A 128,291-nucleotide genomic window follows, 5' to 3' on the forward strand; every position below is an offset into this window, starting at 1 on the left:
ATTATTTTGTACAGCGGTGACATTTTAGACATTTTACTTTAACAGTCATATTATGATTTGTTTGAGCTTTTCTATCTTACAGCTTTATTAGAGCTTTTCTATCTACCAACTACCTGTTTATTATTGTGGCACAACATCAAATATACTGTCTGAGTGAGCTTGAAGCTTACTGCAAGTCAACTACCTGCAAGCAGAGTGTGCGATTTTTCCCTGTGTTCTTTCTGATTGGCAGGACAAGGCCAGCAGAAAGGAATCCAAAACAATGATAAATAAGGTTGGACTGATGATCTTATTTAACAAATCAAAACAAACTAAGGGAGCTTATGAGCATCATCATATTTTGAGCGCCGATGATTTGCCACCTTTAGTTGATGATTGTTTGCTGCCTTGACATGTCTTCAGTGGTTTGCTCTGCCCACAGTGCAGATTCGTATTTGTAAAAATAAAATCCCAGGCGGGCATCACGGTGATGCACTTGTTAGCACATCCGCCTCAGTGCGGAGTTTGTGGGTTTGATTCCACCTTCAGCCATATCTGCAATAGTAGACAAAATATAGTCTTGTCTAGAAAATACTTTTATACCTAATTACAATTTATTTGTTAAGGGTATCCCCATTGAGATGCAGCATCTCGTTTTCAAGAGGGACCCAAAATATACCTCAAAATCATTTTTTTTTCTTCTGTGTAAAATCTGCATGCAGCAGTTTCCAACCTTGATAACCACCAGGAGGAAGAGTGTAAATATTGAAATGATCGCATGTCTCCTATCTTATCCCTGATTGGTGGAATTGGTGGTGTTACAACTCTCCTCATGTTACAAGCTTACCCAGTCTCCCCTAAGTCTTACTCCTGTCAACAGTCTGATGAGATGCTTCAGAAATATGTCTCGTCCAGCTTGCAGCTGCAAAAAGATTTTCTCCAGGGCATCTTTAAACTGCACTTATGCAAGCTACACACTGAAGAAAAAGCGTTCTTCTGTTTGAACAATAATTTATACAAAGTGACTTCAACATCATCATGTGCCAGATGTGCCTACCTTACAGAATAATTATTACTTATATTATTTAGCAAGAGCGTTGTTGAGCCACAGGAGTCATTAGGATAGTTATATTTGCCAGATGAAAACAGATGCTTCATAGTCATTAATTTACATCCTCACAGAGGATTTATCTTAGAGTGTAATACAGTTTTATCAAAATCAACTTTATTCAGTTTTTGACAGTAAGGAAATAACATTTATACAAAAATAAATAAACTCCCATAAATAATATACATTCAAATGTGATTGGATATAAACAGTAGACTTTACACAGACTTGCTGTTATAAAACCTAAACATATTTGTGCATATACCCTCTGATTTTACACTGCATTGTATCCCCGTCCTGCCTCTTTTTTCCAAACTCTTTTCTCAACATTCTTGGGCTTTTATGCCGTTGCTTTCACACGTGAGTTCTGGAACTCTGGTGCAGTTCCTTTCTTGAAGATCTGCTGCACATTACATTCACTCTGCTTTTCTTTTCCTTTCGATGCACTCCATCTTCCGGTTCTCAGCTTTGTTTATCCTTGAAAAAGTGACGGGGGAAAGTTGGGTATTGGCCAACGCACTAATACAAAACATCTGGACGCGTTTAGTGTGCCTTTGTTTTCCCAGCTCCTTGTGAAATCTGTGTGTGCGTGCGTACGTGTGTGTGTGTGCGCGTGTGCGTGTGCGTGTGTGTGTGTGTGTGTGTGTGCGTGCGTGTGCGTGTGTGTGCATGTGTGCGTGTGTGTGTGTGTGCTGTTTCTGGAAGATTCTTTTGGGATCTCAGAAGCATTTTCTTTTTAAGAGACTCAGATGATATCATGTGTGCAATGTGCATCCATCAAAAGTTAAGACTAAAGTTAGAGTTACTATGTGTATCGTCTTACCTGTCCCAGCACCTAAAAAAAGCTCTGGCCAGCTTTCCCTCTGTGTTTATGCAGATTCTTTCCGTGGCATTGTCTGGCCTGTTCATAGTGACACTGGAAAAAAAACACTAAGTAAAACTGGAATCAAAGTCAGCACAGCACAACTAACGAGAGGGCTCAAGCTTCAGATATTCACTTACATCAGTTCTGTTTTATCACATCCGGGTCTCTTTTCAAGTACTTGGAAATCGGACATATTGCCTTTGATGAATTTGATTGTGTTGTGACATGAGCAACGACCAGGAAAGTCGTGAGCTGAAATAAAGATTAAGAGGACATTAGCAAAAAACAAAATACAACAATAGCCAAGCTTATTTTCACACTTGAACTCACCTCGATAGGGATGTATGCAAAATCCAGCCACAACAACCAGCAGGAGTGCAAAGCTGTTCACAGCCAAAGCCATGTTTCTGTATCAATGTCCTCACAAGAGCTCAAATAGTCGAGAAAGGACTGGAAGGCTTCTGACAATCTCCTCCTGTTTTATACTGAGAGTGAGTGGGGTTTTCCCGAAGCCCATGCTTTTTCCCATCAAACCGAACCTAAAGCATGCACTGGAATTTCCACACTCTCCATGGAGACACACACTGGAATATGGCCAGCAAGAAGCGAAAGTGAGCTGTCAGATGAAGTGGAGCAATAGTTTTTGGCAAAAAAAAGCTCGTTCATTTCTAGTCAAATGCAACTTCCAGTAAAATGGGAAAAAATGGTGCCCTCCTAGATATCTAGCTAAAACATATTGGTTGTGTCCAATTCAAAGTATTTTGACATATGAAAATAACTAACTTAGGAATGATACATTTGACTGAATACATTGACTTTAGGAACTGCAAGAGTGGCTGTACAAAAATGTACTGTTACACTAAAGTAACACTTAAAGTAAAAGCTACTGATTTATACTGCAGGAAAATGCAGTCAGATGAGGTACAACATAAATGGCATTACGTACAATATATTCAGTATATATACAGTGGATGCCCGCAATATTGTGGTTTGGTACCAGATTCAGATTACAATATTTGCAGGATTTCTTTTTCAATGTAAAGATTTGTTGTTGTTTTTTGCTTTTAGGGGGCTGCAAATTTTGGGTTAAATTCATTTTTTGTAATGCATATGTAATAACCGTCAATTACTATATATGGAGAAGCATTTTATAATTCGTATGATAAAAATACACTAATTTCCCCCCTATACACAGTGGTACTACTACTTATGAACTTAATTGGTTCCACGATCAGGTTTGTAAGTAGAAACGTTTGTAAGTAGAAGCAATGTTTTCTATAGGAATTAGTGATGTGCATTCCAGTTCTTTTAGGTGAACTGAATCTTTAGAATCAGTTCACTCAAAAGATTCGTTCAAACGAATCGTTCAATGAATCGTGAACGGGAAGTTACATCATTTTCTTCTTCGTTTTGTTTTACGGCGAGGTAGCACTAGCTTCAATGGGCATTACTGACACCTACTGGTTGAAGTTATATATGAAAGTAAAAAAACAAGCTTTTTCGATTCTTCATTTTCATGCCGTTTTTTTCTTTCGGTCTTGCGCGAATGTGCTTGCGCTATTCTATGTGCGCGATGTTATCCATTCACCGTTTGCCTCCCGGACCCGGATGTTGTTTTAGCGATCAGCGAACGGCGTGGGTGATGTTCGATTTTTTTTCCTGTGCGCGCGCGCCCCTACTGGAAAAATTCCTGGCTACGCCACTGTCTACACCAGGGGTGGGCAAACTTTTTGACTCGCGGGCCGAACTGGGTTCTAAATTTGTACCGGAGGGCCGAACCAGGAGCAGATGGATGTAGTGTTTGTGTGAAGTAATATAAGCGACCTGTAAAGGTCATTGCATAAAAGATTTTGGCCTTTAGTAGGTAGTAAAGCATGGATATTACAAACAAGTTTTTGAAAACAAATGCATTTATTAACAGCATTAAAAAAAATTAAAATAATTCACTAAAAATCTGCTATCAGTGATTCTCATAAAATACGACACTGTTATTATGAATAACAGTCTCCATCACTTCAGTGCCTGCAGGTCAGATTAATGAAAGATGTTTATCTTATGAGATCACATCAAACAGCAAACATTCTGACCAAATATATCATCTTGAAGAATCGGTGAAAGCATACATCCAAATAAAGTAATCAAAACGGCAACACGGTGAGGGGTATCTGAACATCAGAGCAGAGTTTTAACTCACAAACACCTGGTAACAGAGGTGAGGAAACGGGAAACACTTCCTTAAAGTAAGCCTTAAGAACTTTACAGGTTAAGATTAGTCGCAAACAGGTGGTGCATCAATGTCCTTGAGCATCCTGCATTGTTTGAAAATGAGAATGGTCGCTAGTTTCAATCCCTGCTATGTGTACAAATCATATTCAAAATGCATTTTTTTACAACAAACTTGAGAGCCTCCCCTTCATTTTCAGAGGGAACAGTGTTGTTGGTCTCCCTTTTTTGCTAGTGCATCATAGTCTGGAGTAAGATTTGTTGTGGCAATTCTTAGGAGAGATCCGTTTACCTCGATCTGTGACGGGTTGATGTGGCTGAACGTCACGTCGCGTACGTCGAGCCAAATTGGCCACTCTTTTAACATTCGGCACTCACTTCTTTTCTTCGGGCCACTCATTTTAATGGAAGGATTCCAGGGGAAGGTTTGTGGGTGGCTTTAGCGTAAAACTGTATCTGAAAGCTCAGCGAGCGAATTACAAGAATGCTGTCGTCACAGCCCACGCTCTAAATTCGGGACTGATACAAATAGAGCGCGAGTGCGCCATGTCCGTACTACTGAGTACGTACGTACACGCACTTGTGAGTGTGCACCGAGCTTTCTGACACGGCTTCCGGTAGTAAATGCGCAGGCGAGCGGTTCCCCATCTACTGGGGAAACGCAGTCATTGCAGGCAAAATGACAAAAAAAAAAGTTTAATAATACAATTAATTCAGGGTTGGCGGGCCGCATTAAACGGTCCCGTGGGCCGGATGTGGCCCGCGGGCCGTAGTTTGCCCACCCCTGGTCTACACTAATACCTGTCCAGCTTACCTGGGTGTCCCACCTGAAGACTAAAGCTTTTGCTGGTATAGCTCTTAGGGTCACTGAGGCACGCAAACCCCCTGACCACAATAAGGTGGCAATCCCTCAGGGGGGGGAACATATCATATGAATGTTATATTCACTATTATTTGAGTTGTTGTTAATCATTAGTTGTATCACGGGTCGCTACGACGAGTTTGGTGGAGTTTTTACAGCTTCTTCCAACTCCTACCGCGCTGACTGTAACTTGACACTCGCTGGCTGCGTCTTGCCTCATTTGCATACTCACAGTGATTGGATGTTTACGGAGGGGCGCGGAGTCCTGACAGCAGGCTGTGTGAGGACACACAAAGCATGAGAGAAGAGGGGGGGGCTGATTAACGTGTGTTTCTATCAGCGGAATTTTCACTTCTAAAAGTTTGATTTGAGGGGGCAGGACATCTGTTTGAGGGGGCGTTGCCCCCTCTTGCCCCTGCGTAGAGCCGGCCCCGATTATGCGCTCCATAATTAATATTGGACAATTTCCCACGGCACAGCTGAACATCTCTCACGGCACACCAGTGAGCCGCGGCAAAGTGGTTGGGAAACACACCAGAGGCGGTCCTGGTTACTTTTGCGCCCTGGGCAAAACCATCCATTCCTGAAGCATCTGAGAGCGCGGCCACAGGTCTGCTGCCATCTTCTGGTGGAATGCAAAATTGCTTTTATTTCTACTGTGCTCAACAGTGTTGACTGACGGGCCACATATTAATTTTATACCAGTCTGCGGGCAGGTGGAAATTTGAGCATTAGGCCCCTCAGCTGGACTTTAGACATACTTGCCCTACACGAATTGTAATGACTGCTGTTTTACAACCGTCAAGTATTTTACAACTCTACTCGTTTTGATTTCATGACATGTGCAAACTGGACAATTTAAATGACTGCCGTTTTGCAACCGTCACGTATTTACAACTCTACTCGTTTTGATTTCATGACATGTGCATGCTGGACAATTTCAGCACAATTGAAATACAATCTGTCCACTGTCTCAAGCACAATTTAGCCAATCAGAAACCTGGCAGAGCAACATCATTCGATTTTGTTCGGCATTCAATGTCTCAGTCTCGCAAATGAGCACTTAATTGTGTACATGGAATTCAGGAGATGACGCGACTAATATATGTTGCATTTATGACCAAAATAAGCATAAGTAAGGTGATAACACCACACATTCTATTGTTAAACTTGTATTGTTAAATTTCAATTCATTAGATTATTTCACACATTTCATATTAAACAAGTCATTAAACATGAGTCAGCATGAGTACACATTACCGGCAAACACATACATATACATGTTAGAAATGTTTAACATCTTCAAACGTGACAGACAAAATAGCTTATGTGTGGTACATGACGAAAACAATCGTTAAATACAACCAATTGCTTCTCCATTTGTATGCAGCAACAAAGCTTCAGGTCACTTCCGAATTGGTTATTGTTCCATTAGACGTCACAATGATAGGGTTTGTGGCTCAGCCACACATAATAATTTTCAATCCAAAATATGTAACACATTTAACACTGACAATTATTTTCTGAGCAGATTGGGACAGAAAAAAACACTCTTGACACCACCCCAGACCACAGCATAATTGCTCAGCAGGAGCTTTCAGACACCCGAGAATCAATTGGTCAAACAAATATTCAGTAAAATACCAGGTTGACCAATTATGATTCAGACAAGATCATTGTTTTGTTTTGTTTTCAGTATGTATAAGGGGCCTTGACTTTTCAGTGTCGATTTTTTTTTTATTTCTGCTGCAAGCCAAAATTAGCCTTAGTTAAGTTTTGTTTTTGGAGAATGCTGTGTTGCGCAATGTCAAAGTGTCCATCCAAATATACACCAGGCATGGGGAGTTGTGCGCTCTGCTTCCTTTCTCTCACGCCACATTGTTGGACGTCTCCTGCACAAATCCTGCCAACACTAGACCACCCCAACACACACAGACACACACACGCGCGCGCGCGCACACACACACACACACACACACACACACACACACACACACACACACACACACACACACACACACACACACACACACACACACACACACACACACACACACACACACACACACACACACACACACACACACACACACAGACACAGACACACGCGTGCGCACTCGCTCACACACATGATTGTGGTCACAGTACTTCAGGGAAAGCAAAATTAAAACATGGATAGGAGACCACATGCACAGGATATGGATTCCTAAAAATGTTTAGGCTTTGTCCTTCTCTTGCTAAACTAAATTAAGACCAACATAGTACAAGCCCAAAAATGAGTTATTTCAAAAATAATTCTTTGAGTATTGTTGAAACCTCAGGCAAGCTGTACTTCAGTATTTCGGAAAGGGAATCAGATCCGTTTTGAAAAGTGGCTCGGTTTGCATGATTGAATCATGAGTTGTATTCCAAAGCAGACTGCGGGGAGGGAATTCTATTGTTAAAGTTAAAACAAGATCACTCACAGCAGGCTTTCACACAAATTCTGGTTAAAATGCAGCGATAGCTCACATTTTGCCTGCTCAGTTAAAGTGAGAGATTTATCCAGTATGTCCAGAGTCATCAAAGAGGTCCTTGAAGAATTTAGACATGTAGCTCGATTACCTCCAGTGGCTCTGAAGCATTTGCGTACCATCAAGTGACGATGACCTCTAAGGGGCCCATGTCGAGGGAAAGGGGCAGGCTGCGAAAGCTCTGTGATGGAGCCCATATCCTCCTCCAGTGTTTTTGAAAAACAGGCCAAGTCTTCGTCATCCTCATCACTCTCCTGAATTTCGCTTATCGTAGGAAGTCTTTCCACAGTAGAGAAGAGACACTTGGGCCTCATTCAGCGCTTGGTGAAATCCTGATTAGAAGAAATATTGTTATTATATCTATATGTTGTCTTCAAAACTTGTATTTGTCAGGCGATTTGGTAAAAATCCATGTGGCTATTAGCAAAACAGCACCACTGCTGGTAGCAGCTAGGAGATGCACTCATTTTGCCTCAAATGACATTGCCTCTAACCATTAGTTTTATGAGCTGATGCCCATCCCAGGTTATTATGGGCAAGAGACGAGGCATTTTCTGGATCGGTCAGCAGCCAATCGCAACTACTGATGCTCAATCTCACCTTTGTACTTTGTTCAATACAATCTTCAAGTAGCTTAACATATGTATACTCACCTTAAACTTAAAAGTATCAGGGAAAAACCCATACAAGCATTGGGGACAGCTCTCAATCTTCACCCAAGAACTGAGGACCTCTTGACTGTAAGGCAGACATGCTAACCATTTTCACCATCATCCCACCTTTTCTAAAATTATATATCCGTCGATCCATCCATTTCCCACCACCCATCCATCCATCCTCTGAACCGCTTCTCCTCATGAGGGTCGCGGGCGCGCTGGAGCTGATCCCTGCTGACCTCAGGCAGTATGTGGGGCACACCCTGAACTGATGATCACCAGCCAATCGCAAGGCACACATAGACGAACAACCATTTGCACTCACATTCAAACAGCCGCTCGTGCTTGTTTTTGGGATGTGAGGGGGGAAGAAAACGGTGCACCCAGAGGCAACCCATGCAGGCACAGGGAGAACATGCAAACTCCACACAGGAAGGCCGAAGCCGGAATTCAACCCAGCACCTCTGAACTGTGTGGGGGACGTGCTCACCAGTGCACCACTGTGCCACCTTTCTAAAATTAATTGCTCATAATATAGAATTATTACTGATCATTTAACTGATTCATTAGTTATGATGCCTGGCAAAAGTCTTTGTCATTTCCTGAAGGATATTCTGGCAGTACCATCCCATTTCCATATGCCATGAGAATGCGCGGTTAAGATAATGGATGTACTAAAAGCTGTCGTATACAAAAGAGTATCACTAGTGTCAAGAGAAAATGAACCCAGCTGAATGTGATGAAGGATAACAGTGCTCTTCTCTATATTGTGTTTTAAAGCAGTTGACGCAAGTTAGGCAAGTTGAGAACTCTTCATGCCTACAATCTCATAGTATTCCTTCATACACATACAACCACAATATAAAAAGCTTCCATTGTGATTACTTTGTTTTGCTCCGACAGAAATACAACCATGTTTCCTTAGTTTCCTATTCATTCAAAATGCCGAGTACAACTAAAAGGTACATTTGTTTGGACCAATCTATCAATGACAACAAAAACATAAGAGTTGAATTTAAGAGTCGATCAAAACATTTGAGAAAGACTTTCATGTTAATCAAATGAACATCACAAACTCTCAACTTACATAGCTATGACTGCCAAAAATGAGACTTTTAGGCATTCCATGTTTTCTACTGTGTCAGTTAGTCACTTGATACACTTTAGGTGGGACCAGACATTAAAATAAAACAAGACATGAAGAAAACATGGTGGTTTCTTAATTTTTTTTTCATGGCTCGGTACTGAATCAGGTTCATGTGTTTACTAACTACCACTTACCTTCAAACTGTAGTGTAAAAACACACTTGTATCTGTAGTTATTTTTGTCAAGAATAATAACTAGAAAAAAATGCAGGTGACATTGACACTGACAAATTCCATTTTAAAAAGAATCATAACAGATGGTGCAGTGACCTTCTCCAGTAGAATCCAACTGTTTCACCTTTTGATCCAGGTCAGATAACCTATCTGCATGTCAGAATTCCTGTGAAGTTGGCAGTACTTCCTAGTTTCCTGCTAGTTTTGCAAAGTTGCCGGCAGTCTGTGGATGAACACACTACATCACAAATTATCTCAGCAAGAATGTGATGTAAGATGTGTGCTGTAACTTCTAACCGTCAGTGCATGAACCAAGTTACATAAGCATTTCTAATGGATTATCCTAATTAGGCTAGCAGGGACAATTATAGCTTTCAGAAAACCGTAAATAGAACTAAAGATGTGTGGTGTGACTTGAAGCGGGAAAAGAAAAGCGACAATGAAATGCAAGGCAAATATAAATGGTAAATACTAGTAATTGGACTGCACTTTCACGGTGCTTTACACTGTACGGTGTTTAAAGAGCTTTACAATACCTCACATTCACCCATACGAATGCACGCACTTGCACATACACATGCACACACACGCGCACACACACACACACACTACTGTTTTAACTACACGGCAACACTTTTTCAAAATGATGCAAAATCCATATTTATTTTAGCACAATACCTGACAGACCGTATGTATAGCGAACTCATTAGACCGCAGACCTCGTGATAGTTCCTTTATCATAGCAGAGCAGTAAAACATACACAAAAGAAACAGAGCAGGTAACAGTGAATGGGAGAAGTAAAACTCCCAATTCTCTACATACTTAGACAGAACTTTATTGTCATTTTGTCAACACTGGGTGTGTACAAAACGAAATTTCGTTGCATACGGCTTTCAGCAATGTAGAGGTATTTCGGCTGGTTAAAAAAAAAGTGACATTCTATATAAAAATATGAAATAAGATAATTATAAAGTACAAAGTGCAGCAGTGATAAAGTATGTGAACAGTGCAGGAGACAAAAGCAGTATTTACAAGTGTGCAGAGGAATGCTACGTTTGAATGTTCAACAGTCTGACGACAGCAGGGAAAAAACTATTGCAGAACCTGGTGGACCTGCAGCGGATGCTGCGAAACCTCTTCCCAGAGGGCAGCAGGGAGAACAGTCCATGGTGGGGGTGTGATGGTCACTGATAATATTTCGGGCTCGGGACACGCAGCGCTGGGATGACAAGTCCTGAATGGAGGGAAGAGGAGCACCGATGATCCTCTCTGCTGTCCTCACCACTCTCCTCAGGTTCTTCCAATCGGAGGCGCTGCAACCTCCACACCACACCGAGAGACAGCTTGTCAGAATGCTCTCTATGGTGCTTCGGTAGAACGTCCTCATGATGGGTGGGGGCAGGTGGGCTCTCCTCATCCTCCGCAGGAAGTACAAGCGCTTCTGTGCCCTCTTGACCAGTGTTGTGGTGTTCACAGTCCAGGTGAGGTCGTCTGTGATGTGGACTCCCAGGAATTTAGTGCTGCTGACCACCTCCACAGCTGAGCTGTTGATGATCAGTGGAGCGTGGTGAGGCTGGTTCTTCCTGAAGTCGACGATGATCTCCTTCGTCTTCTCCACATTCAGGATCAGGCTATTTTCTCTGCACCAGCCCACCAACTGCTCCACCTCCTCTCTGTAGTCCAGGTCGTTGTTGTCCCTGATGAGGCCCACCACCGTTGTGTCGTCTGCAAACTTCACGATGTGATTGGTGGTGAACCTGGGGGCGCAGTCGTGTGTCATCAGGGTGAACAGCAGGGGGCTCAGGACGCAGCCCTGAGGGGAGCCTGTGCTGAGGGTGATGACATCTGAGGTGTTCTGTCCGACCCGGACTGACTGAGGTCTGTTGGTGAGGAAGTCTAGCAGTCAGTTCCGAAGGGGGGTGCTGAAGCCCAGGTGTTCCAGTTTTTCCACCAGATGTTGTGGAATGATGGTGTTAAACGCTGAGCTGAAGTCCAGGAACAGCAACCGCACGTGGGTGTTCCTCTCCTCCAGGTGAGCCAGGCTCAGGTGAAGAACGGAGGAGATGGCATCCTCAGTGGAGCGGTTCTGCCGGTAGGCAAACTGGAACGGATCGAATGTTGGGGGGAGTCTGGAGACGATGTGATCTTTGAGCAGCTTAGGTAATACTGTAGGTATTGTTCTGAATAAACATTTAGGCAGGAAGGTAACAGTAAAGAGTGAACACAAACCACAGGAAAATACTAACAAGAAGCCCCTTCTGATTGCGCCAAAGACACTACAGAGGATGATATTGTGATTACAGAAATATGACATGAAAGAGATCTATGTTCTAGGCCCCAATATGATGCCGGCAGATGCACTGATGTGGACTACGAATCCATTCCGACTGAGAGACATAACTCCATAAAGCAGTGGTCTCAAACTCCAGTCCTCGGGGGCCGTATTCCTACATGTTTTCCAAGTTTCCCTCGTTAAACACACCTGATTCAATCATCAGGCTCCTGCAGAATGTGAGGATGAACTGATCATTTGTTTAACGAGGGAAACTTGGAAAACATGTAGGAATGCGGCCCCCGAGGACTGGAGTTTGAGACCCCTGCCATAAAGGAAGCTATGATGGAGGAGTAATTGGGATGATTCTGTCAGGGTGGCCACAATGGTCTTGTGTTTAGAGGGCAGACACTCAGGGCAGATGTGTGTACACTCTTTTCATTTAGGAGTGGACTCAGGAGAGCAATGGAGTGTGTCTACTGGCAATAAATGAATTAGTACATCCATCCATCCATCATCTGTACCGCTTGTTCCCACCGAAGTCGCGGGCGTGCTGGAGCCTATCCCAGCTGTCATCAGGCAATAGGCAGGGGATACCCTGAACTGGTTACCAGCCAATCACAGGGCACACAGAGACATACAACTATCTGCACTCACACTCATGGGCAATTTGGAGCGCTCAATTGGCCAACCAAGTATGTTTTTGGGATGTGGGAGGAAAGCAGAGGACCCAGAGAAAACCCACGCAGGCACGGGGAGAACATGCAAACTCCACGCAGGGAGGGCCGGAGGTGGAATCGAACCTGCACCCTTCGAACTGTGTGGCGGACATGGTAACCAGTGTGCCACCATGCCGCCTTGAATGAGTACCGTATTTTTCTGACTAAAAGTCGCTCCGGAATATAGGTCGCAATAGCCATAAAATGCACAATAACGTGGAAAAAAAAGATACATAAGTCGCTCCGGAGTATAAGTTGCATTTTGGGGGAAATGTATTCGACAAAATCCAACACCAAGAACAGACATGAACGAGCAACAACAGGCTAAACGATAGGTATGCTAACGTGACATAAACACAAACGAAGAGCTGAGAACGGGCCTGATGTAATATTCAGAGTTATTCAAAAACTATTACATAAATAACACGTTTATAAAACCATCTGTGTCACTCCAATTCATTAAATCCATCGATCGTCCTTTGTCAACAATGGGTGCGCGCCGCTGACGGCGCTTGCACTTCAAAATATTCCACAGGCCCATATAACGATATATAAATTATATATCAAATAACTATTATATAAGCAATAATATTATCAAACCATCTGTGTCACTCCAAATCATTAAATCCATCGATCAGATTCCTCGTCCTTTGTCAACAACGCCGCGCGTGCGCCCTGACGTCAGCCTCGTCGTTATTCCACAGATCTAGTGTATAACTATATTGTAGCGTTAGCAAAGTACCAGGAAAGACGTGGGTTTGGTAAACGGCTCTTTATTTAACAAAACAAGAGTTCAACGAGCCAACAACTACTGAACTATAACGATAAAAACATATACAAGTTGCTCCACGAAATAAAATATATCAAATAACTATAACATAAATAGTTAACCGCCACACGGCCCCAAGCACCGGCGTGGACTTCCAGGCGTGTGGCGGCGTGGACTTCCATCCCCGGAGGTGGCACTTCCAGCCACGGAGGTGGAAGAGAGCTCCATAGAATAGGACCGGGCGTGCGTAAAAGCCATGTCCGAGCCCCATCCACCGTCCCCGGACAGCCACCCGGGCGAGCACCAGCCCCCGACTTCCATCCACGGAGGTGAAAGAGAGCTCCGTAGAGTAGGACCGGGCGTGCGTAAAAGCCATGTCTGAGCCCCATCCACTGTCCCCGGACAGCCACCCGGCCGTGCGGCGGTCCCAGACTTCCATCCACGGAGGTTAAAGAGAGCTCCGTAGAGTAGGACCGGGCGTGCGTACAAGCCATAATAGTTTTTCAAACCTTCTGTGTCACTCCAAATCATTAAATCCTTCATACTCTTCGTCCTCCGTGTCACTTACAAAAAAAGCCGCTAATGATGCCGGTAGTACGTGGGGCTCTTGTCATCTTCGTCATCCCGTGATCAATCTTTGTCCTTTTTGTAAACAACCGCCGCGCCACGCCGCGTCGTGCTGCTGACGTCACTTGAAATTCAAATTACAGTAATCCCTTGCTACATCGCGGTTCGTTTATGGCGGTTTCACTGAATTTTGAATTTTTGAAACAATTCACATATAAGTCGCTCCTCAGTATAAGTCCCCCCCCACCCAAACTATGAAAAAAAACGCGACTTATAGTCCGAAAATTACGGTACATAAAGACCTTTATGCAAGGGACACAGCTATAGGTCAGTGGATGGACCCCCAATCACCAAAATGAGAGACTATATTCGCATATTAGCTGTTCAGTGAAAGATGGAGTTTGAAAATAGGACGTCTTCGCCAGGATATTCCCAGAGCAACTGGAAGGCTGAGTCATTTCTACTTGATAAGACTGAAAGCTACAGTACAGTAAGTTAAATTGGATTGGGGCTTTACAGTGTTTTGGTTAGTCCACAGTATGATTGAAGTAAGCAGGCAAAGAGGAACGTGTACCATTTATTTGTGATTACATCTATTGTCAACTTTTATTACCATATAGATAGTATAAATCTTGTAAGCTTGTGTTTTGTTAAAGTCTAAGATGAATCATGAAGATGTTGAGATATGGTGTTACTAATTATGTCTTAAAAGAAAAGATGAAACAATAGAATTGTTAGCTTTGTGTTCCCAGGGGGAGGGTTGAGTTGGAATAAAGTCGAGTGAGCAAATGTGATTTGCTCTAACTGTCCAGTCTGTATAGTTGACAGACACAACAGAATAAAACAAACATGGCTTAATGCTCGAGAATTTTGATTTAGCATGATATGGGTTCGTATAAGTTCAAACGAGAAGCAGCCACGCTGGCCCTCTCCCAAAAGGCACATACCAGTGAATCCCACCTCCTCCATAACATCGTCACAGAGACACCACGACGCGTGCGCCTAAAGCCACGACGCCCCTTTGCCATGCAAGCCCATGAGCTGCTCAGCACAACATCAGCTACCATTTCCAAGGCCACCTGTGTCAAGACGAGATAGAGAGAACAGTGGAAGTCAGCAGAACCATCTAGGCTGCACCATTACATCAATGACCCCACAGACGTCTCTGGCCAGGACTTGCCCCGGAAGCAGTGGACAACCCTCAACTGCCTGAGGACCGGCGTTGGACGCTACGGAGCAGCAATGAAGAGGTGGGGACTCGTAGATAGTGCGTCCTGCGAGTGTGGGGACCCAGTCCAGACAGTAGAGCACATAAACAGCAGTTGCTTTGGTACCCTTGGATTGTCCTGGAACGGAATATTTTACTGCTCGTCAATTTTATTTAAAAGGGAAGATGTTTAGATGGATGAATGTGTAATGGAGTGGTTTAGAATGAAAGAAAGAAAGAAAGAAAGAAAGAAAGAAAGAAAGAAAGAAAGAAAGAAAGAAAGAAAGAAAGAAAGAAAGAAAGAAAGAAAGAAAGAAAGAAAGAAAGAAAGAAAGAAAGAAAGAAAGAAAGAAAGAAAGAAAGAAAGAAAGAAAGAAAGAGAAAGAAAGAAAGAAAGAAAGAAAGAAAGAAAGAAAGAAAGAAAGAAAGAAAGAAAGAAAGAAAGAGAGGACAGACGCTCACTCACATCCACACGCACTCACACACTCATTCACTCACTCACAACTCACACACACACACACACTCACTGTTTCATGTTATATTCACTCACTCATTTTGGCTTTATGAAGCCCACTCTTAGGAGCATTGAATGGCATATTATTCTGCCAGTTGTTTATTTATCAAACATATCTTTGTGGTATCCGCAAAACTGACTTTGGACATCATGAGACTGATGCATGTTTACGCAGTCATGCTGACAGGCCATCATATGACTGCAGATGGTGCGAACCACAAAGGTGAGTCCTTCCAATCGGAGCAGTGCACCACCACAAGCAGGCGGAAGCCGGCTGGGATGCCGACGCGTGGCATCTTGTCTTGCTGTCAAGCGGGCACATCTGATAGTGAATGGTCAGCAATGGCCCGCTCGCTCGGTGGAGAGCGAACTGCAGGCGGGAAGAGCGGCCGACTCCAATGCCTATGCCTTGGTTCCTCAATTGGTAGCCTGTAAAATGCTCACTCCTTGTTGTTGTAGCACCCCCTGGTGCACAAGAACTGTCCACCATTGTCGACCAATATACCATTTCCACAAATTGGTTTTCTACTCTGTCAAAATGACGTTGTTTGCATTTGGCGCAGGACAACGTGGGATGAGTGACACCATTGTATGGCACTCTTTTGTTATCTTATCTATTATGGTCTAAGACAGTGGTCCCCAACCTTTTTTGCACCACGGACCGGTTACGTGTCAGAAATATTTTCGCGGACCGGCCTTTATATAAATAAATATATTTATATATTTATTATTTAAATATTTATATATATAAATAGGATGAAATAAAATGATACGACTGGCATAAAAACAAATATAAACCACATAAAAATAAAACGTTGAATTAGTGGGAGCACCGAGCTCTTTTCTCAGAAATGAGCCGTTCCCATCTAGGCGTAATCGGAGACAATGACACCCGAAGTGGTTAAGGTTTGTCTTTAAATGCAGGATGCTTGGTCTCCATGTGCCGAAGCAGGTTTGAAGGCTTCATTGCCTCGTTAGCTAGCCTTTCGCCACATATGCGGAGTGCACTTGGCGCGTCAAAGTCACCTGTGGCGATAAATCCATATTTTAAGTAGGACTCCAGAAATGTTCTTTTAAATGCAGCTTTCCTTTTCTTACAAGTCGTAGCCTCTTCTTCTTCAGTGTCCTCATTGGACGTTTTTCCCTTTCCGAAGAAGCTTTCCAAACTTCTGTTTCTTGCTCATTTTTGCTTGCCTCGCGGGCTTGACTGTGGTGACATGTCACGTGACCGAGACGAGCGCCGTGTGTCAAGAGTCCTTATTTTTCAGATGCACCGACAGATGTAATTGGGAGAGATTCGCCAAATCTTTTATATTTTTCAAAATAAATTCTTACTCATTTTTGCTAGCTTTGCGGGCTCGACTGGGGAAACATGTCACGTGACCGGGACGAGCGTCTTAACCTGAATGAGTTGATCGTCAATGAAAAAAAAAAGTTTTTTTTTTTTTTCCTGTGCGGCTCCGCGGCCCGGTACCAAGTGACCCACGGACCGGTACCGGTCCGCGGCCCGGTGGTTGGGGACCACTGGTCTAAGACATTGTAGGCACACTACTATTTGTTGTAAATTGGTAAGGTATAGTTGTTTGTGATATCAGTCCAATACTATTACAATCAGGGCTGCCAGTTTAAACACGTACGGCGGGGGTCCCCAAACCTTTTCCTGTGAAGCCCACATAACTTTTCCCTTCTCTGATGGGGGGGGGGGGGGGGGGGGGCTGGTAGTTTGTAACAAAAAAAGGGTGACGATTGCAGGAGTGCCTAAACATAAAAATGTATTGTTTTCCAGAAAGCACAAGCAATTAACCCTTTCAGGATTCTTCACAGAACAAAAGTCAGGAAATAAATAACAGATAACAAATTGTAGCATTACTTTTATTTACTTGTCAGTGGTATGACAGTGACATAACAATATAATTCACCAATCCACCAAATCATCCGTAAATCCACTCAATATTAGTTGAAATATTATTATTGCAATTGCAATGAATTTCCACAAGTGTTCTGTACAGTGCATATTGATTAAAGAATTGCACACTACACACTAGCAGCACCATAATATATAATTCCTTAACTTAATATAGATAAATAAAATATTTGAACACAATCTACACCAAATTTCTGTGCTATAATTATGACACAGGAGCAAATGTGTGGGGAAATCATTTAAAACAAAACAAATAACAAAACAAAGCAAAACAAATCACTGGTCAGAGCCAGTAATAAAAATACCTCGGCTTGAAGTGCACTAACTTGTTGCTGGTTACACAATTGGTTATTGTGCATTTTATGTACAATTGGTTATTGTGCATTTTATGTACAAGTCTCTTTATAATCATTCTCGTATTAAATTGTTGCATTCATCTTGCGGGCACTTCAAAACCGGTACCAGGGATCACTGGTTATATTTTTAATAAAAATGTTTTTTTTTTGATGATCCATTTATATCCTTGTTCTGTTATGTAATCAGGTTATGCAGTAAAAAAAAAAAAAAAGGGTTTTACATGTGACTGTCTTATTTTGCATGTATATACTGGAAACATCTTTGCATGACATTTCCATTTACTAATTACTGTCAACCTGTGACAAGTTTGGTATGACTTTTGGTCGACTATCTAAAAACCAAAAAGTTTCTAAAAGTCAAACTGTTGCCAATCAGTCAGTTTACTGACCTTTTAGGCGCGTACTTGATGTTTAATGGTCGTCATTCCCGTGGTACAATAAATATCATTGTTCCTAATTTTAGGATGCATTAAGGAAGAAGCATTGAAAATTCATCCATGATGGCAAGTGTGGAATGAAAGCAATTTGTACTTAACATGCCATGAATTAACAAAGAAGCCCCCCCCAAAAAAACACAATCACTTTGTACCCCCGCCGTTTAAATAACTGGAAAGGTTAACCTGACCAGGGCTGGCAGTTCAAGCATGCTTAAGCCCCTCCTCATCTGTGATGTCCCTTCACCTTATTGTTCCTGGCAGGGGTCTTGATAGGCATACTGGCAGATCCGTTCTCCTTTGGCACAGGGGATGAAGATACTGACGAAGACTTGGGAGAAAAAGGTCCTGGCTCTCCATCGATATTTGACTTGAAGGGCCCAGCAGGGGAAAATTTCAGAGGACTTTAAAGAAAATGAAACAAACAAAATTTCAAAAATAAAGAATGGAAATAAAGCTAATGACAGAGTTAAACTGCAATTATTATCGTGTATCCCGTACATGTAACAGATTCTGTATAACAAACAGCTTATGTGGTTTGACACAACTGACATCTTAGTGTTGATGATCTAAATAACAACACACCAGTATTCTTGACAACGTGAAAATAATTACCGTCTTATATACGATTATAGGGACTATAGAACCTGAAGAAGATGAAGAGACTTGGTAGTAGAAGGGGGAGTTTCACAAATATGTACTGTCATGTCTTTCATGTCTTTGTAGTCTGTGATCAGTGTTAAGATAGAGTAGGTCACGTGACTAGAATCAGGAAGTAAGCGCATGTTTCAACACAGTGTTGAAAGAGAACGCTGCTTGTTCTATTCTCTCCTGCAGTTCGGCAAAACTACCGTATTTTCCGCACTATTAGGCGCACCGGATTATAAGGCGCACCTTCAATGAACGGCCCATTTTAAAACTTTGTCCCTATATAAGGCGCACCGGATTATAAGGCGCATAAAATAGAAGCTATACTGCAACAAACTGAGGTTGACTAGGGTTGCGGTATGCATCCACTAGCCCAGGGGTGGGCAAACTACGGCCCGCGGGCCACATCCGGCCCACGGGACCGTTTAATCCGGCCCGCCAACCCTGAATTAATTGTATTATTAAACTTTTTTTTTTTTTTTGTCATTTTGCCTGCAATGACTGCGTTTCCCCAGTAGATGGGGAAGCGCTCGCCTGCGCATTTACTACCGGAAGCCGTGTCAGAAAGCTCGGTGCACACTCACAAGTGCGTGTACGACGTACACTGTACGTACTCAGTAGTACGGACATGGCGCACTCGCGCTCTATTTGTATCAGTCCCGAATTTAGAGCGTGTGCTGTGACGACAGCATTCTTGTAATTCGCTCGCTGAGCTTTCAGATACAGTTTTACGCTAAAGCCACCCACAAACCTTCCCCTGGAATCCTTCCATTAAAATGAGTGGCCCGAAGAAAAGAAGTGAGTGCCGAATGTTAAAAGAGTGGCCAATTTGGCTCGACGTACGCGACGTGACGTTCAGCCACATCAACCCGTCACAGATCGAGGTAAACGGATCTCTCCTAAGAATTGCCACAACAAATTTTACTCCAGACTATGATGCACTAGCAAAAAAGGGAGACCAACAACACTGTTCCCACTGAAAATGAAGGGGAGGCTCTCAAGTTTGTTGTAAAAAAATGCATTTTGAATATGATTTGTACACATAGCAGGGATTGAAACTGGCGACCATTCTCATTTTCAAACAATGCAGGATGCTCAAGGACATTGATGCACCACCTTTTTGCGACTAATCTTAACCTGTAAAGTTCTTAAGGCTTACTTTAAGGAAGTGTTCCTCGTTTCCTCACCTCTGTTACCAGGTGTTTGTGAGTTAAAACTCTGCTCTGATGTTCAGATACCCCTCACCGTGTTGCCGTTTTGATTACTTTATTTGGATGTATGCTTTCACCGATTCTTCAAGATGATATATTTGGTCAGAATGTTTGCTGTTTGATGTGATCTCATAAGATAAACATTTTTCATTAATCTGACCTGCAGGCACTGAAGTGATGGAGACTGTTATTCATAATAATAGTGTCGTATTTTATGAGAATCACTGATAGCAGTTTTTTAGTGATTTTTTTTTTTAAATGCTGTTAATAAATGCATTTGTTTTCAAAAAACTTGTTTGGAATATCCATGCTTTACTACCTACTAAAGGCCAAAATCTTTTATGCAATGACCTTTACAGGTCGCTTATATTACTTCACACAAACACTACGTCCATCTGCTCCTGGTTCGGCCCTCCGGTCCAAATTTAGAACCCAGTTCGGCCCGCGAGTCAAAAAGTTTGCCCACCCCTGCACTAGCCAATAACCAACGAGCCCTCTGTAAACAATCGCGTTTCTCAAACGATCTCCTATAAAATGATCGGAACTGACTAAAGTTCGATCTAACGCATTGGTACTACTTACCTATGTTTCCCTTCCATATCGATCCGTAGATTTACTCGAAACATTAACAGAGCAGCCTATTTTGACATGAAATAGCCTGGTACGTATAGCAGCTATCGTTATAGCATTAGCCATCCGCAAAGTCCCATGAGCCTCAGCTCGCAATCTCCCATGAGCCTCAGCAAAGTGTAAACAATCGCGTTTCTCAAACGATCTCCTATAAAATGATCGGAACTGACTAAAGTTCGATCTAACGCATTGGTACTACTTACCTATGTTTCCCTTCCATATCGATCCGTAGATTTACTCGAAACATTAACAGAGCAGCCTATGTTGACATGAAATAGCCTGGTACGTGTAGCAGCTATCGTTATAGCATTAGCCATCCGCAAAGTCCCATGAGCCTCAGCTCGCAATCTCCCATGAGCCTCAGCAAAGTGTAAACAACCGCGTTTCTCAAACGATCTCCTATAAAATGATCGGAACTGACTAAAGTTCGATCTAACACATTGGTACTGCTTACCTATGTTTCCCTTCCATATCAATCCGTAAATTTACTCGAAACATTAACGGAGCAGCCTATTTTGAAATGAAATAGCCTCGCGGGTACAACAGCTATTCGGTGACGCCCCCTGACTACAGTTGCCGTAATGTTGGGAAGCGATGCGACCTTGTAATTTACTAGTCGTACTAAAACGTACTGAAACATTTTGGCAGAGCACTGTGTACAACCAGTATGGATCAACAAATTCATCAATTGATCCATATATAAGGCGCTCTGCATTATAAGGCGCACTGTGTTTTTTTTAGTAATAATAGTGCGGAAAATACGGTACTACCTACATTTTGTGTTATACAAGGCATCGTTGGTTTGTATCTTTGTTTAAGTAATTATGGATCGAAATAGATCTTTTGAGTCTTGAAATTATAGTTTTCTGTGATGTTAGACGATAGGATAAAAGCATGATTGAGATTTCATATCGATTTAATTCATTTAGTTCGTATGACTGATTATACAATGTGGTTTGTATTCTCCTAGTTTCACCCTTTCCCTTGTTATTAAACCTGGAGTCAACCTTCAACCTGGCCTTCAGAGTCTTGATGAGTGAAAGTGGTTGAGCTTACTGTCTTCGGATATTCAACATATTTGGAGGGCAGGATACGTACAAAAAGATAGGTTGGGAGGAAACCTAAACCAGATAGGATTACAAGCATATGGAGGTGAAGAGAGGAGGTGGTTGCCAAACAAAAGTGTGTAATGAGTTCAAGGGGGTGGACCTAAGGAAAGGATAAAAGAGAGTCGTACAGATTGGCAAGGCAGTAGGACCATGCTGGGAAAGATTTGCAGCTGGGTAGGGTGATTAAAGAAAGAAATGGAAATGTACCGATAAGTGAGGAAAGGAGGCAGAGTACATGGAAGTGGTACTTTGAGGAGTTGATGAATGAGAAAAACAAAAGAGGGGAAAAAAGACAGAGGAGCTGGAAACTGAAATGGAGGTAGGCTAGATGATAAAACAGTGACTGTTTGGACCATATTCACTGAAGCAGTTATTTGTCTTAAATAATGTTTTCAAAGAAATGTGCGCTGCTACTGCAGAGTATTCTTAAGAGGGAAAGAATTACAACATGTCGCAGAATTCAAATAACTCGGCGTATTACTTAATTCCACTCTGTCCTTCAAAAATCATATTAAAAGACTTGTCAATACTGTCAAATTTAACCGTGCAAATTTTAAACAAATTAGGTATTTTTTTAACACTTGGTATTGCCAGAATGGTTCGCCATTCAACGATTTCTTTTATCATATTGAATACTGCATCACAAGTTGGTCCCTCACCACAGCAACCAATTTGAAATTAATTGGATCACTGTACAAAAAATCTATTAAAGTTTTTTACCTTAAACCTAAGTCTTTTCATGTATGTAATATTTTGAACCAGCACAATGTTTACATTTTGAAAATTTTTGAAAATTCTAAGTATGTATGCTTCATTTATATAGCGCTACATTGCCTGTCCTTGTTCTAACGTATGAAAACAAAAGACAATTTCAAATTAATTGAATCACTGTACAAAAAATCTCAAAGTGTTTTACCAAAAACCTAATACTTTTCATGTATGTAATATTTTGAATGAGAAAAAATGTTTACATTTTGAACATTTTATAAATTTTAAGTATGTATGCTTCATTTATAAAGCGCTACATTGACTAGCCTGTCCTCCGGTGTCTACCTTGTTCAAACGTATAACTTAAATTTGCCTGAGAACCAGGGCCTCCAGAAGAGATTTTGAGGTCGAACACTCTCTGTGAGGGCTCAATAAATTGACCTTTGAGTCATTGCAACATTTCTTAGCGGCATGTTAAGATGTGTATTTAAGCATCCCTGGTTGAGAGTAATAAAGACTCTCGAATGTGTAGAACACACTTGCCAATTTTGAGTTGTGAAAAATAGGGAGACCCCCCCCAATCGGCAAATAAGCCCAAAGTTTCTTTGCCAGATTTCAAGTTTTTTTGGCCTTATATTTACCACAAGAAAGAAAATGCAGACAGAGCGTTTTTGGCATGAGTATGAGACAAGACGACAAGGTGACGCTTGTGAGATCAGGCCAATTCACAAAAAAGCCACATCTTATTTAAAAAGGTTTGGTGGGAAAGTTGCAGGTAGCCTAACATGTGTTACCTGTTAGGTGTGCGTGGACTACTGTTGTGTCGGCGAGCAGGCCGCATTCGGGGTTCAAAGGAGAAACCTTCTTTTAAACTGTCCAGGACTGAAGGAGCCACATAGGTGAAACCCTGATGGAAATGAAGGACATTTTCACATCAACCACAAATGTTATCATGGAAATTACAACACAAGTCTTGGTGGGAAAATATTACAACCCTTTGCCAGTTACTGCATCACAACCCTGTGATGTGTGCAATAAGCAATTTACACCTAAACCTCAATAGAACACGCTTGCATGCGAACATGCGACTTTCTAACACGGTTTGGTCATGTACACCAATTTCTTTCGTCCTAAATACATTTTCTTTTGAACTGTGAGCACTAACCTTGAAACATTTGGAAAACAATGTGTAACCCTTAGCGCTAGTGATTTAATTTCCGTGACTAATTTAAAGGGGTTTGATGATAAGTCGTCGGAAGAGCACTCCGTTGTGCGACCACAGAGACGGCGAATGGTAAGGGCTGTTTGATCTTTATGACTGCTTATGCGAATAGGACAGAACGTCCCTACATGATCGCTACCTCAATTGGTAAGTATACGTGGGGGCACCAGGTCGCCCGCGAGGACCGCGTGAGTCGCCCGCAGGGCTGTTCTAAAATTAGCTCAAAATAGCGGCACTTACGTATCAGTGAGCTGCATCTATTTATTTTATTTTTGCTATTCTTGTTTAAATCACACTTACGTGTGAACTGGAAATGACAATTAATAATAACATATTGTTAAAGCTAAGTTGAGAAACTTGACGATTTCAGAAGTGTGTGTCAAACTGGTAACCCTTTGCCTTAATCAGTACCCAGGAAGTAGCCCTCGGTTTAAGAAAGGTTGGTGACCTCTGCGTTAGAGGTAAAAAAACAACAACATTTTTTAGTGTTTCTTTCCTATCTTTAGACTTTCTAAATAACGTGCTTTTGGGGTTAACACGATTACCAAAATATGGACCCACATTTCATGTAAAATCGAGGTTCAGGTGTCGTAAATAAATAAATCAACTTTTGACATCTCTCTCTGAGGAAAAATATGTACACTATAGTTCAAAAGTATTGGGCAATTGAGTAGAAGTCCTTTCTTGCTGTGAACTGAAATACTTTGGATTTGACATCAAACTGGCTCTAAAAGCAAAATACTGCAGCCTTTTTCCCCTCAAGTATTTAATTGCATGCATCCATTATCTGAACTGCTTAGCATTTTTTAACCCATAAAGTTTTCATGTGACTAAGTTGTGTTGTCAAAGCCTACTGTTTGCATAATTGGCAGAAGATGCATATGACATGAGCAAAAAAGATCTGCCAACAAGTATTTAAAAAATCTTGGGAGAAAGTTTTATGGACTGATGTGACAATGTATTTTATGTATTTTAAACTAGAATAAAGCAACAAGAAAATATTGGCTCATGATTTCAAACACTACAAACATGTAATGTTGATGATGTAATGTCAGGGCTTGGACTTCTTACATGGCCGCTTCCGTAGTGGCCACAATAATCTTTATCAATCTAACATGTCAGCAAAGTGAACTCGGATGTCGACAGGAACAGTCTCATACAAACAAACTGATTGGGGGAACCAAAATGCAACAAAAATAATGCAGCATCCGCTGCAGGTCCACCAGGTTCTGCAATAGTTTTTTCCCTGCTGTCGTCAGACTGTTGAACATTCAAACGTAGCATTCCTCTGCACACTTGTAAATACTGTTCTTGTCTCCTGCACTGTTTACATACTTTATCACTGCTGCACTTTGTACTTTATACTTATCTTATTTCATATTTTTATATAGAATGTCACTTTTTAACCAGCCGCAATACCACTACATTGTTGAAAGCCGTATGCAACGAAATTTCGTTTTGTGTACACCCAGTGTTGACAAAATGACAATAAAGTTTGTCTAAGTCTAAGTCTAAGTCTAATGATGCAAAACACAATATCAAACCAACAAAGGAGTTCATCAGAGGAAAGCCGTGGGAAGTTTTAGACCCGCCCATTTCAATTTACTAACTTCAAACACATCACATAACATGCATTCTACCTGCTTAAGGAAAGTGAAAGGAGTAAAAATCCTGAAATTAACTCACAGTAAGAGGCTGAAAACATTGTTTTAAAATGATTGACTAAAATGCAAGGCAAAAAACTTCTTAGGTCAATTTGTTTTTTTACAACTCTACTCACAGCAAAGGTGAGCTCTCCGCTTTGGCTGAGTGAGGAATCGTCTGGACTGTCCACTGGTGTCTGTCTGGTAAATCTGGTGTCAAACTGGCTTATATCTTCATCGGACTGCTACATGGACAAAGAAATGTTCAAACAATCCCATTAGAGAAAAGAAGTGTGAAGAGGGAATTATTGAATAAAGGATTTGTAGTCAATGAGACATGACAGCAGCTAAATGTCAAATGTTTTACCAGCTGTGGCTTGTATGGTGGCTCAACTCTCTTATTTAGAAGCTCATCCCATTTGATTTGCTTGAAGAATGGATGTCTCTGGAAGGGGAGGGGGTGTACATAAGCATGTTTACATTGCACTAAAAGCCATTAGCTCATTGACACCTTCCATGTTTGAATTGGCTGCGATATTCATCCAGCCTTAAAGCAAAGTTTGTTGACATGATTATGGCCAACATGTGTCATTAGAGATTGCTGATCAACCACCTCCTTGTCATCCTCTCAATGCCCGGTCAAAGGCTGTACAATACATAAGACTGTGGTCGCATGGGGTGGTTTCAAGAGCCCTGTGACGGTGTCAACATCTTGACGAATAAAAAATACTCTGTTAGTATGCTGTGAGATGCCACTTTAAGAAATCTGAGGTTGTTCACAAGATTTTGTAAAGACAACTGAATAATTATCCTAATGTGTCAAAATGAAAAACAACTGATTGTTGTTTGCCGATTTTACTGGTCCATCCTACAATAAGCTATGTGGACCCTGACATACAACATCTTTCAAACCTCTGCGCTTTGTAGGTGTGGAAATGCCACTTACTTTGATATCATCACAGTCTGCTTTACTGGAGCCAAGTCTTTGGGCAGGATTCTTCTTCAACAGCTGGAAACAGAAAAGGACTAATCAGATTCAATGAGGCATAAAAAACCCCACTATATTTTGGTTATGTTTAAACTCAACCCAGTACAAATGCTGCATAAATTCCATTTTGTTATGTACAAAAGAAATCTGTCTGCAGGTTATCGCCCTGTAATTCACACAATTTAGTTGGACTGCTCGTTCAACAGACTATTCTGCTAGATATGTATCACAAAGTTCCATGAGATGGACCAGTGTTGAAAACCAGATGACCAATAGAAATGTAGTTTAACATTTAGAATTGTACTTTATATTCTAATTTGTCAAGTTTAGTAGTCAATACTTTTTGTCTTTAATGCAACATGGATTCACTTTGTGGATATGAAACACTGCTATTGATGTAATTTCCTCTGCAGATCATAGATATTTAGTGACTTGAATTAGATTCCCTGAGTTATTATTAAACTGGCTTGGCAAGAGGGCTAAAGTGAAATGATTGATTGTTTTAGTATGCAAGTAATCTGAGGGCCATGCTAAAAGTGAACAAGCTTAAAGTTAACAAAAATCTTGCTTAACAGCAGGAAACCACTTACCATATAACAAACATTGTTGATCGGTTTGATTAAAGTCATTTGGATGAATGAAAATGACTATTGTAGGTTTTATCTCCCCTGAGCATTGTTTTGAAAATTATAGTGCCCTCCGTGATTATTTCCACCCCTGATTGACGTATGACAAGCCTTAAAATAAATACAATTTTCATGCAGAAGCATATTCTCATATAGGAATGGTTCATCAAACACAGAATAACAAACTTCCCTTGGCCATCGCAGTCAACAGACCTCAATCTCACTGCATAAAAAGGAGAGTGCAGAGGAGAGGACTCTGGTCGCTGGATGTTTTTGAGATATTATGCAACAAGGGGTGGCCTCAGATCCCGCTTTCTGTATTCGCCCATTATGTGAAACGTAGATGATTCAGTTCCGTTTTGTTGGCAACGGGGCACAGAGTAGGGTGTTAAAAGCCACACAATTTGATGTAAATAAAAAAAAAAAAAGAAATTATGTTAACTGTGTTTTTCCCCACTTTATGCACTTGAATAAAAAGTTTGAAGAGAAAAAACTTCCATTAGAAGCTATAAAGCATCTTAACCAGGCGTGTTAAAAGTGTCTCCCGCTGTGTGTGTGTGTGTGTGTGTGTGTGTGTGTGTGTGTGTGTGTGTGTGTGTGTGTGTGTGTGTGTGTGTGTGTGTGTGTGTGTGTGTGTGTGTGTGTGTGTGTGTGTGTGTGTGTGTGTGTGTGTGTGTGTGTGTGTGCATTATTCTATAAAAACAGCTCATAACAACCAATGTTGCATATTTATCTGTGTTAGTGTTACTGACCTTCTTGATGAGGTCCTTGGCATCTATGGTCAGATACGGAGGTAGATTAAGTTTGCATTTCAAAATTTTATCAATGGTCTTTTTTCTGTTCTCCGCTGTGAATGGAGGCTGAGAGAAGTACATGTTGAAGTATCAGTTATTAAAGGCAAAAACCTTTTCCATCCTGTCTTAATCAATGAATAGAAGTTGGCACTTTGCAAGCTAATATATTAACAGCAAATGAACAATCACAAATCACAAAAACTATACAAGTTGGTCTATCACATTCATAGAGGTACAGTGTTGCAGATTTGATAGTCACGCATACATACTGTACAATGAATGGAGACATGATTCAAGGTGTCACATGAGTAATAAGGTGGGTAAATGAGCTCACAGTGCTTTGAATACCAAAGGTAGAAAAGCGCTATACACGTGAAAGCGCATTTGTCATTTAACATGATCACTAAGTAGGGGAATTAGGAATAGAAAATAAAGACTCCTTCTTTAGAGAGAAAGTGTTGACCGCAGACCAACACAAAACGTAAACAGTAATTGTGCTAATACAGAGCACTGAAAAAAGGGTTAAAAAATATATAAAATCAGTGACTAAATGTCTTGCACTGTTATATATTTGAAATGTAAAAATGTAAGTGTGTGTGTAGGGGGCGGGGGTGGTAAAGAGGCATTCCCATGTCCCCTAGTAGACATTGTCTCTCCACCTCCTCCTCGTGGATATGCCTGGAGCACCTCACCAGGGAAGTGTCCGGGGGGGCAGCCTAATTAGATGCCCGAGCCACCTCATCTGGCTCCTCTTCATGTGAGAGGGAGCAGCAGAAAATAAAACTGAACATTTTCGAGCCCTAGAACCCCTACTGAGCACCGAAGGTTTGCGAGTGAAGATTTGGAAATGTAGTGAATGTTGATTTTTCGTCAGGGTTTGTTCAAGTTCACTAATGGACATTTGATGACACAGATTTTCTTGTCTCCAAGAAACAAACAGGCTGCCGTGTCAGTAACATTCTAGTTCTCAGATTCCCTTTAGAACAGTTTCCAGCTTACCGATCCAGTCATCATGTCATACATCAGGGCTCCAAGGCTCCACCAGTCTACTGCTCTGTTATGGCCTGACCTTGTAAGGATCTCAGGGGCCCTGCAACACAGAGTAAGACAAAGAAAGTGAAGCAGCATACAAGTGATTGTTCACAACTATGCACACTCTAATATATACATGGCATGGCCCAAAATGGGGAAGACACACGATAGACCTTTTTGTATAAACAAGTTGAGTGGAAGTCTTGACGTGTGTGCTGACTACTATTTCACTCTAAAGGCTCACATGCACTGCATCACCAACAATCATCATCACATCATATGCATATAATGTGCAGGTAACATTTCTGTCCACTTGGGGTCGCCATCCACACATTCTACATTAGCCACGCCCAGCTCCAGTCCAGTGGAGGGCTGCTGTCCTACGTTCCATGTCTCCTTCTTGCAAAACTGCTGATTCATATGATCAGCTCATCAGCTTGATACTGATATTGATCATTTGAATCAGGAGTGTTGCAGCAGGCAGACATGGAGAACAGTTAGGACAGTGGCCCTTGAAGACCAAGTTTGAACACCCCTTTTGCACACTATAGCAGTGGTCCCCAACCCCCGGACGAGTAACTTACATTATTTTCATTTTACTTATATGAGTCTGAACAATCTTTTAATTTGAAAAATGGACCGGATTCTCTCTTACACCTGGGTGACGTGAACATAACATTACATTATTCGATAACACTTTAATTTTGTTCATAACTGTTTTCCTTCAATTCAAATAAAGTGGAAAGTCTTGAGCCTTATACCAAGATGTCATTAAATGTAATTACACCGACAAATCAGTTTATAACAGTCTGACAGTTGACAGTCCCATGTCATGTTAGGATATAAAGATAAATATTTCTTAACGTTTGACAATTAGGTCTGCAATGTCATTTTTATGACAGCTTCTGTTGTTGTTTTTTATGTCAAGTTGTCATGACAAAGACATCTTAAATAATGTCAACTTAGCTTCAAAAGTGGCATAATTTATATGTCAAGTTGTCACGACAAAGACATTTGAAACAATGCCAACTTCGCATCAAAAGTGATATAGTTTACCGAATTACACTTAATGACATCTGTCATAAGGATTCTTTCATGTTCATGATAGGTGTCATGTCTTGAATATGACAGCCGTATGACAATGTTATGAATAAAATTTAAATAAAGTGTTACCCATTACTCATGTTGTTGGCGAGATGTTATGAGGATGCTGCTAGCAAAGTTGCATAGTACACAGTGGATTCACATTTATTATTATATTATACTGTGGTGTTCGCACACAGAATACACCAATGGAACTAAGTATTTAAGGGTGTGTTGGGAATGTGGTGTTTATGTGGTAACGCACTTCTGTTGTTCTTCCTATTCCTCGCTTTACCGGTATGTTCAATTAAGTCTTTAGCGACACACCTCCTGCGTCGCATTTCCTTCGCGACCACAATACCATTGTTTTTTATGGCAGTCGTACCTTAAAAGCCGGTCCGTGAAAATATTGTCTGACAATAAACCGGTCCGTGGTGCTAAAAAGGTTGGGGACCGCTGTATTATAGTAACTGGAACTGGAATGTACAAATGTAGGCCTGTTCAGCTAAATTAGATGCAGGTATGAGGATCTACTCCTGAAATTCTTTATTTATCAATGTATTCATAAAAATGTATCTTTGAATGAAAGTAACCTACGGAGAAGTTAATAAGTAAAATGACAAGAATCTCTCATTGCATCATGCACAACTGAGTCGAAATTTGATTTGTGCGCCTCATTAAAACTGATTGAATAACAAAACTGAGAATTACAGTCGAAATCCGATTTGTGCACCTCATTAAAACTGATTGAATGGCAAAACTAAGAATCACAAATGTTTTTAAGTTTTCATGGGAGCTCAAATATGGAGCCCGTCATAAAAACGTGGTTGAGGTTGAGGCAAGTTAGATGATATCAGCGCTACTTTTGTCACATCAGCTAGCAAGCAATGATACAGCTGGCTAGTTAATGCAGCAAAACAAATTGCGCTGTGACACCAAAGTAATCACCGCAGCCATGGTGGCAAATAAGCTACGCTTCTGATGAGTGTCGTCCTCATGAATGGTTGTCATCTCGTCGCGAGAACGATACTTGAAGGAATCAACAGAAGATGGAGGATCCATGCAAATTGCTAAGATTAACGAGTTTCGTGAAACACTTTTATTGTGCTTGAGTTTACTTTTCAAAGTTTGGTTGGAACTGCATCAAACCAGGATGTATACAACTTTGAACAGCAAAATAGTTGACAATTTAATAACTGTATGGAGAGAAAATTATCCATCATAATGCTAAGCAGATCTGTAAGCAAAAACTGTAAAATAATTATAATACATTAGGGCCTGAGTCAAACCCAAGGCCCGGGGGCAAGATTCGGCCCACTACATCATGTTATGTGGCCTTCGAAAGTGTGTCAGAGTCTGTTCTGTGCTAAAATCTGTACCAGTTGTCACCTAATAAATCACATTGAATTATTGCAGGCATTTTCTTGTTATCAATAGTCTTTATACAGTAACTTCAACAAAACTGTTAACCTTGACTTATGACTCCAAATATAGTTATCCATCAATTTGTTGTGTACAGGTAATAATATGAGGAGGTGATTAAATATTTCTATGGTTCCACAGTTATACCGGCTTGCAGTCCGTGCCAAATATTAGTTTGACACCCGTGCATTAGGGAATACATCTCCCAGGGAGGAGTTGCCTATAAGATTGAAAGTATTATAATATAGTATATTGAAAACTCATATCACTTGTTATTTTTTTGTTTTCACAATACAGTCCTGAGATGTGATTATGACTTTCAAAATTTGCACAATAATGTTCTCAAAAAACTTTTGTTTGAAATTGCCCAGGTCATTCTTTTCTGGACAGTAATATAGAGTCTGCTTCTACTCACAATGTAAATTTAATAAATAAAAATGTTTGATTACATAAAAAAGGATAACATTCATTTATAGTCATATTTTGATTGTTTAGGAAAACCTATGCTTCAGGTACCTAAAACTAAACTGCAAAAATAGAAACATTTTCCTCAATATTAGAAAGTTGTTACTCAAGCAAGGTCATTTTTTGGCAAACAGGAGAGTACTTGTAGCAGCACCAGTTCCACAAACAATTTCTTCTATCCTCTGATGTCATTTGTTTCTTTGATTCTATTACGTCTTATATCCACTTTGAAGTCCTACACCAATAGGATCGTTCAGGTCCGTTTCACCAGTGTATAAAGTGAAAATGTCACGTCTCGTCCCCAGTTTTGCTATGTGTCTAGGTTGCCATAGTTTCTGTTCGCGTCGCCCCTCCCCTCCTGTGTCACCTCAATCAATGTAACCGCGGTCACCTGCCTCGTGTTTTGTATTTAAGTCCTGTCCTGCCCCTCACTCCCCGTCGGATCATTGTTGTCGTACTGTCTTGCTGTCGTAATGTCCTGCTGTCTTCTTGTTTCACGTTCCGGTCAGTCAGTCTAGTTGTTGTTTTGTTAAATCATGTCAGTTTGCTGAGTCTGTCTTTTGAGTTCCTCCAATAAACTGTGACAGAAAAAAGTTATTTTGAGCCTTGGGATATATAATTGACGTGTCTTGGATTGTTTTTAGTGTTCTGATAATCACATGTAAATAAGTAATGTAATAATTAATATGCTGGTACGCTGAGTGAGCGATACTCACATGTACTCAATGGTGCCGCAGAATGTGTGTGTGACACTTCCATAATGAATTGACTCCTTACAGAGGCCGAAGTCCGTTAGCTTGATGTGTCCTTTAAATACAATAAGAAAAAAAAGAAAAATTTGCACTTTAACGGCACTAATTCTGTTACAATTAAGATTAGTCAGTGGTAAAAATTGACCTTATGATGAATAAAACCTTGGCTATGTCAATAAAGCTACAGACATGCATGACAAATATTTTCAGACCACCAAGTCAAATCATTATAATGATGGATAATTGAGAACATTTTAAAAAGCACAATAACAAGCACATGAGGATTTTAATGTATTTCATACAAATACAAAAAATAAACTCTTAATGCATGCATTGTAGAGCAAAACATATATTGTCTTAATTTTACCTTGGTGATTAAGCATGACGTTTTCAGGTTTGAGGTCTCTGTAAATAATTCCATTAGAGTGGAGGTGCCCAAGAGCCAATATGATTTCTCCTAGATAGAAACTGCCAATGCACAGTTTGTTAATGACTAAAATCAAGGTATAAACATAAATGCTACATGCAGGTAACCCCAAATATTCAAACTGTATATTTTGTAACCTACAAAACAAAAGCCTTGAAAATCATCTGACCATTAAATGGATTGTGGTTTGCTTTTTTTTTGCGACATTTAGTATAAAACAATATAGTACATATAAAGTGAAAATGTCTGTGATTTGCTTTGTGTTGTTCTTATCTTTTTAGCAAAATACCGTGATATAAAATAGTAATTTCACATTTTTTAGAAGAGGTTAGAGAATCCTTACCAAGCAGTGTCTTCCATGAAGATGCCTTCCTTCTCCAATTGCATGAATAGCTCTCCTCCTGGTGACATACAACTGCAGGTAAGGTATAACAGTCCAGTCCTCAAGAGTACAGCGACTGCGTAACCTCTAAGGTTGAACACAATCAACTCCAAGACAGGACAAATAACAAAACATGAGTTTAATACAAATGAGAACAAGAGGATGAAATAAAATCAAGGTTAAAACATTTTAGAAATAGTACAAACAATAAGTACACAAGACACAATGCCTAGCAATGCTCTTTGCAATGAACTACACAAAGAAAAAAGTTAAATAGCAATACAAAGGAAATTATCATTGTATTAGTTTTTATTTGTATTTATTCTTTCCTGTTGTTTTTCAAGAACACTCTGGCCCGCCATGAAGGGGAGTAAGAGAACACAAAAAAATCAAAGGGAATAATTCTCATTGATGGTTGACTGCCAAAAGCTGCTGAGAGGGAGCCAGCATCAAAAATCAAAACCAAATCAAAGAATGCTGGGAAGTGCACGTCTTCATTACAATACACGGTATATACTGTGTTTGTGTGAGCTGGCGGTGAGCGGCCACATCAGGTCTTGCTCGCTTGGTACCAAATCGGTCTATACCCAAAAAAGGGATACCCATCCCGAGTTGGAATTATATTGATGAAGCCCATTCTGGGTTTGTCTTTGATTTTAAGAACTTGATATAGTACATTGCTTAAGTAGCAAGCAAGCACCCTCAGTATCTTACCACTTAGGTACTCCAGTATGAGGTAGAGTTTACCACCAGTCTGAAAGGCGTAGAAGAGATCCACGATGAAAGGATGTCTCACTGTCTCGAGGATCTCCCTCTCTGCTCGCGTATGTGCAGTGTCTTTAGCATTGCACACGATTTTGGCCTAAATACAAACATATGGGAGAGGCAAATAGTTAGGGACACAGTTGGCTTGTTTTTGTTGTACAGGTTAAAGGATGTGTTCAAAAATACCTTTCTGAGAACCTTCATGGCGAATATTTTGTTTGACATGGCACCTCGAACTTTCCTCACCTGGAAAACCTGTAAAGAAATTGTATGTTGCATTGAGGTCGCGAACACAGAAAATGTATTTGTGTGCTAACCTGTATCTGCCAAAGGACATTTTCATTTTGGATTTGAGATCCTCAAAAATGTCACGATTGAGATATGGTTGGAAATGGAAGTAAAACACCGGCGGGACACAAAACATTTTAGTTCTAAACCTCTCTTTGAGACAAACAACAAACAAATTTTGGGCTACCGGTATGTTCGAGCTACCTTTGAACCTTTTTTCGTGTATCTAAAAAGTGCACATAGCCCTGTTCAAATACGAGGCTGTTGTGATATTTGAAAAGAAAAAATGTGGTAAGAGTTAGTCATAGACGGTGCTGTCTACTGCACGGGTGGTTTGGATTTTGGGGACATTTCAAGGGGAATGAGGAAGCAAGTGCCGCGGCAGCAGCGGCGTCGAGCTTGCTCAGTCCCTGCCGGGTTGGCAGTGGACTTGTTTTTTTCTTGTATGACGACTTATTAGCAGATGTTTTTTTTCTCTGCACCTGTAACATTTGAGCAGTGGTTTCCTTCTATGAAACAGTTGAACATTTAGGAGTGGTTTTTGATTTCAAAATCTATTCAGTTAAACACATAAACTGGAGTGACGCCAACTAACCAGGATGGCACATTAGCCGTCATTGGTCATTCACGACTTCATGCGATTACCTCGTCATATTTCCGTGATTACCTCGTCATATTTCAATGGTGGTTTTTTTTTTCATTTATGACAGACATGATTTTGTTATCATAACAATATATGATATAGATGTGTAAATATGTTTCTTGTTCATATATATGCTTCATATTGTCCGACTAAAGTCTGTGGATTGTTGCGTAACACTGTAATAATACAGTGGCAAACAGAAGCTTTTAATCTAAGATGGTGTACTGCTACTTTGTGCTGACAGTTTGGCTATAACTACTCTTCACAGTGCTTGCATTTTAAAGGGATACTTTAATAATTTTGGCATTTTCAGCAGTAGAAAGGTTCATTTATTGTCTTGCGTGTACCCTCACAGAAGATCTATATTAAGGCTCTTCTATTTTTCAATTGACAATTCTTAAACGAAAAACGTGAGACAGCAACATTGCCTCACTGCGGATGGTAGAGGAATCGCCTTTCAACGCGTGAATACATGAGACGTGTGTGTGTGTGTGCGTGCGTGTGACCGTCGTGATAATCATGAATATATCAAATGTATTTGTATGTATACTATGTATACTATGTATTTGTTTGAATAATTTTGTCACAAATCTCTCCCCATAAGACATTAACATTAACGGTAACATTAAGTATGGGAAGTAACAGGTGAGAACTAGGTTCACCAATCAAGGCTCACCTATGTGAAGCTGAGATTGGTTGTTATATGTGTCACTTTCAGTTGACAACATGTGGCAAAATGTGTTTTATAAGATGTAAATTGCTCATGAAAAATAATGAAGTTCTCAGATTCAGTCTGGACAAAATATTCTTTTTTTCTGTTGAAAATTGCAAAATTAGTATCTCTTTTATAAAGGGCCATTGCATCAGACCCATATCAGCCCCTCCCAATGGGGCAAGAAAAGAAAGCTATCAAAGGACTCAACTTGATTTTGGCACTGAATATGTACTTGAGTGATTTTTTACATTTAATTAGTTTGTCTGACATCTTTACTGGGGTATTTTTTTAGTGTGGTACAAGTACCTTGGCTCATTTGTGCAGTACACAAAACCACTGCCAACGTACAATTTTTGGGAAAAAATTGTCCTATATTTAGACGCAGAGTTGATATTCAAATTGCGCGCACACTATTTCTCTTACACACACACACACACACACACACACACACACAGACACACAGACACACAGACACACACACACACACACACACACACACACACACACACACACACACACACACACACACACACACACACACACACACACACACACACACACACACACACACACACACACACACACACACACACACACACACACAAATATGCACCTTTCCATAGGCTCCTTTTCCAAGCACAGTGAGAAGCTCAAAGAAATCTGGTCCAACTCTCTCACAGTCTCTATTAACAGATTCACTGGTCAGCTCCACCTCTTCTTTTTGCACACTGGATTAAACAACCAAATAAGAAACAACACATTTGAGTACATTAGGTATTTTGTGCGAATTACCTTACATTGCTCAGAGCCCTTGAGCAATGTGTGGGCGCAGTGAGCGCCCACATTGTCGCATTGTGGGCGCTCACTGTGGTGACAATGCGACAGTGAGCGCCCGGCGCGCTGCGGTTGCGCGATCGGACCAAATTAAGCTCCCTGCGCACTGAGGTCCACTAAAATTTTGGAAAGTACATCAGGACTTTAAAAATATTTTCTAAATTTCAGCGACGGCTCTGTCACAATAATGCGAGCAGCGCGGTGCAGTTGCACGGTCGGCGGCACGCTACGGTTGCTCGATCGGACAAAAATGCGCAAATGAAAAAATGCTTAAAAAAGGCGTTTATTTTGTCTTGGAACGGATTCGGTTTTTTACCATTACTTGTAATGGGAAAAATAGATTCGGAATTCGAACGATTCACTTTTCGAACCGCCTTCTGGAACGGATTGTGGTCGAAAACCGAGGTTTGACTGTATAGCGTGAGGAACATGAATTCACCTGTCAAATCCAATATTTTTATCCATCTCAAGGGGCAGTCATTTTGCCAATCAGCGCTAACTGAAAATTACATCACAGTTTCTCAGGTGGTAACGACCAATCAGGGATCAACTTGTGAACGTCAGATGACCGAACTCAGAGATCAGATTAATATTAATTATACTATACATACATTAGACTAGCGGTGCCACATCGAACATTTTATTGACTTGACTTCCCTTTTCAGTACAATGATGAATTGAACTCACTTGTCCGGTTCAGTTACGGTGCCATCACAAACATCATCCTAAGGATGGGGAACAACAAGCCCAAATAGTTAAAAGTAATGCAAGTACATTATTATGTAACTGAATGTGCAAAGTCTTGGGTCAACATTGTATTTGTTGTTTCAGCCATGTCAAAATGAATAAACTGCAGCCGCATGGTAGCACGCCAACCTCCACTAAGGCTCAACTTGCTAACAAACAAAAAACAAAGTAAACAAATAAAGGACAAAAAATAAAACAATTCATATAACTTTGTGTTTGGGTTTGTCCATCCATTTGTTTTGTTTTTGTTTGTTTTCTTTTAACTAGCTGGCTACTTCCAGTTAATGGAGGATAAAGAAAAGAAAAAGCAAGTAAAAGTAAGAAAGTACCAATCTGAGTCTAAGGGTTGGATGATTCCAATAGATCTAATGGCACTTTATTGAGTCGTGGTTGTTGGTCCATGCAGTATTTCGTTGCAAACTTTAAGGAACATCGGTTTTGTATTAATTTGTGTGCGATAAGTTGTTTTAAAAGCCAAACAACGAAGAACAATGCTTAAGACTTTTGCACAATAAAGTATAGTTACAGAAATCTGCATTGTAACATTGACTATAGAGAAGTAATCTAAGTAAAAGGGCTTAAGACATACCTCTGATTCACTGAGATCCTCAGTCTCCAAGTCTATATCGAACACTCCGGCCATTCTGAAACTGATACGAGTCAGGCAATGTAGTGTGTTAACTTGATGTACAACATAATATCCTGGCAGGTGAGCAGGAAAAATTGGCCTGTGTCATTTAGTAAACCAATGAAAATATTGTGAAGTCAACTTTCGAATAGTTCAGTCAGCATTTGTTTTCAAATTGTAAAGCACGCAAAAACACGCGTAGTGCGTTTGAACACTTAATCAAGCTAATATGTGTTGAATTAGGACAGTCACGAGTAAAGCAAGTCAAGTGGCAACCATGTGAGGGGGTTTTCATGTTTATGTAAAAGCTTGTCGAGTTGCTATTTCTTACCGACCAACGTCTGAACTGCCGTTTACGGTCGTCACTGAGGATGACAGTTGTGTTGACAAATAGCTTAGCAGAGACAGCTAACGTAAAGTTAACTAGCTCACCTGACAGCTCTCTTACATCCGGAGCTTTCTTAGCTCACGCTGGAAAACTGTGATGTATAATCCAAATTACTTTTATTTAAAAACGGCGTTTCCGATTTGGGCCTTCTTCTGTAATATTCTCAGATACTCTTCAATTGTTTTTAACTCCACTTGGGACCCAAGTTGAGCACTCCTCGTGCAGGCTTCCCGATGCTGTTATTGCGGCGTCATTGTAGACGTCATCGGGCTTCTCTTTTCCTTTGTGTTTATTGGCGGAGAGTAAGCCATTACGTCCTACGTCAGTACAAGTACGTGCAGCGTACTTCCTGGCGTTTATACGTTTTTTTTTCAGGATTGAAAGGGAAGCACTGTCAAAATCGAGTATTATAAAAGAAATTGGCCCAATAGATTTCCATTCCATATTAACTGAATGCCAAATAATGCTAAAAGCTGTATTTTGACGACGTTCGCTGGTGTTATTTTGGCTTTCGAAGTCGGCCGAAGAAATTATTGGCGAAAACCTGTTTCATTTCATAAGTTTATTGAGCATCCCGATCTAACAAACAAAACAGCAATATATGAAAACAACAGTTTGTGGTGTGTGTGTGTGTGTGTGTGTGTGTGTGTGTGTGTGTGTGTGTGTGCGTGCGTGCGTGCGTGCGTGCGTGCGTGCGTGCGTGTGCGCGCGCGCTCAAGTGAGTACAGTAATCCCTCGCTACATCGCGGTTCACTTCACGCGGTTTCAGTACATCGCGAATTTCTTTCTAAATAAAAAAAATCCATCCATTCACTGTACCGCTTAGCCCCCACAGGGGTCGCGGGTGTGCTGGAGCCTATCCCAGCCGTCATCGGGTAGTAGGAGGCGGACACCCTGAACCGGTTGCCAGCCAATCGCAGGGCACACAGAGACAAACTACCATTCGCACTCGCACTCACACCTCGGGACAATTTGGAGTGCTACCAAGCATGTTTGTGGGAGGAAACCTGAGTGCCCGGAGAAAACCCACACGGGCCCGGGGAGAACATGCAAACTCCACACAGGGAGTGCCGGAGGTGGAATTGAACCCGCACCCTTCTAACTGGGAGGCGGACATGCTACCCAGTGCACCACCGAGCCACCAAACAAAAACAAAAAAATAAAAATAAAAATAAAACTTCTAAATTGAGGAATTATGGCACGAAAGTTGCCCACATGCCAGCAGAAGGCAGAGAGTGCCCACACAATTGCAGTACGTACACTTGTACCTTGTTATAAAAAAGTAAAAATTAAAGTTATAATAAGAGTTCTAAAAACATATTTACAGTATTGTGCCTTGTTATAAAAAAAATTGTTATAATAATAAAAGAGTTCTAAAAACATATTTACAGTATGTATACTTTAGCTACATCTACATGTTACACACACACACAAACACGTATCATATTTATATTTATATCATTTATACATTATTTTCTGGATGTCATTTATACTATTAATATAGTATTTACATGTTTGAAACTATTATTTAATGTTCTAATGATAACATATGCACTTATATGGTTTAATATACATTTATTGACACACAAAAACTGTATGTATGTCAAAAATGAGAGGGTGACTACTTTTCACATATGGTGGTCTTGGAACCAATTATCCACGATAAACAAGAGATTACTGTACTGTACTGCTGTTCAAGGAACTTATCGAGACCTACCCCCAATTGTACAGTGGCCTTTTTCTCAGGAAACATTCTTTACAGTAAATAAGCAACCATTTGACAAATAAATGTGCGTAGGTTTATATGGGGATGGTAGGGACGTATCACAACCAATATTTGGGAATACAATATAGTCCCTATCAATATTTACCATTTTATTTTAATACAGCGAACATCTATATTTACTAATGTTGACTTGAGTTGGGGTGTGTGCTCTCATAATTGGGGGAGAGGCGCACTGTGGTGATTTCATCAGGCAGGAAGATTGCATGTATGTGTTGCACCTGTTGAAGTAAATGTGAATGTCCTAAACGCAATCCCACGGCGTGCTGTGTGCAATTGGTTCCTCCACAGATGATAGGTTGATCCGGTTATCCAGCCCAGAGAAATGGCAAACGCAACAGGTTATGGGCCCAGGCGGGGTACTGGAAGCCGATGGTTAAGACTGTGTTTTGACGGAGACGAAACAAATTACGAGCTGTGGGAAGCGAAATTCATAGGACACATGCAGCTGCAAGGACTAAAGGAGATCATCTTGCCTGAGCCAGATAGATGTGCAGAGAACTTTGACGCAGAAGTGTACACAGAGAAAAATGGAGACGCTTACGCCGAACTGATTCAGTTTCTAGATGACAATAACCTAATGAGGCATGCCGGCGGAGATGGGCACAAAGCCTTGGAAATACTGCGGAATCATTATGCAGGTAAAGGCAAACCACGAGTGATCAACCTGTACACCAGGGGTCTCAAACTCCAGTCCTCGGGGGCCGCATTCCTACATGTTTTCCAAGTTTCCCTCGTTAAACACACCTGATTCAATTATCAGGCTCCTGCAGAACGCGAGGATGAACTGATCATTTGAATCAGGTGTGTTTAACGAGGGAAACTTGGAAAACATGTAGGAATGCGGCCCCCGAGGACTGGAGTTTGAGACCCCTGATCTATGTAAATATAAAAACTGGCATGTGGTCACGAATATCACTGTATAAAATTCCTATGATTATTCTGCTAACAATAACATTTGTAAAGATATTATTAAGGATGTAACCCTTGTTGGTTTAGTGATTGTTGGAGATAGCATTAAGCTATACATCATGAAAATCTTTAGTGAGTTTATGAGTATTATACTTCAAAAGGTCTATATAAGTATCCCCACAGACAATCAAATCTTTCTGTGTGATGTTTGAGAATAATTTTTCAATAGAATCTGAAAATGCACTGATACTGATAGGGGTCCTGTAAACGCAAGAAATAAAAAAAAAAGATTTCTGTCTGTCATTTTAATTTCTACTGTGACATACTCAAAAATATTTTCCATTGCACGTCATTTTGGCAACGACTTTACAGTTGTATTTCTCATTGATGTAGTATATAGTGCAACATCACCTCCTGTTTTTTTTTGTCCCTGTTCATATTGTACATGTTATAATTCTTCAGACAACAGTCATTGCTATCACATTACCAAGTATAATGGATCAAGGACAGAGATTTTCCATCTTGGTTAGAGTGTATATCAATAAATTGGTCATCTGGTAATAATTACAGTCGACATTAACAGAATTAAAGAAATTGGTCTCAGGATCTAAATTGAACAGAGTGCTTTGGCGTTTTTTAGTTGGTGTAAAGGTTGTGAATTGTGAGGTAGTGCTACTAATTATATCTTCACCTTCATCATCACTCTCTGAGAGAGACAGAATGGGACATTGGAGTGCAAGTCTGCTATTTTTTTTTGCTATACACTAAGAGAGTACAAGGTCAGTGATACATGTTCAGCTCCTCCACCTTTTTATTCCAGAAAGCCCTTGCCTGTTCAGGAGAACCGTTTAGTTTGATGAAGACATGACAGTTAAATGTCCAGGTTGACTGTATTTTACCCTGTTTCCTGAGCATCCTGGCTTCCCTAGCGATATCTGCATTTTTCTTTGTTAGATGGGCATAAAAGGCAAGAAGGTAAAAATACAGATATTTTCAATTTAAAAAACTCGCCCAAACTGGGACTTGCACCTTTGAAGTCTGACGAAGAAATTATTGGTGAAAACCTATAAATTAAAAGGCAAGAAGATAAAAACGAATATTTTCAACAACAAAAATACTTCGCCCGAACAGGGACTTGAACCCTGGACCCTCAGATTAAAAGTCTGATGCTCTACCGACTGAGCTATCCGGGCTACGAAGTCTCCTTGGCAAAATTTATTATTAAACGTTGTAAATAGGTCAGTGAACGGGCGAATATAAACAAAATAGTCTCAATAGTTACGAGGTGTTTGACCTGCAAAAGATGCAAAAGAGTTTGCTTTGTACTAGGAGACACGTTTGGTGTTGAAGAGCTGCAACTACAACTAATGTCAAAGCGAGACTGACTAACGTATTACCTATGTGACGATCTAATACATTTGGCCCCACTTAAAAATCAAACAATTTCAGATGAATGATATTCAAACGAAGAGTGGCAGATGTTTATATTTTAACGAAATATAATTCTTATAAATTGTTTGGACTTCAGTTTAACAGTTTCAAATTTTATTTTTTCAAGTACGAGTTGTTTTGTCAAGTACAAAACCTTTGACCCCAATCTACCTCCATTTAACAATCAATGAAAATGAAACAATCAGGCTGTTGAGATGGGTTTATAAAGCAAATGATCATTAAAAAAGTTTGACGAAGGCCCCAGCGAGATTTGAACTCGCGACCCCTGGTTTACAAGACCAGTGCTCTAACCCCTGAGCTATGGAGCCCATGATATCCGTTAGAGGTAATTACTCTAATAAAACAATTCATACAATGTGAACCGAAAGGCACAACATCAAAACATGATTTAAAATCTCCGTTCCAGGCGTCTTCCTTACGACAGCAGAGTAAGCCCTGGCTGCAGTTCGAGGCGTGACTCAACGTGGGGCGGACCTAAACGTCTGACTCGGATTCTCGACCTCTGTGTTCATTTTTGCTTTCATTTTCTTTGACTGTCAAAATATTTCCTTTTTCTCATCGAAAACTCTAAACTATTGACTGACCAAAATCCAACTACTGTAATAACCTCAACCATACCGCAGTCATCCCACTCAAGCCTAAGATGGCACGTCTTTTGACCACAACATTTTAACTCAATGGCCGAGCCTACACACTCTGAAGACATTTTTTGTGTTGAATTTTGTGTTTGAAATTGTTTTTGTATTCATAGGGGTTTTGCCGTATATAATCGTAAAGTCTGCGTCTTCTGTAGCTTTCCAACCCTTTGTTCACCCAGAATGAACGTCAAAATGTACTTTCAACTAGTGCCGTCAGTTAAGTTAGCTCCGCCCTGCAGGGGTGAGAGTTTAAATACGTTAAAAAATAAGCGTGATGTTATAAGACAGCGCATCATTAAAACGGCCAAAGAAATAGTTTAACAAAAACGAATAGCATCCGTGTGGGCGGAGAAAAACGTTTAGGGCCACCCCGCATTGAGGCACGCCTCGACCCTGCACCCCGCTCTTCAGCCAGTTGCTGGCTACTGCTGTACAGCCAGGGTAATACCGTTATTTCCACCAGGGGGTGGAAAGGGTGCGTCGACTTTCCACATGTGTAACACTGGCTTTTTGTCTTTTATACTTAACTACTAAATTGTGGAATCATCAAGTTGCTAAAATGCAAAGCTAGCGTAAACATAATGGACCCGCCAAACTAACTGATGAAAGACTTCGTACTCTGTCTCGGCATCTTTTGTCTTGGGATTGTGTGCACTGTCTGTGCTGATTGACAGCAGGCGGTGAAAGTGAGCAGTAGCAGCCAGCCAGTTTTCGTCACAGCAGAGGAAAGTTGGACACGGAAACATGAAGTACTCGAGTGATTCCATTTTAAAAGAGTGATTCGTTGTAAGTTATTATACAGTTTCTCTGTTGGATGTTTTTCCTGCATGGACTCCATTTTTGTTTACACCAAAAGGGACGTGTTTACCTTTCTTCGAGCCCTCGTGAAAGCGAAGGGAGCAATGGTGGAGGCTGGGGGATGCAGGAGCGGAGTTGCCTCCTGAAAAGGTGTGCATCGACACAGGATAGTCTCCGAATTTTGGATGGTGGACCCAGGATATCACATCAGCAGGTGCGTGCGACTATGGCTCAAACCATGGCCAAATTTGCTTGCTATTTTGAGTTTGCCATGTAGAGTAATTACGTGGAAAGCCTATTCATTCAGACAATACGTTTCAAACCATTACCCCCCCCCCCCCCACACACACACACACACAAAAAAGAAATGCGATTAACTTGAGTTTACCAGCTCGATTAATTACGTGTTAAAGCCTAAGTATTGATACGGTATGTTTAAACTAAAAGTTTAGAGAAAACGTAACGTTGCAGCGCGTCCAGTTTATAGGTTAGTTATTTACCAGCGCAAACGTTGCAACTTGGTCGTGAACTACTTGGATTGGGGGGAGGTGGCGGGGGGGTACCCGTGGAACGTGTTCTTGGATCCGGGTTGCACCCGAGAAGGAGAGTCGTTACTACTGAATCTGCGTTTTGGTGGGAAGCTAGTTTTTTTTAATCGACATCTACGCCCAAACAGGAGGAAAACACACTTTGCAAACCTACACATCGGACTAAGGGAAATTGTAGTACGTGATTTCTTCGACGGGGAAAAACAGTAGAAACGTTGCCTTTTTTATTTATTTATTTTTTTATAAAGCTTTTGCCCGCATCAACACATCACTGATGACCACAAGATGTTTAAAGGCCTTTGCTTTAAGTCAACGACTCTTCAGCGATCATATCGGCGTGTCTGCAGGGGTTGGTAGCAAAAGAAAAAGCCTATCCATGTAGACGGTGTTTTTCTTCCTGACCGGTTCACCTATTATTACGGCTTTGTAGCAAAGACTCGCTGTGTGGCCATGCGAAGAATTTGGCTATTTGTAGAGGAATGCTTCGCTTTCTCTTGGCATTAGCTCTGCAGTGGATTCATGTAAGCTACGGCAGCCTCGTCTTATTGTTATTGTGAGAATATGTGGTAATGATATCAGTCGGTTGATCGAAGACCGCTGTTACATCTTTTAATTCCTCCGCAGGGCCAACAGTAACATGCTCGTGGCCTCTGCTGTGGTGGTTTGGGAATGGCTGAACGAACACGGTCGGTGGCGGCCCTACAGCGCTGCCGTCTCCCATCAGATAGAGGCGGCCATTCGTGGTGGAGATACCCGCGGGGGGAGCGTGGTCCTCGGTCAGATGGAGAGTCGACTCTCTCCCTACATCATTGATCTCCAATCCATGCACCAGTTCAGACAAGACACAGGTAAGACGTCATGTTAACAAGCGTGCCATGTTTGTTGTGTATGTTCAGGTCATTGAATGCATCGTAACTGGACACTGGTTGTCTTAGAACAGTGGTTCTTAACCTTGTTGGAGGTACCGAACCCCACCAGTTTAATATTCCCCTCTAAAGTGAAAAAAAATATATATATTTTTCAAATTCAAGACATAGATGTTTTTTATTGGTGCACAAAATGAGCCGTGTATGAACATCACCTTTTTCAAAGAACAAAATCAACACAATGCATGAACTCACAACAAATGACATACCTGCAAATCAGTGTAACTTCTGCTGTTGCCTTTTGCGAAACCAGTTCAGATATGCGTGATCACAAATTTACACGATGAATCAAGTGTGTTCGGACCTCAGCAGTGGAGGCTTTGCCGAACCCCTGAGACCTACTCACCAAACCCCTAGGGTTTGATCGAACCCAGGTTAAGAACCACTGTCTTAGAAGAAGCCAGTTCGTCGCTCATTCGAGCAGGCTTTATAAATTGCATTCATATAGACTAGATGAGACAGCTCTAGCCTGAGGGCTGGTATCCTCAAAGTTTGAGGTACACCTCAACCACCAATGGAACCACACTTTTGGGATGCAGAATGGCAGTCATTGAAAATACATTGGCGAGGCATCTGGTCACTAACGACAATTGTTTGGGAGGAACCCTTTCATAAATATTCCATTCAGTTGTAACAATGCCTTTGGAGGCACGTGGAGACCAAAAAGTAGTCGTGGTTGTTTGTTAGCTTCGAAAGGGTTGAAAAAACATCATTGTTTGCACACAAGGGTAGTGTCATAAACCCAAGACAGTTTCTCAACTATAGGGCCTGGCCAAGTTACCGGTTGACAAATTTTATTGGCCAATTTCATTCCTTTTCAAAAAGAATTAACACTAACCTGAGTTTTACCGACGTAACGCCAGTATAAATCTTAATTTCTTATAAAACAATAAATGCTGTTTAAGGGACACGAGTAGAATTTCACTTGAATGGGCTTAACATTGGCACTTATAGGTAAAAATGTCAGCACCAAAATTTACTCCCCGAGAGCAATCTGTGGCGATTCAAGTTGTTTTGGAGGGGGGGGGGGGTGTACCAGGAATTGTCCCGCCCACTTTTGGGCACGTATTGTTTCCTGGCTTGACACGTTCTGTTGTCAGTATCTGTGACTGTTTGACTGCCAACATTGTGCACATCCCTAATCTTATCCATTTCAATTTGTGAAAATATAAAAGCAATAGCACAATAATTTGCATTTATCAACATAAAATGTGAGCTTCTTCAAGGAAAAGCCACACCTGAAAATGTTAGACTGTCCTGTAAAACGTTTAGTAAACAGACGTGTTCCAGTTTTTCTCCTTTGATTTGGCTAATTTCTTGAAACAGAAATGACATTCTTAAGATTAAAATATAATTTGGTCAAACAGTTTTACAGTTCTGTGCACCAATACAGATTATGAGCAAAAGCTCATATCCAAACTGATCTCCTTCTCTTTCACTGCCACAATATTGCAAACATCCTTATCAATTGCTTTTACTTAGGCCTACTGCTTTTGCCAAAAAGAACCTCTCGCCCAATAAAGTTGATCTTGAATCAAAACTAACTTCCCTTACTATATGAACAGTTAGTGCCCTCAAATGCAATGTCCCTTCAGCATTGTGTGAACATCCATCCATCTGTCCTTTCGTCCGTCCGTCCATCCATCCAGCATCTGACCCGTGCCCATCCCAGCAGTCTTTAGGCAGTAGGCGGGGGACACCCTCAACTGCTTGCCAGCCAATCACAGGGCACACAGAGACAAACAACCACCCGCACTCACACCTAAGGACAATTTCGAGTGCACAATTAACTACCATGCATATCATTGGAATGTCGGAGGAAACCGGAGTACTCGGAGGTAACCCACGCAGGCATGCTGATAACGTACAAACTCCACACAGGAAGGCCGGAGCCGGAATCAAACCTTAAGGCGACTTGGTCCTTATGTGATTATTGTAAGTCAAAATGCTAAAATGTTTTTTCACTATGGCAGCGGTCTAGCTAATAGAATATAACAATGTATAAAACTGAAAGGAAAATTAAAATTAACAGCTAAAAAAAGATGCAGTTTTTTTGTTTCCGTACCGATCTTGTGAATGTCACCAGCTACCAGTGGGGTAACAGCATGTTTTTCTTGCTGGGTGGCTTTGGGTGAGCCAGTGAAGTTTGGCGTTCAAACTTGACTCTTTTGCATGACTTTTTCTGCCGCTGCTGCTTTGTTTTTTCTGGTGACACCAGCAAGACCAGGATGAAATCGAACAAAAAAACATGCTCGTCTTTGCTGTTTTTTTTATTTTCGTTTGTTTTTGTTTTTTTTGTTGTTTTTTTTTGTTTGTTTGCTGCATGGAGTTCAATACATTAGGCTTTTATTGCCGTGTTGAGCAGGGATTCCTACAATAGATGTTTGTAACGACCCAATCCGTATCAAAATCCCTGAAGAATTCAATGAGTTATAATGAACAGAGACAAACACTGCATGTTGTAAACTAATGATCTCAACTTTTTCCCAACAAGAAGCATACCCAAACTAACCCATTCAGCACGTCATCCCAGAGTTGAGGTTGGATGTCCACCTGAGCAGCCGAGATCAGTCTAAGCACGCCACGATCGGCAGGATTGCCTGTTAACATTATCTTTGAGGTCATTACGAGAATTGGGGCTGACCCACGATTGTCCGGAGGGGCAATTCCGGGCTAAAATCATACCGCCATGTGAACCGGGTTTAAGTTTCCTGCGATTGCTTTTTGGGCAAATTTTATTTTATTTTCCAAGTAACCACGTCCACTTTATTGATCAGGTTTTTTTTATTTTTTTTTTTTATGCTCTTCTAAGGTGTTGCCATTTCGGTAAAAAAAAAATTAAATGTGTTTTCCCACAGTCATTGATGTGCAATATGTTGTAACGAAAGAGGAGAAACAATGCATGAAGTGTGACCTGACCCTAGCATGTGCTTGCCTGCTGAACACATATAGGGAGGGGTGAATGGGAAATAAAAAATCCAGATGGCCACTCTGTCCACCTGCCTCGAGTAGCTCTACGTTCTTTCATTTCAGATTTTTTATCTCAGTGGTCCCCAACCATTTCAGTACCAAGAACTGGATTATTGTCAGACAATATTTTCACAGACCGGCTTTTAAGGTGAGGTGGATAAATACAACAAAATAAAATGATACGACCGGCATAAAAACAATGGTATTGTGGTGCCGAAGGAAAGGAGACCCAGGAGGTGTCGCAAAAGACTTTACCAAACGTAGTACTCGTAGAATGAGGAATAGGAGGAGCAACAACGGAAGTGCATTGTCACATAAACATTACGTTCCCAACACTATGTTCCATTTCTGTATGTGGAATTCTGTATGTGAATGCCACAGTATATTATAATAACAAACGTGAATCCACTGTGTCCTATGCAACTTTACTAGCAGCGTCCTCATAACATCGCACCAACAATATAACATGAATAATGTTGTTATGTTCACGTGACCGAGATGGAGATAATCCAGTCCATTTTTCAAAATGAAAGAGCGTTCAGACTCTGATAAATAAAACTGAAATAATGCAAGTTATTTATTCTTTCTTGTGTGGACCAGTACCAAAAGATTTTGGGGTTTGGGACCACTGCTTTATCTCATCACGGTAGGCTATCAAATTAGTAACAGACAATTACAATGTATATCTGGTACATATTGTTCACCCGTGTACAAAATGAAGTGTAAAATATAACAGCAGGGATACCGGACTGTTGAACAGCTGAAGCTGTACATCAAGAAAGAATAGGAACGAATTCCAGCTTCAACAATTATGTCCTCCGTTGCCAAACGTCATTGGCTATTTAAAGAAAAGAGGATGCAACAGTGGTAAACATGATTCTGCTTTTGGAAACATGTTGCAGACATAAAATTCAATCTTAATATCTTTCCGTGTATTCAATTAAATATAGGTAGAACATAATTTGCAAATCATTGTTTTAACACAACACCCCAACTTTATTGCATTTGGGTTTGTAGCACTGTAACTTTTTCTCTCATCTTTGTGGGCTTTTCTGCTGTGAGATACAATCGTTTGACAGTTTTGCATTGGGGTATGTTTAAGGCTTGGAAAGAAATACCCAACAGTGTAGAGGGAGCAAAGAGAGCAATAACAAATCAAACACCAGTATTATAAAATATCTGGATGTTCAATTCCACTTCCTTTTTTTCAAACCACAACCAGTATGAGTGGTCATTAATACCGATACCAAGTAACGATACCACTGGTAATTTTGCTACATAAAATGTCTCTTGAACCAGTGAAAGATAGGAAAGACCTCCCATAAAATCCCATGCACAATACACATTTTCTTCCCCCCCAAAAAATGTATTTTTAATTTTGAAATCTTTCATATTTTGTATTTATTTTTGCTTTTCTTGGTCCTGCAATGCAGAAAGAAATGGTATTCAAATGAGGGTGTGGTCTTGGGTTATACATATTACAAAAACACATATTAACACAATTTTAAAGTACAACATTATTTTTCCTTGCGTCCTGGTAACTTGGAATGAACAGTAGCCGGAACTCGTACGCCTCATTTTCTACCGTCATGAGCTGCAGTGCATAGAGTCCATAACAATCTTATCAACATTAAAATACTCACATAAATTACATCCTAATGGGTATCTGTCATCCATGTATGCCTTTTAGTTTCTGATAGTTCAATGGCCTTAAGAGAATGACCGATATTGGTCTCGCCTGCCACAACGACTATACGTGAAGTTAAAAAAGGCCGGTATTCATCTGCCTTATTCAAATATCTGGCATCGGTATTCACCCAACCCTATCCTGTTATGTGTAATTTTTTGAAAAGTGTAGAAGTATATAACTAGAACACTATCAAACACGTGTGTTATCTGCTTTTCTATGTGGTGTGCAACAAATATATTCACAGCACAGTATACATAGTAAATGTATAAAAAAAAAAATGTTTCAATGTACCGAATACATGTCGAGTCTAGGACAATTACTCACATTTACTTTTTCTCCTCATTTGAACCCAGGAACTATCCGACCAGTGAGGAGGTGTTTTTATGACCCGGCCTCAGCCCCGGGACAAGGGTGGCAGTGGGAGTGGGAAAATGATGCAGGTTCATGGACACCATATGACATAGAGGTGGCTATCGCCATCGAGAATGCTCATAGCCGCCAGCAGCCCTGCCTGGACCTGACAACCCTTGGCTTCTGCTATCTCATTGATTTTCAGAATATGACACAGGTGTGAAGTTTTTTTTTCTTCATATCTGTCCATTTATCTATTATCCATCTATCCATCCTAGTGCTGTCAGGCACTAATTAATTACAGGATTTTTAATTTATTAATCTAGTTGGATTTCAATCTCATATCTGATAAAGGTCCCCAAATACAGAATTTAAATTCTAGGACATTACAAAATTATAGTGCATAATTAATCAATTGAATATACTAATAAGAGATTTGGCCACAAACAAGCTAAATGGGTATTAAAAAGGAATAAATTGGGAGTGGTGCAATGTGTTGAATATACGAATAAGAGATTTGCCGACAAACAACCTAAATGGGTATTAAAAATGAATACGGTGGGAGTGTTGCAATGTGCTGTCAGTAATTACAGAAAGATTTCCACAGGAAAAATTGATAGTTATATGCTTTTTTTCTGTGTCCTCCCAGGTGAATCGACAGAGCCAACGATGTCGAAGGATTCAGCGACGTGCTGACACGGCCTATCCACTAGTGTCTGGGCCTCTTCCATTTCCAAAAGGAGGAGGTGAGGGTGTAGGAGGAGGACTGACAGGTGCCCTGTTAGGTGTTGGAGTATCAGGAGCCAGCATGGGAATTGGAAGTTCTGTGTACCCGAACGGGGGCATAATGACTACTGGACTGGGCCAACCTTGCTCCTGCCAGCAGTGCATGCTTGTCTTTAGTGTGAAAACAAACCTAGGAGGAGCAGGACGCTCACTAACCATTCAGCGGCCCAAGACCACAGCACCCACCGCCTCAAAACCCTTGAATCCATCTAAATCAGCCACACTGGGGAGAGGACAGCACTTGAAGCCCAACTGCAACACCTATCAGACGCTGCCACATGGCCTTGCCATTTCTAAAAACACTGCATCTCCAAGAAGGAATGCCCAGCTCTTTGCTCAGTCTCTGGCTGCGCTCACCACAGTGACCTCCACTCTTGGCATTTCGTCATCTTCCAGGCCTCCTCCTCCGTCACTGCCGCCCCCTCAGCCACCATCATCCAACATAAATGTGAATCCTCCGTCCATTCCAGCAAAGCAGTCTTCATCTTCAGCCAGCGAATCAGTACCCACTGCCACATTAATTACCCCAGCTAACACAGTGACCACACCCCCATCCCCTGTGCCATCTCCATCACCAGCAGTAATGAAGCCACAACGTGCGCCGTCGTCCGCATCCAAAGTTTGCCATGCCCCGCTACCACAGAGATCAAGCTTAGCTGGACTGAGTCGACCAGCATTGCAGAGGATTGCCATGGCCCAATCAAGAGCACTAATAGCGTCGGGGTGAGTGAAGAAAACATTTCAACTCAAGAACCTTTGTGTCATGTTCAACGGAAAAGTGTGTAGCATCTCAATAACAAGAGTCCTCATCTTTGCACTTGTAGTGTCCGCCTAAAATAAGGTTTCATAAATCCAATCTACGGCTGCATCTCTCGAATATTCTAGCCATCCCCCCACTCCTAGTGTAAAACCTTCTTTGCAAATATTTAGGCTTTTTTTGAATCTGTAGCATTTACATTCGGTTTTGCAATTGTTATTGTATTATTCAATTGAAAATTTGAGGTGGATGGAAACCCACCTCCAGAAAGTTCACAAAGTACTTCACATGGTTAAAGTTCTAAGCAAAATCCTGAATCGCTTGATCCGTGCATGATATTGGCGTCGACAAAATCCATAATACTGGTAAACTGCACCCCTTGTGAAAGATGTAGTCAACTGACCACCTAGCACGCCTGATCACGCATCCTTGTGTGACCCTCCCCATAGTTCTGTCGCACAGTCGGGGGGCACTATTAAAAGTTCTTTAAGATTTTAATAATAATTACTTCGCTTAATACATTTCCACAATGATACAGAGGGATTGTACCAAGCTTTTGTCACATTTGTAAACAAAATCCGATGACATCCACCAAAATCTGTGCCTGCGCGTCGAGCAAATCGGCCAAAATCGTGTTAAACTACCAAGTTAGACCTCCTTTTAGAAAGTCTAAAATGTTGTCTACTTTTATCACTAAATTGTCAGAAGTGCCTGGACCTTGCCGTAGAATACGGCAGAATGCACATCGAGGCGTATGTACCAAATTTATAAACACGCAAAATTTGCCCAGAATAAAATTTTTATGTGCCAGTTTTTACGCCGAGCGCTATCTACTCTGTCACCAAATTGGCAGGGGCGCTGGGACCGCGGCAGTTCCATCTGCCGGAACAGCCAGCGTGGCCCTAGCACAAAAATGAAGATGCGCCCGAGATACACAGAGTACATGGGTGCCGGTCTACCAGAATATGGCCCAAAATGTCACGCACATTGCTTTAGTGTTATGGTAAAAGTCAAAATGTGGAACACTAATATGCTCCATGAGCAAATTGTGTGCACAATGGACAAAGGTGTTGAATTACAGATGATCTTGAAAATAACAGATGTCTGGTGTTGTTAATCACTTTTGACCTGAAAACAAGGTCAAATGGTTTTGAAATGTTGTTTTTTGTGTAGTCCTCACATCCTTGAGACTTCTCACTTGCTTTCTTTACCCTGTGGTTCCTCACCCTCCCTATGTGCCTTCACTTCCCAGCAGTCTGGGCCTCTCAGAGCCTCATTGTTGGTCTCCACAGTAACCTTTGTTAGATTACACAAGCCTGGGCCACATTAGCAGCACAATGCTGAGTCTCTGCTACTTTTCTCCACGTCCATCCCCCACACTCATTCCATATTTTTTTTATTTTTTTTAATTGCATTTTCTTATATGTTGCCATCCATTGCTATAGTTTTTGCACATCAGCCCCCCTCAACTGCTTTTATCTTTTAAACTTTGTTTGATTGTAGAACTATGGAATAATTGCTTTCAAACTAGGCTTTTCAGCCTTGGTCACACGTGTATGTTGTGGGGGTCATGTGGTGGAATTGCTGTGCTCTGTGAATTATCATAATGAAGCAATCTTTTGTGTGGATACGGGGTAGACACCATTGTCTATACCCCCTCACAATTCTGGGGAGGGGTGAATTTACATATGAAGCCATGTGTGTCTGTGCGTGTGCATTTTAGACTTATCCCAGACAGTACCAAGGACCATAGCTGGCAGAGTGATAGGGGGAGAGGTTTTAAACAAAGAAACAAGTCAACAGTCAAAGACTGATCACATGACACAAATCAGGACAGAAAGATGTTACACTCACACAGCATTTCTTTGGCTCATGCCCACATTGTCCTGCTCTCTTATGGCGAATGTAAATATTGACAGTTCACACAGGGGATGAAGTGAGGAATGTGTGCTTCTCGGAAGCAGACAAAAGCAATGAACGAGTGTGAGAAAGAACTGTTTTGTTGGGATTCTAATGCATATAGACGAACAGCCTGACTCTCCTCCGAGAAAATTCTTGATTTTAATTTCAGACCATTTGCTAAGAACCCATCTTTTAACAGTATGTTGATTGTTATGCAGCTTTTCTCTCTGAATAATGATTTGGCTCATGTTGGTTAACTGCTGGATTTCCATCCACCATATTGACAGTTTTTTTCTAAAAGTTCATTTGAATGCGGCTTTGAGGTTAGATCATTGCAGAATAAAATGGCTCTGCAGATCGGAGTGTTTTTTGATGGTAAGTCATCTTCAGTGAATGAGAGAGCTTTGCAGTATGCAAAGTAGCATGGTAAGATTTTCAAAAGTAAATGTAGTCTGACAACTAATTTTGCTGTAGTAATCGGTTAAATTATTTACTTAAAATGGCCACCTTTTTCCAGTTACTGGCAACACTGCTAATGACGTGTTTGAACTAACATTTTCTGGAAGCAGAGTAAGAGTAGGAGTTAAGGCATGTGTGACAGGTTTATCCTGTGTCCGTGTGCGCGTGCGTGTGTGTGTGTGTCTGCGTGCGTGCATGTGTGAGCGCTCACGCACTTTTGAGAGAGAAAGAGAGAATGTGTTGGAGTGTGTTATTGTCTGGCATCTAAATCAGTCCTGCTGATGTCCATCTGGGCCCGAGGGAATAGAAAAGAGTGTAGGGCATCAGGATTGTGGGAGTGGGAGAGACAAAGCTCAGGGAGTATGCGTGTTTTGACTAAGGGTCAAGAGACTCAAGCTCCTTTCAATCCCATCCCCTACAGCAAGAACAGGATTTAAAAAAAAAAAAAAAAAACTTTCAGTAGTACTTCACACTCAATAATGCTTACTTTTTTATTTCTAGCAGATGTAAATACCTTTACAAAGAGTGAGGCAAGTTGATAATTCTTTGTTTTTATTCATTGTGGTCTGTCGGCCCACTTTTGTTTCATGTGCGTTATCAACTACTGAATTTTCCGCACTATTAGGCGCACTTAAAAACTTGAAATTTACTAAAAAAAAAACACAGTGCGCCTTATAATGTAGAGCGCCTTATATATGGATCAATTGATGAATTTGTTGATCCATACTGGTTGTACACAGCGCTCTGCCAAAATGTTTCAGTACGTTTTAGTACGACTAGTAAATTACAAGGTCGCATCGCTTCCCAGCATTACGGCCACCGTGGTCAGGGGGCGTCACTGAATAGCTGTTGTACCCGCGAGGCTATTTCATTTCAAAATAGGCTGTTCCGTTAATGTTTTCGAGTACGTTTACGGATCAATATCCAACGGAATCATAAATAAGCAGCACCAATGTGTTAAATCAGTCTTTAGTCGGTTCCGATCACTTTTATGGAAGAGAGTTTGAGAAATGTGATTGTTTACAGGGGGCCGCCACGACACTTTGCTGAGGCTCATGGGAGTCTGCGAGCTGAGGCTCATGGGAGTTTGCGGGTGGCTAATGCTATAATGATAGCTGCTATACGCACGAGGCTATTTCCTTTCAAAATAGGTCGCTTTGTTAATGTTTCGAGTAAATTTACAGATCTATATGGAAGGCAAACATAAGTAAGCAGTACCAATGTGTTAGATCGAACTTTAGTCGATTCTGATCACTTTTATAGGAGATAGTTTGAGAAACGCAATTGTTTACTGAGGGTTCATTGGTTATTGGCTAGTGGATGCATCCTGCAACCCTAGTCAACCTCAGTTTGTTGCAGTATAGCTTCTATTTTATGCGCCTTTTAATCCAGTGCACCCTATATATGAAATAATTTCTCAAATAAAAAATTCAATGAGGGTGCGCCTTATAATCCAGTGCGCCTTATGGTGCGAAAAATACCGTACTTGATACAACTGGCCAAGCAACAAATACTCAAAACCTATTTGTACTCACGCGGGCGACATCTTACATGCTGCACGTGACCGATGCATCGTGCGATCGGTCCACAACGCGCACGCGTCAGAAATTATTGCTGCACGTCGATTGCCGTGTGGATAATCTTTTTTTTGATTGGTCCGTTTAGTTACATGCTGTGATGACGTAGTAGAGCTTCCCGCAGCAACGTTCCATAAGGGCTCTTAAATCGTAATTTATTCGTATCCACAGAAAAGTGAATTTGCACCACGCAGCTTGTTGATGCTGCTGCAATCTAGCTTGAAGGCATTAATTAGTGTTGACCACACACCTACAATGGCCCGTTCTTTATTGATACAAATAAATGCATCATCTAGTCACCCTTTGTTCAAGCACGCCCTGTCTCTATTATTGTCGCTTTGTTACTTGGTCAAAAAGTAAAATAAAACCGGCTTCCGGAATTGTCTGAAAAAATGCAAAGGATACTCAACCCTGTGTTGTCCTGGCGTAGCGACATCCTCTGACGAACTCCAAAACATTTTCAAGTAAAGCAAACTGCGCTGTATTGACGCAATGACGTCTGTGACCTGAAGGCAGCGTTTACATCACGAGTCTTAATGCTCAATTCGGAATTTTGGGTGAGATCCAATTTTGTGTAAATGTTCACATTCCATGTTAAATACGACTTCAGTCCTGGTGTGTGAACATACACGTTCCTAAAGTGACCCGTATGCATAGTACTTGCAGTAATAAATGGGGGGAACAAGCAGGCGTCAAAGGCTTATCTTTTTATTATCTTATATCCACAGAGGAGCAATTTGGAAAGAGGTGAAACTACAGTATTTAGGGGAGAGGAGAGGCTTTTTGATCGCATTTCATGAAGACGTCACTAAAGATGAGATCACGTTATTGCCGCGCTAAATAAATGAACCGTCTATGTCACTATCACCGCAGTTGTCCATATTTTGCTTCATGTTTCAAGCTAAAATAAATACTGTTACTCAAAACAACTTTGCAAATTCACGTATAATCAAAACAGTCACTCTCCCTCTAAAGCAAGTCTGTCTGCCGTGCTGGAGCGCATGAGGACGTCCAGGTTGAAATAATATAATTTGCTCTGAATAGAAATTGCTGAAGACTTTAGTGCTTTATCGACACAATACAGTACACAAAACGTTTCAAAAAGCCAGATATTTATTTAAAGATGTATTAAGCAGACGCATTTTGTTATAACTACGGTTATTTATTTATTTATTTATTTATTTATTTATTAGTTCTAAGTAGTAAACGTTCTTGTTTTAGTTCTAAGTAGTAAAATCTTTTTTTTGTTTTTTTGTTTTTAGTTTTAAGTAGTAAAATCTTGCATTGCATTGTGGCCAATGATCTAGGTTACCATATTTTTCGGACTAAAAGTCACTCCGGAATATACGTTGCGTTAGCCATAAAATGCACAATAAAGTGAAAAAAACCCCACATAAGTCGCTCCGGTGTATAAGTCGCATTTTGGGGGAAATTTATTCGACAAAATCCAACACCAAGAACAGACATGAACGAGCAACAACAGGCTAAACGATAGGTATGCTAACGTGACATAAACACAAACGAAGAGCTGAGAACGGGCCTGATGTAACATTCAGAGTTATTCAAATAACTATTACATAAATAACACGTTTATCAAACTATCTGTGTCACTCCAATTCATTAAATCCATCGATCATCCTTTATGGAAACGATGCCGCGTATCCGTTGCGCCGCTGACGTCTAAATATTCCACAGACCCATATAGCGATATATAAAGTATATATCAAATAACTATCATATAAGCAACAATATTATCAAACCATCTGTGTCACTCCAAATCATTAAATCCATCGATCAAATTCCTCGTCTTTTGTCAACGCCGCCGCGCGTGCGCCGCTGACGTCAGCCTCGTCGTTATTCCACAGATTAGTATATAACTATATTGTAGCGTTAACAAAGTACCAGGAAAGACGTGGGTTGGTAAACGACTCTTTATTTAACAAGAGTTCAACGAGCCAACAACTACTGAACTGTAGCGATAAAAACATATACAAGTTGCTACACGAAATAAACTATATCAAATAACTATCATATAAACAACAATACTATCAAACCATCTGTGTCACTCCAAATCATTAAATCCATCGATCAAATTCCTCGTCCTTTGTCAACAACGCCGCGCGTGCGCCGCTGACGTCAGCCTCGTCGTTATTCCACAGATCTAGTATATAACAATATTGTAGCGTTAACAAAGTACCAGGAAAGACGGCTCTTTATTTAACAAAACAAGAGTTCAACGAGCCAACTACTGAACTGTAACGATAAACACATTTACAAGTTGCTATACGAAATGAAATATATCAAATAACTATAACATAAAAAGTTCACCGCCACACGGCCCCAAGCATCGGCGTCGACTTCCGGCGTGTGGCGGCGTGGACTTCCATCCCCGGAGGTGGAAAAGAGCTCCATAGAATAGGACCGGGCGTGCGTAAAAGCCATGTCCGAAACCATTCCACCGTCCCCGGACAGCCACCCGGCCGAGCGCCGGCCCCCGACTTCCATCCACGGAGGTGAAAGAGAGCTCCGTAGAGTAGGACCGGGCATGCATAAAAGTCATAATAGTTTTTCAAACCATCTGTGTTACTCCAAATCATTAAATCCTACAAATTCTTCATCCTCCGTGTCACTTACAAACAAAGCCGCTAATGATGCAGGTAGTACGTGGGGCCCTTCGTCATCCCGTGATCAAATCCTTTGTCCTTTATGTAAACAACCGCCGTGCCGCTGACGTCACTTGCAGTTCAAACTACAGTAATCCCTTGCTACATCGCGGTTCGTTTATCGCGGTTTCACAATTTTATTTTTTATTTTTATTTTTTTTAATTTTGAAAATTTGTGAAAAAAATCAAGTCGCTCCTCAGTACAAGTCGCCCCTCCACCCAAACCATGAAAAGAAACGTGACTTTTAGTTCGAAAAATACGGTAGTTATTACGCACGGTATTGCAAAATAGCAAATTTTGAAAATTTCTTTTTCTTTGAAGGACAATTTTCGAATCAAGGAAGTACCGTATTTTCCGCCCTAAAAGGCGCACCGGGTTATAAGGCGCACCTTCAATGAACGGCCCATTTTAAAACTTTGTCCATATATAAGGCGCATAAAATAGAAGCTATACTGCATCAAACTGAGGTTGACTAGGGTTGCGGTATGCATCCACTAGCCAATAACCAACAAGCCCTCTGTAAACAATCGCGTTTCTCAAACGATCTCCTATAAAATGATCAGAACTGACTAAAGTTCGATCTAACGCATTGGTACTACTTACCTATGTTTCCCTTCCATATCGATCCGTAGATTTACTCGAAACATTAACAGAGCAGCCTATTTTGACATGAAATAGCCTGGTACGTATAGCAGCTATCGCAATAGCATTAGCCATCCGCAAAGTCTCACGAGCCTCAGCTCGCAATCTCCCATGAGCCTCAGCAAAGTGTAAACAATCGCGTTTCTCAAACGATCTCCTATAAAATGATCGGAACTGACTAAAGTTCGATCTAACGCATTGGTACTACTTACCTATGTTTCCCTTCCATATCGATCCGTAGATTTACTCGAAACATTAACAGAGCAGCCTATTTTGACATGAAATAGCCTCGCGGGTACAACAGCTATTCGGTGACGCCCCCTGACTACAGTTGCCGTAATGCTGGGAAGCGATGCGACCTTGTAATTTACTAGTCGTACTAAAACGTACTGAAACATTTTGGCAGAGCACTGTGTACAACCAGTATGGATCAACAAATTCATCAGTTGATCCATATATAAGGCGCACTGGCCTATAAGGCGCACTGTCGGCTTTTGAGAAAATTTTAGGTTTTTAGGTGCGCCTTTTAGGGCGGAAAATACGGTAGTTTAAAGGAGCTTTTTTTCCAATTAATCCCAGGAATGCATGGGTTTTACTAAACAATAAAAATACGACAATCAACAAAGCGGTTGGATGTTGAGCTACAAGTTGTTTCAGTATTTTAGTATCTTACTTGAAATTTCAACAAAACAATTGTGTATTTGGGTCATGAACATTTTAAAGAAAAACAAACAAACATCAGAATCAGCTTTATTGACCAAATTTGTGCATGCCAGACAGGGAATTTGACTCCGGTTGATCTCAGCCTCATTGAATACAAAAACGCTGTAACACTAGAAAGTCCGGGGTTTTCCTACCCCTCCTGTCCTCAGGACAGCCAAAAGGCTCTGTGGTTTAAAATTAACAACTTAACAGGTGTCTGCACGGTGACGCATTGGTGAGCACATATGTCTCACAGTTTAGAGGTAGTAGGTTTTATTCCAGCTCTGGCCTTCCTCTGGGTAATTTGCATGTTCTCCCCTTGCCTGTGTGGGTTTCATTCCACTTTAGGCTATTTTGCTTGTCCATCCTCTGTTCCAGACCTGGGCCCCTTTCCATCCTTGTTCCGTAGATCGGCTATGTTATCGGTGTTTTTGCAATGTGACCGCAGTATGAATGTCCTGGACGTCATCACTCGCTCTGCAGGCGGGTAGACAGACTACCGTATTGGCTCGAATATAAGACGACCCCGATTATAAGACGACCCCTCTTTTTCAAGACTTTGAAAAATGACTTTTTGAACACCAAATTTAATTTTTATACAGAACATAATTACATATGAAACAAATGATTATAACAATATATTCGAGAAAAAAAGCATGTTATTTTGCCTCATTCAAATCATGCAAAAACTGTCTATCACATCTTAATATCTGAACATTTAAACATGTAAACTAAAGTGCAATCACATTTGTAAATGAATGGCTTCTGGTTTTTGAAATGTAAATAAACCAATCTACTGTGATAAAACAACTAAATTGCAATAACTGCATTAACCATCAAAGTGAAGTCTAACTGTAGTCTTAAAACAAATGTGATTAAGGAAAAACATTGCAATAAAATAATGCAAACTGCTACCGCTATTGTTGGGGAGCCTGAAGACTGTTTAGGGCAGGGGTCTCAAACTCCAGTCCTCGGGGGCCGCATTCCTACATGTTTTCCAAGTTTCCCTCGTTAAACACACCTGATTCAATTATCAGGCTCCTGCAGAACGTGAGGATGAACTGATCATTTGAACGGGGGAAACTTGGAAAACATGTAAGAATGCGGCGCCCGAGGACTGGAGTTTGAGACCCCTGGTTTAGGGGGTTGGCTCGGATGGCTATGCTCTTTTCGCCCCCGGGTGTTGGTCAGAACACAGGAGGGAAGACGTGGTTCAGTTTTGATTGCTTTACTGAATTATTGGCAAAAAAATAATAATAAATAACCATAAATGAAATACTCGCGGCGACACACCAAACATAAGTCATCGATCGAGACAACAAAATAAGTTTGCTGGCGACCGTTAGTCACCGTGCCGCTGCGTAACGGCTACTCATAAGATGCGAGGCAAACTTAAAGGAGCACGCCGGAGCTGTCAATCAAACGGCGCGCACACGAAGCAAACCGCGATCGGACAAACGGCACAACAGTGGACAGCAGTAACAATGAAATGTATATCCTCACTTTGTATCAAAGACGCACACTATCACAGCAAGATACTCAGTCGATACCAGCAACCTTTAACTTACCGCTGCGCACAAGTGAAAATGGGTATAATGTCTAGACCCCGAATATAAGACGACCCCCACTTTTTCAGTCTTATTTCAATGCAAAAAACATTGTCTTAAATTTGGGCCAATACGGTAGTTGGGAGGAAGAGTGACTGTTTTGATTGTCCGTGAATCTGCAAAGTTCGGAGAATAACATTATTTACTTTGCTTTTAACTTCAATTTAATCCCACTTGAAACATGAAGCAATGAATGCACATTTGTGGTGACAGTAGTACCGTATTGGCCTGAATATAAGACAACCCTGATTATAAGACGACCCCCTCTTTTTCAAGACTCAAGTTTGAAAAAATACTTTTAGAATTTAATTTTTAAACAGAAAATAATTACAGTACATCTGAAACAAATGATTATAACAATACATTAGAGAGAAAAAGCATGTTATTTTGCCTCATTCAAATCATGCAAAAACTGTCTATCATATATTAATATCTGAACATTTAAATATGTAAACTAAAGTGCAATCACATTTGTAAATGTGTTTTTTTCTGGTTTTTGAAACGTAAATAAACCAATCTAATGTGATAAAACAACAAAATTGCAATAACTGCATTAACCATCAAAGTAAAGTCTAACTGTAACTGTAGTCTTGAAACAAATCTGAATAAGGAAAAACATTGCAATAAAATAATGCAAACTGCTACCGCTATTTTTATTCTTTGTGACAGGGGTTCGCTTTGGCCTGGGGAGTTAAGTTCAGCGTTCGCTTTGAAGATATCTGGCGCCATCTAGCGTTGTGAATGGGTATAATGTCTAGACTCCAAATGTAAGACGGCCCCCACTTTTTCAGTCTTATTTCAATGCAAAAAACATCGTCTTATATTCAGGCCAATACGGTAATTCTGTAATGTACACGGCTCATTTATTAATCATGACAATCTCTTCATGAAATGCGATCAAAAAGCCTTGCTTCATTCCCCCTGAATACTATTTCCACGAATCGCTCCTCTGTGGATATGGGATAATACAAGGAAAGCCTGTGGTGCCTTCGTTAGCCCACATTTACTTCCGCATATGTACTACATTTCAAGTGATGTCAACAAGACGAGGCACACACACACACACACACACACACACACACACACACACACACACACACACACACACACACACACAAGCTGGGCTACATGACACTGTTGTGGCACTAAACTATCCCTACACATTTTATTTCTGTGCACACAAACTAAAGTTTCATATTCAGCATCCCGAAAGTCAAGTGCTAACCGGCGGGCCAACCAGTAACCTGCATGGCTGACCAATAGGATTGCTCAGAGACCCTGGCATCTCTTACGTCCGCTTCAGGACCCTTGCGCCTCATTGCCAGTGGTCAAATAGTCAGTTACAGCAAGTTTCTTGACTGGCTGTGATTGTCTCCTTACGACACTAACATGACTGTGTACCTCACGACATGGATTAACCAACTCGAGCTCGACTCCCTTAGTGCAACACACAAATTAAGTGAATGGGTGAACGAATAAAAATACATGGCAAAAGCCCTAGTACACGCAAATGATTTAAGTGAATCAATGAATGAATGATGACCATGGTGAAGCGCTAACAAACCCAATGCATCTAAATGAAAGGCAGTTGTACAAACACACGCAAGAGACCGACTGAAAACACACACACACACACACACACACACACACACACACACACACACACACACACACACACACACACACACACACACACACACACACACACACACACACACACACACACACAACACAACCAGCCCAGCCATGAATGCACAGATGAGGAACAAAGCAGTCAGTCCACCAATGGCAAATGAGCATTGACATAGCACATGGTGGAATACACTTCCATACAAGCTGAACCGCCCCTTCTGTGGACATTTTGAAAGGCAGCTAAAAAACACATTTGTTTAGGCGTGTGTTCCAGTTCAATTGCTTTCTCTTTTAACTCACTACTTTTTTGCTCTTTGTTTGTTTACCGGGTATATTGTATGCTAAAATTTTATTATAGTTGTATTTTAACCATGTGAAGCACTTTGTAAGCTCTCTCTGTGAGAAGTAAATTTTTACTTACTTACTGTTAATGCGACACTTCTTCAACCAGTTTGGTGCTGATTAGTATGACCTGTTCACGATAGCATGCCGTTGATTGTCGAGTGTGGATTAAGAGCACACAAAAAAGACAACTTTGACAATTTTACTGCAAATGGTTAGTGAGTACATAATGATTAAGACCAATTGGCCATTTACGTAGAGTGATAGATTGGTCATTAAATGCTACCTACTACATTAGTCAATGTAAATGTTCAGTTGGTCAAGAAAACGTGCCAAGGAAAAACATTTGGTAACAGTAAACAGGTGACATCACAACAAGGAGATTCAGAGAGCTTTTCAAAAAACCAAATTTTCTCAAAATGCTGCTTTATCAACACATTGAATGGCTGCCTCTCTTTTGCTATAGAGCAAGGGTGGCCAACCAGTCAGAGACTAAGAGCCACATTTTTTACTGTGTTACCGCAAAGAGCCACATCATACACATCTTCATATTTTCATTTAGCTGTGTATTTTCTCCCTGCCATTTTGAGAGCGAAATTGACACTATTTGTTTCCTCGAATGGGTTTGCCCCTCCTCCTTTGCGGGATTTCACCTCATGCGCATACGCGTTTGACAGAAATACCATATTGAACTCAAGCGAAGCAACAAGCACACAAAAAAACACAAACACAAATATTGATATGAACGTAAAAGAGCCGCATGAAACCAGGCAAAGAGCCGCATGCGGCTCGCGAGCTGCGGGTTGGCCACCCCTGCTATAGAGCACTAGTGACTCGCTGTTACAATGACTAAGCTACCACCTACTTCTTGCGTTTGGGCTGTCATTTTGTCAAACGCATTTGGCCACCCAAAGAAAATAAAAACATTAAGATGGTTGTACTCTATATGTTGCATTCATTCAACCCAATACAATAGCAACACAGTGTTTCTTACATACCGTGCCTATAGAAAATCATCATAACCCTTTTAAATAGTTACTTTAGTTGTCATACAACCTGAAATCAAAACCCATTAAAAAATATTTTTCCACATTTATTTACAAATCTAACTGTGCTACATCAAAATAATGAAAGCAAAGACAACAGTTCTAAAAATCTAATAAAAATAATATATATAATATATATCATATAAAATGAAAAACTAAAAAGACATGGTTGTAAAAGCCGTCAGCCCCCTGATTTAGTCATTTGTAGAGTTTCATTTTGCTTTAATTGCAGACATAAATCTTTGACCCACAGATTTTGTATTGGATTTAAGTCAGGGCTCTGACTAGACCACTCGAGGACATTTACCATCCTATCCTTAGGCCATTGATTTGTTCTTTTGCCAGTATGTTTAGGATCATTGTCATGCCCATCTCCAGGAGTGCAGGTGTTCCTCAAGTATTTGGGTGTACTTGGCAGCATCCACGTTCCCTGCGATCCTGACCATTTGCCCAGTTCCCTGAAGAGAAACATCCCCACAACAAAATGCGGCCCCCACCATGCTTCACAGTAAGCATGGTGTGTTTTGGGTTGTGTGGTGCGTTTGGTTTTAGTTGATAATATAGCCAAATCAGGTGTTTTATTTACTATTTTTTAATAACTGTGCAGAATGTTTGAAAATGTAAGTTTCACTTTGATTATCAGGGTTTTTATGTGCAAATAGTTAAAACAAATCAGACTTAATATATTATCATTTCTAGGTGGAAGGTGATAAAAGGTAACATTTTTCATACGGCATTATGATTTTATATAGCCATTATATGTATTTATGAAACATTCCAAGTATGCACTGTGCACACGGGAGGTGTGGTTGTTTGTTTGGTTTGCATCGGCAACGTTGTGAAGAGTAACAACATTGTGATTTTAATTTGATTCCACTGGATACATAGTGGATGTTTGTGGTGATAGGAAGGTTAATTTGCGACAAATTTTTTTCCACCGATATTTAATGATGTTTTAGCCTTAGCAATGCTGTTAGCCACCAATTCTGACAGGCTCAAAGGACTTACATTTGTTGACGAATCAGTTTTGAACTCATTTGAGAGCCGCTTGCCACATTGGGATTTGTGCGTGGAAATCACCTCTCGCCATAAATCCCTATTTCAAATGGGTCTATCCTCAGCTAGTAAATAAACCAGAAATGCTATAAGTTTTGTTTTCATTCATTTGTGTGTCCCTGCCACTGGTGATTGGGGACCAATGTTAGAATATCAAATAAAATGCTTGATGAGCTTGACTGAGGCCACATAGATTCCTGATAGGGCTATAGCCCAAGTGTAGTGCTAGTCTCAATAAATTATCCTGTAAATGTGGCTCAGTATCAATGGAAATTGTTGCTGCCCTTAAAATCTAAACTGGTTTTGCCTAAAATCTCGTAATCAGAATCGTAAACAATGCCTTGTCAGACACATATGGCACATATTGTTCATGAAACTATATATGGCCCTGTTTGTATTGCAGAATTTTTGCATATTCATCATCTATGGATTATGTTAAACATTTTGATGCGCCATGATTTGCAATGATTTACAAATGTAATCATATTCCTTTATATGCCATGTATCGTCTATGTTAGAGTGGTGCTCACTCTAACTTATTTGCAAGAGCCACACGGGAAACAGTATGCCCTTTTAGCACTTGCAAGTGGAGGAAACGTTCGTGCAGAGATGTTCGAACGCAGTCTGACTTTGGACTCTTGCAACAGAGTATTTATTGAGAGAAAACAGGGTGGGGGTGAGAGTGGACAGGTTTGGTGAATCCCTGGCCTCTGGTCAAATCAGAGCAGGGGGTGTTTTACGACGTTTGGAGAAACAGAACAACTTTGATTGCTTCCTCTACAGCTGGTCAACCAGTGCAGAGGATGCAACCACTTTATTTTACTGCGTTGTGAGAACAGGACAAGTTTGGTTAATCATTATAGTCTACATTCCAACATAATCATACGATCAAAATAATCTATCAACCCTAACAGTCTATGTCCACGCATGACAGTGAGTCATTCACATATGCCAGAATGAGTCACTAAGTCGGGTGAAGTGAAATCAGCTTAGTGCACAGACAGAGAAAGACTTTTAAAGGTAAACCTACAGGAAACAACAGATCATCACCATGCTTCTGGTCATTAAACTGTTTTTACATAACTTGAATTAGTTTTTCTGCTTATGTGCATACTTGCCAACTTTCCCGATTTACACAGAAAACGCATGAATTTCAACACTATCTCCGCTGTGGTTCCTGATCAGTCATTTCTCCTGTTAATCTCACAATTTTACAATGAAGTAAGTGGTTTACTCTGTGGGGAATGTGACGCTACCCAGCTCTTCTACGGGAAAGGTAGTACCTCGCTGGGACTTGCGGTCACACAAACCATCCAGCGACCATTCATCCTCAGACACAGCCTCATCAATATATTTGAACCAGACGTAATGCCTCATGTCCTGTACATTCAATTTTTTATTTGACCATGGTGACCAACAGCTTTTGTCAAAATCAATTCCTGCTGGTTGCTTTGGAAACCTGCAAGTGGTCTCCCAGCATTGCAAAGGATTTACATTTGAATGAAAATAGGGGTTAAATTGACAGTTGTGGTAGTTGAATGAATAATGACTCATAAAATATTTTTATATTTTTAATACCATGAAATTGCAGCATGATAGAGACAGGAAAGTCAAAAGCCCAGACACATCTTCAATCTATGCAAACAGTAGTAATAACTAGGGCTGTGGACTCGGTCGGATTTTTCACCGAGTCCGAGTCCGGCCTCTTGACCACGAGTCCGAGTCCGGCTGTCCATTTTTTCTGTTAATTCATGTGACTGCTTAGTCTTTATTCAAGGCTAATTTAGATCAAAATCTAAATAACAGTTTTGTGATGGCTTTGTCTTTATTAAACATATAAACGAATACAATAAACAGATACTTTCAAGTTTTAATCATTAATTACACCATTATAGCTCAGACATTTATCTAAACACAAATAATTAGTGACGACCCCACAACTATCGAAACACATCAATGATATAAGCTGGGTGACATAATCGTCCTTGACATTGGTACATAATGTAAACATTAGCCTAAGTGCAACTCAACGTGGCCGCATTGATCGTAACTTACGCTCCGTTCCCCCCCCAAATCTAGAGGCAAAACATTGTTCTCTCGCTACTCCCGGGTTCTTCCATCTTGGCTGCGCGCGGGGCATTGTGGGTCTTGTACGTGCACGCACGCAGGCAGGCAGGCGCGGGCGCGCACGCAACAACTAAATTTGTCTTCATAACAAGCAAGCAGGGCTGTGGACAGTATTCCTACGCGCATTCTCAGCAGCATGATGAAAATAAAATTCAATAACGTCACTGAGGCATATTTTAACGAACTCCACTTCATTGTATGGCTTTTTAGCCCGTGCAATGTTCCAAGCCAGTTGAAACAATGCAAGTGTGACAGTCTCTGAGTGCTTTGTAATTTCTTTGAAAAACTGTACCTATTTTTCTGCCTGACTTTTCAAAGTCTCCAAACTTGTGCTTGCGAAATTCAGTCCCTTTTGCAAAGTCCTTATCGATATTGGCATGAAGTGAGCTGAAGTGGCGCTGACCATTTGAAGCTTTTAAATGCACCAATGACGTCCGACATATCAGGCAGAATGGCTTGCCATAGCGTTCAACAAAAAACAACTTTAACTCCGTTAAAAACGTCCTGTGTTCATCGTCATATATTCGTTTAGCTGTGCATTTTTTCCTTGCCATTTTGGCAAGCGTCTTGTCAGCATTTCTGGACCTAATGCGCCCCCGTAGTCACAGTCGCCATTCATTAAAAAGCCAGCAAAACCAATCGCTCTGTTTGTCCCTCCTCCTTTGCGGGATTTCCCCTCACGCGCATGCGCGTTTGACCAAAAACCATATTGAACTCAAGCGAAGCAAATACGCACGAAAAATAAACACAAATGTTGATATGAACGTAAAAGAGCCACATGAAACCAGCCAAAGAGCGTATTTTTTTTATTGTCGGACTCGATGGACTCGGTCAAAATCAGCACCGAGTCCGGCAAAAATGACCGAGTCCGACCGAGTCCGAGTCCCCGAGTCCGAGTCCGAGTCCACAGCCCTGGCTAATAACGCATCAAAGTTTGAGAACCGTCTAAATGACGGTCGCGGTAGTTCTAGTGCTACAGTCAGCCGATGGGCTTGTCAGCTCTGTGAGGAAACAGAGAAACAGCTCTGTGCACATAATTTTCAACCATGTGGTAAATATAAGCGTAACAACTTTGAAATCTGGTAAAGAAACATTGGGCGATATGCTGATGGAGAAAGAAGTCTCCTTCGGTTTCACAACCCAAAGTTGGCCAGTATGCATGTGTAATAACAGAAGCTTACTTTTTAAAATCAACAACAACGTTAATTTTCACCGTCAGTGTTTTGCAATTCCACAATCTATACATAAGCACTTTTCTTGAAACTTTTGGGAGTCTTGCAGAACTAAGAAAACATTGTGTTGGCTTTTGGTGCTGATCTACAAATGTCTTTAATGGTTAGTGCTCCCCTCAACATACAATAGCAAGTAGTCCAAAAACATTTTCCAGATTATTCAACTCTGCTCATTTTATTGTTATTCATGGTTGCGTCAGAATTTTGCAGTGGTGTACCAGTGCAACACATAACACTAATATCAGAATATTTTGATAATAACTTGGAGAAGATAAATATAGCATTTTCAATTACGCCAACCAAAACTCCTTATCAGTCTGGATATGTGATTTGTCAGTGAGAGATGATTGGCTTTGTGATGATGCAGGTAATCCCCAGAGAGAGGCTGTGTGACGTCCATCTCTGAGCAGATGGAAAATCTGTGGATTAGCTCTGAAAAACACACGCACACAGAACCTGAGAGCCTTGATCATTCACTAACCATCATATTGTGTCAGTGTGTTGCCGATGCAAAGAGAGCCCAAGGAGAGACGGTGACAAAGACGGACAGGGAAGTGCTAGATGTGTTTTTTAATGGGAGTTCCATTTAGGATATTTTTTTCCGCCTGATACTATCATTAATTTTCTTTTCCTTTTTGTGGGACCAGAATTTGTTTACCTTGTGTGGTCAAAATAAAAATGATAGTCATCTGTTTTTCCAAGTGAGAATTTAACTAGTCTTAGTTTATTGAAGATATTATTAGAAAGTCTGATAGATACATTGTAAGTCACTGAAAACACCTGTAAATAGTTTGTCTTTTTTGCAGTGTGCCCACTGTGCCCGTGAAGAATCTCAACGGATCTAGTCCTGTTCACCCTGCACTGGCAGGTGAGATTTTACTACACATATTTATTGACGCAGTGCTGAGGCATTTGGTCGTTTTCATCAAAATGACAGTTCTATGAATAAATGGGGGAAAAAAATCACCTTTTCAACTCCGTTCATTCTTTTCCCGTCTTTGTGTTTCAGGGATCACAGGCATTCTGATGAGTGCTGCTGCTCTGCCGGTGTGTCTTACAAGACCCCCTAAACTTGTACTACACCCTCCACCTGTCAGCAAGAGTGACATCAAACCAGTACCAGGCTTTGGCCACTGCTGCAGAAAGACCACCAAGAAGCAGGCTCGCAAGGGTAAAAGTACTGTGTTTAAAGTACACCTGAGATGTGCTCTCAATAAACACGTTAGCACATCCACTATTTTAACATCTGACCATCTGTGCGTTAATTTTGTCTGCAGGTAAGACTCCAGAAGATGTGGTTAAAAAGTACCTGCAAAAAGTTAAGAGTCCACCAGATGAGGTGAGACCAGTTGCTATATTTTTAGATCAGATTCATTAAAAGATCAGGGAAGGGTAGAGTTTGTGATGTCTTCTTCATTCATTATTGTTCCTCCAGGATTGTACCATATGCATGGAATCTTTAGGGGGTCCTTCTGGATACAAAGGTCCTGGGGTAGGATCTGTTTCCAGAGCAGAATCTGTTGGACGACTAGCGCAGTGTGGACACCAGTACCATTTTCAGTGTCTGTTGGCCATGTATAATAATGGCAACAAGGATGGCAGGTGGGTCAGAATACTTTTTTATAGTTAAGAAAATAGACCCCTGGCCTGGAGTAAATTGCAGGTCCAAGTCTCGGAATATGATGTCTGTCCATATTTGAGTTTTTGTGTTTTGCTTTGTTTTTTAGTTTGTTTGTTTGTTTGTTTTTACAGTACATTTTAAGTGACACCTAAATAGCTCTTTTTACAGTCAGGGAACAAATAAAGTAATCCACATACACATTACACAGATGCCCGCAGTTCACATAAATAACACCACAAGTGTCAACTCTGAGCAGAGACAATATGGAATTACATAACAATACCAAATGAACAATACTCATATTAAACGTTCAATACCATTTTGTTGCCCTGCACTAACATCTGAAGTCCATTCAGTTAAATATACCAGAATGTCTCCCTTTTGTGTCAGTCTTCAGTGTCCCACCTGTAAAACTATCTATGGTGTAAAGACCGGGAACCAACCAGCAGGAAAAATGGAGTACCACATCATCCCTCACTCACTACCGGGGCATCCCGACTGCAAAACTATTCGCATGATCTATAACATCCCGCCGGGCATTCAGGTAATTGAAAAGAAGTCAGCAGCTCCATATGTTAGTTTGAATTGCACCCATATTCTTGTAACAATCATGTTGATCGACGTGATGGTTCCTCTTCTTGTGTGTGATCAGGGACCAGAGCATCCCAATCCAGGGAAGCCCTTCACAGCCAGAGGCTTCCCAAGACACTGCTACCTCCCAGACAGTGACAAGGGACGCAAGGTAAAACATCCTTCACATTGCTGTAACTGATGCTAGGACGTATGACTTCATAGAAACTGTTTGGGGTTCAATCATGATGGTGCCCCACAGCATGAAACAAGGACCATAAAGGCATGGTTGGATGCATTTGGTGTGTATGACCTGGGCCGGTGTGTCATAATGATGAGTTGTTCCTTAATGCTTCTGTTTTAGTAATGGCTAGGGATCTACGCTATGCAGTTTAGCCATTTTCATGTGCATGATTTATGATGCCATCCTTCACTCATAAGAATATTCGTCATCAGGTATTGAGACTGCTCCTGGTAGCGTGGGACCGAAGGTTGATCTTTTCAGTTGGGACTTCAAGCACCACAGGAGAATCTGACACAGTCATATGGAATGAGGTACGTTCTTGAGCTCATATGTTCATTGCTGAAATAGAGTGGACCAGTCATATCAGATTCCAGTAACTACATTGTCCTTTTCTTCTTTAGGTACACCACAAAACAGAGTTTGGCTCCAACCTGACAGGTCATGGCTTCCCTGACCCTGGACACCTAGACAATGTTCTGGATGAGCTCCGAGCTCAAGGCATCACAGAAGATGATGGGTTGACTGAAAAGTGATCAGATGTGGAACCAGGGACAACAATGAGGAGATACTTTTGATGTGGGGGGAAAAAAAGGAAACGCGGAAAAAAAATCTGCCTCGCCAGATAACAGAGGCAAGAAGAGGAGGACAACAGGCAGTCAGTCTGGCAGTATTTAAAAGGAGTGCAGCGGATATTTGAAGTGTTTTCCCCCCCAAATAACCACTTTTTTAAACTTTATTTTTTTTACTGGTAGTTTGCCTGCCATTGTCATTCCAATAGTGTATAGTTAAATACTCATTAAAGGTATGAGTAGATAGCAGATGAAAAGGAGTTCTTTACCACTCAGGATCTAGGTACTAACAGTCCACAAGTGAGCGTGAAATGGTACTAATAACGAAGAACAAAAACAAGTTTAGTGAGCAAAATAATAGACGATGGTATGTCTGAGCGGGACAAAAAATGGAAAGACGGGAGAAAGAGAGGAAGATGTCTGATGTGGGGGAGGGGACTGAAGAAAAACCGTCCGCAAGAGAGAAGGGTTTTATGAATGTAGTGTAGAATAAGTGTGAACACTAACTTGTATAAGGTACTTTCCAGAGTAACACTAACTTGTATGGTACTTTTCAGTTGCTAGTAGGTTCACCACAAACCGACAAAATCAGTCAAGAATGATGTCCAAGTGGTAGGTGGAAGGGCCCCCCTTTGTTTTGTCCATAGTCAATAACGTTCTGTCATGTTGCGCCCTCTTGTGATTTTTCTATTGGACTGCACTCAGGCTGTAAGCCACTGAGGTGCATTAATTTTGCCAGTAGTATGTGTGGTACTTATCATTGTTACATTATTCCTTTACTTTCTGGGGCCAAGCCAAGCAGTTATCATTGTGTATGAAATGAAACCAAGGCTCTTTCCCTTATTTGCCTTTTTTTTCTACAAATAAGCTGAGGTACACACGAATCTTACATTCCTCCGAGGTACCCGAATTTACATGTAATTCCCTAATATGTGTTGAATTGAATGAAAATTTGGAATCTATGTTTTTTCCTCCTGTGCGACCACTGTAACAAACCCATTGAGGCAGCACAATGCATTTTCCTCTGCTGACCGAAAATTAGCATATTTGATACTGTGAGATTTTCATTACGCGCACTTCGTATTACCTTCTCTCATCCAGCAGCAGGTGATAATGCACTGCCCACTTCGTGTTTTGCGTCTGTAAATTGCCTGGCATATGAATTTGTTCGAGTGAGTGCATGTGTGTTGCGAGAGGAAAGCTGTGTACTGTGGATACCAGTACCAACATGCTCTAAGTCAAGAGTATTATTACTATTTCTGTTACTTTTCTGTTTTCTGTAGCAATGATATCATTTGGAAACTCTGAGGCTGATGATAATGATGGTACTCACTGTATGGTTATGCCAATGTTTTTACTCTTGTTATTATGTTTTAATGTGAACTGTAGCAACAACTTTTGTGTACAATAGTATCTTCATTACATTATCATAGAAGTGGTAGGCTTTGTTGTACATTTAATGGGTATTCATTATGTGATTTTTTTATTTGTCACGTCGGTTTACAGTTTTTTAATACATAGGATTTTTCCATTTTCATTGCATCGGGTGAAGTGAGGCTGATTTGAAACATCTTTTCTTTGGAAAAGGAATGTCATAATATAATTTTATTTGCGTGTCAAATGAATTTGTATTGCAATTATAAACCCTTTCTACGCTTGATTTTTTTTTAGACGGTTCGAGAATGCTCAAGTTTTTATTTAGATGGTTTGAGAATGCTCAAGAGTGATTTTTGGATTGAAATGTTTTCTTGAGTGTCTTAGCATTTGTCCAATTTCTTGCTCTTATGACCCAAACACATGGTCATTCTATTGTCGAGATCGACTGTCTTGATAAAGAATGATATTCTCATGTGTTGTGTGCAGTGCTTGAACCATTTGAGCAAAGTGGGAAAAAGCAAGTAACTCATTACTCAAGTCGTGTTTATCCTTTAAAAGCAGATGTCTTAGCAGTTCATCCAGATGGCAATAGTTCATCCTCAAAATGTGAGCTCTTGGGATTGTGTTGGTCTGATGGGACTCAGAAAAAAGCATGTCCTCTACCTGATGGACAATTTGTAATTACAAAATGCTGGAGTATGACAGATTAATACATGTAAGAATAAACAATGTATGAAACCTCTGCACCCATTTCTAATTTAATTTCATCTTATTTACTTTTGTATATTTTATGATACTTTTAATGAATTTACATTGTGTTGTATAGTTTACCCCGTAAACAACTAGCACGCACAGACATGCAGGCATGCAGGGAAATCTCTCATTTAAATATACAAAGATGGTTGTGAAAAAGGGAAGGGGGTGTAGACCAGGTATGAAAGCCTTTTTTTTTTTTGTCCACGTCAATTGTGAAGGAAACTTTTACAACAGCCATCAAGAACCGCCGCTGCTTGGCTTGGTTTCAGGGGCGATTGTATCTATAAAATGCACAATTCTGAGTCAACTCACGGCTTACGGCCATACAGGTCGGGCCTGGTTAGTACTTGGATGGGAGACCGCCTGGGAATACCAGGTGCTGTAAGCTTTTTCTTTCTTATGTGCACTTCAGTCGTTTCAGCCATTTTTTTATACAACACCCATCACGAATGGCATTCGGAAACAGCAAGCCTAGTTGATAAACTCCGACATTGAAACTATAACACGACTTTGAAACCTATATTATGTGGTGACATCCATAGCATTGTAGTTCACGTTTTTACCGCTAGAGAGAAGACTATGTACAGTGAATAAAGAGCATGGCTCCCTGTGAAATCAAAGCAGCAGTCTTTACTTGTAAAAGAACCCAACACAACACATTGCGCTTCCATGTCGTGTTTTTACCTTTTTCAAGACATTTATTTTGATACAGCAAAATGCAGGTCGCAACGGCAAATTCGTGCTACCGCATAAAAGGCTGTCAATAACTTTTCACGATAGCCATGTTTCCATAAAACACCAAAAGTCTTGGAAGAAAGCCTGTTTCGGACCTGGTTGTAAAAAAAAGGGGGAAGGGAGACCGTCAGGGAATACCAGGTGCTGAAAGCCTTTTTTTTTTTTTTTTTCCACGTCAATTGTGAAAGGAAACTTTTACAACAGCCATCAAGTACCGCCGCTGCTTGGCATGGTTTCAGGGGCGATTGTGTCTATAAAATGCACAATTCTGTGTCAACTCATGGCTTACGGCCATACTACCCTGAGAACGCCCGATCTCGTCCGATCTCGGAAGCTAAGCAGGGTCGGGCCTGGTTAGTACTTGGATGGGAGACCGCCTGGGAATACCAGGTGCTGTAAGCTTTTTCTTTCTTATGTGCACTTCAGTCGTTTCAGCAATTTTCTTTTACAACACCCATCACGAATGGCATTCGGAAACAGCAAGCCTAGTTTAAACTCCGACATTGAAACTATAACACGAGTTTGAAACCTATATTATGTGGTGACATCCATAGCATTGTAGTTCACGTTTTTACCGCTAGAGGGAAGACTATGTACAGTGAATAAAGAGCATGGCTCCCTGTGAACTCAAAGCAGCAGTCTTTACTTGTAAAAGAACCCAACACAACACATTGCGCTTCCATGTCGTGTTTTTACCTTTTTCAAGACATTTGTTTTGATACAGCAAAATGCAGGTCGCAACGGCAAATTCGTGCTACCGCATAATAAGCTGTCAATAACTTTTCACGATAGCCATGTTTCCATAAAACACCAAAAGTCTTGGAAGAAAGCCTGTTTCGGACCTGGTTGTAAAAAAAAGGGGGAAGGGTGACCGTAAGGGAATACCAGGTGCTGAAAGCCTTTTTTTTTTTTTTTTTTTTTTCCACGTCAATTGTGAAAGGAAACTTTTACAACAGCCATCAAGTACCGCCGCTGCTTGGCATGGTTTCAGGGGCGATTGTGTCTATAAAATGCACAAGTCTGAGTCAACTCACGGCTTACGGCCATACTACCCTGAGAACGCCTGATTTCGTAAGCTAAGCAGGGTCGGGCCTGGTTAGAACTTGAATGGGAGATCGCCTGGAAATACCAGGTGCTGTAAGCTTTTTCTTTCTTATGTGCACTTCAGTCGTTTCAGCAATTTTTTTTTTTTACAACACCCATCACGAATTCTGATTCTGATTCTGATTCTGAATGGCATTCGGAAACAGCAAGCCTAGTTTAAACTCCGACATTGAAACTATAACATGAGTTTGAAACCTATATTATGTGGTGACATCCATAGCATTGTAGACTCTCCAACAGCTTCGTACTCCAGGCTGTTAGGATCCTGAACTCGCTCCCCCTTTCTGCGTAGCGTCCTGTTCTTTGCGCTATGCTTACTGTCTGCTGTATGCGCACTGGCTCAGTTTTGCTCCTCTTATTTATTGGGTTATTTGTTTATTATTTATTCGTCGCTCATATTATTTGTTTATTATTTTTTATTTATTATTTATTGGTTGTGCCTTCTTGTTTTTATTTTGTGTCGTCTACTTGTATGTCTATCGTGTACTATGTCTCGTCACCGTGGGATAGAGGAAACGGAATTTCGGTTTCTTTGTGTGTCTTGACACATGTAGGGATTGACAATAAAGCTGACTTTGACTTTGACTTTTACCGCTAGAGGGAAGGCTATAGACAGTGAATAAAGAACATGGCTCCCTGTGAACTCAAAGCAGCAGTCTTTACTTGTAAAATAACCCAACACAACACCAGAGATGGGACCAAGTCACACATGTGCAAGTCTCAAGTGACTCTCAAGTCTTAACCTTCAAGTCTCAAGTAAGTCCCAAGTCATTTTTTTCTTGGGCAAGTCAAGTCATTAAATAGGTCAAGTCAAGTCCAAGTCCAGTCCAAGTCAAGTCCAAGTCAAGTCCTTAAATAGGTCAAGTCCAAGTCAAGTCACCTTATTATTGCAATTTTACCCGCAGAATCTGATTTTAGTAACGTGAAAAGACAAGATATAAGTAACTTTAAGTAACCATCATTGTCCAATGTGTCTAACCTGTTTAAAAAATATGACAATAATTTGGATTTGCACTGTAATTACTGATATTCAGTAAAATACACCATGGAATCAAACAAAAAAAGAAATTACCTCATACAATGATTGACAGTTCAATCTAAACAAATGAACGTCTGCCGACAGTGTCTGACACATTTGAGTTGCAAATAGGAAAAAATAATCTGAAAAAAATCTGAAAGAAGAAACACATTAAAGAGCATTAGAAACATTTTATGTTTCATCTGTAACATCTGGAGACACCAGAGCTCTATAAACTTCAAACGGACAAAGTCGTCTGGCTGTCTGAAATGTTTCTGTTGCATATCTTGCACTGTGCTGTCCGTCTTTTGCCGTCATAAAGGTAACTACGATAGCCGAAGGTACCGCTCCCGCTGACATGTTTGTGCATGTCTGATATAAAGAGGCGTGGTTCTCCAATAAATGTGTAAGCGTAAAGCCAGACTGAATGTGCTGGAAATGTTGGTGAAGAAAAGGAAGAAAAATAACTGAACATTATGACTGCACAGCAGCATGTACTGTCAAATCCGCACTTATTCCGGTGCATTATGACTGCACAGCCGGCCCCTCCGATCCTCCTCTACTTCACGTCTGACAGTCCCAAAATCCAAACGCAAATCCCTTGGCGACGGAGCCTTCTCCTGCACAGCACCCCGACTCTGGAACTCTCTCCCTCAATCTGTCTGCGACTCACCCTCACTCCCCATATTTAAGTCAATTCTAAAAATGGGGAAGAGGTAGCAGATGAATAGGAGGGGGCCAAGAACTGAGCCTTGTGGGACCCCCTGTGTGACTGGGGAGAGGATGGATGTGTGGCCGGAGAGAGAGACAAACTGGTTCCTGTTGGTGAGATAAGAGGTGAGCCAGTCGAGTGTAGTGCCCTCAACACCTAGTTGACGTAGCCTTTGAAGAAGGATGGAGTAGTTCTCAGTGTCAAAGGCTGCGCTAAGGTCGAGTAGTAACAGGATGTTCAGGGCACCGGAATAAGTGCGGATTTGACAGTACATGCTGCTGTGCAGTCATAATGTTCAGTTATTTTTCTTCCTTTTCTTCACCAACATTTCCAGCACATTCAGTCTGGCTTTACGCTTACACTGTGAAATGGGAACATTAGTGTCTTCTTGTGGAGTTGAAGTGCTTGGTCGTGGTGCTCTTGTATATATCATTGAAGATTTATTCTTTAACAATATCATGACAATAGCCTAACATTAGCTTACATGTAACATCATGTTACTTTCTAAACCCACATGCTTGTAAAAGTAAAAACGTACCTTCCGTTTCTGTGCAGCTCAGACTTTCAGAAAATAATGGCCGAAAGTATGTTATACATGATGGAAGAACTAAAACAAGATGGAAGAACTTGAAAAAAATACCTCGAAAGATGATGTGGAATAACCGGGCCCTTTCATCAATGGTAGCTATCAGTGACGTGTGGTAAGGTTCATGACTGGAGAGGCACTGTTGGAATAATTTAGCGGTGAAGACTCGGCCTGCCAGAACTGAGGCCTTATGTTTTACGAGTTGGACTCCTTTCGTTCAATTAAGTTCTTCTTATCTTATCTAGTTCCAGGGATGTCCTTTGACTCCCAATCAGTTTTATGTATCCTTCCTGTCCTTCTCTTATGCGTTTGTTAACTGCTGTGAGAGGCCTTCACTAGCGATGAGCAGAGCTCCTTTGCACAGGCAAAATGTTCTTTGTTTAGTTCAAAGGAACTTCTTTCCTTTTTGTTTAACTGTAGCTTTGATTCATAGATTGTTATTGCTCGGAACTGGTTTTCTTTGGTAAGTGTTATAGAAAAAATGTACAGTTTGAAGTACCGTTTTTTTCCGTGTATAATGCGCAAAATTTAACTAATTTATTGTCCTAAAATCTGGGGTGCGCATTATACATGGGTACAAATTTTTTTAAATTTTTTTTTTTTTAAATTTTTTTTTTTTTTTTTTTTTTAAGAAAATCATGGTACACCAGGACTGACCGACAATAGTGTGTTTGTACTGTGCTCTGGTCATTTCGTCAAAGAAGGGATAATAGTCCTCTTCTCTTCTTGACTGACAATGAATGTGATAGTTTAATACAATCAGCAAATAACAAAATGCGTATTACAGGTAATATTTTATTTCACAACACTTTGCCTTGTTCCTTTCGTCTCTGCTGTTCACTTCAAACACGCTCCATACGAACGCAATGCTCTCGTATCAGACGCTTGCTCGATCACCTGCTCGTTTGCTGTCACAATGTACCCTACACAAATCCGAAACATTTGTTGCGGCTCCGAGTCACGACGAGGGGCAAGTTTTGGTTTCCAAGGGTGTTTTTATTCCTCTTCAACGTCTCTCCCATACAGAGCCGCCTTTTTCACATGTCCGCACGTCACTTTCCTCTCTTTTCATCTGATCGCGGTGGTGCCTTTACGGGCAGTTGGAGAAATCAACGCCAACAAAAAAAATACATCCAGCCTAGTTAAGACCATACCAAAGACTATAAAAATGGGACCCATTGCCTCCCTGCGTGTGTGACGATCATTGGGACTTAAAAAAAAAAAAAAAAAAAAAAAAAAAGAAAAAAATTGGGTGCGTATTATACATGGGTACAGGCTTTTTTCCAGCATCAACATGCCATTTTTAGGGTGCGTATTATACATGGGGGCGCATTATACACGGAAAAAAACGGTAGTTGCATATAAGTTATCCCATATTTACTCAATGTTTGTTTAAGGAACTGCATAAAAGTTACCTCACATTTACTTAATGTGTGTTGAAGTGTTTAGGGTTAGTTACTCATTATTATTGTGTGTTGTGATAGTTTACCAAGAAGATAAACTTAGCAAACTTTAGTTGCATTGTTCCACAGGAAAGCGGCATTCAACGTGCTTCAAGTTATCTGATCACAGTCGAGGACAAGTCAGCCAACCATGGAGAAGACAGCCGGTTGAGGAAACAGGACAGACTCTGCAATTCCAGTGCTGGGGTCACGGGCCAACAATTAAATGCTGAATCACACCACACTACATTCCTTAGATAGGCAGCGTTGCTACAGTTCCAAACCCCCTCCCTTTAGTGTAGCAATGCCTCTGTAACCAGGGCAACCAAAACATTAAAAAGAGGAAGGACTCAGAATTGATGGAGATTGTAACTGAGCTTCCTTTCTCTATCGTTCTCCTCGCGAGTAAACCTATCCTGGTTTTCTTCTCTTTGTTCCAGCGTGTGGTTTAATGTCTGATGGTACTTAAACCTGACAGGCAGTGATGTCACCCCCTCTCCCCGGTTGAATTTGTCCGTGTCTCCTAACCGTGTCACAAAAAACATTGGGGAACGCTGCTCTAGAGTACCTTATTCATTATTTAATTTGAACTATTTTAAAACCCTTGTGTGGTGTTCGGGTCCGTGGGACCCGTTTTCATTTTTTATTAAAAGAAAAATGATACAATGAATTAATTTTTCAACTGAGACTCACTGGCTTTGGCTCATTTTCTGTGAAGAACATATATAATAATAATAATAATAATAATAATTCATTAAATTTGTATAGCGCTTTTCAAACACCCAAAGACGCTTACAGGGAACAAGGCAAAGACATACATGAGGGGAGGGGGACGGGGAGGAAACAATCGGGTAAACTTAAGAAGAGGAAACCAGTTATGGGTAGGGGAGGTCATGCGCTTGGGAGAAGAGGTAAGTTTTTAGACGGGACTTAAATATGGGGAGTGTGGGTGAGTCACAGACAGACTGGGGGAGAGAGTTCCAGAGTCGGGGTGATGTGCAGGAAAAGGCTCTGTCACCGAAGGATTTGAGTTTGGTTTTTGGGACTGTCAGACGTGAAGTATTGGAGGATGGGAGGGGACGGTTGGGGCAGTAGGGGACAAGGAGGTCGGATAGGTAAGTGGGAGCCAGGTGGTGAAGGGCTTTGAAGGTGAGGAGGAGTATCTTGAAGATGATACGCTCCTTCATGGGGAGCCAGTGAAGAGAGTGGAGAACAGGAGTGATGTGTTCACGGGACCGGGTGTGGGTAAGGAGGCGGGCAGCAGAGTTTTGGACTAGTTGAAGTCGATGGAGTGAGTGAGCAGTGATTCCAGTGAGAAGGGAGTTGCAGTAATCAAGCCGGGATGAGATGAAGGCGTGGATGAGAGATTCAGCGGCAGGGAGAGAAAGGCAGTGCCGGATTTTAGCGATGCGTCGGAGGTGGAAGTAGGAGGTCTTGACAACTGAGCGAACATGAGGTTGAAAGGACAGTGTGGGGTCAAAAATAACGCCAAGATTGCGTGCCAGAGGGGAGGGAGTGATGTTTGAGGAGTCGATGGTGAGTGTGATGGATCCAGTTTTGTTAAGGGAGGATTTAGTGCCTATGAGGAGGAGCTCTGTTTTGTCACTGTTGAGTTTGAGAAAGTTGTGGGTCAGCCATGCTTTTATTGTAGAGATGCAGGTTTCAAAATGAGTGAGGGAAGGGTTACGGGTTGGTGTCGTACGTATGTAGATCTGGGTGTCATCAGCGTAGCAGTGGAAGTCCAGATTGAGTTTGCGGATGACAGTACCAAGGGGAAAGAGGTAACAGATGAATAGGAGGGGGCCAAGAACTGAGCCTTGGGGGACCCCTTGTGTAACTGGGGAGAGGATGGATGTGTGACCGGAGAGAGAGATGAACTGGTTTCTGTTGGTGAGGTAGGAGGTGAGCCAGTCGAGTGCAGTGCCCTTAACACCTAGTTGGCGCAGCCTTTGGAGGAGGATGGAATGGTTCACAGTGTCAAAGGCTGCGCTAAGGTCAAGTAGTAGTAGGATGTTGAGGGCACCAGAGTCTGCAGAAATGAGGAGATCGTTGGTGACTTTGACTAGAGCTGTTTCAGTGCTATGAAGTGGGCGGAATCCGGACTGGAAGGGTTCATAGAGGTTGTTGGACTGGAGATGGGTGTGGAGTTGGGCGGAGACAATGCGTTCTAGGGTTTTGGAAAGGAATGAAAGGTTGGAGATGGGACGGTAGTTGGAGAGGTTGAGTGGGTCCAAGGTGGGCTTTTTGAGGATGGGGGTGATGGCTGCAAGTTTATAGACAGTGGGAAAGTGGCCAAGGGATAAAGACTGATTAAAAAGGGTGGTGAGGTGGGGGAGGAGGACAGGGAGGCAGGCCTTAGTTAAGGTCGTTGGAAGAGGGTCGAGAGAGCAGGTGGTTGTCTTGGATGAGGTAATGATGTCTAGGATAGTGGAGGAGTCGACAAGGGAGAAGGCAGTGAGAGAGGGCAAGGGAGGGAGGTCAGGGAAGGGGGGCAGGAGGGCAGGGGAGGCGGGGGAGGAGGAGTTATTGATGGTGTCGGTCAGAGAACTGTTGATTTGGGCGATTTTGTTGTTAAAGTTGACAAGGAAGGAGTTACAGAGGGCGGGTGAGGAGGGTGGCTTGGTGACCGGTGGCTGGAGCAATTTGTTGACAGTGGAGAACAGTATGCGGGGGTTTCGGTTGGTGTTATTAATGAGAGATGAGAAGTAAGCAGATTTGGCAGCAAGAAGAGCATCACGATAGGAGGAGATGTGTTGTTTAAAGGTTTCAGCATGGACGGTGAGGCGGGTTCTTTTGTAGAGGCGTTCGAGTTGACGGCCAGTTTGTTTCATGGTGCGGAGTTCCGGTGTGTACCAAGGGGCAGAGTTAGTGAATGTAACAGAGGAAGTTTTCCAGGGGGCTAGGGAATCAAGGGAGTCAGAAAGGATGTTGTTGAGCGTGGTGGCAAGGTCGTCAGGGGAGGAAGAAGTGGGGTCGGAAGGAAGAGCAGAGGATAAGAGCTGGCAAAGCGTGATTGGGTTTACAGTCTTGATGTTGCGGTAGGAGATGGTGCGTTTTGTGGATTTATGAGGCGAGGGTAGAGGGGCAGAGAAGAGGATGCAGAGATGATCTGACAGTGGAACGGTGAGAGGACGGGGGTTGGATGTGAGTGGAAAGGAGGAGCATACTATATCCAGGGTGTGGCCTTTGGTGTGGGTGGGGAAGTTGATGTGCTGGGTGAGATGAAAGCAGTCCAGAAGGGAGATGAAGTCAGACGTCAGTGAAGCAGTTGGCTGGTCGATGTGGATGTTGAAGTCACCGATTAGTAGGAGGCGATAGGAGACTGAGGATACGATGGTGAGAAGTTCAGAGAGTTCAGAGAGAAAAGACGGATGAGACTTGGGGGGGCGGTAGATAAGAACAGCAGTAGTAGAGTTGGGGAGGGAAAAAGCGAGATATTCAAAGGATGAAATAGATGGGAGGTTGAGGTCCAATTCAGTGATGGATAGGGACCGCTTATGGAGGACAGCAATACCACCTCCTCGCCCAGAGAGGCGGGGTTTGGCGATGTAGCTTTAATTAGACGGAGTGGCTTGGTTGAGAGAAAAATAGTCCAGGGGCTGTTGCCATGTTTCACAGAGAAGGAGCAGATCCAAATTATTGTCCAATATTAGTTCGAAAATAACTAGTGATTTGTTGGAGAGGGAGCGACAGTTCAGCAGTGCGACGGAGATGGATGAAGGAGCGGGGGTGGGGGAGTGGAGATTGTTGAAGTTGACAGTACGGAAGGTGGGGGTGACGGGGGGCGAGAGTTAGTCCAGAAAGAGGGGATGGGTGAGCCATCAGGGAAATGTCGTTTAAAAGATAGTCCGGAGCTACGGTGGATGTAGCGGCGACGGCGGAGGATCCCAGCCTTGCTGGCAGCTGAGGCAGCAGCAGCAGGGAGACGGTGATTATTGTTGAAATGATGAAGATCAGCAGCAGTGTAGACAAATGGACGAGAAGTTAGTGGAATGGAAGCCCGGAGTAGCAGAAGTGATAGTTCATGCAGGAGATGCGACGTCACAGCAGCAGGGAATAATCCAGAAAAAATGGAAAAAACGGCTAGTAGCTGGTTAACTAGAAGTTGGTAAGCAGTGAAATGCATGGAAGCAGCAGTGTACCGAGTCGTGATGTTGGTGGAGTGGGTGGTGGTGTTGGTCAATCCCGACTGTACCCGTGCAAACGGCACGCCCCAGTGTGTCATGGCGGCACACAGCCGAGCCACGACCGGCGAGCTCGCAGCGAGCGGGTGCTCCCCCCGAGGACGCCGGCCAAGTGGCCAGCAAGTTGGGTTGGAGCCGTTTGCCGAGCCAAGAGCAAGCAGCTCCAGGCTCAGAGCCGGGAGGTAGGAGGGTCCGGTTGTGGGTTGGCTAGCTGGCTAGCGTAGCTCGTAGTCAGAGGGAACGGGATCGGAGAGGTGCGAGCAGAGCTCCAGAGATACGCGGTGGGCAGGAGAAAAGGCGAGAAAAATAAAACAAAAAAACGGGCACACTTGAAACGGGAAACACAAAACAGACAGGGGACAAACAAATAGATGACACGGTTCGGGGTAGAAGCGGCAGTCAACAGTCCAGACGCGAGCGTTGCTCTAACCCGGAAGACAAGAAAAGGGGGCGGGGTTCTAAAACTTGTGGACTTGTGGACTTGTGGATATCAGAATACATATTTAATGACCACACACCATACACCCCCCTACACATTTCTATTCCATATAAGATGTCCACTGGACCCTGGGCTAATAGAAGTGTAGAAATTGATGTTCTGTGTACCACACAAACGCACCCACACGCACCCACACACGCGCACACACGCACAGCAGGCCTAGACAGGAGGAGGACAAAGTTTAGGTACACAGAACATCAGTGGGTCAAATGTGCGAGAAAATGAGAGCAGACAGTGTTGACAAACAATGTTGCAACCTTGTGTGGGAACCACAGGTGCAGAAACACAAAAGAAACAGTTCCCACACATTGTTTGTCAACACTGTCTGCTCTAATTTTCTCGCACATTTGACCCTCTGTCAATCTGCTACAAATTGGAGGCGGGACACTATAATTATAACTTTGCCAGTGTGGTTTCTTATCACATTCGATCAATATGGCCAAAAGGTACTCTGCGCAGAGGGCCCTGAAATTGATTTTGGAAGAGAGTGAAGTTTTGGATTGTGATGTAGAGGGAGAGGATTCAGAAGAAGAGGTTTCAGATTTCTGAAAATTCAGTCTGACAGTGACTCAGAAGAAGATGATGAGATTGAGCATCAGCCAGTTCCAAAACAAACACGAGCCACAGGATCAGGCTGTCAGCAGCCAGCCCAAGGACCAAGCAGTCAGCAGCCAGCCCCAGGCCCAGAACAAGCCAATCAGCATAGAGCAAGTGAGGAAATATGGGTGTCAAAAAATTCTGGTCTAGCCAAGAAAAGAGCCACCCCGCAAGACTGCCAATGTGATAAGGATGAATGCAACCAAGGCCAACACGGATGGCAGTTACTCACACACAGGACATCAAGTCTTCTTTTTAGCTTTTCATCCCAGATTCCATCCAGGAAATTTCTCTTGACTGCACTAATTTAGAAGAAAGATGTGTTTTTGGAGAGAGGTGGAAGGTAATGAACCAAACCCTCCATTGTAAAACGAAATGTAAAAAACAAAAACAAATGTAAAACAAAATAAATGGATGACTGCTCCTCAGTTCTTCACTGTATATTTGAACTGGAGGTCACTTATTCTACAGGTGGGCGCATTAAGCATCCAGGGATCACTAGCGCCCCCTGTCATAAGGCTGGAGAAATTTTCTGTTGCCTCCTTTGGGTCTCTTTTCAAAGCCGTTTTGTTCATCTAAAGCAGTGCTTCTCAAATAGTGGGGCGCGCCCCCCTTGGGGGGCGCGGTGCAATACCTGGGGGGGCGCGTGTGACCCTGGGGAACAGGCTTTTTTTTTGGCAGTACTAGAATAAAGTGTAATTGCGCATTTACTACAGTAGGCGGCAGTGGCGCTCTCATTGTTACTTCTGTCACGTTTGCGACAGTGCAACATTTTGCGACTTACAAGACAACAGGTTTGCCTTGGTTAGCAGTGTTGAGTCAACAGAAAGCTCCGACTGCGTCCCGTCTATAGCCTCCGTTATTCAACATAACCACCAACATGAAAAAGTTTTTAACAGGGATGAAAAGAAAAGCGGAGAGAAACAAAGATAATGAAACAAAAGAAAGTCAGCCGAAAGCTAAGACGAGGAAATACGACGAAGCGTATTTAGCGCTTGGCTTCACTGTGAGTACAGTTGGAGAAGAGGAAAGACCGATGTGTCTGCTGTGTCTAAAAATGCTCGCAGCGGACAGCATGAAGCCAAATAAATTGGCGCGTCACTTAAATACGTTACACCCCGATCACGCTGATAAGCCACTTGAGTTTTTTCAGCGAAAACGTGCTGAATATGGCCAACAGTCATCCCGTTTTGTGAAGGCTACTTCAGTAAACCATCGAGCGCTGTTAGCATCATATAAGGTGGCGTACCAAATCGCGCAGTGCAAAAAGCCCCACACCATAGCAGAGGAGCTAATACTGCCTGCAGCATTAGACATGGTCTCTGTCATGCTGGACGACGCCAGTGCAGCAAAACTAAAAACTATCCCTCTGTCCAATGACACTGTCGCCAGACGTATAGATCAGTGGTCCCCAACCACCGGGCCGCGGACCGGTATCAGTCCGTGGGTCACTTGGTACCGGGCCGCCAAGCCGCACAGGAAAAAAAAATATATATATATATATATTTTTTTTTCATTGACGATCAATTCATTCAGGTTAAGACGCTCGTCCCGGTCACGTGACATGTTTCCCCAGTCGAGCCCGCAAAGCTAGCAAAAATGAGTAAGAATTTATTTTGAAAAATGTAAAAAATTTGGCGAATCTCTCCCAATTACATCTGTCGGTGCATCTGAAAAATAAGGACTCTTGACACAGGGCGCTCGTCTCGGTCACGTGACATGTCACCACAGTCAAGCCCGCGAGGCAAGCAAAAATGAGCAAGAAACAGAGAAGTTTGGAAAGCTTCTTCGGAAAGGGAAAAACGTCCAATGAGGACACTGAAGAAGAAGAGGCTACGACTTCTAAAAAAAGGAAAGCTGCATTTAAAAGAACATTTCTGGATTCCTACTTAAAATATGGATTTATCGCCACAGGTGACTCTGACGCGCCAAGTGCACTCCGCATATGTGGCGAAAGGCTAGCTAACGAGGCAATGAAGCCTTCAAACCTGCTTCGGCACATGAAGACCAAGCATCCTGCATTTAAAGACAAACCTTAACCACTTCGGGTGTCATTGTCTCCGATTACACCTAGATGGGAACGGCTCATTTCTGAGAAAAGAGCTCGGTGCTCCCACTAATTCAACGTTTTATTTTTATGTGGTTTATATTTGTTTTTATGCCAGTCGTATCATTTTATTTCATCCTATTTATATATATAAATATTTAAATAATAAATATATAAATATATTTATTTATATAAAGGCCGGTCCGCGAAAATATTTCTGACACGTAACCGGTCCGTGGTGCAAAAAAGGTTGGGGACCACTGGTATAGATGACATCGCTAACGATCTTCAAGAACAGCTGGTAGATAAACTCAAAGACAAACGTTTTGCCTTACAGTTTGATGAAGCAACTGACAGCAACAAAGACTGTCTGTTTATTGCTTATGTACGTTTTTTATTGATTTGATTTAATTTTGCAATGGTGCAATTAGTTGGTCAAACATGTTTACAGTTTAAACAAGGATTTATTTATTCTTAATTTCAGGCATTGATGCACTTAAAATCTTTTCTGTTGCAGACTTTAAACACGATTTGATAAAGTTATTCTTTGTAAGTTTGACCATATGTCTTTCTTTTTTTCTTTAATGTTAATTAGGATAAAATGTTATGCAGAGATGGATAGTCACGGTGGGGAGTGGGGGGCGCGAATAGTTTTCTTCTTGCTAGGGGGGGCGTAACAGAAAATAATTGAGAAGCACTGATCTAAAGAAACACGACGTTACAGACAGATGACAAAAAACACTAGATATTATATACATCAGCTTAACTACAGAAATTAGTTAATATAGCCACAGTGTTTGAACGATTAAACAGCGACATAGAGACAGACAGCAGTTCAGTCTAACTGCATAACCTGTCAGCGTAACTGTGATTACGCAATCCTCAGAGGAGGCAAGGCACGAAGTTGCCTGCTCCGAGCGACTTGTCTAGTTTCAACATAACTATAAAAATTCAGCGATTTTGGTTCAAAATGATACAAAACGACTGAAATTGAAAAGAAAATGACTTTATAATAAAAATAATTGAATTAGTTTTTTCCCCTATTAATGATGACAGGGGAGGCATGGTCTCCCTTGCCTCCACTGACCACACGTCCCTGGAAGCAGGGCTGTGGACTCGGACTTGGGGACTCAGACTCGGTCGGACTCGGTCATTTTTGCCGGACTCGGACTCGGAGCTGAGTCCACCGAGTCCGACAATAAAAAAAATACGTTCATATCAACATTTGTGTTTATTTTTCGTGCGTATTTGCTTCGCTTGAGTTCAATATGGTTTTTGGTCAAACGCGCCTGCGCGTGAGGGGAAATCCCGCAAAGGAGGAGGGACAAACAGAGCGATTGGTTTTGCTGGCTTTTTAATGAATGGCGACTGTGACTACGGGGGCGCATTAGGTCCAGAAATGCTGACAAGACGCTTGCCAAAATGGCAAGGAAAAAATGCACAGCTAAACGAATATATGACGATGAACACAGGACGTTTTTAACGGAGTTAAAGTTGTTTTTTGTTGAACGCTATGGCAAGCCATTCTGCCTGATATGTCGGACGTCATTGGTGCATTTAAAAGCTTCAAATGGTCAGCGCCACTTCAGCTCACTTCATGCCAATATCGATAAGGACTTTGCAAAAGGGACTGAATTTCGCAAGCACAAGTTTGGAGACTTTGAAAAGTCAGGCAGAAAAATAGGTACAGTTTTTCAAAGAAATTACAAAGCACTCAGAGACTGTCACACTTGCATTGTTTCAACTGGCTTGGAACATTGCACGGGCTAAAAAGCCATACAATGAAGTGGAGTTCGTTAAAATATGCCTCAGTGACGTTATTGAATTTTATTTTCATCATGCTGCTGAGAATGCGCGTAGGAATACTGTCCACAGCCCTGCTTGCTTGTTATGAAGACAAATTTAGTTGTTGCGTGCGCGCCCGCGCCTGCCTGCCTGCGTGCGTGCACGTACAAGACCCACAATGCCCCGCGCGCAGCCAAGATGGAAGAACCCGGGAGTAGCGAGAGAACAATGTTTTGCCTCTAGATTTGGGGGGGAAACGGAGCGTAAGTTACGATCAATGCGGCCACGTTGAGTTGCACTTAGGCTAATGTTTACATTATGTACCAATGTCAAGGACGATTATGTCACCCAGCTTATATCATTGATGTGTTTCGATAGTTGTGGGGTCGTCACTAATTATTTGTGTTTAGATAAATGTCTGAGCTATAATGGTGTAATTAATGATTAAAACTTGAAAGTATCTGTTTATTGTATTCGTTTATATGTTTAATAAAGACAAAGCCATCACAAAACGGTTGTAATTATTTAGATTTTGATCTAAATTAGCCTTGAATAAAGACTAAGCAGTCACATGAATTAACAGAAAAAATGGACAGCCGGACTCAGTCTCGGACTCTGACTCGTGGTCAAGAGGCCGGCCGGACTCGGTGCAAAAATCCGACCGAGTCCACAGCCCTGCCTGGAAGCCATAGAAAGTCAGTCGGCATCCGGGCCGCGCGGTCAGGTTTTCTCGGGTCCTCTCGGCTCATCTCGCGAGGTTCGACCTCCGAATTTTTGTTTGACAACCTAAGCAAAAAAATCTCGAATTTTTCGTTCGAGAACCGGGACGTTCGAAAACCGAGGTTTGACTGTATGCCATATATTGGAACGGACAACAGTGGACGGTAACAATGTGGCGGTGCAATTTTCTGTCTCCTGTTGCAGACTCTTCACTAATGACGTAATGTCGCATTTCATTATGCATGGTGGTGGCCATAATGGCAATATTGCCTTTAAAAAGACTGCCTTCTATGACGTCGTCAAAAGTCATTTTTAAAAAATAAACAGTTCAATAGTTATTTGAGGATTGTGCCATGTTAGTGTGACGGATGTGCATGTTTTTTGAGATGTCCGTTTTTGAGCAAGGAAAACAAAGATGTGGAGTAACATTTGATTATTTTTTGGCAAGATCTTGGGTTGTTTAATGGCGGCCAGTACATGAGGGATGGCAGCAGATAAAACAACAATCCCCATTCTCCAATTCAGAAGGTTTTCTACTGTACAGAATAGGCGGAAAAGCGTCACCTGACCATTTGGTACCTATGTGTATTGGGAGGTTACGTATATGTGCGCGTGTGTGCGTGTGCGTGTAAGAGGACGGGATGGGGTAATGTTCATACAGTATCTCACAAAAGTGAGTACACCCCTCTCATATCTGCAATGTTTTGATTATATCTTGTCATGGGACAACACTGAAGAAATTACACTTTGATCCAACGTTAAGTAGTCACTGTAAAGCTTGGATAGCAAAGTATATTTATTGTTACTTTTAAGTAACTCGATATACAACAATGAATGTGTTTAATGCTAGCAACAAAAGTGAGTACACCCCAACTGAAATTGTCAAAATCGGACCCAAATGTCAATATTTTGTGTGGCCACCATTATTATTTCCATTGTTTGCTCATCTCACTGAAACATTTAAGCCTACCAAGCAGAAACATATCCATTCTTGACGTAGAGTCTCTCCTAAAATTGATCACAGTGACTAACTGACCTTAATCATGATCGACAAAATCAGTCAATTGTACGTATTTTGAACAAAATGGCTGGGTGGGAGAAGGGGTTAGGCCAGGGGTGGGCAAACTACGGCCCGCGGGCCACATCCGGCCCACGGGACCGTTTAATCCGGCCCGCCAACCCTGAATAAATTGTATTATTAACCCAACATTTTTTTGGGTCATTTTGCCTGCAATGACTGCGTTTCCCCAGTAGATGGGGAACCGCTCGCCTGCGCATTTACTACCGGAAGCCGTGTCAGAAAGCTCGGTGCACACTCACAAGTGCGTGAACGTACTCAGTAGTACGGACATGGCGCACTCGCGCTCTATTTGTATCAGTCCCGAATTTAGAGCGTGGGCTGTGACGACAGCATTCTTGTAATTCGCGCGCTGAGCTTTCAGATACAGTTTTACGCTAAAGCCACCCACAAACCTTCCCCTGGAATCCTTCCATTAAAATGAGTCGCCCAAGGAAAAGCAAGGTGGACACTGAGTGCCGAGTGTTTAAAAAAGAGTGGCCAATTTGGCTCGACGTACGCGACGTGACGTTCAGCCACATGAGCATCAACATCAACCCGTCACAAATCTAGGTAAACGGACCAACACCTCGGATCTCTCCTAAGAATTGCCACAACAAATTTTACTCCAGACTATGACGCACTAGCAAAAAAGGGAGACCAACAACACTGTTCCCACTGAAAATGAAGGGGAGGCTCTCAAGTTTGTTGTAAAAAAATGCATTTTGAATATAATTTGTACAAATAGCAGGGATTGAAACTAGCGACCATTCTCATTTTCAAACAATGCAGGATGCTCAAGGACATTGATGCACCACCTGTTTGCGACTAATCTTAACCTGTAAAGTTCTTAAGGCTGACTTTAAGGAAGTGTTTCCCGTTTCCTCATCTCTGTTACCAGGTGTTTGTGAGTAAAAACTCTGCTCTGATTTTCAGATATCCCTCACTGTGTTGCCGTTTTGATTACTTTATTTGGATGTATGCTTTCACCGATTCTTCAAGATGATATATTTGGTCAGAATGTTTGCCGTTTGATGTGATCTCATAAGATAAACATCTTTCATTAATCTGACCTGCAGGCACTGAAGTGATGGAGACTGTTATTCATAATAACAGTGTCGTATTTTATGAGAATCACTGATAGCAGTTTTTTAGTGAATTTTTTTTTTTTGTGCTGTTAATAAATGCATTTGTTTTCAAAAAACGTTTTTTTGAATATCCATGCTTTACTACCTACTAAAGGCCAAAACCTTTTATGCAATGACTTTTACAGGTCGTTTATATTACTTCACACAAACACTACATCCATCTGCTCCTGGTTCGGCCCTCCGGTCCAAATTTAGAACCCAGTTCGGCCCGCAAGTCAAAAGGTTTGCCCACCCCTGCCCTAACCCCTTCTTCTCTGCAGCTGCCAAGACATACAGTTGCACAGCGCTGTGAAGCCATGGCTGAGTATGTAATTCAGCAAATTTAGAAGGATAACAGTGATTGTGTTTTTCACTGCAGTTGGACGAATCTACTGACGAGCGTGACACAGCACAGATGTGCATTTTCATTCATATAGTGTTTAGTGACCTCACTGCAAGAGTGGACAATACTTCCCATGAAATAAAAAAAGCAAGAAGACAAATTTCAGTCATTTAATTTTTTATTGAGAAAACTCCCAGTATACAAAATGGCATCTATTACGATTGATGGAGCACCCGCAATGGTTGGCCGTGTATTGCCAAATGCAGGCAGGACGATGCTTTTGCAGATTTCTTGAACTGCCATTGCATAATCCACCAACAAACGTTTTAGCGCTAAAATGCTCAAATTGAAGGAGATCATGGATGTGACAACAAAGATTGCCTGTTCTGTTCGAACTAGATTTCTTGAAAGACGGTTATTCCGTGCACACCTGGAGAAGGTTGACGAGCTGAAAAAGTGTGAGCACCCCTGCTCTATATGATGATCATCACCCATTAAGAACATTTACTAAGAAGAGCTATAGTCAAAAACCATGAATGACACTGACTATATAAATGCTTGTGAAAAGAAAACATTAACAGTTTTTGACATTCTGAACTAGAGAAGCTGATTTACATTCCAAACTTCTACAAGTGATGATCTTTCAATTTAACTAGGCACACATTTTCAATATTTCCACAGCAAAATATTTGTATTTTCACCAGCATAATAGACATTCTAACAGAATCCTACAGATTTTAGTGAAATTTGCTGACGACACGACTCTGGTGGGTCTCATCACCAAGGGCGACGAGACTCAATACAGGTTGGAGGTTGACCTTCTGACCACGTGGTGCAGGGACAACAACCTCCTGCTGAACGTCAACAAGACCAAGGAGATTGTTGTTGACTTCCGGAAGGGTCACACCCAACACCTGCCGCTGACCATCGACGGTGCTGTGGTGGAGAGAGTGAGCAGCACCAGGTTCCTGGGGGTGCACATCAGTGAGGATCTCTCCTGGTCCACCAACACCGCATCACTGGCGAAGAAAGCTCAGCGCCGCCTGTACTTCCTGCGGAAACTCAGGCGAGCAAGTGCTCCTCCGGCCGTCATGACTACATTCTACCGTGGCACCATTGAGAGCGTCCTCTCCAGTTGTATCGCTGTTTGGGGTGGTAGCTGCACTGAATACAACATGAAGGCCCTGCAGCGTATAGTGAACACGGCTGGTAAGATTATTGGTGCTTCACTCCCCTCCCTGAAGGACATTTACACCTCCCGTCTCACCCGCAAGGCGACCGCGATTGTGAGTGATGTGAGTCACCCCGCTCACTCTTTGTTTGATCTTCTGCCCTCTGGGAAGAGGTACAGGAGCCTGCGGTCCCGCACCACCAGACTCACCAACAGCTTCATACTCCAGGCTGTTAGGATCCTGAACTCTCTCCCCCCTTCTGCGTAGCGTCCTGTACTTTTGCGCTATATTCTGACTGTCTGCTGTATGCACACTTGCTCCTCTTATTTATTATGTTATTTGTTTATTTATTATTTATTCATCACTCTTATTTATTCGTTGTTTGTGCCTTCTTGTTTTTATTTTTTTGTGTTGTTTACTTGTATGTAGTACGTATATTACCGCCTGGAGCTGAACCCGCTCAAGACCGTGGAGATGACAGTGGACTTCAGGCGTGACCCTTCACCACTTTTAACCCTCACTATCCGCAGTAATACTATTCTCTCCACAGACACCTTCAAGTTCCTGGGAACCACAATCTCTCGGGACCTGAAATGGACCGGCCACATAGACTCTGTCCGGAAGAAGGCCCAGCAGAGGCTGTACTTCCTGAGACAGCTCAAGAAGTTCAACCTGCCGTGAGAGCTTCTGAAGACCTTCTACACTGCCATCATCTAGTCTGTCCTCTGCACCTCCATCACTGTCTGGTTTGGATCGGCCTCCAAACAAGACAAGCACAGACTGCAACGGACAATCAGGACTGCAGAAAAGATCATTGGAATCAACCTCCCATCTATCCAAGACTTGTACCTGTCCAGGACCAGGAAACGTGCAAGGAACATCTCTACAGACCCTTCTCACCCAGGTTGCAGTCTGTTTGAACTACTCCCCTCCGGACGGCGTTATAGAGCTCGGTACGCCAAAACCAGCAGACACAGAGACAGCTTCTTCCCCCAGGCTGTTGCTCTGATGAACTCACACCACTCTTAGAGTCTCAGAGTCATTACTGTGCAATAACATCCTGCTCTCCACACCTTTTTTGAATTTGTCTACACTGTTTGTACTATGTGTCCTCTCTGCATCCATTGACGCCTGGTCATCCTGGAAGAGGGACCTTCCCATCTGTGGTCTCTTCTCAAGGTTTCTCATTTCCCCTAGCTGGAGTTTTGAGTTTTTCCTTGCCCTTTTGGGAGTTTAAGATCAGGGGATGTTTGAGAATATTTGCCATTTTTCACATGTCCTGAGTGTTGTTAGTCACCTAAATGTTGAACAGAGGGTGTGATTTACCGAAGTCAAATTCCTTGTTTGGCACGCTCAAACATGGCGAATAAAAAACTCTTGAATCTTGAATATTGTGTACTATGTCTTGTCACCGTGGGATAGTGGGAACGTAATTTCGATTTCTTTGTGTGTCTTGTCATGTGAAGAAATTGACAATAAAGCAGACTTTGACTTTGACTTTTGAATTCCCCACTCATATGTGGGTTTGGATTCCGGACGTGCCGTGTTTTTAAGATTGTGTGGTGCTTTCTCCAAGGCCGGCATAATTCACTTTACCATATGTGTGTTCTGTTATATGTTAAGACCAGGGCTGTGGACTCGGACTCGGGGACTCGGACTCGGTCGGACTCGGTCATTTTTGCCGGACTCGGAGCTGATTTTGACCGAGCCCACCGAGTCCGACAATAAAAAAAAATACAATTTTCTTAGGTTCATTTACCTGACATGTTTCGGCGGGTTCTTTCGCCTTCATCAGAGTTCGCGCGCGGCGTAACGCCATCTCCCCGTCCGCCTCGACGCTCGCGTCGGAAACAAAAACACAATGTGTTGACTCTGATGAAGGCGAAAGAACCCGCCGAAACATGTCAGGTAAATGAACCTAAGAAAATTGTTTGATATAGAAGAACCAGTGAAGTAATTGAAAAAGAAAAAACAAGATGAACCTAGTACAACTAAAAAAAAATACGTTCAATTTTATTTTCATCATGCTGCTGAGAATGCGCGTAGGAATACTGTCCACAGCCCTGCTTACGATCAAGTTTGAAAAAGAACTTGACAGCATTGAGCGCCGCCGGCGTTTGTCGGCCGCCACCTCGCCAACCGGTCAAACGCGCATGCGCGTGAGGGGAAATCCCGCAAAGGAGGAGGGACAAACAGAGCGATTGGTTTTGTTGGCTTTTTAATGAATGGCGACTGTGACTACGGGGGCGCATTATGTCCAGAAAAGCTGACAAGACGCTTGCCAAAATGGCAAGGAAAAAATGCACAGCTAAACGAATATATGACGATGAACACAGGACGTTTTTAACGGAGTTAAAGTTGTTTTTTGTTGAACGCTATGGCAAGCCATTCTGCCTGATATGTCGGACGTCATTGGCGCATTTAAAAGCTTCAAATGGTCAGCGCCACTTCAGCTCACTTCATGCCAATATCGATAAGGACTTTGCAAAAGGGACTGAATTTCGCAAGCACAAGTTTGGAGACTTTGAAAAGTCAGGCAGAAAAATAGGTACAGTTTTTCAAAGAAATTACAAAGCACTCAGAGACTGTCACACTTGCATTGTTTCAACTGGCTTGGAACATTGCACGGGCTAAAAAGCCATACAATGAAGTGGAGTTCGTTAAAATATGCCTCAGTGACGTTATTGAATTTTATTTTCATCATGCTGCTGAGAATGCGCGTAGGAATACTGTCCACAGCCCTGCTTGCTTGTTATGAAGACAAATTTAGTTGCTGCGTGCGCGCCCGCGCCTGCCTGCGTGCGTGCACGTACAAGACCCACAATGCCCCGCGCGCAGCCAAGATGGAAGAACCGCGAGAACAGCGAGAGAACAATGTTTTGCCTCTAGATTTGGGGGGGGAAACGGAGCGTAAATTACGATCAATGCGGCCATGTTGAGTTGCACTTAGGCTAATGTTTACATTATGTACCAATGTCAAGGACGATTATGTCACCCAGCTTATATCATTGATGTGTTTCGATAGTTGTGGGGTCGTCACTAATTATTTGTGTTTAGATAAATGTCTGTTAAAAGCGCTATAATGGTGTAATTAATGATTAAAACTTGAAAGTATCTGTTTATTGTATTCGTTTATCCATCCATCCATCCATCCATCTTCTTCCGCTTATCCGGGGTCGGGTCGCGGGGGCAGCAGCTTCAGGAGGGACTCCCAGACTTCCCTCTCCCCAGCTACTTCATCTAGCTCATCCCGGGGGATCCCAAGGCGTTCCCAGGCCAGCCGAGAGACATAGTCTCTCCAGCGCGTCCTGGGTCGTCCCCGGGGTCTCCTACCGGTGGGACATGCCCGGAACACCTCCCCAGGGAGGCGTCCAGGAGGCATCCTGATGAGATGCCCGAGCCACCTCATCTGGCTCCTCTCAACGTGGAGGAGTAGCGACTCTACTCCGAGTCTCTCCCGGATGACCGAACTTCTCACCCTATCTCTAAGGGAGAGCCCGGACATCCTGCGGAGAAAACTCATTTCGGCCGCTTGTATCCGGGATCTCGTTCTTTCGGTCACGACCCATAGCTCGTGACCATAGGTGAGGGTAGGAGCGTAAATCGACCGGTAAATTGAGAGCTTTGCCTTTTGGCTCAGCTCTCTCTTTACCACGACGGACCGGTACAGAGTCCGCATTACTGCCGACGCTGCACCGATCCGCCTGTCGATCTCACGCTCCATCCTCCCCTCACTCGTGAACAAGACCCCAAGATACTTAAACTCCTCCACTTGGGGCAGGATCTCATCCCCGATCCGGAGAGGGCATTCCACCCTTTTCCGATCGAGGACCATGGACTCGGATTTGGAGGTGCTGACCCTCATCCCGACCGCTTCACACTCGGCTGCGAACCGCTCCAGTGAGAGCTGGAGATCACGGCCTGAAGGAGCCAACAGCACAACGTCGTCTGCAAAAAGCAGAGACGCGATGCTGAGGTCCCCAAACCGGACACCCTCAACGCCTCGGCTGCACCTAGAAATTCTGTCCATAAAAATTATGAACAGAATCGGTGACAAAGGGCAGCCTTGGCGGAGTCCAACCCTCACTGGGAACGAATCCGACTTACTGCCGGAAATGCGGACCACACTCTGGCATCGGTGATACAGGGACCGAACCGCCCTTATCAGTTGGCTCGGTACCCCGTACTCCCGAAGCACCCCCCACAGAACCTCCCGAGGGACACGGTCGAACGCCTTCTCCAAGTCCACAAAACACATGTGGACTGGTTGGGCGAACTCCCATGCACCCTCGAGGATCCTGTTGAGGGTGAAGAGCTGGTCCACTGTTCCACGGCCAGGACGAAAGCCACACTGTTCCTCCTGAATCCGAGGTTCGACCTCCCGACGGACCCTCCTCTCCAGCACCCCTGAATAGACCTTACCAGGGAGGCTGAGGAGTGTAATTCCCCTGTAATTGGAACACACCCTCCGGTCCCCCTTCTTAAAGAGGGGAACCACCACCCCAGTCTGCCAATCCAGAGGCACTGTCCCCGATGTCCACGCGATGCTGTAGAGACGTGTCAGCCATGACAGCCCCACAACATCCAGAGCCCTTAAGAAATCCGGGCGGATCTCATCCACCCCCGGGGCCTTGCCACCGAGGAGTTTTTTAACTACCTCAGTGACTTCAACCCCAGAGATTGGAGAGTCCGCCTCAGAGTCCCCAGGCCCTGCTTCCACAATGGAAGGCGTGTCGGTGGAATTGAGGAGGTCTTCGAAGTATTCTCCCCACCGACACACGACGTCCCGAGTCGAGGTCAGCAGCACGCCATCTCCACTGTAAACAGTGTTGACGTTGCACTGCTTCCCCCTCCTGAGACGCCGGATGGTGGACCAGAATTTCCTCGAAGCCGTCCGGAAGTCATTCTCCATGGCCTCGCCGAACTCCTCCCACGCCCGGGTTTTTGCCTCAGCAACCGCCGAAGCCGCGTTCCGCTTGGCCACCCGGTACCTGTCAGCTGCCTCCGGAGTCCCGCAGGCCAAAACGGCCCGATAGGACTCCTTCTTCAGCTTGACGGCATCCCTTACCGCCGGTGTCCACCAGCGGGTTCGGGGATTGCCGCCACGACAGGCACCAATGACCTTACGGCCACAGCTCCGGTCGGCCGCCTCAACAATGGAGGCGCGGAACAAGGTCCACTCGGACTCAATGTCCCCCACCTCCCCCGGGACGTGGGAAAAGCTCTGCTGGAGGTGGGAGTTGAAGCTCTTCCTGACAGGGGATTCCGCCAGATGTTCCCAGCAGACCCTCACAGAACGTTTGGGTCTGCCAGGTCGGACCGGCATCTTCCCCCACCATCGGAGCCAACCCACCACCAGGTGGTGATCAGTTGACAGCTCCGCCCCTCTCTTCGCCCGAGTGTCCAAAACATGCGGCCGCAAATCCGATGACACGACTACAAAGTCGATCATCGAACTGCGGCCTAGGGTGTCCTGGTGCCAAGTGCACACATGGACACCCTTATGTTTGAACATGGTGTTCATTATTGAAAATCCGTGTCGAGCACAGAAGTCCAACAATAGAACACCGCTCGGGTTCAGATCGGGGGGGCCGTTCCTCCCAATCACGCCCTTCCAGGTCTCACTGTCATTGCCCACGTGAGCATTGAAGTCACCCAGTAGAACGACGGAGTCCCCAGAAGGAGCGCTCTCCAGCACTTCCTCCAGGGACTCCAAGAAGGGTGGGTACTCTGAGCTGCCGTTTGGTGCATAGACACAAACAACAGTCAGGACCCGTCCCCCCACCCGAAGGCGGAGGGAGGCTACCCTCTCGTTCACCGGGGTGAACCCCAATGTGCAGGCGCCCAGCCGGGGGGCAATAAGTATACCCACACCTGCTCGACGCCTCTCACCGTGGGCAACTCCAGAGTGGAAGAGAGTCCAGCCCCTCTCGAGAGGGCTTGTACCGGAACCCAAACTGTGCGTGGAGGCAAGTCCGACTATATCTAGTCGGAACTTTTCTGCCTCGCACACCAGCTCGGGCTCCTTTCCAGCCAGAGAGGTAACATTCCATGTCCCAAGAGCCAGCTTCTGCAGCCGGGGATCAGACCGCCAAGGTCCCTGCCTTTGGCCGCCGCCCAGCTTGCAATGCACCCGACCCCTTTGGCCCCTCCCACAGGTGGTGAGCCCATGGGAAGGGGGACCCACGTTTCCTTTTCGGGCTGAGCCCGGCCGGGCCCCATGGGCGAAGGCCCGGCCACCAGACGCTCGCCTTCGAGCCCCGCCTCCAGGCCTGGCTCCAGAGGGGGGCCCCGGTGACCCGCGTCCGGGCGAGGGAAAACGTGATCCATTAATTTTTTTCATCATAAGGGGCTGATGAGCCGTGCTTTGTCTGGCCCCTCACCTAGGACCCGTTTGCCATGGGTGACCCTACCAGGGGCATGAAGCCCCAGACAACATGGCTCCTAGGATCATAGGGGCACGCAAACCCCTCCACCACGATAAGGTGACGACTCACGGTATGTGAGTCATACTCATGTATTCGTTTATATGTTTAATAAAGACAAAGCCATCACAAAACTGTTGTAATTATTTAGATTTTGATCTAAATTAGCCTTGAATAAAGACTAAGCAGTCACATGAATTAACAGAAAAAAATGGACAGCCGGACTCGGACTCGTGGTCAAGAGGCCGGACTCTGACTCGGTGCAAAAATCCGACCGAGTCCACAGCCCTAGTTAAGACATTCTGATTAAATTTAGAGTTGTGGTTCCTTTAAGAGTTCCGGTGACGGCTTTTTCTGTCATGCGCATGGGATGTACTTTGGTCAGTTAATAAACATGACTCACAGAGTCTGAATGTGAGAAGTTTTCGGCTCGTTTTCTACGCCTTTAAAGTACTACATGGTATCTGCCCTCGGAAGTTCTACAGCTTTGAGGGTGGTGAGCCTTGTTAAACGTCCTCCTCTGACAAGAAAGTATGAATCTCTGAAGGAATACTTACTAAAGACGTTTGAACTGTCTGGCACTGAGAGGGCCTGTAGGCTTTTCTCTTTTCAGGGGCTCGGTGACAGGAAGCCCTCAGAACTAATGGACTGGATGCTCGATCTGCTGGGTGACCACAAGCCGGATTTCCTTTACCTCTACCCTTTCCTGCGCCAACTGCCTGCTAATGTGAGAGCTGCTTTGGCCAACACTGCCAGCACGGATTGCAGAGATGTTGCAGCTGAGGCTGACAAGTGTGTCCTGGCTAGTCAGCAGCCCTGCGCAGCTGCCCTCCTCCCTACTGGTCTTGGATCTGATGTACCGGATGGTCACACGCTCGTCGCAGCAGCAGCAGCTCCGCCTCGTCAAAAGTCTTCGGGTGTGTGCTTTTACCATGCCAAGTTTGGCTCCAAGGCAAAACGATGCCGCTCTCTATGCAGCTTTGGTGGTTTGGGAAACATCAAGGCTGGCGCTCACTAGTGGCCGTGAGCGTCGGCCATGCCGGCAGGCTGCTCTGCATCAAAGACTCCGTCTCCGGCTGACGCTTCCTCTGCGACACAGGGGCGCAGCGGAGTCTACTGCCTGCTTCACAGGAGGACGTGGTGGTGGACACCCACGGCCCCCCCATGGAAGCCGCCAATGGTATGGCACAAGGCGTGTCGAACTGTGTATTTGGGGGCATCGCTTTGGCTGGGACTTTGTGATGGCCAAGGTCGCTGCCCACCTTCTCTTCCACAGCAAAGCACGGTGTCGAGCACCACATTGACACCACTGGCCCGTCCGTATACGCCTGCGCTCGTTGCCTCGAGCCAAACAAGCTTGCCGTAGCCAAGACGGAGTTCGAGTCCATGGAGCGCCTGGGGATTGTTCGACGCTCCAACAGTCCTTGGGCCTCCCCCCTGCATCTCGTCCACAAACCAGGAGGGGGCTGAAGTCCTTGCGGGGACTACCGACGGGTCAACGACGTGACAACGCCTGACCGCTACCCGGTGCCCCACATCCAGGATTTTTCAGCACACCTGGCTGGCAAGGTCATTTTTTCGAAGACTGTTTCCTTCAGGTGCCCGCACACTCTCTCGACATCCCAAACACAGCTGTGATCACACCATTTGGTTTGTTTGAGTTCCTGCGCACACCAGTTTGGCTCAGAAATGCTGCTCAAACTTTCCAGCGGCTCATTGACTACGTGTTACGGGATCTGCCTTTTGTGTTTGTGTACCTTGACAACATCCGGGTGGCCAGTTCATCGCCTTCAGAGCACCTTTTGCACCTTCGTACTCTGTTTGAGCACCTTACAGAGCACGGGCTCATCATCAATCCTGTCAAGTGCGAGTTCGACCTTTCCACCATGGACTTTCTGGGGCACAGAGTCACAAAGGACGGGATCGTTCCTCTCCCGTCAAAAGTAGAGGTCGTCACTACTTTCCCGCGCCCAGTCACTGTCAAAGCCTTATAGCAGTTCCTTGGCATGGTTAACTTTTACCACTGTTTTCTCCCCAGGGCTGCCCAAACCATATGACCCTTGTATGAAGCTCTGAAAGGTGGCAAGCCTAAACACCCTGTGGACTGGAACCCAGAAAGGGACAAGGCTTTTGCAGACGCTAAGACTGCCCTGGCTAAGGCTGCCATGTTGGCCCATCCCGCCTCCTCTGTCCAATCGCACTTACCACAGACGCCTCAGACTACGCAGTTGGTGCGGTTCACAAACTATGGGTGGGTAATGCTTGGCAGCCGCTCGCCTGTTTCAGAAGGCAGTTGTGTCCCAGTGAACGGAAGTATAGCACCTTCGACCGGGAGCTACTTGGTGTGTACCTCGCCATCCGACACTTTCATTCACTGCTGGAGGGACGCCGGTTCACCGTTTATGTGGACCACGAGCCTTTGACTTTCGCAATGTCCAAAGTCGTTCAACCATGCTCTGGCAGGCAACAGCGGCAGCTGACTTACATCTCGGAATTCACAATGGACATTGCACACCTTTCTGGAAAACACAACCAGGTTTCAGACTGCCTCTACCGTGCTGTTGCGGGAGCGGTCCACCTCGGCTTGGACTACAGCAGCATGGCAGCAGAGCAGGCCACTGAGCCGGACGTGCAGGCTTGCTGTTCATCCACTGCTGGACTGCAGCTGCATGAGGTGGCATTCGACGACGCTGGCACCACTCTGCTTTGTGACATCTCTATGGGCTCTCCTAGGCCTGTTTGCCTGTGAAGTGCAGGTGGCCTGATTCCGACGCCATCCATGGCCTCTCACACCCCGGTACCAAAGCCTCACAACGGCTGGTGGCAGCCAAGTATGTGTGGCACCGACTTAAAAAGGACGTGAAGCACTGGGCGACTGCACTGCAACCTACAGCAACAACCGCATAGTGAAATTTGCTGACGACACGACTCTGGTGGGTCTCATCACCAAGGGCGACGAGACTCAGTACAGGTTGGAGGTTGACCTTCTGACCGCGTGGTGCAGGGACAACAACCTCCTGCTGAACGTCAACAAGACCAAGGAGATCGTTGTTGACTTCCGGAAGGGTCACACCCAACACCTGCCACTGACCATCGACGGTGCTGTGGTGGAGAGAGTGAGCAGCACCAGATTCCTGGGGGTGCACATCAGTGAGGATCTCTCCTGGTCCACCAACACCGCATCACTGGCGAAGAAAGCTCAGCGCCGCCTGTACTTCCTGCGGAAACTCAGGTGAGCTAGTGCTCCTCCGGCCGTCATGACTACATTCTACCGTGGCACCATTGAGAGCGTCCTCTCCAGTTGTATCGCTGGCCCTCCAGCGCATAGTGAACACGGCTGGTAAGATTATTGGTGCTTCACTCCCCTCCCTGAGGACATTTACACCTCCTGTCTCACCCGCAAGGCAACCGCGATTGTGAGTGATGTGAGTCACCCCGCTCACTCTTTGTTTGATCTTCTGCCCTCTGGGGAGAGGTACAGGAGCCAGCGCTCCCGCACCACCAGACTCACCAACAGCTTCATACTCCAGGCTGTTAGGATCCTGAACTCTCTCCGCCCTTCTGCGTAGCGTCCTGTACTTTTGGGCTATATTCTGACTGTCTGCTGTATGCATAATTGCTCCATTTTTGCTCCTCTTATTTATTGTTATTTGTTTATTTATTCATCACTCTTATTTATTCATTGTTTGTGCCTTCTTGTTTTTTTTTGTGTTGTTTACTTGTATGTATATTGTGTACTATGTCTTGTCACCGTGGGATAGTGGGAACGTAATTTCGAGTTCTTTGTGTGTCTTGGCATGTGAAGAAATTGACAATAAAGCAGACTTTGACTTTGAACACCTGTGTCAATTGCCAACGTGCCAAAGTGCACCGCCACACCAAAGCGCCACTCGAATGGTTTCAAGTGCCCGAACGATGTTTCGACCACGTCAACATCGGCCTCGTTGGCCCACTTCCACCCTCGCAGGGGAACACTAATGTGCTCACCATGGTCGACAGGACACTACGGTAACTTATTTAACAATGAGATCAACTGTAATTACTACACTGATGACCAATTTAAAAGTAAATTTAATCTTGAACATGGAGTATCGATCATACACCGAAACAGCAGAAGCTTATATACAAATTTTCAAAATATAAAAGATTACTTAGGACCATTCGCCACACCCTTTAGTGTCATAGCCATCTCAGAAACCTGGCTGAGCCTGGAGAAAGGTGTCATGCTGTCGGGTTTTGTGGATTGTTTTGTTTTGTCCTGTCCGTCGTATTATCACTTCCTGTTTTATTTTGTATATCACGTTTCAGATCGTGGGTCCTTCCCCTGCACGGCAGTCCACTTGACCTCCTGTTATCCAACTACGTACACCTGTGTCGTCCGCCCTGATCGTCTGCACCTGTGTCCTCCCCCTTCCGTGTGTGTATTTAGCCTGCGTTTTCCCCTTGTCTTGTGCCAGTGCGTCTTGCTTGTCATGATCACCAGCGGTTCCTTAGTCACAGATATTCCCCGTGAAAGCCTTTTTGCCCAAGCTCTGTGTTTTGTTCGTTGGATTTTGCCTTCGTTTTTCCCTCAGTTTGAGGCGCCTTTTGTTTGCTGTTCTCAGCCTTTTTTCCCTCGTGTTGAGGCGCTTTTGTTTTTGCCTTTTTCCCTCATCTTGAGGCGCTTTTTGTTCCTGGTGCTATCTTCCGTGGAGGAAATAAATTCCTTTGTTTGAACTCTGCATTCGAGTCCTCTCCCTGCTCTGAGCCTGACATTACGCACTGGCCAGACATGGACTCGGCAGAGCCGGAGCAGCTGGCCGCCACAGTACGCTCCCAGGCGTCGCAGCTAGCCCAACACCAGCAGCAGGTAGATGCCCTGGGAGTTGGTGTTCATGAGATCATGACGACACAAGAAAACGTCAGAGCGGCGGTGGCCGCCCAGGTGGGAACACTGAGCCGGCAAATGCAAGACGTTCTCACGCTACTGACCGCGAGACCAGCAGTGACGCCCAGTCCACCAGCTGCTTCCCCGGTCGATCGTCCGGCTCCTGCCCCCATGGCGATGGGGGTCAGACTGGCTCCTCCTGAACGGTACGCCGGAGAACCCGGGCTCAGCAAAGCCTTCATCACAGAGTGCGAGATGCAGTTCGAGCGGTCCCCAGGCGACTGCCCCACGGAACGCTCCCGCGTGGCGTACCTGATCTCGTACCTGACGGGAAGGGCCCGGGCGTGGGCGACTGCAGAATGGGCCAGGGATTCCGCCACCTGTCATTCCCTCTCCGCCTTCATCGAGGCCCTGCGCACGGTGTTCGATCCGGTCTCCTCGGACCGAGAGAAGGCGCGTGAGCTGTGCCAGCTGACCCAGGGTCGAGAGTCGGTCAGCGACTACGCGATCCGGTTCCGCACTCTGGCCGCGGAATGCAGGTGGAACCGGACGGCCCTGTATGATGTTTTTCTCAAGGGTCTTTCCGGAACCATCCAGGACCAACTCATTCCCCTCAATCTTCCCGCTGACCTCGACGCTCTCATCGCGCTGGCTATCCGCACGGACAACCGCCTGCAGGACTGGAAGAAGCAGCGCGCAAGCCGGAGCGCGACCGTCTTCTCCCCCGTGGCAGGGGTGGCGTCACCACTCCTCGAGACGCACCGCCAACGATCGAACACGGCACTGCTACCGCCTGGGACTGAACCAATGCAGCTCGGCCGGGCCAAGTTGAGCGAAGAGGAAAAGCAGCGCCGACGCCAGGAAGGCAGATGCTATTACTGCGGTGCGCTAGGACATATCCTCCTCTCCTGCCCGGAGAGGAAGAACCTGAAGGTAAGCACCTTCTCCGTTAGCCAGCAGAAGGGTCGGACCCTACCCATCGGCACGCTTACATGCCTCGGGAAGATCACCGAACTTGGTGTGTTAATTGACTCCGGGGCAGATGAGAGTTTGATTGACTGGGCTTTTGCTCGGAGATTGGGGATAAGAACCGAACCGCTAGACACGACCGTGAAGGCCAAGGCGCTCAATGGTCAGGCGCTCTTTGATATATCCCATGTAACCGAACCTCTCTCGCTGTCTTTCGGGAATCATCACGAGAAAGTCAGACTGCACGTGGTAACCTCCCCCATGAATCCGATTATCCTCGGGTATCCGTGGCTTAAGTGCCACAACCCAACCATGGACTGGGCGTCCGGGGAGATAAGGGGATGGGGACCCCATTGCCAAGGGGCATGTATCGAACCTAACCCCCCGATCAGCCTTACCCGTGGTTCTAACCCCGACTCCGTTCCTCCTGTCCCAGACCCCGAAACCCCGGACCTGACCGGAGTACCAGTATGTTACCACCGACTCGCGGAGGTATTTAGCAAAGCCAAGGCTAGCTCTCTACCACCCCACCGTCCTTACGACTGCGCCATAGAGCTCCTGCCCGGCGCTACTATACCCAAGGGGAGGCTTTATTCCCTTTCGGGACCCAAAAAGCAGGCTCTAAATGAGTATATAGACGCGGGATTGATCAGACCCTCGTCCTCCCCTGCAGGGGCCGGTTTTTTCTTTGTGGGCAAAAAAGACGGTACCCTACGCCCCTGCATAGACTACAGTCCCCTCAACCAGATCACTATTAAGAATCGATATCCCCTTCCACTCATGTCAACCGTATTCGATCAGTTGCAGCAAGCCCGGGTTTTCACCAAGCTAGATTTGCGTAACGCCTACCACCTCGTGCGCATTCGGGAGGGCGATGAATGAAAAATGGGATTCAACACTCCCCGAGGACACTTTGAATACCTCGTGATGCCGTTTGGTCTCACCAATGCCCCCGCTGTTTTTCAGGCCATGATTAATGACGTTCTGAGAGACTTTATAGACCATTTTGTTTGTTTATTTGGCTGATATCCTAATCTATTCACCGGATATGAAGACCCATGAGTCCCATGTTAAGTCGGTCCTGCAACGCCTCCTGGATCATCAACTTTACGTCAAGGCTGAAAAAAGCGAGTTCCACGCCAAGTCTATGTCCTTCCTTGGCTTCATCATAGCCCCCGGTAAGGTACAGATTGACCCAGCAAAAGTAAGCGCGGTGACACAATGGCCTAGACCCGATAGTCGCAAGAAAGTGCAGCAATTTCTTGGCTTTGCTAATTTCTATAGACGATTCATCAGAGGCTTCAGCGCCACAGCGGCTCCCCTGCATGCTCTGACTTCCCCAACAGTTCCGTTCTGTTGGACGGCGAAGGCAGAGGCCGCCTTCCAGGAGCTGAAGAAGCGATTCAGCTCCGCCCCGATCCTCACACTGCCCGACCCATCTCGTCAGTTCGTGGTGGAGGTAGACTCCTCCAGTCAGGGAATCGGCGCCGTCTTGTCCCAAAGGTCACAGGCAGACAACAAGCTTCATCCGTGCGCCTACCTGTCCCGACGGCTGACACCCGCTGAGCAGAACTACGTCGTAGGAGATCGAGAGTTGTTGGTGGTGAAACAGGCTCTCGAAGAATGGAGACACTGGCTGGAGGGAGCCCAACAACCCCTTCTTGGTTTGGACTGATCACAAGAATCTACAGTACATCAAGAACGCTAAACGACTGAACTCACGCCAGGCTCGTTGGTCCCTTTTCTTTAACAGTTTCAATTTCACCTTGTCCTACAGACCGGGGGCCAAAAACATCAAGCCCGATGCGCTGTCGCGCGTCTACAGTCCAGATCCGGTGGCCAAGGAACCCGAACCCATTCTCCGTCCTCACTGTGTGGTGGGGGCCGTAAGCTGGCCCATAGAAGACCTAGTAAAGCAGGCCAACGGCGACGAGCCACCCCCTGGGAAATGCCCGGTGAATCGACTGTTCGTTGCTCCCAGGCTGCGTCCCCAACAATGTTCCCTCTAATTTTTCATGTATCTGGGCATACACACAAGCTCCCTGAGCAAACTGAGGACTACTGTGAGCAACATCAGATATGCACGCTTTATTTTTAAATAAGTAATTTGGTCCACTTAAAAAAAGACAAAAATCTGAAAAATGGGATGTGTAGATGTTATACAGTATGTGAGAGTCCTGCTTTGGCCATGGGAAGAGTCCTGCTTTGGCCATAGGAAGAGTCTTGCTTTGGCCATCGGAAGAGTCCTGCTTTGGCCTGGCTGAGTGTCCTGTTCTGGAAGATATGAGACATATACACCTTTCAGACATAACATTTTGCTCACATTAAAACATTCACATTTTGCACAATGACTTGTGCTGTAGCTTGTGATACAGTGCAAATTCCTGTAACACTTTGTCTGTAAAATATCTAATTACACAGTTTTTCTTGGCATTTCTACTACCCATAAATGATCTAATAGTAACAACATTTAATGATTAATATCCATAAAGCCAAAATCTTAATAACCGTCACTAGAATATGCACAAATCTGACTTAAATTTGACCTTATTTTTCACGTCTGTCCTTCTCACTTCTCCAATGGTTGTACACTTTGTCCAGGTTGATGGCTTCGTCTGCTTCTTGCTTTGACTTTATGCGCATCAGCTGGTCCAAATGTGTCACTTCAAGACGATTTCTGGATTTTGTTTTGATATGATTCATTAAACTAAATCCTCTTTCACAGTCGGCACTGGAAGCTTGAAATGTAGCACAAATATCCACAAGCTGTGAGATCTCCTTTAGCTCCTCACATCTAAGTAGACCTTTCTCACTTGAAAAAGAAAAAATCTCACCCAATTTCACCGCTTTTTCTTCAATTTGCACATACTCCGACAGCCATTCCATCTTAAAAGAATTGCATTTCTTTTTTACTGTGGCTTGGTGAGTGGATGTATCGCTGCCTGTTCGTTTCGCCATGATGCGGGGTTTGTATTAGCATCAATTAACTTGCTAGCTAACCTGCACGGCGCATATAGGCAGGGCCCAGACGCAAGCACCGTCAATGCCATGATTGGCTTCGTACCGTAAGTGAACCGTATCGTATCATTGGCTGGACACCTGTCACTCACTGAGTGAGAAACAAAAAAAACAATATTATTGGGCGAATTAATTAGATTAGGGCTAATATTAATATTATAATTGATATAATATATTATAATAATATATTATAATCTAATATTAATTAATACGTTATGTTGATGTTTATGCGCTGGATAGATTTTCTTGTGCGCTGAGAATGTGCGGGCAGTGCGCGATTGCGCAGCTTCATGTCATCCTTGTCATCCCAGCGCTGCGTGTCCCGAGCCCGTAATATTATCAGTGACCCATCACACCCCCACCATGGACTGTTCTCCCTGCTGCCCTCTGGGAAGAGGTTTCGCAGCATCCGCTGCAGGTCCACCAGGTTCTGCAATAGTTTTTTCCCTGCTGTCGTCAGACTGTTGAACATTCAAACGTAGCATTCCTCTGCACACTTGTAAATACTGCTTTTGTCTCCTGCACTGTTTACATACTTTATCACTGCTGCACTTTGTACTTTATAATTATCTTGTTTCATATTTTTAGATAGAATGTCACTTTTTAACCAGCCGAAATACCACTACATTGTTGAAAACCGTATGCAACGAAATTTCGTTTTGTACACACCTAGTGTTGACAAAATGACAATAAAGTTCTGTCTAAGTCTAGAGGGAACATTGGTCCCCAAGTCGTCCACTGGGCACACACCTCCCGGCTCGCCTGTCATCCGGGCGTGCGAAGAACCCTGTACGTCATACAGCAGCGGTTCTGGTGGCCCTCCATGGGGGCCGACGTCAGGGAATACGTGGCAGCCTGCTCCGTCTGTGCGCGGAATAAGAACACCCCCGGCGCCCGTGTGGGTTTGCTGCAACCTCTCCCGATTCCCTCTCGGCCATGGGCCGACATCTCTGTGGACTTTGTCACGGGACTTCCCGTGTCCGAGGGGAAAACGACGATACTCACCGTGGTGGACTGGTTCTCTAAGATGGCCCACTTCATTGCCCTGCCCAAGTTACCCTCAGCAAAGCGAACGGCCGAAGTCCTCATGGACCACGTTTTTAGGGTACACGGATTCCCACGGGGACGTCGTGTCAGATAGGGGCCCCCAATTTGTGTCCAGGTTCTGGAAGGGGTTCTGCAAACACATAGGGGCCACCGTGAGCCTCACTTCGGGCTATCACCCGGAGGCAAACGGCCAGGCGGAGCGCATTAACCAGCAGCTGGAAACAGGCCTCCGCTGCCTAGTGGCCCAGAACCCCTCTACGTGGGGTAAAAACTTGACCTGGGTGGAATACGCCCATAACTCCCTCCCTACCACGGCTACTGGGATGTCCCCTTTCATGTGCGTTTTTGGCTATCAGCCCCCGGTCTTCCCTGATAATGAGCCAGAGGTGTCCGTTACCTCGGCACGCGCCGTGGTAAGGCGCTGTCGTCGCATCTGGGCGGCAGCACGTGCCACGCTGGTCCGCCAGGGGGACAGAGTAAAGAGGATGGCCGACCGGAGACGACGGCCGGCGCCCGCCTACCAGCGGGGCCAACGGGTCTGGCTGTCCGCCCGGGACCTTCCCCTCCAGGTGGGCTCCAGGAAGCTGGCCCCCCGTTTTGTGGGGCCGTTCCCCATTTCCAAGGTCGTGAATCCAGCCGCTGTACGACTTCGCCTGCCCCGGTCCCTTGCCGTGCATCCCACCTTCCACGTCGGGACGATTAAGCCAGTCAGGGAGAGTGGGATGGTGCCGGCTCCCGTGCCGCCCCCGTCTCCGCGGACTGTGGGGGGTGGGCCTGCGTACACGGTCAAGGAGCTGCTGGACGTGCGCAGGAAGGGAAGGGGCTGGCAGTTCCTGGTCGACTGGGAGGGTTATGGGCCAGAAGAGCGGCAATGGGTGCCGCGCAGTTACATCCTGGATCCCGGTCTGCTGGATGACTTCTACGCTGCTCACCCCGATGCTCCTGGTCCGTCTGGGATCCGGCCCTAGAGGGGGGGGTTATGTCATGCTGTCGGGTTTTGTGGATTGTTTTGTTTTGTCCTGTCCGTCGTATTATCACTTCCTGTTTTATTTTGTATATCACGTTTCAGATCGTGGGTCCTTCCCCTGCACGGCAGTCCACTTGACCTCCTGTTATCCAACTACGTACACCTGTGTCGTCCGCCCTGATCGTCTGCACCTGTGTCCTCCCCCTTCCGTGTGTGTATTTAGCCTGCGTTTTCCCCTTGTCTTGTGCCAGTGAGTCTTGCTTGTCATGATCACCAGCGATTCCTTAGTCACAGATATTCCCCGTGAAAGCCTTTTTGCCCAAGCTCTGTGTTTTGTTCGTTGGATTTTGCCTTCGTTTTTCCCTCAGTTTGAGGCCCCTTTTGTTTGCTGTTCTCAGCCTTTTTTCCCTCGTGTTGAGGCGCTTTTGTTTTTGCCCTTTTCCCTCATCTTGAGGCGCTTTTTGTTCCTGGTGCTGTCTTCCGTGGAGGAAATAAATTCCTTTGTTTGAACTCTGCATTCGAGTCCTCTCCCTGCTCTGAGCCTGACAAAAGGGGTGGACTTTGATCTAGAAGGGTATGAACTAAACTTCATTAATAGGGCTGATAAAAGGGGAGGCAGCCTTATATGTAGATAAAAGACTAAAATACAGGATTGTCAACCGTATGACTGCTGCCATTAAGGATATATGTGAATGTATTACCATAGAGCTCAACATGGAAAAAAAGAAAAATATCACTGTCAGCTGTGTTTATAGAGCTCCTAGCTCCAGTATTGTCATGCTGTCAGGTTTTGTAGATTGTTTTGTTTTGTCCTGTCCTTCATATTCTAACTTCCTGTTTTATTTGTACATCACGTTTCAGATCACTGGTCCTTCCGCTGCACGGTCGTTCACTTGACCTCCCCGTTTGTTAACCACGTACACCTGTGTCGTCCGCCCTGATTGTCTGCACCTGTGTCCTTCCCCTTCTGTGTGTGTATTTAGCCTGCGTCTTCCCCTTGTCCTGTGCCAGTGCGTCTTGCAAGCCATGACCACCAGCGACTCCATAGCCACAGATATAGCCCTTGATTGCCTTGATCACAGAGACTTTTTTGTCCACGCTTTGTGTGTTGTGCGTGAGACCTTGCCTTCGTTTTTCCCTCAGTTTGAGGCGCCTTTTGTTTTTGCCTTTTTCCCTCATTGTGAGGCGCTTTTGTTTTTTGGAGCGGTCTTCCGTGAAGGAAATAAACTCCTTTTTTTGAGCTCTGCATTCGAGTCCTCTCCTTGCCCTGAGCCTGACATTACGCACTGGCCAGACATGGACTCGGCAGAGTCAGAACAGCTGGCCGACGCAGTGCACTCCCAGGCATCGACGCTAGCCCAACACCAGCAGCAGGTCGATGCCCTGGGAGTGGATGTCCACGAGATCCGGGCAACCCAAGAAGACTTCAGAGCGGCGGTGGCCGCCCAGGTGGGATCACTGAGCCGACAGATGCAGGACATCGTCACGCTGCTGACCGCTGGACCAACAGCGACCCCCAGTCCACCAGTGCCCTCCCCGATCGATCGGCAGATTCCCGCGCCCATGGCAATGGGAGTCAGGCTGGCTCCCCCTGAACGATACGCTGGAGAACCCGGGGGCAGCAAAGCATTCGTCACAGGGTGTGAGATGCAATTTGAGCGGTCCCCAGGCGACTTCCCCACCGAACGCTCCCGGGTGGCCTACATGCTCTCGTACTTGACAGGAAGAGCCCGGGCGTGGGCCATGGCAGAATGGGCCCGGGATTCCGTCACCTGCCGCTCTCTCTCCGCGTTCGTCGAAGCCCTGCGCATGGTATTCGATCCAGTCTCCTCGGACCGTGAAAAGGCGCGCGAGCTGTGCCAGCTGTCCCAGGGGCGAGAGCCAGTCAGCGACTACGCGATCCGCTTCCGCACTCTGGCCACAGAATGCGGGTGGAACCAGACGGCCCTGTATGATGTCTTCCTCAGGGGCCTTTCTGGAACCATCCAGGACCAGCTCGTTCCCCTCGATCTCCCCGCTGACCTCGACGCTCTCATCGCGCTGGCTGTCCGCACCGACAATCGCCTGCAGGAAAGGAAGAAGCAGCGCGCAAGCCGGAGCGCGACCGTCTTCCCCCCCGTGGCCGGGTTGGCATCGCCGCACCTCGAGACACACCGCCAACCATCGAACACGGCACTGCTACCGCCTGGGGCTGAACCCATGCAACTCGGCAGAGCCAAGTTGAGCGCCGAGGAGAAGCAGCGCCGACGCCAGGAAGGTCGATGCTATTACTGCGGCGCTCTGGGACATATTGTCGTCTCCTGCCCCGAGAAACGGACAATGAAGGTAGGCGTCTTCTCCGGTAGCCAGCAGAAGGCTCGGACCCTACCCATCGGCACGCTTACATGCCTTGGGAAAATCACCAAGCTCGGGGTGCTAATTGACTCCGGGGCAGATGAGAGTATGATTGACTGGACTTTTGCTCGGAGGCTGGGAATAAGAACCGAACCGCTAGCCACGACCGTGAAAGCCGAGGCGCTCAATGGTCAGGCGCTCTTTGATACAACCCATGTAACCGAACCTCTCTCACTGTCTTTCGGGACTCATCACGAGAAAGTCAGACTGCATGTGATAACCTCCCCCAAGAATCCGATTATCCTCGGGTACCCGTGGCTGTCGCGCCACAATCCAACCATGGACTGGGCGTCCGGGGAGATAAGGGGATGGGGACCCCGTTGCCAAGAGTCATGTGTCGTACCTAATCCCCCGATCAGCCTTAACCGTAGCTCTGACCCCGAAACCCCAGATCTCACCGGTGTACCTGTATGTTACCACCGACTCGCGGATGTATTTAGCAAAGCCAAGGCTAGCTCTCTACCGCCCCACCGTCCGTACGACTGCGCCATAGAGCTCCTGCCGGGTGCTAGTATACCCAAGGGGAGACTTTATTCCCTTTCGGGCCCCGAAAAGCAGGCTCTAAATGAGTATATAGACGCGTCACTAAAAGCGGGGTTGATCAGACCATCGTCATCCCCTGCGGGGGCCGGTTTCTTCTTTGTGGGCAAAAAAGACGGTACCCTACGCCCCTGCATAGACTACAGTCCCCTCAATCAGATCACAATTAAGAACCGATATCCCCTTCCACTCATGTCAGCCGTATTCGATCAATTGCAGCAAGCTCGGGTGTTCACCAAGCTAGATTTGTGTAACGCCTACCACCTCGTGCGCATTCGGGAGGGCGATGAATGGAAGACGGGATTTAACACTCCCAGAGGACACTTTGAGTACCTCGTAATGCCATTTGGCCTCACCAATGCTGTTTTCCAGGCTATGATTAATGACGTACTGAGAGACTTTTTAGATCATTTTGTTCATGTGTATTTGGATGATATCCTGATCTATTCACCGGATTTGGAGACCCATGAGTCTCATGTTAAGTCGGTCCTGCAACGCCTCCTTGATCATCAACTTTATGTAAAAGCCGAAAAGATGGACATTACTGAAGGAAGCTTTTATACACAAACCGTCATTATGGGTGACAAAAGAATTGCATATGATGCCGCTTTTAAGTTAAAGGCAGTCGATGTTGATGACATTATGGTTGCGTCACCCTTTTCTTTATTTCCCGGTCACGTCTACTCTGGAGCTATACGTGTCGCACACTAGTTTAATGTAACTTTGCGCTTCGTGCATGAATAAAATTAGCATGAACAGACCCTCATCATGGAAAATGCTAAAAGAAATGGATGAAAGGAACGATGAAAGAGAGACTGACCAAGTGTGTGGCAAAGGATATCTGACGCTGTTCCAATCGGACACTGAGTAGGAAGACTTCGATGGTTTCAGTGCACAAGAGGATGTTTTTTTAACCAGCCCTGTTAGTGCTGTGCTACCGTGTTGCTGCTGTGTTAAAGCCGTGTCTCAGTGACTTTTACTGGTATGTTTTTTTATCCAGCCATATTAGTGCTGTGTTACTTCCGTGTTGCTGCGATATTGCTGCCGCGTCAGGCAGTGTTTCGAAAGAAATGTTATGGTATGTTATCAAAACTTTAAAAAGGCTTTCTGTGTACCGTCTTTCTTTGTAAATAACTCGCGTGCACACTTCCGTGTTGCTGCGGTACTACAGCTGCGTCACAGGCAGCGTTTAGAAAGAGATGTTAAAGTATGTTATTAAAACGTTAAAAAGGCTTTCTGTGTACTATCTTTCTTTGTAAATAACTCGTGCGCACGTGCGGCTTATTGTCCGGTGCGGCTTGTATAAGAAATAAACTAAAATATTTCCGGATTTTAGCTAGTGCGGTTTATAGTCCGGTGCGGCTTATAGTCCGAAAATTACGGTACATTTTTAGGAGTGATAATCGACCACAACTTAAACTGGAAACCACATATAAGGCATATCAGATCCAAGCTGGCAAGTACTGTGGGGATTTTATGTAAAACAAGAACAACTGAACAACAAATCACTGCAAACACTGTACTGTACACTCTTTTTACCATATCTGAATTAGTGTCGAAGTATGGGGAAACACCTACAGGAGTAACCTGCAGACAATATACAACATGCAAAAGAGAGCAATACAGATAGTAAATAAGGTAGGATATTATGAACACACAAATGCACTGTTTCTAAAAGCACAGTCATTTAAATTTTGGGATCTGGTAGAACTAAAACCTGCTCAATTTCTGTTTAAACCACGTCAAAATCCACTCCCCGGAAATATTCAAAGATTGTTTAGTGAGCGAGAAGGGGAATATGAGCTGAGAGGCAGATTGAACCTCAAACAACCGATTGCTCATAGCACTTTGAAGAGCATGTGTCTGTCTGTCTGTGGGGTGAAACTGTGGAACACATTGCCGGAAGAGATCAAGGAATGTAAAAATCTTGTCCAGTTTAAAAGAAAGTGCAAAAACTTTATTCTGGAACAAGTACAAATATGATGGGAGGTAAATCAGGACCTATGGGACATTTTGTATTTCTATTTGTGTATGTGTATTTAAATGTATAGGTCAGGGGTGGGCAAACCTTTTGTCAAGACTCGCCCCTCCTGTGTGCTCATGTCCGTGGTTTCTGTCTGTGTGCTTGCCCCTCCCCTCCTGTGTGCCCATGATTTGTGTAATCACACGCACCTGCCTCTCGTTACCTGTGTCTTATTTAAGTTCTGTTTGCGTGTCACTCTCTGTCGGAGCATTGCACGAGATGTGCGGACCATGCATGTCTCACTGTCACGCGGTTTGTTTTGTTCCTGTCTTTTGTTTCACGCTTTGGCGGTCTGTCCTTTTGGTTTTGCTTAGTCACGTCAGTTTGCCGGGTTTGTCCTTTGGTTTCTGCAATAAACCCTGGTCCAAGCTGCATTTGGTCGTCCTCGCTCCATTCCTCCACCCCGTTCCTGACAGAATGCTCCGACCAACACAGCGACCAGCGCTTGGACCAACCGTTGCCCGCTCCCGCAAACTGCTGCATGGTCGCTACAGAGCTGGGCTCCAGCGGCGCAAGACGCACTACCGCCCCCCGACCCAGTTCCGACGGCGCGGATGCTGCGGCCGCCACCAGTTCCGGCGGCGCGGATCCAGCGGTCGTTACCCAGTCGGCCTTCGGCGGCGTGTGACGAGTGGCCACCACCCGACCCAGTACCAGCGACGCAAGATGCACGGTTGCCCCTCAACACAGATCCAACGGCGCAGATGCTGCGGCCGCCACCAGTTCCGGCGGCGCGGATCGAGCGGCCGTCACCCAGTCGGCCTTCAGCAGCGCATGACGCACGGCCGCCCCCCGACCCAGTCCCGACGGCGCGGATGCTGCGGCCGCCACCAGTTCAGGCGGCGTGGATCCAGCGGCCGTCACCCAGTTGGCCTTCGGCGGCGTGTGACGTGCGGCCGCCACCCTGACCCAGTTCTGACGGCGTGGATGCTGCGGCTGCCACCAGTTCCGGCGGCGCGGATCCAGCGGCCGTCACCCAGTCGGTCTTCGGCGGTGTGTGAAGTGCGGCCGCCTCCCCGTTCTCTCCCGCCCCTTGTTGGACAGTTTTGGATTTTTTGCTTTTTTGGGACGTCGGGAGCCGTCCCTTGTGGGGGGGGTTCTGTCAAGACTCGCCCCTCCTGTGTGCTCATGTCCGTGGTTTCTGTCTGTGTGCTCGCCCCTCCCCTCCTGTGTGCCCATGATTTGTGTAATCACACGCACCTGCCTCTCGTTACCTGTGTCTTATTTAAGTTCTGTTTGCGTGTCACTCTCTGTCGGAGCATTGCACGAGATGTGCGGACCATGCATGTCTCACTGTCACGCGGTTTGTTTTGTTCCTGTCTTTTGTTTCACGCTTTGGCGGTCTGTCCTTTTGGTTTTGCTTAGTCACGTCAGTTTGCCGGGTTTGTCCTTTGGTTTCTGCAATAAACCCTGGTCCAAGCTGCATTTGGTCGTCCTCGCTCCATTCCTCCACCCCGTTCCTGACACCTTTTGACTTGCGGGCCGAACTGGGTTCTAAATTTGGACCGGAGGGCCGAACCAGGAGCAGATGGATGTAGTGTTTGTGTGAAGTAATATAAACGACCTGTAAAAGTCATTGCATAAAAGGTTTTGGCCTTTAGTAGGTAGTAAAGCATGGATATTCAAAAAAACGTTTTTGAAAACAAATGCATTTATTAACAGCACTAAAAAAAAGTGATTCTCATAAAATACGACACTGTTATTATGAATAACAGTCTCCATCACTTCAGTGCCTGCAGGTCAGATTAATGAAAGATGTTTATCTTATGAGATCACATCAAACGGCAAACATTCTGACCAAATATATCATCTTGAAGAATCGGTGAAAGCATACATCCAAATAAAGTAATCAAAACGGCAACACAGTGAGGGATATCTGAAAATCAGAGCAGAGTTTTAACTCGCAAACACCTGGTAACAGAGGTGAGGAAACGGGAAACAGTTCCTTAAAGTCAGCCTTAAGAACTTTACAGGTTAAGATTAGTCGCAAACAGGTGGTGCATCAATGTCCTTGAGCATCCTGTATTGTTTGAAAATGAGAATGGTCGCTAGTTTCAATCCCTGCTATTTGTACAAATTATATTCAAAATGCATTTTTTTACAACAAACTTGAGAGCCTCCCCTTCATTTTCAGTGGGAACAGTGTTGTTGGTCTCCCTTTTTTGCTAGTGCGTCATAGTCTGGAGTAAAATTTGTTGTGGCAATTCTTAGGAGAGATCCGAGGTGTTGGTCCGTTTACCTAGATCTGTGACGGGTTGATGTTGATGCTCATGTGGCTGAACGTCACGTCGCGTACGTCGAGCCAAATTGGCCACTCTTTTTTAACCACTCGGCACTCAGTGTCCACCTTGCTTTTCCTTGGGCGACTCATTTTAATGGAAGGATTCCAGGGGAAGGTTTGTGGGTGGCTTTAGCGTAAAACTGTATCTGAAAGCTCAGCGCGCGAATTACAAGAATGCTGTCGTCACAGCCCACGCTCTAAATTCGGGACTGATACAACTAGAGCGCGAGTGCGCCATGTCCGTACTGAGTACGTTCACGCACTTGTGAGTGTGCACCGAGCTTTCTGACACGGCTTCCGGTAGTAAATGCGCAGGCGAGCGGTTCCCCATCTACTGGGGAAACGCAGTCATTGCAGGCAAAATGACCCAAAAAAATACAATTTATTCAGGGTTGGCGGGCCGGATTAAACGGTCCCGTGGGACGGATGTGGCCCGCGGGCCGTAGTTTGCCCACCCCTGGTATAGGTGGTAGGTGGCGTGTATATGGGCATGTATGTATATGTATGAACACTACGTGTTGTAAATATATACATTTGTGTATTTAAATGTATGCATGTGTACTGCATATGCCTACATGTAAGACTTAAAGGCAAACAGGTTAGGGCATTTACAAGCTATTTAGCTTCAACCTTAACCCTTTCGGTCAGCTTTCTGAACTTTGAGCCTCAGGGCTCTTTTCATTTTGTTTTGTTTCTGTGTTATTGTGTTTTATTTTATTTATTATTTATTATTTATGGTTTGTGCCTTCTTGTTTTTGTTTTGTGTCGCCTACTTGTATGTCTCGTCACCGTGGGATGGAGGAAACGGAATTTCGGTTTCTTTGTGTGTCTTGACATATGAAGGGATTGACAATAAAGCTGACTTTGACTTTGACTTTGTTTTTTTTAATTCGCCTTCTGTGGATACTTTTGTACTGAATATGATGTATATATTTTGCTGATCGAAATAAACTAAACTACCGTAATTTTCGGACTATAAGTCGCACCGGAGTATAAGTCGCACCAGCCATAAAATGCCCAAAAAAGTGAAAAAACCCCATATATATGTATATAAATCGCTCCTGAGTATAAGTCGCCCCCCCACCCAAACTATGAAAAAAAACCGCGACTTATAGTCCGAAAATTACGGTAATCTAAAAAAAATAGGTTGTTAAAATGTGCATTATTAGGCTAAAATGCTTTATTGTGTGAAGAACGTTTTCTCACCATCACAAGGTGAATGTATACTGACACAAAGTAGTACATAGAAGACCATTACAAACACACCTCAGCAAATATGGGGACAGATTGACTAGCCACACAGTTCACGCAACAAACAGCTACCCTGAATGCACGGAGTCCTTTTTAAATAGCAGGTTCAATCAGTGCACCTGGTGGCACATCTGAAACCAATCACTGATGAAGCCACGCCCACCCTGCACTGATGGGTCAGATGGGTATGAGGAGCACCAATCAGAGATCACCACCATTCAGATTATGAACTGCCACAAAATATTGTGGCAACGGAGGATAAATTTGCTAAAGCAGTACTAGCCGTAACAGCTTAAAGCAATATTATCACATGATTAACAAAGGGATGCCCACTGCCATAGGATTGTATGGTGGCGTGTTAAGAATTAGTAAAATAAACTGGTTGATCCAAATGTTTTTATGATGTTTTAATCAGTGCAGTTAATCAACAGGTTGATTCAAATGTTTGTATGTTTTAATCAGTACAGTTTATCAACAGTTTGATTCAAATATTCTTATGTTTTAATTAGTATGGTTCATCAACAGGTTGATTCAAATGTTTTTATGATGTTTTATTCAGTATGGATAATCAACAGGTTGATTAAAATGTTTTTAGGAGGACAACATATTTAATGCTCAAACTTTATTTATTAACTTCCAAATAGCAGAGGATGGTTTCGATCCATCGACCTCTGGGTTATGGGCCCAGCACGCTCCCGCTGCGCCACTCTGCTGCTCAGTGCTAGTCCTTCATGATGTCCTCTAATCAGCAAACAAGCATTCGGATCCAGCGCAACTGGATTCTGATTGTCATTCATATTGTTTCGACTCTGTTGTGTACAGGCTTCATTACATTATGAACAAAGCTCAGTCGGGCATCACTAACCTGGGTGCTGGTGGAGAAACCAACTTTTTATCCTCCAAATTCACGTTTTAATAAATTTGTCAACAAAATACAATGTAGAAATTACAGGTGGTTGGTAGTGTGGCCGAGCGGTCTAAGGTGCTGGATTAAGGCTCTGGTCTCTCCTGCGACGTGGGTTCAATCCTCCCACTTTTGCATCAGTTTCGTTCTACTCTTCTGGCCCAACTCTTTCCAGCGCAGCCGTTCGGTACATATGATGACCCTGGAAAGTTCTTTGCAAAATCTCAATCTTTGCCTTTTATGTTCACCGGGACTACCCATTTAATACCTGCACTGTGTATTTGGATAGAGACTGCTGAAAGGAGACACATACATATGCCTCGTGAACGACTACATGCTGTCAGGAATGATTGGAGCCGGGCGACCAAATGCAGCTTGAACCAGGGTTTATTGAAGGGAAAGGGAGTTGGAAGGGAGGTAGGTGGGGAAACGAAGACACAGACGGGATAGAGACTCTCGGCCAGCGAACAGATATACAGAAGTCCAGTCGGACACGGAACAGATTCTGACCGTGAGCCTCCAGACAAGACCGAGGTGCAACTGAGGTGTTTGGAGGAAGTAATCTGGGGAGAGGACGCTGGCGCTGATTGTTCGCAGCTTCTCCACCAGAATTAGTTTAGTTTTAGTGTTTTTATTTATTTATGTTTTAGCCATTATTAAAGTTTAGTTTTTAGCATCTAGTTTTAGTGTGCAGGCTGGAGCGGTCGGGCCGCAGTTGCCGGGACCGCAACAAGCGGGCAATAAGTTGAGCGGAGAGGCCCTGTCGGGTGGAGCTGGCGAGGAAGGAGAGGACGGTGTTGGTGAGGCTGGCGCGGTCGGCCCACGGTCGCCTGGACCGCGGCGAACCTCCACAGTTAGCCGGCTGCCTACTACTACTAAATCTCATTCAGAAATTTCAAAAACATCAACCAAGACACTATAGCACAGGACCTCCAGCTTCTCCCCTCCTCCTCTGCAACCTTTCCATCAGTCAGCAAGGCAGTGGACCATTACAATAACTCTTTGGCCAAACTTCTAGGTATCCACGCCCCCCCCAAAAAAAAGAACAGTCACTTTTTCACGCTCAGCCCCCTGGTACACCAGTGAGCTGCGTCTGATGAAGTCAACTGGACGCATCCTGGAGCGACGTCTCAAAGCCTCAGGACTGACCGTGCACAAACAGACCTACAAAGAACATCAGAAGGCCTACTCAAAAGCCCTTGGGACTGCACGTGCCCAGGTCTACTCCAATATCATAAACAATACCCCTGGAAATTCAAAACAGCTCTTTTCAACCATCAACCACTTTCTCAAACCCCAACCCACCACTCCAACAGAATCCTCAGAGGTAGTGTGCAATAACTTTATGACCTTCTTTACCGCTAAGGTTGAAAACATCCGCACCCAGCTCCTCTCCTCTTCTGGCCCCTCCACTTCACCTCCACCCCCCTTCCTTCCACCCGGGACAGTCCAGCCTCTCCGCTGCTTCTCCCCTATCTTGCAGTCGGAGGTAGAGGACATCATCAAAAAGATAAAACCCTCCACATGTGCCCTGGACCCTTTCCCCACAGCCCTCATTAAACAAGAACCCTCAGCCATTAGTCCCCTAATAACCAATGTCATCAACCTCTCACTCCAGTCTGCCTCTGTACCCCCTGCATTGAAGACAGCCATCATTACCACCCTGCTCAAAAAACCCTCACTTGACCCGGACAACCTTGCCAACTACAGACTGATATCTAACCTCCCGTTCCTCTCCAAGGTTCTGGAAAAAGTGGTAGCTGCCCAACTTCACACTCATCTCACCCGCAATAACATCGCTGAGAAATTTCAGTCCCGTTTTCGCTCTGGCCACAGCACTGAAACAGCCCTTGTTAGGGTCACCAACGACCTTCTCATGGCTGCCGATGCAGGCTCCCCGTCACTCCTCATTCTGTTGGATCTGTCCGCTGCATTTGACACTGTCCACCACAATATCCTCCTTAACCAACTTCACTCCACTGGATTCTCTGGCACTGCTCTAACCTGGCTTCAGTCCTACCTCTCGAACCGAACCGAGTACGTTTCCCTGGGAGGGAAAAAATCCGACACTCACACTGTCACCTCCGGTGTCCCCCAGGGATCTGTACTCGGTCCTACTCTCTTCACTCTCTACATGCTACCCCTCGGCAATATAATCAGGAAGTTCGGCATCTCATATCATTGTTATGCGGACGACACCCAGCTATACCTCAAACTCGACCCCCCGCCCTCCACAACCCAGCTTCCTCCATCTCCCTCATCCACCCTCTCCCTGTGTCTGGAGGAGATAAAGGCGTGGATGAATCTCAGCTTCCTGCAAGTCAACAGTGACAAAACCCAAGCCATGTTAATTGGCACTCCCCATCAGATCCATACCTGCCCAATATCAAGCATCTCATTCGCCGGTCACACTATCCCCCTCTCAGCCACTGTCACCAACCTGGGTGTGAAACTGGACCCTCAACTCAACCTAGAGTCACACATAAAACACATCTGCAAAACCTCCTTCTTCCACCTCAGGAATATTTCCAAACTCCGCCCCACACTTACCCTGACGGATGCTGAGAAACTTGTCCACGCCTTTATCTCCTCAAGGCTAGACTATTGTAACGCACTCATCGGGATCCGCAAGAGCCTCCAGAGGCTTCAGTACATCCAAAACAGCGCTGCTAGGATCCTGATGAGGGTGCGGAAAAGCGACCACATCACACCCATCCTCCGTTCTCTGCACTGGCTCCCTATCAAATTCCGAACTGATTATAAGATCGCCCTCCTCACTCACCAGTGTATCCTCGGACATGCTCCCCCATACCTCAAAGAACTCCTTGCCCCAAAACCTGCCACCCGAAGCCTCCGCTCATCCAATTCACACCTTCTCCACGTCCCGAAAACCAAGTTGCGCACCATGGGCGACCGGGCCTTCTGCCATGCAGCCCCCACACTGTGGAACTCCCTCCCCGACCACCTAAGAGCACCCCAATCCACTGACTCTTTCAAAACCGGACTTAAAACTCACCTCTTTACTCTAGCATTTCCGTAATTCCTGTTCTCATATCCTGGTTGTCGTCCAGTTGTTTTATATTTGTCCTTGCTTTGTTTTCTTGTTTTTACTTGCCATGTAGCACTTTGAGATTCCCCCGAATGTAAAGTACGTTATAAATATATTTTATTATTATTATTATTATTAACTGGACGAGCAGGACAGGAACACGAGGCGCCGCCACAGACGGGAGACAACAGTAGACACCCACAGGGAGAAACACACGGGCAGGGTTTAAATACATCAGATAACAAGAGGGAGCAGGTGACAGATATGATGACAACGAAAGGGTGTGGCTGAGGGAAGTTGCCGGCCGAGCGTCTCTCTGGCACGGCACGTGACACATGCTTTACTGCGGGTGAAGAAGAGTGAACAAATAAGTCGGCAGACAGGTTTGCCGATTTATTAGTGCCCAGAAGAGCAGCACTCTGTTCCGTACTGTAACTGTCGGTGAGAATGGGTAGACAGGGAAGCCTGTAAGCGAGTCCGCTTACGAGATGGGTGATGATCATCATATAGAGCAGGGGAGACCCTCTTTCTGCCATCATGTGCAATTTCTTTATGGAGGATTTAGAACAGAAGGCACTCTTAACAGCCCCGGACACATACAAACCCACGCTATGGAGACGTTACGTCGACGACATTCTAGAAAAAACAAAAACAGGACATACACAACACCTCACAGACCATCTCAACACCATAGACACCACCGGCAACATCAAATTCACTCACGAAGAAGAAACAGATCGATCCATAGCCTTTTTAGACATCAACATACACCACACAGACATCAACATACACCACACAGACAACGGAGACATAAAAACAAAAGTACACAGAAAACCCACACACACCGACCAATACCTCCTCTGGACATCAGAACATCCCACTATACATAAACTGTCAGTAGTCAGAACACTATACGAACGCACAACAATAATCACGGATCCGGAGGACATAACACAGGAAGAAAAATACATACAACACGCACTCAAAAAGTGTCAGTATCCACAATGGGCAATAACCAAAGGTGCAGAACAGGTAAAAAACAAAAAATACAAAACACAGGAGGAAAGAAAGAAACAAACACGGAAACAAGAACCCAGCGGAATGGTGACGTTGCCGTATGTGAGAGGAATTACGGAACGCATCAAAAGAGCCATGAAAAAATACCACATACAACATTCCGTCAGATACTGGTCCACTCAAAAGACAGAGTCAACCCGGAAAATGCAATTCTATATACGAGATTCCATGCAAATCATGCAATAAATCATACATCGGGGAGACAGGGAGGAACTTCATCACAAGAAAAACAGAACACAAGAAGGAATGTGAGAAGGAGACAGCAACAAGACAAACAAGAGCAATAAAAGTACAAGCAGAACAGGAACACTACAAGTCAGCCATTACCGACCACTGTAAAAGAGAAAACCACATCATGGACTGGGAAAAGGCCAGAGTCATCCACACTGAAGAAAACAAACATCAGCGTTGGATCAGGGAGGCCATTGAGATCCGCAAGCGGGGCCCGAGGACCATCAACAGGGACGAGGGAGCCTACATGCTCTCTACAACCTGGAACAGCATTCTGGAGAGGTGAACTGACAGCAGAGGGCGTGACTCACCTGTCAAATCTGACAGATGAGCCACGCCTTCATCCATCAGCGCGTCACAACCACATCAGTGACACTCTGATGAAGGCGGAAGAACCCGCCGAAACGTGTCAGGTAAATACACCTAAAATAATTTGTTTGATATAAAAGAACCAGTGAAGTAATTGACAAAATACGTTTTGAAGCTTCTTGAGTGTTTTAATCTGCTAAACTGGGAGAACCCACGATCACAGTTATGATTATGTGTTAAGTTGACTATTGTGAAAGTATGTGTTATTATTGTCACGATGTATAATCAATATCCAACATGTATGTAATATTGATGTTCCATTTACACATGAATGTATAAATGTGAGCGAAGACAAGGAGGCGGCAAGGGTTAATGGCGATGCTGTGTGGTGGAAGGCTTGTGTTAGAACTTTTTTTGCAAGAACCACACGGGAGACAGTATACCTTTTGAACACTTGCAAGTGGAGAGCTCGTTCGTCACTGTGCATACAGCGATGTTCGAACGAAGTCTGACTTTGGATTCTTGCAAGAGCATATTTATTGAGAGAAGCAGGGTGGGGGTGAGAGTGGACAGGATGCGGGTGAAACCCCTGGCCTCTGGTCAAATCATAGCAGGGGGTGTTTTACGATGTTGTGTAAACCGAACAACTTTGATTGCTTCCTCTGCAGCTGGTCAATCAGTTCAAAGGATCTTGGCACTTTGTTCTACTACTTTGTTAAGACAGGACAAGTTTGGTTAATTATTACAAGTTACATTCCAACATAATCATAGGATCAAACTAATCTATTAACCCTAACAGCTTGGGTCCCACGCATGAGCGTGACCCGAGGTCACGTTCATCCGGTCGAAGCCCGGGCAAATGTAACGTTAACGGTGATGCCACTTGGTGTAGTACTACGGATGACTCATGCAGACCTGACCCTGTGGTCACCTCATCTGGTTGAATCCGGTTGAGATGGGCCGTGATGCAGGTGCAGTCTATTTTAGAAGCATTTGGGTCATCTGAGGACAATATATGACATCATGGAAAAAAACTGGTACGTGACCAAGCTGGCATAGGACCGATGTACTGAACTGGTATAAAAGGTTCGTTGTGACAAAGAACAGAGTCCCCGATTTCTCTCTTGCCCGGTGGGCTCTCCGCGTCAGGGGTTTGCCCCTGAGGACTGCTGCCCGTGGGTCAAGAACGGCGATTAAATGACGATAGATTTTTCATTCTTTTTGAGGTCAAGGTCCGTTAAGATGAATTTCTAGAGTCTTCGAATTGGACTTAGTCAAATTTTAAGCTTAAAGACAGGCTAGGACAGGGGTGGGCAAACTACGGCCCGCGGGCCACATCCGGCCCACGGGACCGTTTAATCCGGCCCGCCAACCCTGAACAAATTGTATTATTAAACATTTTTTTTGGTCATTTTGCCTGTAATGACTGCGTTTCTCCAGTAGATGGGGAACCGCTCGCCTGCGCATTTACTACCGGAAGCCGTGTCAGAAAGCTCGGTGCACACTCACAAGTGCGTGTACGTACTCAGTAGTACGGACATGGCGCACTCGCGCTCTATTTTTATCAGTCCCGAATTTAGAGCGTGGGCTGTGACGACAGCATTCTTGTAATTCGCGCGCTGAGCTTTCAGATACAGTTTTACGCTAAAGCCACCCACAAACCTTCCCCTGGAATCCTTCTATTAAAATGAGTCGCCCAAGGAAAAGCAAGGTGGACACAGTGCCGAGTGTTTAAAAAAGAGTGGCCAATTTGGCTCGACGTACGCGACGTGACGTTCAGCCACATCAACATCAACCCGTCACAGATCGAGGTAAACGGACCAACATCTCGGATCTCTCCTAAGAATTGCCACAACAAATTTTACTCCAGACTATGACGCACTAGCAAAAAAGGGAGACCAACAACACTGTTCCCACTGAAAATGAAGGGGAGGCTCTCAAGTTTGTTGTAAAAAAATGCATTTTGAATATGATTTGTACACATAGCAGGGATTGAAACTAGCGACCATTCTCATTTTCAAACAATGCAGGATGCTCAAGTACATTGATGCACCACCTGTTTGCGACTAATCTTAACCTGTAAAGTTCTTAAGGCTTACTTTAAGGAAGTGTTTCCCGTTTCCTCACCTCTGTTACCAGGTGTTTGTGAGTTAAAACTCTGCTCTGATTTTCAGATACCCCTCACCGTGTTGCCGTTTTGATTACTTTATTTGGATGTATGCTTTCACCGATTCTTCAAGATGATATATTTGGTCAGAATGTTTGCCGTTTGATGTGATCTCATAAGATAAACATCTTTCATTAATCTGACCTGCAGGCACTGAAGTGATGGAGACTGTTATTCATAATAACAGTGTCGTATTTTATGAGAATCACTGATAGCAGTTTTTTAGTTATTTTTTATTTTTTTTTTTAATGCTGTTAATAAATGCATTTGTTTTCAAAAAACTTGTTTGGAATATCCATGCTTTACTACCTACTAAAGGCCAAAATCTTTTATGCAATGACCTTTACAGGTCGCTTATATTACTTCACACAAACACTACATCCATCTGCTCCTGGTTCGACCCTCCGGTACAAATTTAGAACCCAGTTCGGCCCGCGAGTCAAAACGTTTGCCCACCCCTGGGCTAGGAGATGCGGACCTCGGTGCACCAGAGAGGAGCCATTTTTAGAGCGTCGTACTCTCCCTTCTGTAGGCCAGCCTGTTCTTTTAAACAGAATTCAGATTTTGTGAACAAGAACTGATCACTCGACTTTTCCAACAAACAGCATTTTAGACCTCTTGCCTCTTACCCTTTTTTACTATTTGAGAGTTTTTCAATCAAGAGAACTTTGAGACTGAATAATTTTTGCTCTATTGAGATTGGTGAGTGGAATTATTGCTGGTTGTTCGAACAATTGAGACTTGTAATTCTTTTTCTTGCTTATTCATTAAATTTCTACTTTATAATCATTTAATTTTGATTAATGATTGTTTTGATCTTTTATGCTTTAAATCTCTTTTGTTTCTCTATCATAGTCATCCTGTAAACCGTCCAGTTCTATTTAAAGTGAAGACAGCTTTAATCCTTAACACCAGGAAGTGTCAGATCTGGTTCCAAATAGTTATCTTAAGCTCAGCTAGCGTGGGTGCACGCTAGTGGAAATAAACGAGTCCCCGCGATCTTAACAAAGATGGCTAAAACTATTCCAAGCGGTTAACAAGAGCTCCAAATCTTATAGGAAAGAGAGCAGCTGAAACGGTCGCGATCAATTTGATCCTGGGTCTCGACCAAGTAGTTACTCAACACCGGGGTCTTTTTGATTTTAAAGGGACTGGCTTCCGGAAAAGACATAATTAATCTAACAATAGATTGGTTACTTGAACAGCGGTTAGACTCGGAACAAATTTTCTTTCCGTACCGGCTTAAATAAATTCTCGTCTCCCCTTAAATGCTGCGTTACAGCAGCGGGGCTAAAGTACCGAATTTTACCCTTTAAACGGAGAGCCGGTCACTTACATTGCACGATTTGACACTGCCTATTGTTCCTTCCTGATTGCCACCAGCTGTATCTGGCGTCGGTAAGTCTACATATCTGAAGCCAGACCCCAATATGCCGCATGAACTCGACCAGTGCCTGAACTTGGTCACA

General features: G+C 43.8%; 2 protein-coding genes, 2 long non-coding RNA genes and 3 other non-coding genes across 13 annotated transcripts; 2 read left to right on the forward strand and 5 right to left on the reverse strand.

Annotated features, from left to right (window-relative positions):
• Nucleotides 1–8,388: 8,388 nt before the first annotated feature.
• LOC119125125 lies at nucleotides 8,389–14,908 on the reverse strand. The gene is made up of 2 exons (XR_005098442.1): nucleotides 14,802–14,908; nucleotides 8,389–9,749 (listed from the first exon to the last, which is right to left on the reverse strand). It is a non-coding gene; the product is annotated as an uncharacterized LOC119125125 (long non-coding RNA).
• A 2,518-nt stretch (nucleotides 14,909–17,426) lies between these two features.
• On the reverse strand, nucleotides 17,427–38,702 carry LOC119124611 (ribosomal protein S6 kinase beta-2-like). 3 transcript variants are annotated; one of them, XM_037254763.1, is made up of 17 exons: nucleotides 38,484–38,702; nucleotides 38,383–38,416; nucleotides 38,013–38,073; nucleotides 37,364–37,401; nucleotides 36,456–36,570; nucleotides 34,383–34,451; nucleotides 34,146–34,293; nucleotides 33,393–33,450; nucleotides 32,990–33,090; nucleotides 32,587–32,677; nucleotides 28,868–28,958; nucleotides 27,827–27,934; nucleotides 26,407–26,469; nucleotides 25,828–25,905; nucleotides 25,598–25,705; nucleotides 23,390–23,502; nucleotides 17,427–18,693 (listed from the first exon to the last, which is right to left on the reverse strand). In XM_037254763.1, the coding sequence occupies exons 3-17, from the start codon at nucleotides 38,064–38,066 to the stop codon at nucleotides 18,516–18,518; spliced, it is 1,413 nt and encodes a 470-aa protein (XP_037110658.1). In that variant the 5' UTR covers nucleotides 38,067–38,073; nucleotides 38,383–38,416; nucleotides 38,484–38,702; the 3' UTR covers nucleotides 17,427–18,515. The 3 variants fall into 3 exon arrangements, with proteins under 3 accessions (XP_037110658.1, XP_037110650.1, XP_037110666.1); XM_037254755.1 differs by lacking the exon at nucleotides 38,383–38,416 and having other exon boundaries at nucleotides 38,484–38,701; XM_037254771.1 differs by lacking the exons at nucleotides 36,456–36,570; nucleotides 38,013–38,073; nucleotides 38,383–38,416; nucleotides 38,484–38,702 and having other exon boundaries at nucleotides 37,364–37,388.
• A 3,552-nt stretch (nucleotides 38,703–42,254) lies between these two features.
• On the reverse strand, nucleotides 42,255–42,327 carry trnak-uuu. Its single transcript has one exon. It is a non-coding gene; the product is annotated as a tRNA-Lys (tRNA).
• A 494-nt stretch (nucleotides 42,328–42,821) lies between these two features.
• Nucleotides 42,822–42,894, reverse strand: trnat-ugu. Its single transcript has one exon. It is a non-coding gene; the product is annotated as a tRNA-Thr (tRNA).
• A 793-nt stretch (nucleotides 42,895–43,687) lies between these two features.
• Nucleotides 43,688–74,165, forward strand: LOC119124482 (E3 ubiquitin-protein ligase DTX1-like). Of its 5 annotated transcripts, none has more exons than XM_037254527.1 (13): nucleotides 43,688–44,010; nucleotides 44,081–44,236; nucleotides 45,195–45,418; nucleotides 50,510–50,724; nucleotides 51,157–52,016; nucleotides 69,845–69,906; nucleotides 70,048–70,209; nucleotides 70,316–70,377; nucleotides 70,474–70,640; nucleotides 71,050–71,203; nucleotides 71,312–71,401; nucleotides 71,686–71,784; nucleotides 71,875–74,165. In XM_037254527.1, the coding sequence occupies exons 2-13, from the start codon at nucleotides 44,208–44,210 to the stop codon at nucleotides 72,004–72,006; spliced, it is 2,256 nt and encodes a 751-aa protein (XP_037110422.1). In that variant the 5' UTR covers nucleotides 43,688–44,010; nucleotides 44,081–44,207; the 3' UTR covers nucleotides 72,007–74,165. The 5 variants fall into 5 exon arrangements, with proteins under 5 accessions (XP_037110422.1, XP_037110414.1, XP_037110441.1 ...); XM_037254546.1 differs by lacking the exons at nucleotides 43,688–44,010; nucleotides 44,081–44,236 and adding exons at nucleotides 44,622–44,986; nucleotides 45,041–45,091; XM_037254519.1 differs by having other exon boundaries at nucleotides 43,688–44,236.
• Nucleotides 74,166–75,193: 1,028 nt separating this feature from the next.
• LOC119130194 lies at nucleotides 75,194–75,312 on the forward strand. Its single transcript, XR_005099374.1, has one exon. It is a non-coding gene; the product is annotated as a 5S ribosomal RNA (ribosomal RNA).
• A 12,403-nt stretch (nucleotides 75,313–87,715) lies between these two features.
• LOC119125064 lies at nucleotides 87,716–102,163 on the reverse strand. The gene is made up of 4 exons (XR_005098436.1): nucleotides 102,153–102,163; nucleotides 100,075–100,082; nucleotides 96,250–96,254; nucleotides 87,716–87,801 (listed from the first exon to the last, which is right to left on the reverse strand). It is a non-coding gene; the product is annotated as an uncharacterized LOC119125064 (long non-coding RNA).
• Nucleotides 102,164–128,291: the final 26,128 nt, after the last annotated feature.

This window comes from Syngnathus acus, chromosome 1 (assembly GCF_901709675.1).
Source record: "Syngnathus acus chromosome 1, fSynAcu1.2, whole genome shotgun sequence".
Taxonomy (NCBI): Eukaryota; Metazoa; Chordata; class Actinopteri; order Syngnathiformes; family Syngnathidae; genus Syngnathus; species Syngnathus acus.

What these genes read in the sequence shown, in the direction of transcription:
- LOC119124482 (XM_037254519.1), top strand. Translation starts at nt 44,208, where the DNA reads ATGGTGGACCCAGGATATCACATCAGCAG. An exon ending in ATTTTCAGAATATGACACAG is followed by an intron (nt 50,725 to 51,156) that starts GTGTGAAGTTTT and finishes GTGTCCTCCCAG; the next exon opens with GTGAATCGACAGAGCCAACG. An exon ending in CAAGAAGCAGGCTCGCAAGG is followed by an intron (nt 70,210 to 70,315) that starts GTAAAAGTACTG and finishes TTTTGTCTGCAG; the next exon opens with GTAAGACTCCAGAAGATGTG.
- LOC119124611 (XM_037254763.1), bottom strand. Translation starts at nt 38,066, where the DNA reads ATGGCCGGAGTGTTCGATATAGACTTGGAGACTGAGGATCTCAGTGAA. An exon ending in ATGACATGATGACTGGATCG is followed by an intron (nt 27,935 to 28,867) that starts GTAAGCTGGAAA and finishes TACTTCTCTCAG; the next exon opens with CCTCCATTCACAGCGGAGAA. An exon ending in GCGGAGAGCTCACCTTTGCT is followed by an intron (nt 23,503 to 25,597) that starts GTGAGTAGAGTT and finishes CATTTCCATCAG; the next exon opens with GGTTTCACCTATGTGGCTCC.